At 39.4% G+C, this 122,267-nt stretch overlaps 8 protein-coding genes across 17 annotated transcripts in view; 3 read left to right on the forward strand and 5 right to left on the reverse strand.

Moving 5' to 3' along the window:
* Window positions 1-5,192, forward strand: part of kdm6bb (lysine (K)-specific demethylase 6B, b) — a 22,849-nt gene extending 17,657 nt beyond the window's left edge. Inside the window, exons 15-22 of the mRNA XM_068600417.1 lie at window positions 76-144; window positions 232-380; window positions 530-644; window positions 961-1,148; window positions 1,313-1,454; window positions 1,545-1,671; window positions 1,777-1,947; window positions 2,682-5,192. Coding sequence (XP_068456518.1) covers window positions 76-144; window positions 232-380; window positions 530-644; window positions 961-1,148; window positions 1,313-1,454; window positions 1,545-1,671; window positions 1,777-1,947; window positions 2,682-2,705 — 985 coding nt within the window. The 3' untranslated portion in view covers window positions 2,706-5,192. The remainder of the gene's footprint in view (window positions 1-75; window positions 145-231; window positions 381-529; window positions 645-960; window positions 1,149-1,312; window positions 1,455-1,544; window positions 1,672-1,776; window positions 1,948-2,681) is intronic.
* Window positions 5,193-9,835: 4,643 nt separating this feature from the next.
* On the reverse strand, window positions 9,836-17,474 carry LOC137802569 (glycine receptor subunit alpha-2-like). The gene is made up of 8 exons (XM_068600530.1): window positions 17,398-17,474; window positions 16,580-16,647; window positions 14,768-14,991; window positions 13,820-13,902; window positions 13,582-13,719; window positions 13,271-13,485; window positions 10,731-10,921; window positions 9,836-10,083 (listed from the first exon to the last, which is right to left on the reverse strand). The coding sequence occupies exons 1-8, from the start codon at window positions 17,444-17,446 to the stop codon at window positions 9,861-9,863; spliced, it is 1,191 nt and encodes a 396-aa protein (XP_068456631.1). The 5' UTR covers window positions 17,447-17,474; the 3' UTR covers window positions 9,836-9,860.
* A 2,210-nt stretch (window positions 17,475-19,684) lies between these two features.
* aifm1 (apoptosis inducing factor mitochondrion associated 1) lies at window positions 19,685-34,491 on the reverse strand. 6 transcript variants are annotated; one of them, XM_068600411.1, is made up of 22 exons: window positions 34,243-34,491; window positions 32,769-32,905; window positions 32,546-32,666; window positions 31,615-31,677; window positions 29,346-29,417; window positions 29,179-29,253; window positions 28,309-28,380; window positions 28,138-28,209; window positions 27,980-28,045; window positions 27,473-27,591; window positions 27,236-27,366; window positions 26,397-26,487; window positions 26,161-26,245; window positions 26,011-26,087; window positions 25,409-25,517; window positions 25,214-25,321; window positions 25,001-25,089; window positions 24,781-24,921; window positions 23,440-23,582; window positions 20,528-20,652; window positions 20,237-20,427; window positions 19,685-20,146 (listed from the first exon to the last, which is right to left on the reverse strand). In XM_068600411.1, exons 1-22 carry the CDS (start codon window positions 34,328-34,330, stop codon window positions 20,075-20,077), a joined length of 2,247 nt encoding a protein of 748 aa, XP_068456512.1. In that variant the 5' UTR covers window positions 34,331-34,491; the 3' UTR covers window positions 19,685-20,074. The 6 variants fall into 6 exon arrangements, with proteins under 6 accessions (XP_068456512.1, XP_068456508.1, XP_068456507.1 ...); XM_068600407.1 differs by lacking the exon at window positions 27,980-28,045 and adding an exon at window positions 29,618-29,689; XM_068600406.1 differs by lacking the exon at window positions 27,980-28,045 and adding an exon at window positions 29,618-29,707.
* Window positions 34,492-37,021: 2,530 nt separating this feature from the next.
* Window positions 37,022-50,951, forward strand: tbc1d8b (TBC1 domain family member 8B). Of its 2 annotated transcripts, XM_068600342.1 has the most exons (21): window positions 37,022-37,253; window positions 39,418-39,528; window positions 39,819-39,937; window positions 40,187-40,412; window positions 40,835-41,075; window positions 41,688-41,895; window positions 41,993-42,160; window positions 42,250-42,411; window positions 42,633-42,783; window positions 42,982-43,196; window positions 43,776-43,893; window positions 44,002-44,287; window positions 44,381-44,510; window positions 44,591-44,689; window positions 44,772-44,840; window positions 44,952-45,192; window positions 45,281-45,346; window positions 47,203-47,295; window positions 47,469-47,516; window positions 47,608-47,705; window positions 47,847-50,951. In XM_068600342.1, exons 1-21 carry the CDS (start codon window positions 37,127-37,129, stop codon window positions 48,270-48,272), a joined length of 3,402 nt encoding a protein of 1,133 aa, XP_068456443.1. In that variant the 5' UTR covers window positions 37,022-37,126; the 3' UTR covers window positions 48,273-50,951. The 2 variants fall into 2 exon arrangements, with proteins under 2 accessions (XP_068456443.1, XP_068456444.1); XM_068600343.1 differs by lacking the exon at window positions 47,203-47,295.
* A 5,873-nt stretch (window positions 50,952-56,824) lies between these two features.
* gja2 (gap junction protein, alpha 2) lies at window positions 56,825-58,076 on the reverse strand. Its single transcript, XM_068600072.1, has one exon. It carries the CDS (start codon window positions 58,074-58,076, stop codon window positions 57,006-57,008), a length of 1,071 nt encoding a protein of 356 aa, XP_068456173.1. The 3' UTR covers window positions 56,825-57,005.
* A 2,706-nt stretch (window positions 58,077-60,782) lies between these two features.
* On the reverse strand, window positions 60,783-66,093 carry gjb1a (gap junction protein beta 1a). Of its 2 annotated transcripts, none has more exons than XM_068600963.1 (2): window positions 65,968-66,093; window positions 60,783-63,730 (listed from the first exon to the last, which is right to left on the reverse strand). In XM_068600963.1, the coding sequence occupies exon 2, from the start codon at window positions 63,714-63,716 to the stop codon at window positions 62,994-62,996; it is 723 nt and encodes a 240-aa protein (XP_068457064.1). In that variant the 5' UTR covers window positions 63,717-63,730; window positions 65,968-66,093; the 3' UTR covers window positions 60,783-62,993. The 2 variants fall into 2 exon arrangements, with proteins under 2 accessions (XP_068457064.1, XP_068457063.1); XM_068600962.1 differs by having other exon boundaries at window positions 65,309-66,093.
* A 3,588-nt stretch (window positions 66,094-69,681) lies between these two features.
* ophn1 (oligophrenin 1) lies at window positions 69,682-91,982 on the forward strand. Of its 2 annotated transcripts, none has more exons than XM_068600781.1 (24): window positions 69,682-70,344; window positions 71,539-71,634; window positions 72,062-72,123; window positions 73,292-73,363; window positions 74,589-74,690; window positions 74,796-74,906; window positions 75,035-75,139; window positions 75,236-75,365; window positions 75,479-75,579; window positions 75,801-75,892; window positions 77,003-77,081; window positions 79,935-79,968; window positions 80,118-80,180; window positions 80,775-80,849; window positions 81,423-81,507; window positions 82,071-82,129; window positions 82,993-83,098; window positions 83,200-83,359; window positions 84,102-84,249; window positions 84,972-85,280; window positions 86,620-86,764; window positions 87,646-87,696; window positions 91,333-91,381; window positions 91,493-91,982. In XM_068600781.1, exons 1-23 carry the CDS (start codon window positions 70,191-70,193, stop codon window positions 91,355-91,357), a joined length of 2,364 nt encoding a protein of 787 aa, XP_068456882.1. In that variant the 5' UTR covers window positions 69,682-70,190; the 3' UTR covers window positions 91,358-91,381; window positions 91,493-91,982. The 2 variants fall into 2 exon arrangements, with proteins under 2 accessions (XP_068456882.1, XP_068456880.1); XM_068600779.1 differs by having other exon boundaries at window positions 69,683-70,344; window positions 86,617-86,764.
* A 2,502-nt stretch (window positions 91,983-94,484) lies between these two features.
* On the reverse strand, window positions 94,485-121,584 carry ar (androgen receptor). Of its 2 annotated transcripts, XM_068599859.1 has the most exons (9): window positions 121,341-121,584; window positions 120,350-121,277; window positions 113,062-113,213; window positions 111,009-111,125; window positions 105,069-105,347; window positions 102,586-102,730; window positions 98,935-99,065; window positions 98,643-98,794; window positions 94,485-98,225 (listed from the first exon to the last, which is right to left on the reverse strand). In XM_068599859.1, exons 1-9 carry the CDS (start codon window positions 121,483-121,485, stop codon window positions 98,067-98,069), a joined length of 2,208 nt encoding a protein of 735 aa, XP_068455960.1. In that variant the 5' UTR covers window positions 121,486-121,584; the 3' UTR covers window positions 94,485-98,066. The 2 variants fall into 2 exon arrangements, with proteins under 2 accessions (XP_068455960.1, XP_068455959.1); XM_068599858.1 differs by having other exon boundaries at window positions 120,350-121,584.
* Between the last annotated feature and the right edge of the window lie 683 nt (window positions 121,585-122,267).

Consider the following 122,267-nt stretch of genomic DNA (forward strand, 5'->3'; position numbering starts at 1 on the left):
GGTGTCCCGGCTGTACAAGGAATTCAGTTTTACTGTGTTAACAATACACAACTCAGGCTTTGTTCTGTTCCACAGCTCAGAGCAGAAAACCGCTGGAAAGATCATCAAATTTGGGACAAATATTGATCTATCTGACCCTAAAAGGTGAAATTATGTCATTCAACTCGTTTAAACTGGCCCCACTGAGGGTCCTTTGTTGTCTCACATTATCCATAATATGTTTCTCATAAGGTGGAAGCCTCAGCTGCAGGAGCTGCTGAAGCTTCCAGCGTTCATGCGCGTGGAATCCAGCAACAACATGCTGAGTCACGTGGGTCACACCATCCTGGGCATGAACACTGTCCAGCTCTACATGAAGGTCCCAGGCAGCCGCACGCCAGGTCAGTACGTGTGCGTGTGTGTGTGTGTGTGTGTGTGTGTGTGTGTGCGTGTGTGTGTGTCTGACAATACAATCAGCAGCTAGTAAACCCCTGATTGATGTTTTCGGCTAAAGTGTTTGAATAAACTGACTTTTTGCGCTTTTAATTAGGTCATCAAGAGAACAACAACTTCTGCTCTGTCAACATCAATATCGGGCCCGGTGACTGCGAGTGGTTTGCTGTTCATGAGCACTACTGGGACGACATCAACAAGTTCTGTGAGAAGTGAGTGAAGAGGCTGGTTAAGAGCCCGTGTAGCGACAAGCATGATGCATTCAGTCGAGAGCAGTAGTGTCCGCAACGTCCACCGCTGTAATGTTTGACCGAATGAATACAACTCGCAGTTTGTGTCTTTTAGCATGCAGCCATAGATGAGCACCCAGATTATAATGCAGTTCGGTGCAGCAGAATGCAAGATTAATAATGTCAGACATAGAAATGTACACCAGCCCTCAGCAGCTCATTATCTCCTGGCGGAGACAATAATGAGCTATAGTATCTGTGCATGCTAAATATCATTGTTGTACATTGTTTCCCTCAGGCATGGTGTAGACTACCTAACAGGGTCCTGGTGGCCAGTCCTTGAAGACCTCTACAGCTCCAACATTCCTGTGTACCGATTCATCCAGAGGCCTGGAGACCTGGTGTGGATCAATGCGGGGACTGTGCACTGGGTCCAGGCGGTGGGCTGGTGCAACAACATCGCCTGGAATGTGGGACCACTCAACTGTAAGTTACAGCAAGGACCACAACATAGGGGGAAAACAGCAGCTTAAAGCTTGACATGCAGGTGTTTCTACGTGTGTCAGCTACAGCTTAAATACACTGTTGAATATGCTGCCTACTTTCAGACTCACCACTGTTTTGTGTTGTTGCTTTTTTCGCTCTCCCAGCGTACCAATACCAACTCGCCCTGGAGCGCTACGAGTGGAACGAGGTGAAGAAGGTGAAGTCGATCGTTCCTATGATCCACGTTTCCTGGAATGTGGCACGCACCATCAAGATCACCGATCAGGAAACCTACAAGATGATCAAGTAAGATGCGTCTTTGCCCGCCTCTGAGTGTGAGTGTGTGAGCGTAGGTTTGTTCACATATTTCCCTGTGCCTTGCTCCACCTTCTTCAGACACTGCCTGATGCAGTCCATCAAGCATATCCAGATACTGAGAGAGCAGCTAGTGGCTGCGGGGAAGAAGATCTCCTACCAGAGTCGCGTTAAGGACGAGCCACCCTACTACTGCAATGAGTGTGATGTGAGTGCCTCCGTTCCCTTGGCCTCCTGGCCCTCGCTGTCTGTCTGCACAGGAAATTGTGCGTTTGTGTGCGTTACGGACGTGATATAAACTGTGTCGATGCAGGTGGAGGTGTTCGATCTCCTGCTGGTGACCAGTGAGAACAGCACTAAGAAGAGCTACGTGGTGCACTGTGAGGACTGTGCCCGAGCTAAGAGCCCATCGCTGGCGGGAGTCGTGGTGCTGGAACAGTATCGGATGGAGGAGCTGACGAGAAGCTACGACACCTTCACGCTGGTCAGTCTCCCTTTCTAAGCACTAAGCGTAAAGCCAAAGTACCTATTGAGAACATCTGAGGGCAGACGAGGTGCAAACAGGACTCCATATTGCTTCGGTAAAGTGAAGCAAAGCAAAGTTAAAATCTGATGGCAAAAAATCATGAGTAAAATGTTTTTTCAATGTATTAGTCCAGAAGAATAGAAGTTTAATTGATTTAACACCACCCTTGGATTCGAGATTGATTTCCTTTCTTCGCGTCACAGATTGGTTCAGTTCATGTTCACAATATGAATATCAGCTTGAAGCTTACTTGCCATTGGAAATCCATTACAGTGAATACGTATGTGTGTGTGTTTTTCCAGGTTAACATTATCATTGCTGCGGAAAGTTTTTTTGTTGGTGTAATCATTCCTTCTGTCCATACCGGTGAAGAAGATATCCCTCCCTAAAGTAGCTCTAAGTGATGGGGGAAACAATATTAGTCCAATATGGCGTATGGCGTCATAATATTTTTGCAAAAACATTAGAAGGAAATAATAATAATAAGTTATGGTAACTATTTTGTGCATGTTAGATATTTGATGATGCATTGTTTACATTGTTTGTAATTCATAATTGGACCCTAAATATCTCCAAACCACCACTGCAAGCATACACGCACACAAACACACACACACACACACACAAACACACTTAGCTTCTTTAAGTGGCCAGCTGAGCTCTGTCTCTCCCTCTTTTTCTCCCCCTTTCAGGCTCCAGCACCCTTTTCAAAGTGAGGACTCCTTTGCGGTGTCTTTCAGCCATAACCAAAACTCTGATGGCAGCACAAATGTTGTCTCCAAGGCAATCTATTCTTGCAAACACTCTTTGAATCAGCCAATCACGTTTACTCAGTATTGTTTACATCACACAATAAGGTATGGATACTCAGCCAATCCAACTATAGCTCACTGTCTTCCCCATGCCAGCTGCTGATTGGACGTGTGTTTTGAAATAGAATGACTAGACTGGTACTTTTCATGAAAAGCATTTCAGACATGTACAAAAACAATGTGAGCACTGTTAGCACTGAAAATCAGGTTTATTGTTCAACGGACACTGCTGTGATTCAAAAGCGTCAAGTAGCCGGTTCTGTGTTTAAATTCAGGTACTTTTATGCAAATTCCGTAGAACCTTTTTATACCAATCTAGTTATTCTATATGTCCATGAATTTGCTGTGATTCTGTTGTACCAGCAGGGGAATCGCTTCACAGGAGAAGTAGCTGATTGTCACATTTGGCATCGTATTGGTTCCTCTTGGTTTTTCTTTGGTATTCAGGTAAACTCTGACATTTGTAATTCCTGTCTGTATACTCTTTGAGGTGCTATTCCAATCTAATTTATTCCCGTTAGATACTTACAAAGTTTTACCAGCCTATTAGTACACCACATTGGCCTTGCAAACTGTATTTATAGGAGAGGTAATTAGAGGATTAAACAAACAAATAATGATTTATGTACATATTTAAAAAGAAAAGTTTTGAAAAGTCAGTTTCTCTAAAATACGGGTTTATAGAGGACTAATATGGTTTCATTCTTAGAAAATAAAGTATGTACATGGGGGGGGGGGGGGAGTTTTTCCCAGATAAATAGTTGCGTTCTAGTGTGGTTCTTATGATACGACCCAATTTGTATTATTGGAACGGGAAAACAATTCCAGTTTTTTTACCTCCTTTTGTTGCTATGTTTTTGTTTCTAAATAACAGAGAAAATAAGTAATTGTAAATTGTGAATGAATTTATGGGATACACAATGGTGTGCATAGATGGGAGAACGGAGAGGGAGAGGGGTGGGGGGGTCATATGTCCAAAGAGACACACAATCATAATCTTATAATGCAAAAGCCAATGAGGCCAAATAGACAACCAGGCTGAATGACACCTCCTCAGTGTTTTTCATTTTGCCCCAAACATCTGTCCTGATGAGGCTCCATGCACTGCCGGGGGTTTCATGTGCTGCATTTACCGTTGAACATGTTGAAGAGCACATGAATTGAGACTTCAGAAGAAAGACCTGGTCATTGTGTTTTATTGCCGCCCCTCCCCCCCAACATTTTGACAGCTCTTTAAAATAAAAGGTCTAATTTTGTTGGGACTGCATATTCTAACCTTTGGCTTTAAATATAATGTTATAATGCAAAGGTGAGGTGCTACTAAAAAGCTCTGCTTCCACTGGACTGTACTCGCATTCACATTTTTGGTGGCTCAAGTTTGATCCATTTCATCATTTGAATAGAGGTTCATCATTACTACTAAAAACACTATGAAAACCATGTGGCTGCTTCACATTGTAGCCCTGCCTTCATTAGTCTGTGCACACCATTTACTGTACATAATGTAACTGTTTTCAGGTTCACTAGAAGACTTATGTAGTTTTGCTCTCAATCAAAAATTTAATTTGTATATGGTCAAATATGTTCTCCTGTCATTTGTTTTTGTTGGTGCTCTATTATAATACGCCCAACAAATATCCGGTTTCACTCTAGTTTAAATTACTGCAATGGAAATTTCTTCCCACTTTTATACCTCTTTTTGTTGTCAGTTTCTGTATTTTGGATTACAGAGAAAATGGAAGATTGTAAATTGTGACATTATTTATACTGTACATTGTGGTTTTCTTACATATTTATTGCATATCAAAGGTTACTTCACTTGATAAGGGGCTACAAGGTATTTTAAAAATGTAGTGAGGTCATAATGTGTGGATAGGGGAAGTGCAATCAGGAGGCGGTGTAATTTTCATGGTGCTAGACCCCTCCTTGCCTCGATGCCCCTCATTAAACAGCATTCATACGTCAGCGGTGCAACCCAAAACAACCTGTTGGTGCTTAGAACCATTTCAACACAGTTTGGTGGGAAAAGAAATGGAACGATGTCTTTGTACTGTATCAAACAGATGAATACAAAATCTTTTACAAATGTTTTGTCCATTTTATGAAATTCATATTCAATTATTGTGAGGCAGTCGTGGTTTTATGATGAGCATTAGTAGTAGTTGTAATTCTTGACACTTTTGCAAAGACTTTTAGGGATGTGACTTTCAATGATGTTGAGGTTTTGTTTTTGTGTCTTGTCCTCATTATTAGTATTATTTGATGTAATAATGTTCTTTTTCCTCTTGACTTGTTTGATTTATGCTGCACTTATTGTTTAAAAAAAAAGAACTGACAAAGAAGAAAACCTGAGCCAGACCTGTCTTAAACCCCTATGTGATTTTCTTTTTCTGTGACATATTGTATTGTTGTTGAAGAAAATAAAATGTTTTGATAAATTATTCAACAATGAGTTGTTGCCTTTGATCCTCTCTGTCGTCTCACTTCTTCACACAACTTTCCACACCAGCGGGCGTGGTTGTGGTCGTGGTCTCCCACTTTGGACATTGTTGACTTCTGGTGTGGAGAATTTGAATCTGTCTGTATTCAGGCAGGCTCTCCTTAATATGTTATCAGTTCTTGGGGATGAAGGGATGCAGATGTCACAATTTCATTTTTTTTTAAAAACATTGCTGGATGATTCAAAACAATTTTGCATGTGATCTGAGAAATTTATTTTCAACCCCAACATATGAAGTACATAATCGATGTGAAAATGCGAATCATGACTCAAAGTCTTGCAGAGAGAATGTTTTATGACCACATGGTGGTTTCAAAGGAAGAGTGTGTGACGGAGGCTGTAGAAAAATACTGACACTGGTGTGACATCTACTCTCAGATACTGTGTGTTCGCCTTCTGTTGATCTTTACTGATGCAATAAACTATTCTACTCTTTTCTTTCACTTATCATTTAAATATGTTCTTCAAAGCTCTGTTTAAGGTGAAGCAGAAGCGCCCTCTGCTGTTTGTTGGAGAAGTGAAAAAGCTGATGGCAACTGGTATTTCCAGGCTGCCTGCTGATATTGACTTCATACGATCATATCAAAATTAATTTTTATTCTACATTTTTTAAGGAAGAATATCCGAAAGTCACAAATAATATGAATATTTAATCATTCTGCACATTAATATGCAAAAGAATGGCAATAAGGTGTTTGAAGGCAACACTATTGATCATACAATCATAAGAAAAAGGAAAGGTAGTTTTAAGTGTAAAATGAACATGTTCTTAATTAAAATGTAGTGATCCTGCTTAAATATGCTCCAAAGGGGAAAACTATGACGCTTGTTATAAATACACACAAATCAAAAGTTTCATGTGACTAAAAGCATTTAAAAAATGCAGATATTGCAGATAAGACATATTTCTTATATCGATCATCATCCACTTTTTTGTAACAGTGGACAAAACAGCACATGTGCCCGAGAAAATGGTTTGAAAAGATAAACAACACAGGAAGAACACAGCCGGCCCCTCATCCTGTGTGAGTCCCCCGTCGACGCTGTGGAGTCCTTCCGCTTCCTGGGCTCCATCATTATCCAGGACCTCAAGTGGGAGCTGAAGATCAGTTCCATCATCAAAAAGGCCCAGCAAAGGATGTTCTTCCTGAGGCAGCTGAATACATTCAACCTGCCAAAGAAAATGATTGTACACTTCTACACCGCCATCAGTCCATCCTCTGCTCCTCCATCACTGTCTGGCACGAGGGCAGACTGCGGCGCATCATCCGCTCTGCCGAGACGGTGATCCTTCCAGGACTTGTTTGCTCCCAGGATTCTGAAGCGAGCGCTGAAGATTGTCGCCGACCCCATCCATCCACACCTATTTAAACACACTTGCCACCTACCTTACACTGTCACTTTCACATAGCCACTTCATTCTGTGCACTTTATTCTTATCTTAACTTCAATTTGTATTATTTAAATCCAACTGTAAATATTCACTACTGTAAATATTCATGCACTTTTTTTATTGCACTCTATTTTATGTTAAATGTTTACTAGTAAATGTTAAGTGTTATTGAAAAATTTACCTGACACCTGGTGGTAAAACTATTAATCAGAACATTTATTTGTTGCAAGGAAGCAGCAGAGATACAGGAGCAGATACAACGTGTTACTTTACTAATTGCATATCCAAGTCTGCTCCTCGATTTATCAAAGGACCACCTCTTAAATAGACATCATGACCCACTAACAAAAACCCCCATGACGTCTCTCTCTCCCCCCCCCCCCCCCCCCCACCCTCCATCAACACATAGAGTGGTTTGCAAGGAATGGTCATATGATAACAAAGGAAACGCACGCTCTTTCAGACACAGACATACAGATTCCCCAGTCTATGCCATGTTTGTGTGTAAGTTTAAACGAGGAAAAGTTCAATGAGAAGTCACAGGTCTTACAATAGTTCATATGATTCTGAATATAACGGTGAAACAGTAACTGATTAAGCGTGAATACGTTTTTCTTCCAACAGTTACAAATTCCTGGTACGTGTAAACCTACTTGGCAATAAATGGTTCTGATATATGAGTCTGGTGTGTCCAAGTGGATGAGTTCTTTTAGTAATTCTTAATATAAACATTGTCTTTATGTCCCAAGTTCAATATTATTAGGCTTTTCTAGCAATGAATCTAATCAAAGATATTTTTAAAATAATTGTCCAATAACATTTAAATTAGGTATAGTTTGGCCAATTTGCCAATAAATAACCTTTCATCATGTTGATTTCTTCTCAGCTTTCTTTTATTACATTTTACGTCATACTTTGTCTTTTTGTTTTCGACATCCTATTCTATGGCTTTTACATGGGTTTTAACATAGTATACTATAGCTTTTAATTGAAATTGTTTACATACTTTGCAGAGAAATGTTGAACTAGGACACTTAGTGTGGATCTTGCTTTAAGTCAAACAAATGCATTTTTAAAGTGTTAGGGATAACTAACTCACACTGAGTCATAGCCACAGGCTAGTTTAAGCTGGCATTTCACAGACCGCGTCGCTTTCATTTAGCTTTCATGTAGCTTTTAAGTATTTAACATTGCATAGAACATTTTTGCCGAATAATTAATAATATATCACAAACTATAGCAACAGAAAACAATAGCCTCACCTCACATTGAGTGAAATAGAACGCTGGAGGGATACAGCCTGTGCTAGAGGGCAAAATTGCTCACATAGACCTAAAAGAGCCAACAGCGACCTCTAGTGGCCACAAGTACAAGGTCTCAGATGAAAAGAATAAATTAGATAAAGATGTATTTCAAATTTTTCAAGACAAAATGTTATGTGAAACTAATTATTTGTAATTATACATCTACCCTTCAACAACAATATAAAGTTCCCAATAAAAATATCTTTGATAACAAAGTGTGTTGTTTTAAATAAGCCTTGATGTCCGCAAATACTTTTAAACAGTTAAACATGAAGGATACTCTAATAATTTCTTCACTCAATGTATGTTTCACACAGACACAGAAGTGCTTATGCATGCACTGCACCTCCTCCTGCATGTGACACAACATCAAGTCAAACATAAATATGACAGCTTCATTTTATCACATGATTTATTTTTAAAATCAGACGAGCTTTCTCGAGACGGCCTCTGTCCACAGACATGCGTACAAATAAAGATGAAGTAGCAATATGTTAAAACCCCGTACAGTGTGAAGCACTGAGCTTCACACTGTACAAAAATTGTAAATAATTTGAACAGGAAATTATGAGGTGTAATACAAATCAAGTGAGAGTTCTTGAATTGCTGGTTCAATTCCTCTGGCCTGAGAGGATGTTATAGTTTAAACATTTAAATATCACAGCTGATAATTACGTGTAATCCTTTTGATTTAGCTTTTGGCATGCTGTTACAGAGGAAAACACGTTTTCTCAAATTACACATAGAGATTCAAACATTATCATTTAAAAAAGGGCCATACATAATAAAGTTCACATTATGATGCATTCAGTATTTGAAATTAAAGTATTTATTCATTTTATATCGACCCAACACACAATTTCAGGGGGTACATTTGATTATAAAGACAAAATTAATAAATAAATACAGAGCCAATGTATTATTTGTGTTTAACTTAGTTGAAAATTGTTAAACATCAATTCAACACCTCTTGTGCAGGCCTTAGGAGAAGAAAGTACACGCTAAACATGTTTTGATAATCTGGCCAATATGCAGGTAACAGATAATTGAGATAGATTTGGTTGATGAATTATAAAAAGATGTACTACATGTGGCTGTGTGTGTGCCATGCCATTATATCAAATATATAATAGTCACATCTAAATATTTATGTAGAATGTATCCTTCCCTTCTTTTAGGCATTACACATTTAAACATCTTAAAATGTAAAACACATTTAGAAAACAGGTTTTTCCGGTAATTTCTTTTACAGATGGGCTTCCTTTTACAGGGTTTGAAATGTGAACTGTTAAATATGTTGGATAATATAGTTATATCATAAAACATTTCCGTTCTAGCTGAGATTTCTGCAACCTACAAAATATATATGTTATGCCTGTAAAGCGTGTCGCGACAGTTTCACCGTGTAATTCCTGCCCGTTATGATATACCTTATGAAACATGTGGCTCCGGTCACAGAGTCTACTATGGTAAAATAAAAAAAATAAAAATGTCGGCCTGGTGAGGATCTGCAATACTGAAGCTACAGTAACTGCACATACAGACATTTTTCCTATAAAAGTGTGATCTGGTATAGTGACGATGCCGACTGCACACACATACTGTACACTGACGTGGAGTGCATGCAGCATCAGTGCTGAGAAGAAAGTGCATTTTTTTGGAAGTATTACAAAATTGAAGGAAACTGATGAACTCCTCCATGTCATGGAATGTCCCAATGGCACTGGACATGCAGTCACAACGCATCTGGCGTGGCGCAGCTGAGGACTCTCAGCCTTTAAATGTTTCAATGAAGAGAGCAGAATTGAAAGGTCTCCAGTGTCTTTACAGTCCTCAGTCGTACATATTGTACAGTTGGATTGTCACAGCGTGGCCAGGAGGTCTTCATGTCGTAGAACCTTGTAGGTAAGCCAGTAGAGCACATTAAACATGAGGAAACTCATGGGGAAAAGAGCCCGGGCGATGGTATCGATCCTTTTTGCTCGATCCACAAAGCGCCTGCGGATGTCATAGAAGCCTAAACCGGGAGGTAAATCGGCAAAAACTGGTGTTGCATCCATTTCTGGTGCACCTCCGAGTCCAAAACTCTGAAAGAGTAAACCCTGCTGCGCCAGCTCCTCTTCCTGCAAGGAAAATACAGCACAGAATAACCATCTGCTCTCAAAGAGCTTCACTGATGCCAGTGATGGGCTGCTGGTAAACACTGAACACTGAGCAGTACATACCCTGGCACAGGCCGTGCACTGCTGGGCCATGTTGGCATGGGGACCATTGTTTCCTGACATGTTTTTTCCTTTCACCTTACTGTCACCGCTCCCCTGCTGATGGGGGAAAACGCAACACACACATTGAACCATCAAACAGACTGCATCACAACTCTGACAAAACTCCTGTGTGGTGCACAGCGCTCTTCATCCTCAAGCAATCATCATCTTTGATGTCTGAAATTAATTTGAAATGGGACATCTCTCAGTGGCATTGCATAGTCCCAACCAATAAATACATATGTGAAGGATTTAAGCAGATGTTGTTGGTAAATATTCAAAGCTGGTTTGCTCGGCTTTCTCCTCTCCATATGTGAGGCAGCGAGATGTTCAGAACAGTCGAATAAGGTGATGGCTTGAATTTGTTACAGGTCAGTGCTGCCTGTGTTTCCCGGCTGGAGTGCAGCACACAGCTGAGTTGTGGCGCTCGTGCACAGCCGGGCCCAGGGAATAGCAGGTGACAGTCGCCCAGAGGGGGTGAGTGGGTTGGTTGCACTCACTGTTCTCTGTCTTTGTTGCTCTTTGAGCTTCTTCCGCAGTCTGAAGAACTCCTTGTGCTGCCGTGAAACAAAATTAACGGCCGCATATTCCAGCAGTGCAGCAAACACGAAAAGAAGACACACCGCCATCCAGATGTCTATGGCTTTCACGTAGGACACCTGTGACACCGTGAAAGTCACATCAGTGCAGCCACTCAGTCAACATTAGCATTCATGCCATGTTGAGCAAGTGACATGAACATATTACATTAAGTTATACTTCACTTAACCACGACATTTAACCACACTGGATATACAAGTAGAAGAACTCTTACACTGATAAAAAAAAAAATATCCTTTACATTTATTATTTATAAGCAATTCTGGTTTTTGTATGAATTACTTCCTTTTCTGTATGCAACAAATCCATTTTCCAAGTAAACTCAACTTAATTTTGTAAGTTAATTCAACTGAAATTTACAATCAAATTTAAGTTGAATTTACTTACAAAATGAAAAATAAAATTCAATATGCAGATGGCCAGTGTTGTTAGAGTGCAGTTGATGCATTCACATGTGTATTATGATGCAATGAGTAAATAACTAATAATTATACAGTATTATACAGAATAATATCTTAACACTCTGAGACTGAAGTGCCTAACCAGTACTTTTAGTTGTAATATTTACACTAGAGTTTTAAAAACAATCGTAACTATTGTTAAACTACATGTATTCATAACAATTATCTATGTTTTTACTTGTTATTTTTTACATTGTGGCATTCCCACTTTTATTTAAGAAAAAGAAGCTGTGTACTTCTTCCACTACTTAATTATTAACCGTGTATGCAGGCCTGTCTATTTCAATTTCTGGTACACCATTAATAAGTCATAGTAAATTGCGCCAAAAATGCAATAGTATTGTTTACTGTGAAAAAAGGCATAGAACAAGGAATCGCATCTTATGCTATATTAATGTCATAGTATTTCATTAAAAAAGTTATATTTATGTCCTAAAAAATATATGATAAAGCACTGGATTGTATTTTAAAACGTTGTCATAACAATAGAAGATCATGTCATTTCAAAAGTCATAGGTTGTAATAACAAAAATGTCATAACAATGTCACAGTAATGTTTATTGTCGAAAGGTTATAAAAATGGTCACAATAATATGGGATAATAAATAAAGTATATAATGTACAAACAAATGTATTCAAAGTAAAAGTATGTCAAGAAAGTATATAGAAATAATAATAATAATAATAAAAAAGGCAGACAAGAGTGACAGTAAAGTAGATTATACAAATCTTATTAAAGAAGTCATTAATTGGTACGTCAGCATAGTGTGTCACCCGGATGTCAGAAAAATGTATAAAGTATAGTGTGTTGCAAAAATGTCTTTAAAAGTTAAAGTACAAAAAAATAATAATACAGTTATTATTATTATTATTATTATTATTATTATTATTATTATTATTATTATTAAAGTCATAGTATACAATGTTTGAAAAAGGTCATTTCTATGGATGTCAAAAAAGGAAGACATAGTATAGAAGTAAAAATTGAAGAAAATACTCATAGCATATTGTGTCGTTAAAATGCAATAACTAAAATCATAGAACTGTATTTCGTAAAGAAAGTAATACAAATATCAAAGTATGCTCTAAAAAGTCATGAAAAAGTCACAGTATGGTATGCTGTTAAAAGGTCAATGAAATGAATATCATATTAAGCCATAAAAAGGTAATAATATAGTATACTATTAATAAGTAATACAAAAATATACATTATAGCAAGCCATAAAAAGGTAATAATATATTATACCATAAATAAGTAATACAAAAAAATGTCATGGTATATAGAATGTGATTAAAATGCCATTAAAAACTCAATGCCATGAAAAGAAGGTCAAAATGCAGTCAGCCAATAAAAAATGTCATATTATGGTCTGTCAAAAATGTCATAGAAACATTAAAGAATAATGTCATAAAATCCCATAAATGTCCTAGAAACATGTGTCCAAAAAATATCATACACATTCACAGTAGAGCACAAATAAAACATAAAATCACGGCATTGTATAGTGTTGTGAAAATGTTATGAAGAGTAATTGTTAACTGACCCAGAACAAAATCCATGTACAGTGTGTCCTCAAAAAAAAACCATAGTATGTCGTAAAATAGTATAGTATGGCGTACAAAAAGTGATAAAAAGTCAGAGTATAGTATTTCCGAGAAATCATCATATCGTACGTCATAAAATGTCATTAAAAAGTCATAAAAAGTCATCTCATTACATCATCTAAAAAGTTACAGTCTGGTATTATATAAAGAAGCCATAATAAGCTCATAGTTGGTCATAAAAATGTCTCGGTAAAGTTTGTCCACAAAAAAAACAAAAAACTCATAGTACAGTGTGCCATTAAAGCTCATGTATAAGTACATCATAAAAATATCATGAAAAGCCACAGTAAAGTATGTCATGACGCGTCATAGTATATAGGCCGAACACAAACCGTGACTAACCTTCGGCAGGGAGGCCCTGGAGCCAGAGCTCTGTGTCGTCATGGTGAGCACTGTGGTGATGCCCAGTCCTACTCTGGCCGGAGCCGCGTCCATGTTGATCCAGAACGAGACCCAGGACAGGATGACGGTGAGCAGGCTCGGTATATACATCTGGATGAGGTAGTAGCCCATCTGCCGCTCCAGGTAGAACTTGACCTCAATGCAGGTGAATTTACCTAACCACAGGAGGAGATACAGGTGCACACTGACATCTTATTAGAGGTTTATTGACAGGATCAATCGAGGGTGCTCCTCGGCAGGTCGTCCCGTACCTGTGTTGTAGTGCTTGGTGCAGTAGCCGAGGCCTTTCTCTTCCTTCAGCACAAACTGAGGGAGCGTCAGATCATCGGCCACCTGCACTGCTCCCACGTCCAGCCACTCAAAAATGAGATCATTCATGGTGTAGCCAACTAGAAGAAAGACAGAGCGAAGGTGCACTGTTTACAATGATGACTAAATCTGTTGCGAGAGTTGTTGTTTTTTTAAGCCGGCCTTCAAAGATGAACTCACAGCTTTCAAGCTGCATTGTACACTTCTGGCTGTCCATTGGGAAGTTTTTCAGATCCATGGGGCAGGAAAGGGTCAGTGTCAGCCTGAAACACAGAGACAGCAACACCATAAAGTTACTAGAATGGGGCTGTGAAATGAAAAAGTGATACCCTCACACACCAACTCACGAGGGGAGATCCAGACGACCCACAGCACTGACCTACAGCCCCGTCTCCCTGAACCCCTTCCTGCACTCTCAGTCTACATCAAGCAGCTCTCTCTGACAAAAACCAAAACAATATATCAACTCTGCATCACACACAATGTCTTTCGCTGCTTTTTTAAAAATAAAAAACGCCTCTTCTCTTTATTCCAGCAAGGACAAAGTTAAGAATCTTACACAAATGAGAAATACTGCAGAGGCAAATCTCGACACAGTGGCTGGCTGTTTGTGCGTAAGTGTATGAAGGGAAATACATAGTTTAGAACTCTTTCTAAAAAAAAAAATGTTGTGGTTGCTAAGTGTAAAATGTTGTGGGTGCTAACTTGACACTTTCAGTGTGAACTCTTGAGGTTTAGGGGATTACCCCTAAACCTCTGATCGTTTAGTTAATGCTTAACATATTTGCTAATAGGGTTTCATACATTACTTCATCTTTCTTATATGGTAATGAAAACCATTACGCTACAATTACTCCCTGCTTTAGTGCCACATTGCTGACCTGATTCAGTCTTAGCCTGCAGTTATTATTCACAGTGGGTGTTGGACAATACAATGACAACTGAACTGAACTGGAGTGAAACAAACATGTTGCAGGACCGTATATTTAGAGGTTAAGACAGCAGCTCATGGAGCTGGAAGCTCAGTTGGCCACATGACAAACCATGGAGCTGGATTTGAAATGTCTGATAGAGATAGAGATCTTGGTGCATCATTCAACAAAATTCGCAATTTAAAAAACAAATCACCTGATGCTGTAAAGGACATTTCCATTCTGGAATATACGAAGCAGTTTGTTATCTGTTGTAACCTCGTGAAAGTTTGCTCCTTTTTCATTTGCAAAGAACAGGTCAGGCTTCCAAATGGAGTCCAACATCGAGGGGTCGAGGTCCAGAGAGTCGTCCGGATACTCTTTATATGCCAGTCGAGGGTCATTCCACTGCTGTCGCAGAAATACATTGAGCCGGTAATCCTAAAGTTTGGAGTTAAGTCATAATTGGAAGTTAAAATAGTTATTTAATGACTGAAACAAAATTAATAGCCACAAGTGGCATTTGTGCCATGGTAGATATCGTAAAAACACTTCATAAGTGTGGTGGTCCTGAGAGTCTATCGCACTGCAAATAACACACAAATAGCTGCAAATACAGTCATCTTGTGTCGTGAAATTGGTGAATATGTGTTTTTAATATGCTTATATTTTGTCTATGTGTTGGTGCAGTATGGTGTCCTTTCAAGAAACCTTGAGAGGGCCACGGTCACCTAAACAGGAATAAATGACATGCAAGAGACGCATGAACCCACATCAAGGAGCACTGTGTGACCAAAAATAAATAAATAAACACTGACAAAGAGACTTGAGTGCTCATAACCTGAATGACATCAAACTCCACTTACAATTGCATCATTTCAAATGTGATGGCTCTCCCTTGAGGTATTTTACAAAAAGCATGAGTCTTTCTAAAAAGTAAAAAACATGTCTGACCCTAAACACTTTCCATGGGCCGCATGAATAAAGGATTTCCTTTTATTTGACTGGAGACAGAGAGATGAGAAAATTACAGCTGACATTATGTAATGAACTTACAAGACGGTGTTTATGGTCATTAATTAGTCATAATCTAACGACAGTGTGTTTGGCATCATGAGTAGTGCTTCGAAACAGAGGGAGAGGAAGAGTCTGATGCTACTGATAAACATGCTTCCTTTTCATTTTTACTGTCTTTATTCCACTGCATTTATTTGACAGCTGTAGTTATTAATTACTCTCCAGATTAATATGATTGCTGATTGTATCATTATATGTAATCAAAAAATGCATGATGATACATCATTATACATAAAGCTGCCAAGCCGTTAGTTTAAATCAGCCAAAAGTGATGTTTACACAATAACTACAACCTAATAATATAGCATACTATTCTGGAAGGGGTCATTATACTTGCTCCTTTTGGTACTTTAAGTATATTTTGATGCTAATACTTATGTACTTTCACTACAGTAAAATACTGAACGCAAGACGTCTTGCATTCAATATACAAAGTTGTATTTTTTTACGACATCGTCATCAGTATTTCTACTATGTTTAGTGATAGTGGCAAAGTAAAAGATCTGGGTTTGTCTTCTGCCAGTGGGGAAATATAATATGTAACTTATGTGACAAGAAACAGTAGCACAAGTTGACGATGAATATGAAACTGGCTACTGCAGACACCTGAATACTTTTTGAGGCAACATTTTTACAGTATTGTCTGAAAAAGTCCTCTCAGTGTACCTGCAAGAAGATTCCTGATTGTGGAAAGCAGTTATCTGAAAGAACAAGGTCAACTTCATCTAAAACCTGATCGTGGAAAACCACTTTTACTTTACTGATGTACGTATCATAAGAATCCACTGACTCACAAAATTTGATATCCTGAAGATAATTGTACTGCATGTTGGCCTGAGGACCTGAATTTGTTGCTGAATAGTTTGCATAAGATGCAGCGACACCTGAAGGTCACAGTGAAGACAAACAGTCAAAACAATGTGTTGTTTTTCTGCTACACGTTCATTCTTACCATAGTGGTTTCGGTGATGGATCCGAAGCTGTTGATGAAGATGTTACAGGTGACATTGACAGGAGGACCTGGCAGAAGCAGATTGTCATCACACATGATAGTCTCACTGGACTCCTAAATACCGCTGACGATGTTTTCTGAGGGGATCACATGACGTATTGAAGCCGGTAAAGAGCAAAAAGAAATGACATCTGCTCTCTCTCTTCAGAATGTGCCACGCTTTGTCCTGATAAACAGACTTATCAAACATAACTAGCATGAAATTGTGTTGTCATTTCCAGTACGTTCTAATTAGTATAGTACATCTGTCAACCAGCAAAACTTTAAATTTTTCAGACTCCTTTCCTTAGAGGCAATAATTTATTAATTCTCCTTTAGTTACATTACGGTATTTATAGATAATCAACCGTGATTTACCTAGCATGCACTGACAAAGATGTGGAGCAAGTATGAAATATATATGAAATGCAACCCCAGAGGCTGAGGGGAGAGCATGTCGGAAAGCGTCTGCTGGCTTCACTCAGATCAAGATTGGACTGAAATGGGCCTGTGGGGTAAGTGCACATTTCTGACAAATATGAAAGAGAAGTCTGTGCAAAAACACGATGGCCTCCGGCTGCGGGCCGGCATAGAAACAGTAACATCGCACTACAAAAAGGCTCCTGTTTGAAAACATCAGAGCCTGCAGGACCTCTCGCTTCTGAACCATCTGTGAAGGATTTGTGCCGCTTCACTGTCCAAATTGGGATGAAAATCCCACATTTCCCACACCTGTCCTGACCGAGGAGATCCTCCCACCGCACGGCGCAGTGTGTTACCTTTGAAGTTTGGTCGGATGCGAGCGTCGTAGCCAGATGTGCGTCCCATCAGTTTGTCCAAAAAGTCAGATGGAGAAGGCGGCTTAGCCGCCCTGCTGGGGAGCTTCATCTCCTTACAGAGCACAGACCTGCCAGGTGATAGGAGAAGCTGCACTGATAGTTTTTCTAAATTTACTATTCAATATCTCGAAATCTTCTTCAGGAAAGCATTTGTCTAATTTGTACCAAAGCTGTGCCATAACTGTAATTTCAGCTGAAAAGGTGTTTTACTGGTTGGCGACACACGTTTTGTAATTTAAAGGTGACATAAATTATACTTAAAAGGGTTCAGATTAGACGTATTTAACTATTTACAATATAAGTATTTAACATTTCTATACAAAGACACAGTTCCAATAATCTTTGAAATGTGCCTCAAATCAAACACAAGCTTTTTTCTTTCTGTTCCTGTATCTGGCATGAATGCACATGTCACTTACTTGTTTGCATTCATTTGTAAGTTACATATTTAATGCATCCAGTGCCAAGAGAACAGTCATGTTGATGTGCCCCTTGGTCAAAGAACCACAGAGGTCATCTGTCTTCATTCGTTCTAAATTTCAAATCTTTGAAAGTAAAATAATTGCATTTTCAAACAAACATTGCATTTACAACACACTGCAATGGAAAACTTAAAATAGTCTCTTACCGGCCTTGCAGAAATATGACAGATGATGTCCACAGCATACATACGATGTGGAATAGCATTCTTAGTTTGTAGAAACGATAGATGCAACACCAACAGATGGAAGACCAAGAAGAAGAAAAGAAAAGCAGAGATGCAGGAAACTTGCTGTTGCTCCTGCAGCCAGGCTCCGTATTCTGGACTCAGCCGAGCCGCCCTCCCACTCTGCAAGTGTAAAATACAGGAAGCTGCTGCTGTATAATTCAAAATGCCTGTGTTTGTGTGGACGACTTCAAGCTTCATCTCTTTTTTATAGCCATATGCATGTTCAAAGAATTACTGCAAGAATATTTAAAGAGACACAACCATTTCCCAAGCAGAATGGCCCACACTGCTCTCCCTCATGGCACCAAATCAGCCTTTTGAGTCTTCTTGTTCAAATAAAACTATTTATTTCAATAAAATATTATATTAAAAGACAAATATAAATGTAATTTTAATAAGGAATCATGTTTTTAACTCCACGAAGAATTTCATCAGCCATAAATAAAGATTGTCCTGAAATATAGAACCTTCACAGAAATATAAATGACCCCAATATTTTCCATGTTAGCTGTTTACTTTGCTTTAAATATGATAAATAGTTGCACAAAAAAGCCAATACCATCAGTATCAGAAATAGAATAGAAACAAATGTGTTTACTGATTCTTTTATGAAAAACTTAATTGCATAAAAGTATGAGCATCCTCTAAGACTGCAGACTGAAACAAAAGGATGGAAGCAGAAGGGTGAAACTCATGTTGCTGTTGCATTTAGAAGGGAGATGGATGAGGACAAGGCTCTCCAATTAATGCAAGTGAATGTGTTTCTGTAAGTGTCAGTACAGATCCAGAGGTTACGCATCTTAACAGAGCTGTCCAACGTTTCTGGTCTAATTATTTCATCTTCAAATCGCCACGCAAATTCAAATACGAATGTGGAAGCTCATGTTTATTCCTCCGTACAGAGGGGGAGGCAGTTCAGCCGTTTACTCGTGCAAAATTTATGTCAAAGAAAGCGATGGGACGTTATGGCTGCACGTGTTTTGCCTCACTTGAAAGGCCATTCCACACTTCGCTCTGGAGCCCACAGTGTCAAATAGGATAAGAAATGTGTGAGAATACAGAACATGAATGCAATCCTAATAAGAAGCCCACAGCAAAAGAAAAAGGAAAAAAAGCCTATCGTTTCTGCATGCTTGAACATTTTTACCTCCGGACAGGATTAAGTAGGCCAAGCTTCATTTTAATGTTGTTCTTGTTGCATTGCACATTGACTTCGCTTAATTAGATCGTACTTGTACACTGAAGTGTACTTGTCTGATGCCCTTTATACAAGCCTTCCTGTGCCCAGTGCTTTTAGCGGAGGTCAGACCTGTAACATACCTCACACAACTTAAAAAGGGCCAAGCTATACAGCAGAGGGGAATTTGCGAAGCACTATGTGATGATTAAAAGGCTTCAGGACAGATGAGCTCAACCACACAGCCTTTAACAAGCGTCACAGCTCAGAATGCAGGTCAAGCTATACGCCGTCATCATCAGTGATAATATCTAGCAGCAAAATGAAAATAATTGGATCACTCCATTTTAAAAATAGCCTTTATTGCAACTTCTCTCACGACAAGCTGCCCTGATCATACAGAGGAAAACAATAATTCATGCTCAGCATTTTCAGACCGGTATGGAAAAGCAGGACAATCACATCTTGAGCACGATGTTTCAAAGAAACACAAGCAAAACGCTGGGTTTAAAATTAGATGCATTTTTCCTGAATAGAAAAAAAAAGAGAAACAAATAAAAACAGGTGTCGCAGATACAAATTCCAAATATGAAAAATATCTCAGAATCTTCTACATGAATCCTCCTGTTTTGTATGTATGATCAGTGTCTTAAAGACTGTGGCAATGGCTGCCAGAGTTCAGTCTTCACACAATGCTCCCCTCTCACAATCAGTGCCGGCCACTACCCATCTTAATCGTCATGGATGTTGAACAGTTTGGCCACTTCATTCAGATCGGCATGTTCCTCTCCATCCTTGATGATCTACAGACAACAAACGATCGACAATGACCACATATATACAGTTAATCTTACCATTAAACAAACCACTTTTTTTCTGACAAAGTCACATACCTTCCTTGCGATGGGCATCCTGTTGAACACGTTCCACAGGATGATGCCCACCACTACTTTGTCTCTCAGGTAGAAGATGACACCTTTTCCGTACTCGTCTTTCTGCTGCACCGCAGCGGGAGCCGGCGTTGGAGAGACCACCGGGCTAATAGCCGTGTGCTCCGTTTCACTTTCTGACCGGATCCCAGTTCCTGTAATACATTCAACAGGTAGAGCAAAATCTAAGCCTTGGTGCTCAAGTTCAGTGTATTTTTTTTGCTTTCTAGGATGAAGGTTACATAAATTACATACCTGACTTCTCTGTAGCAGCTTTAGGTGTATCCTTGTCTGTGGCTTTGGCAAACACTCCTACTGTTGGTAGGCTGCTGTCAACGATCCCAATTGCCTCGTAGCCGACGTCAGGCCCCAAGTCACTCCTGTGAAAAAGCAGGCGATTGGAAAGCATTTTGAGGAAATCATTTGATTCAAAGCTCTCAGATCAAGACACATTCCTTCCACATTGATTTCAATTTCCTCCACTTTACAAGAGGTCCTTCTAGTGCAAAATGGAATTAAAGACCAACTTAAAAATAAAATGACTTTATTACAAACAAATGGCTTTAAACCAAGATGCATCTCTATAAAGAGTGATATTGGCCAAAATACAATCTCGAAACATGTCGGTTATCATCTGATAACGATTTAGTTTATTTACTGTTTATTTCTCTGCCTTCATATGCAGATATCCATTTTTAGAGATGAGACACCAGAATCCCCAAAATATTGGCTGTTGCCCAAAAGGCTGAATTAGACAGAGCGACAGCAGATGGGTTCAGAGATTAAGTCAATATAAGTCAACACTGCAGCTTGACGTACTGCCACTTTAAAAATATAGTTGACACAAACCTTTGCACAAAGCAAAAGAAATCTTACGCAACATTCAGTTGAAAATAGTTTGCTGAAGTTTATCCTCCAATGTGAAGGTCAGCAACTTCTACATCTTAAAACTTTTCAGACAAAAAAAGCTTCCGTAACATTGTGTATGTTTTTGCACCTCACTCAACTCCTATTCTCAACAAACACAAATGTACACACACACACACACACACACACACACACACACACACACACACACACACACACACACACGGCTGAGAGGGCACTTGTTAGTTGTGAATGCATGCGACAACACCACCACCATCTGATTTTAATCTGAAATAATGTCACAGAGAAATTACCAAACAAACTACATGCTGTGTAATTATGCCCAGAGATTCCATAAAACAATGTGGCATCACTTAGAAACATCCAAATCAGGATTGTTTTGGGAACCTGTTGGCACTTTCTGTGTTACTACGCTACACATTCCTGTAGTACTTAAAACTATTAAACTAAAAGTAAGCGAATAGTGAGTTTCACCATTTTAAATGTTGGAAATGTGTTTAACGTAAGTTTGTATGCAATATTGAACAATACATGAAATATGGAACGGGAGCCACTTGTACATTCATAATAAGTTAAAGGGTTCAGAAAGTTTCCAACCTGGACCCGGTTTCCCATGTTAGTGTCTCGGTAAGTAATAGGAGAACAATTTAATTTTAATAAACTGAAAGGTAAGAACTGCTAAACATGTTTGCACCATCAGTTTATGTCCACTAAAAGTGATTTTTGCAACTGGCAGGCATAGATTGTTATTACAAGTGTCTGACAACTCTATTGAAAGGACTCTACAGAGAAATAAAACGCTTTTCCTTTTCTTTTCGCTTCACACAGTTTGTTTAGTATTGTGTGTCACACTCGGACAAGTCTTGTTCTGAAATCTCACGTCACATCTACATTGTCAAAAGCAGCTAACTATTCAGCCGTGATATTGAAAATCCGTCAGCTGTGTAAGTACTTCCGTTAGAAAACACAATGTCGCTTTCACATAAAGTTTCTGGCCGCAGAGACGCATTCAGCTGTGTTACGCACTACTGGCCTGTGGCTGGTTAAAGGCAGTTAGTGAGGAGTCTGCAGGGCAGCCATTATGAGCAGAAAACAGCCAATAAGAGGTCCTTAAGCATGCGGACATAACTGGCCACTTAAAAGATCACGCTGCTTACTGCACCAGAATGCAAGATTGGACGTGGAAAAACCCGAGATGCACAATCATTTAAGGATGCACGCACGACGGGCGGACCTGGCGGAGTTAACTTAATTTTAATAAACTGAAAGGTAAGAAAAACTTTATTTTTCTGTAGTGTCTATTTGATAATGTTGTCAGACACTTATGACAATCTGAGACTATCAGTGGCAAAGACAAGGACTTTTAGTGGACGAAAATTAGCTGTGCGCAATCGTGCAATTACCCAATATGATTATAATGCAGCATCTTTGCTCCATACAGGACGCATTTAAAAAAAAGGGTGTTGCAAAGAAGATGGGAAAAAATAGGGTGCGGAAAAATACAGCCATTAGCCTTGAATGTAAAAAAACTAATGACCAGTGCTGACCAGTGCTGCTGAATTATGATGTGGTGTTTCAAAGAGGATTACAACAGTCTGGATGTGCAGACACATTATACAGGCATTCATAGTAATAGCAACACATCATCTGCTGGTGACAAGTCAAAATAGTTTGTGTACTGCGTTTGTTGTGTTTTTTGGACTGCAATGAACCCATGTCGACAGCAGTGGGCCATATTTCCCAAGATGCTAAAAACAAGTAGACACTGCACTCATCTGTGTAATGCGGCCACATGCCACACGCTAGTAAATTTTTTTTGCAAGGCCCTGAATATCTGATCCAGTGATGTTTTTGAAAGAGATATTAAATGTATTATGGGCTTGAAAAATGCAACCCTCTGCTGCAAACCCAGACCCTAATGTCCTCTAAAGGCAGTTTAAATATTTTAGAACTTAATGGTATTCAAGACTTCAAAGCAATCATGCATGTACATCTGAATTCTAAAAGGATTAAATCTGAGTCATTTGCAAAATCGTACATGCTGCCCCTGTGCCCACTTATATAAATGCAGTCAATGAATGTAGAACAGTGTAATCAACAATTCAGAGTGTCCCTTGCATTCACAAATATTTTCCTTCATTTCCACTTCAAGCTAATTTAAAGGCTTGCAGCTACAGCTCTCATTTGCCAAACGGTTTGAATTTCTGAACCATGAAAACCTTGGGTTAGCATCACAAGGTTAGCATCACAAGCAGGACGTAAGAAGTACCAATACCCACCAGAACATAGACTGATGCCAGTAGGGTTTGTTGGCTCCGGTCATGTTCTCTCCTGCTAGTCTTCCACTCACAACGGCGTGATCGTGGTGCTCTACTCGTCTGCGGCCGAGTCTGATATCATAGAAGCACGCAGCATCTCCTGCCTAAATCCAGACAGAAGGGATGCAGGATATGTGGGATGGATTAAAATGACTAATTACACTGATTTATATTACAATTGCATTACATGTCTACAGAGGTGCATTGCTTCTAGATGATGACCCAAATGTACCTCAAGGGGGCAGTATTATAAAAAGTTAGGGGTGGGTAGATTAACACATCAATGCAAAATGAATCTGGCAATCCTTTAACGGCGTTAAATGTTTGGTCATGCGTTAACAGCATGTTTGTTTGTTTTTACATTGGGGAAGGGCTTATCGCTTTAAATCTCTCCCAGGCGGCGTAGTTCAGACCTGGGCGTCTTACGGCTCTCCCACTTAAAATCAGGATCACTTCTGGATCTTCACTCTTCTCTCAAAGAGGAGAACTTTCCAGACATCACAATATGTTCAGTGCACTTGTTCAAGCTAACACAGACTGAACTTTTCTCACTGAGGAAGACAAACTGAACTGAAGTGGAAAACACGAAAAGCACTTATTGCTTTTGTATAAAGTTAATCAATTGCTGGTCTTTAACATACATCTATAAAAAGGTAAGCAACACACTGAACATGGACAAAAGCAGGAGGGACCCTTACTAGTGAACAGTACCTGTTCAGAAAAAAAAAAGAAAACTGATTTATAAACAATATATGTATGTGTTAACTTGCTGTTGCTCCTGAGTGCCTGTTATATTGTTCTGATAACATTACTTTAAAATAAAAGCATGCAATATACTAGTTTTTACATTATTATTAAATTTGGCGCGTAATGCGATTAAACGCAGAAAAATCATGCGATTAATCAGCAAATTTTTTAACTTTGCCAAGCCCTATAAAAAATATGAGTGGAAAAAGCAAGCTGCATACATTTATAAACCTAACCTAAAATAACCTTGTCTCCGTCATCACCTTACCCAGTCAACACTATAGTACAATAAAAGGTAGGTTACAAATGTTTACAACTTTGTCCGGGTAAATCTTAACACTAAGAAGTGTCTTAGCTATTTAAAGAACATATATTTAAAAATTGGCATATGAAGGGTTCAACAGCAACAGCAAATATGCTGCCACAACAAGTGACAAGTTTCACTCAAAGTATAGACGGACTTTAATTTCCAAAGCCAGTAAAAATCAGTCACTGTTTCCGTAAGGCCTTGTTGACTATTGGAACACTTCCAGTACCTTATGGTCATTCACTTACCACCCAAATATTGGATCTAGCTTGCAGCTCTGCATTCACTCGAAAGCCACCAAAGTCAGAGTCCACCTCCAGACCTGCTGACTTAGCAAGGTCCACATTGGGCTCCAGGCCAACAGCTGCAACAATGTGGTCAGTTGTCACCTACAAGATGAAGCAAAAGATAATGAATAACACACAAGTCATTTCCTGAATTACACTGGGAAAAAAAACTTGGACCTACCAATCGGCCATCCTTCAGTTGGATTTCTAATTTTTTATCTTTGCAGACCACAGATTTCACCAAAGCTTCTGAAATGACTTTCACTCCCTCTAGAAGACAACATGAAGAATTTGTGATGAATAAAGCAATGAGGAGATAAAAAAAAACATTTTCTAGCAATGCTCAGCTTGATATGAAAGTTTAGACATGTTGGAGTAAAAAATGGTCATCAACCTTTCTTGACTTTCTCTGTTGTCCAATTGCTCAGATACTCAGGCAACACTTTTCCCATATTGCCCTTCTCAGGGAACATCTGTATCACTTCCAGGTCACACTCAGTTGCTGGAGAAAAGGAGAAAGAGGTTGAGTGATACGACAACAGGGCAACATTCTAGTCTGTCGTTTTCTCATCTTGACCAGTTGTCTTACATCTCCTGCCAAGAGCACAGGCCAGTTCGCTGCCCAAGAAGCCGCCCCCAATGATTGTTATTGACTTAATACTTCTGGAGACCTTATCCAATGATTTGAAGTCCTCGACCTGTGGAGGAGAACAACATTTATATCAAATCTATTTAATTCATATTTTTTGGGGGGTGGTGATATGTCCACATTAAAATAGATACATGAATGTGGCAACTTGTCTGTGCAACAATAAAGGGATTGTAATAAATGAATTATAGGAACAGTGGATAAAAAGTAAATGTGGCACACACTTAATGTCATTGGCGTTATGGAGGAAAGTATCTGCATTTTGGGTTGTTTATGATTTTAGCATAAAAAGGGAAAAGTTTGCATTGTTTAAGACAGAGCTATAAAATTATGACCTTTCAAGAATGTCTGAATGAAGATTTAGAGAGTTGTTTTTTTCTTGTTTCAACACCTCCAAACAACTTATCAAAGTATCTATAATTGCATATGTTTACTTTTACCCAACATGTGCAACTTTTTTTAAGGCTTTGTACCATCAGCCGAAATTTCCACACAAAAAAAGCTGAAAGAAGGCTATCGCCCCCTTGTGGCTAAACACTGACCTTGCGGAACAATGTTGTCCTCTTCACCACCTCCTCTCCCGCTCTTTCAATGACCTGTAGATTTCTAGGTACACCACCTGAAATCAAACAGTTGAAATCAGGTTTAGTTTAAACCAGACCTGGTAATACATACATTTGAGAGAGGCTTACCTGTAGCAATCAAACACTTGTCATATGAAATCTCAGTGTCATCGTCCAGTTTGATTTTGTTTCCTCTCACATCCATGTGAACCACCTAAAATAGAAATCAAACATCTCAATAAAGTCAAAAAGAACATTTACATCATCCAATGAAATTCCTCACTTCTGGTATATGAAAACTATTAATACTATCATCATTCACTGTAGATAGTCCTGACATTAGAACATTGTAGTATATGACCAACCTTTCTGCCGGTGAGAACTGCCACTCCACCATTTTCTGCATCATTCAATTCTTCTGCATTTATGTAGAAAGATGGTGGCTGGAAGTAGATGCTGAAAAATAAACACAAACGTATTCAAATCTTTGAACTTTTTTCTTATATAAAATGAAATCAAATATTTAAAAAAAACATGGTTTGCCAACATTAAGGCAGAAACTAGTCGAAAGTCAAAGTCATATTTATTATCAATTTTGTGCAATGTGCAGTGCAAACTTACAGAAGATGGAAAGTACGTTTCTTTTCTGTCCAACATATAGTGAATTGTGCAATAGTAATAATAATAAAGTGCAAAAAAACGTTTAAATTTTTTTTTAAAAAGGACAATATATAACATATAGACAACATAAATTATGAACGATTAAGACTATGAAGGACTAGCCAAAAGTACAAAATGCAAGTTGGTATTACGACAACACCAAGTTGCAAACACACTGTCCAACAACTTTCCTTGGGAATATAAATCATTTGTAACACAGGACATTGTGCAAGATTTGTTTGACATCAACAGTGGTTTGTTGTTCCTGATTTCAAAGTATTCACGAGTAAACAGAGTGAGGTGATGATGGTTAACATGAACAGTAAGGTTAACCTGAATAGAAAAAAATGCCACCAAGAAAAACTCTAGTTTTGTAATTAATCAAATAAAGCAAAGAGGTGTCACAGGACAACTGTCTAACTCAAAGAAATAACCACCAATGCAAGCAGAAAGACAACTGTTGAGACATATTGTACGAAAGGCACTGTGACACAGAAAGAAGACAACAAACCAAAAGCACATAATACATGAACTTGAAACACACCTTCTTTCTTTTCCATTCCACTGCTTGAAACGCAGTGTTTCCGTCACACTTGGATCATCAGAGAACCACAGTTCTTTAGAAAGAGGCGGTCTCATGTATGGGGGGACCAGCTCATCAGTCACAATCAATACCTGTTGGTAACAATAAAAAAAAAGGAAGAGACGGTACATGAGGACAACACACGGATGTATGGAGAAACTATGTTTCAGCAAAAATAATAATGCACTGAATGCTGACCCTGGCACCAGGGTCTCTGGCTCGAATGGACCGGGCAGCAGCAAAAGAGGCGGTACCTCCACCAATAAGAAGGTAGGGGGTGTGTGAGGGGAACTGGAGAGAGACAGGTGCAGAGTCTCCTAGAATGTTCACAAGAGAGCAACAGCAAGCCAGAGAGAGAGAGTGAGAGAGGAAGAGACAGAGAAAGAGAAAGGCAAAAAGCAGAAGCAGGAGAAAGAGACAAAGTCAGTGTATGATCTTGGATGCTCATCACACTACCCATGACATACACCTGAAAGGAGTACATGAAGAAAAAAAAAAAATTCTTCATGAGCGATTAACCATTATCATTACATGAACCTGAACAATGTAAAAAGACATAAAAGCAAGGGGGAACACTGTAATGAGGAATAAATGGTTAAAATCATTTTTTTCAAAAGAAGGTGAAATTAACAATCACAGAATGGGAAAAAAGTATCACTGTCCGTCTGCTTGACCTCTCCAACCGAGGCTGGACTACGGTCTTACCACACTCTGCCACAACTTCTGGTTGAGGCTCGGCTGCGGGGCTTTCTGCTGCTGCTGCTGTAGGTTCTGTTCGTATAACCGGAGCAGTAACCAGTTATGACACAATACACCCGTGGATGTAGTAAATGTACATCCCCATGCACAGACTTAGTGCTTACCACTCTCCGCAACAGGTGCAGGGGGCAGCTCTGTAAGCTCAGCTGGGGACGGCTCAGAAGGGGGTGATGGTTCTAATCGTATATGGTAAAGTTACAAGATAACCTTAAATGCGCATTCCAATTCAATGAGTATATTATTAGATCAGAGTATCCTTTTTTCTCAGATCTTACCCTCCTCAACTACAGGTGCTGCAGATGGTTCTGCTGCCTCCTCTGTGGAAGCCTCTACGACAGGCTCATGTGCTGTTGAGGCAATCCATAGTAAGAGTTAGGATTTAATTATTTTAGAGATTATTAAAGGGGGAGACCATTAGGATCCATGCGTTTCCTCGGCTTTGCCCTGGTAGCATTCTGTAGAGTATGAAAATTCAACATGTGGAAGCTGCCCAATTTGTGGTTAACATTCGACAAAGTACTCATACTGTATACTATCAAAGAGTGAGTATGGGGTTGTGTGTGTTAATGACAGTGATTCACCTCACTGATGTTTAAAGTACCAGATAACGTTCTGTTAACTCTGCTGTAAAGACAGTTTGTAGCTTGGACACAGCATGAAAGGAGTTTATAGATAAGAAATAAAATCCACTTTGAAAGGCAGCTTCCAGTCTTGAACAATCATGTCACATTAAAAAGCAAAACTTTTGAGTTTCACAAAGTATCACACGTTCACAGAAAATGTCAGACAGGAAGGATTCAATGTTCTATCACGACTAACAAAGCACACAAAAGATAGTTCTGGAAGATAAACCAAAAACTGTGTCCCACAAAATAAGAAATATTAACAGTTCAGAATGGAGGCGACCAAGGTTGTGCAGAAAAAGAAATACAAAAAACTATTTCCCTTTCAAGAGAGATTAACCCTTTATCTTCATCTGAACCCAAACAATGTGAAAAAGACATGAACAGGTAGGGAGAAAAGCCGTTCTGGCAAAGAATGGTAAAAATATAAAAGTAGGCGAAAAAGGTGTTTGAATGAACATTAACAGAATGGGAAGAAGTCTGCCCGCTTCCCCTCCGACCGAGGATGGACAACATTCTTACCACTTTCTGCCACAACTTCTGGTTGAGGCTCGGCTGGCTCTGCTGCGGGGCTTTCTGCTGCTGATGTTGTAGGTTCTGTTAGTACAACCGGAGCAGTAACACGTAAGGACAAAACAAACCCTTAGATGTGGTAAATGTACAGCACCATGCACCGACTGAGTGCTTACCACTCTCCACAACAGGTGCAGGGGGCGGCTCTGTGAGCTCAGCTGGGGACGGCTCAGAGGGGGGTGATGGTGCTGGTAGTATAGTGTCAATAATACATTAAAACCTCTGATGTACACTACAGATAATATCTGAAAGACTTCACTATCTGAACTGTAATATGTATCTACGAGACAGACTCAGACAGAAAAGCAGAGGTAAATGGCACGTGATGTATTTACAAGTAAGTAAGTGGATTAAATATATCAGAGAATCCTTTATTCTCAAGTCTTACCCTCCTCAACTACAGGTGCTGCAGATGGTGCTGCTGCCTCCTCAGCAGTTGCTTCTACCACTGGCTCATCTGCTGTTGAGGCAATCCATACTACGGGTTTAGATTGAATTCTTTAAGAGATTATTGAAGGGGAAGATAATCAGGATCCATGCGTTTCCTCATCTTTTCTCTGAGAACATTCTGCTGAGCATGCAAACTAGACACAATACCACATGGAAGCTGCCCAAAGAGAGACGTACATACTGTATACATCACGGAGCTGTGCATAGTGTTGTAAACAGCGGTGACGACTTATCTTGACCACAGCATGAAAAGGTTTGGAGGTAATAAATACAATGCACTTCGAAGGGCAGCTTCCAGTTAAACAATAATTTGATATTAATGGAAAATAAACATGTTAAGTACTGTGCCAGGACAAATGTAACATCACAAATATTACAAAGCACCCAAGGAGCCAAGATATTTGGAGAAAATACGGACAACTCCAATGACTGTGTCCCACTAAAACAGGAAGATTTTGAGTTCAGGGAGGAAGTGAGTATGACAGTTGAACTGAAATTAACAGTGTTAATGTGCAAGGTTAGAGAACCCAAAAGTAAATGAAACTGTACAGAACACACTGAGCACGACACATGCGTTAGTAAATACAAGAAGATGAATAAAAATAACACATGCAACGAGAGGAAAAAGTCACAGTTTATGCAGTAAAATTCTCAGCTTCTGGGTACAGTCAATACAAGTTAGGATTCCAGAGGGCCTCGTGTATAAAAGATGCCTTTACCATAAAAGTGCATCTTTAACACGTTACATATGTGGGACAATTGTGAGCAGTGTAATGAATGGTGTTTTCATGTTAGAGTTTGTTCAAACTATATGTATGGGCTGTTTGAGACCAAAAAATGAATTATGGATTTTGAGAATTGCATATTTTATTGCCATTGCATGTGAATCTGTATCATTTTTGTACCCTAAAAATATATCAGAGGAAGGCCAGAAAGCCCTTTTTTTCAATGTAATATCTTCAGCCATATCACTCTGAAAAACATTAAATTTAGTCGGCACAGAAAATATTGACAAAAGATCACAAGATTAAAAGGCACAAACAGATATAATTTTTCATCATTGATCTTGTTGGGAAACCGCAAGCTCTCTGGTAAGTTGTCCGTTGATACATTGAGTGGTTACTTCTGGAACTCTCATCTCTTGTTCTGTGAGGTCTGAGTGTGTACGTCTGAGTGTGTGTGTGCATTTGTGTGAGTGTGTTGGCATTTGTGTCTGTGTGTGCGTCTGTCAGTGTGCATGTCTGTGAGTGGATAGAACAAGTTCTGACGTTCAAACAAATCCTGTTAAGTTTTCTGATTTGTATTTTTTTATTTTTTATCATTTCTTTATTGTTAAGATTTTTTGCACTGTGAATTTGCACAGTCAGTTCTGTTTTTGTAATAAAAGGTTGCAAATTAATGTTATTATTTTTTTATGCAATTATTCAAAAAAATAATCGACTGATTAATCGATTATTAAAATAATCGTTAGTTGCAGCCCTAGATTGGAGACACCTGACTAAGCTTACAAGCAAGAGCAATCACATGATATCATGTTCTGTTCAAAATCCCATCTACAGCGACTCAAATCCTTCAAATCTAAGGTAAAAATCACTTCCCACACAATGGTGGTGTAAATGACAATAAATCACTGTGGCAAAAAAACGATGCACTTTTGTTACAATATATTACATAACTTATTCTTTAGTCTCATTCTTTGATTGGACACAGAATGACGCAGGAATTTGCTATCCTGACTGTACCACTTGGTGTCACCATTTCTGACACCTCAGTTCACTCTTAACTATAGTGTGTGTGCCAAGTGTGAAAGTACACATAATTCCAAGTAGTAGTAGGTGCTTTTGTTCTGATTAATTTACTGGTTCAAAAACATCTTTTATACAGGAGGGACCTGGCAATCATGCATGTAGGTGTATAGAAAAGTATTTAGCCAACCTAGGGGTGGTTGAGTTGTTCCTTTTGCTGAAGGTGCTGCTTGAGGGTCTGGCCCAGGGACGGCTGGTTTATCAATCAAAGAGAGAACAGGATTTAAAGCAAGTGATTCAAACTAATCAACCATTAATTTAAAATCAATTTGTTTTGCAGTCTCAAACTCTGCCGTCTACACTGCAATGAAGAGGCAGCTAAACTGTGAACAATAAAGTCTGACGATTAATAGCTTGTTTGATTAAACGCTTGGACCAAATAACCTTTAACTACAATTGAAAAACAAAAACCTTTAGTCAACATAGTGTCACAGCAAATACTTGCATTTGACCTCAAACAAGAGCATCTTCAAATTCGTATCTTAACATTCTCACATTTTTTTCTTTATTCTCAGTGTGCCACGTAAATTTTTTATTTAAAATTGCTTGTCATGGAATATACAATATACTATTGAAATGAATAACACTAGACAAATTGCACATGACTCATACGACAAGTCTGGACTGTACGTAAAATATGTGCATAAGATAAATTTTTAATCTACAAGAAAATTGATGACTGCAGCAAGTTCTTCTCAATCCCTTGTACAAGCAGCTTAAGAACTAATCTGTTTATGTGAAAGGTTCTTGTACAACCCCTATTCTTTGTGGTCAATATATCACGGTTAAGTGTTCCTGCCTATAAACTTATTAACAGAGTTGGAGTTTGATCTATAAATATCTACTCCAATGAGATGGGAATCATTCTCCCTCTGTCTCAGTGGCTTACACGGCTAAAACTAAACTAATCACAACAGTGAAACTCTTAATTGATGCTCTCTGAAAACACATCACAAAGGAATGATGTGCCTCTGATAAAAAATATTTGAAGAATTGTTTGAGGATTGAAGTAAATGGTCAAAGTTTTATTATCACAAAGATCAGACAATAAATCTGCTCACCAGGAGGCTCTGACTGGATGGGTATGGCTTGTTCCTCTCTGGCTTGTTTATTTGGTCTGGAGGCAATTTCATCAATACGCTCCTGATATCTTTGGCTGTCTCCCTTGACAGTTCGGTATGCCTGTGGAAACAGATCAGTATTCAGTCATGAATATTTGTGAACTACCTGCTTTTCAATACATACTGTACGTACTGTATGTTATGACTACTGAAGCTAACTCACGTATACTAGACCACCAACGCAGGTAGCGCCAACCAGAAGCATATACAGCTGGTTTTCTCTACCTCCCCCTGCAGGCCCAGTGGTCATGTGAGCCACAGGTGCACATGTTGGTCTTGATATTCTGCCATTGTTAAACCCTGAAAACATTGACAAAGAAACACAAATTCTGATTAGTCATAACTGCATGAATTTAAGTCTAACAATCCGAATGTTGGTCACAAAAGTAATCCAAAGACACGTCGATCGTAGCAGCACTACATCTCCACGTCTTGCATTATGATACACACACATGATTAATACACTCAAATTAGACTAACAGTTGAAATGTGTCACATTTTTGGTTAACAATACTTGTATTGTAGGATTGAGTACAGTAAAACACTAAAACTGGTGCATTTGATATGACTGAAGATGCACTTCAGTATCTGTTTTGGTTTATGTTGATCAGGCTACATTTGCAGCTATCTGACTGACAATGCCACTTTATCAACTTATATATATATTAAATGTTCATAACATCTTAATTTGCTATATGACACCAAAAACTATGAGGCAACATGGAGCAAACGTGACACTAAGTTTCCTTTCTATGGTTAATATAGCATGTTTATGAAGGTGACAGCTGCATTGCTGGCAGGGATTGTCAGAGAAGAAAAGTGTGAACTGTCTGTGAAAATGCTGCTTAATATATTTACAGAACATGCCTGCTGACAATGAATATAGTATGTTTATGAAGGTGACAGCTGTATTGCTGACAGGGATTGTCAAAGAAGAAAAGTGTGAACTGTCTGTGAAAATGATGCTTAATATATTTACAGAACATGCCCGCTGACGATGAAGACGTGTCTCACTCGAAGATCTTCAACATTGACATACTATGCATATTCAAGTGCATATTTAAGTGTTAACTTGGCATTCCCCAAAACGGAGAGACTGGCACATTTTGCTGTTCAGTGTAAACTGGGTTACATAAAGACTCACACAATCTCTCTCTCTCTCTCTCACTCACTCTCTCACACACACACACACACACACACACACACACACACACACACACTTTGAGTTTTGAGACGTGAATCTTCAGTATCGTTCCTTTCTTCTGTATTGTACATTAAACCCATCAACTGAGGGAAATTTAGCACATGCTGTGCTTTATACTCTCAGGGCCAAAAGAGACAAATACGGTTTGAGCTAACCCAACGCTAGTTATGGACATGTCATTGACTAGTTACTGCATGTTGCCATTTGCTAATTTGCTCAGTTAACGTTAGCTTTGAAAGAGCCACACGAAGGTCAAAATAGCCAGACGGGGCTATGCTAAGGTTCCCTGTGCGGTTTAACAACCAGTCGACGATGGGGGAATAAGCAATGCGTGCATACATTAGACAAGCAATGCGTGCATACATTAAGACAAGCTAACGGGGAAACACAAAGTCTCTCTGCTAACGTAACGTACGTTACTTAACTAACTCACCTGCTCTTCTCACATTCTGCCGGCACAGAGTTGAGGAGGCTCGAGCCAGGGGGGCAAGCTTTTTCCATACAGTTTTACATTTCAGCATTGTGGCTCAGCTCCGCTGTAACGGCTCCCAGTTTACTAGCGGACCTGTCGGACACGAACACCGGCTCGTTAACGTTAATTAAACCCTACAGCCAGCACGCACTGACAAACAGAAGCACCGCGTTACGAGCCAAGGCCAGAGACAGGAGACAGGTCATACGTTTCAAGGGAGTCATGGGTAATTGTTAAGAATCTTTGAATGTGTGAGATTGATCCCCCCCTAGAAAACTAGAAAGCATAACAGCATTGGAAGAAAGATGGCGTCGCCGATTATATTAGTGCCTTGAACGTGACTTGACATTGTTTTGCTATTGTTTTTATGCTATGATGAATCATAACGTTTTTTCTGACCATACAGTCAACAGCTACGTTACCATTTATGTTATTTTAGATTATTCGTACTATCAAATGCTGTTACATCAAGTCTCAGCCGTTGATTATCTTTACTTAAAGACTCTTTGGCCAGTGGCACGATCTCAGTTCTTCTTCTTGACATTTCCACAGGTTACATACAGCCACAATGTACTACTGCTGCCCTCTACCGTATGTTTAACATGCAGTATAGTTTTTCAGGGTTGTTTTGTTTTACTAAGAGAGGCGGAGAAAAAAAGGCACGATATAAAACACGAGGTTGTGTAAATACATGATTCATATTAAGCACATGGCAACATATAAGGGATTCATTGAAATATATATGTAATATCAAACAAATTAGCTAATATAATGGTTTTCCATAATGTGTATATTATGCATAATGCATTTGTATTTCAACTAAATGTGGACATTACAGTGTAGTATTAATGCAGGGAAATTGCACCGTAACAGTTTGTGAATGTCGGCGAATGTGTTTGATTTTAAAGTTGTATTCCAAAATGTTAATTTGTTTTGCTCTGAGTCAAACAAGCCATTGGTGTTGTATTTCATTAAAGTATGTGTCTTATTTGATCAAGCGACTGGGAATGACATTAAAGTTAGAACATTTTAAGTCTTTGATAATAATCTAGGATCCAGGATCAACTCACCAGTACAAGCAAAATGCTAAACAGATAAAGTTAAGTAACTCATAAATTCTTTTAAATTATTAATCAGTCAAAATTACAAATGCATTGTCCATACATGTTACTGTATTACAAAGGTGTTTAATACATGCAATAAAGGACTGCATGAAAGTATTAAACGTTTTATTTTGAAAGGTACAGAATTTTAGTTTAAATAATTTGAGTCTCTTTTGTCTTCTCCCCTCTCCTTTCTTCTCTTTCTTCTCTCCTTCTGAATAAATTATTGTCTTTCAATGCACATTACTAACTCTACTCCTTTCCGGGAGACTCTGTGCTTCCTTGCCTCAAGTTTCCATGGACCGTGGCTGTCTGGAGCTGGTCCTGCCCATCCTCCTCTGTTGCTCTCCCTCAGGTTTCTTCCCCTTTTTTCCTGTGAAAGGGTTTTTACTATCTTTATTTGGGGGAGTTTTTCCTGATCCGATGTGAGGTCCTGGGACAGGGATGTTATGTGTACGGATTGTAAAGCCCTCCAAGGCAAATCTTGTATTTGTGATTTTGGACTAACAAAAAAAAACTGAATTGAATTGAATTGAAGAAAAGAAAAAAAAATGTAAGGAAATAAAAGAAAACAAGCTTTAAAAAATCTGTATTGTTTTAAGATGAGTTTTAAAGGTTTAGCTCAACCTATGTTGATCACTAATCACAAGAGCTGTTATTGTGTTATTGCTGAGTTTTACTGGATCTTAAAAATAGCGCAACAGTCACATAATGTTTAAGAGTCCACATACCTTTGGCCACATTGTGTAGCTTGAGACACATCCTCAGAGCTCTCCAACATGTGGTGGAGGAAGTACTGAAGTTTAGTACTTAAGTAAAAGTACTAGTACCCAGGAGAATAAAAGTAAAAGTACTACATCAATAATCCTACTTAAGTAAAAGTCAAATGTACTTACTTTTAAATGTACTTTAAGTATTAAAAGTAAAAATACTCACAAAATGTGTTGTCTCTCAATGTCTAGGGCTGTATCATTTTGATAAAGAATGCAGATATAGCTACTGGTAATACTTATTTATGCCTCTACCGAAGTCACTACTAGTAATAATTATTAGCAACAACATTTGTTTATCGGAAAGGTTGGTGCACTTATTGTGCTAATACTTTTCACACTTTATCTTACAATTTTGCGGATGACAAGTTATCTACCAGGGATTATCTGCAAAGTTAATACCAATGAGCCAAACCAATGAAGACAACATCCATGTTGAAAGGTTGTTTGTTAGTCAGGCTGTCTGTCGAATATATATATATATATATAATATATATATATATATATATATATATATATATATATATATATATATATATATAAAAATATATATATATATATATATATAAATATATATATATATATATATATATATATATATATATATATATATATATATATATACACATATATATATATACATATACATATATATATATATATATATATATATATATATATATATATATATATATATATATAATGAATAATGAATTAATAAACCGGTTGGTTTTTTTTTATTTTTCTTAATTTCATTCATTAAATGTCCTGTGTCATGTCCCGGAAAACCGCCTTCTTCTCAGAAACTACGATCCCAGAATGCCTTGCGGCTTTGGCAGCGTTTCTTGTCGACGTGGGAAGGGAGGGGATTCGGACACAAACAAATGTCCACGGGTTTGATGTCGCGCTACGTTACATATAACTGTGACATGTCAGGTGGATTCCAGAGATTACTTCCATGACAGCTGAAACATGTGGCTCAAACCAGACGAGATTTTGCTGAAAAATGCGTTCAAACTGTGGGTGACGGAAGAGGATAACGAGTATTTCGTACTGCAAAGGAGACGAGGTTACGGAGAAGGCGGAGGCGGCTTGACAGGTAACGTTAGCGGGTTGTGCTCGCACCTCCTTGCGCGCGCGCGGGTGTGCGTGTGTGTACGTGTGTGTATATGTGTTTGTGTGTGTGTATATGTGTGTGTGTGTGTGTGTGCATATGTGTGTGTGTGTGTGTGTGCGTGTGCGTGCGTGTGTGTGTGTGCGCGCGCGAATGTGTGTGTAGGACAAACCGCTGCGGCATCGCTGGGACACGTTACAACGAACAAGTTGTGAACGGGTTAACTCGCTACCGTGCTATGCAGGGCGGGGGTTGCAGAGACAGACCCTCGTAGCAACAGGTCTGAGCCAATAAATGTCGGCATTGAGGGAATCCGTGCAGATGCCGCACAGCTGCTTCGCTTACGTTGTTGTGCCAGCGCGCAAGACTTCGCTCTCTTTGCGTGTACGTGTCCGTATGTCGGCGTAGTGTGGTTACGAAGCGAGGTGACGTTGAGGAAAGTCTGTCTGTCCACTAACGTCACTCTGTTCCTGCTGGTTTTAGGACCCGGTGGCTGAGGGTTACAAGACGAACAACAGGCCTCCAAACTTTGAGCTATTGTTGGACTCGAGGCAAATTACCGGCTGACGTAAACAAAATCACTTATTTGGGAGTAGCTGTGTCATGAGCATATACAGGATTTCCCTCCTACAGATATTTTGTCGAGCTTTCCCTGTGTTTTTGCTATGGACTATTACTAGTATATAATATAATAATATACTATAACTGGCCAGCAATAGTGTTAGCCGACACAGTGATCTAATACTTTTAAATGACTACCGGGTTGTCCGCGGTAAGGTACAGTCAGTAATCGGTTGCACCATTCCATATGGATTATTAGCTGTTTGCAATATTTCCTCTGTGGAGGACAGCCACTGAACCTAAACGTACGTACCAGTTTTCAGAAAGAGTGGTACATTTTCAAAGTAACTAGTAGAACTGTTGAAAAACAAAAATAAATAATGCTTGAACTCTCAAAACTAGCGACATTCTCTTTTGTGTTCACCCTCAGGTGCTCGGTTTAACCGAATCACCAATGCATTTCTGATGCAGAGACAACCTTGCATTAATAACCTGACTGCCTGACATTCTTTACTGACTTGGATCTTGTGTGCGATTGTGGCTCAGTGGTGGACCACGGTCGTCCTTCAATCAGAGGATCGGCGGTTTGATTAAGACACTTAATCAAACCGCCACTAAATTGCTGTATCTGTGCTTACGGTGTGTGAATGTTAGTTAGTCCTGATTGGCAGGTAGCACTTTGCATGGTAGCCCCTTCCATCAGTGTATTTATGAATGGGTGAATGATGACATGCAGCATTAAAGTGCTTGGAGTGATCGGGAGACAAGAAAAGCGCCGTACAAGTACAGTCCATTTACCACCCATTTATCTTTAAAAACCATTGTCACCTGCCAGTTTAAAAGTGGAGTCTATAATACCACCAATGATTGTTACCACATGACTCTGCCTAGTGATGGTAAATGGTGTTCCAGCGGAAGACAAAAGGATCAATGTCCTTGTCTGAGTGTTTAATGGTAGTGGAGGTTAAATGCTGCCTGATGGTACAGAGCATTATGCACTTGAGTCCCTCACCAGCATAAGAGCCTTTTGTGTGTAAAGTATCTTTTATGTGTTTCATTTTATGCTCTACTGTGTGATGTTGTTCTACACTGATGAGAACATAAATTATGTGAATGGTGTTTGATCCTGGACCGCTCACCAGTAGAGCCTGTGGAGAGCTGATCCATGTTCAGCAGGCAGGCGAGTGCAATGTTGATGCTGTGCGTGAGTGAGGTTTTGCGGTGACCTTGTTAATAATTCATGGAGGGCATGTCAGAGAGAAGTTATAAAGGCAACAGATTTAGCTAATTTTAGTTGTGCAACTCTGACATGGACCTGAGGGATCTCTCCTTTCTACACAGTCAGTGCAAGTATCAGAGTGCACAGTCTGGTGTTGTAGCATTTATCAGTAAAGGCAATTCAACACAGCTGTGATCAATTAACAGTGATTCATCAATGATCCAAAAAAAGAAAAGTTGTTATTTTCGCTGTTCATTTTTATTTTCATAAATGTCCGATATCTGTCTTTCTGATTTTCAAAGGCACCACATGGATGACGATCATGTGAGACAAAGGTGGTTAAAAATATCAATGTACTGTATGTTACAGGCCTCCTTGTGGGAACTCTAGATACGGTGTTGGACTCCACATCCAAAGTAGCTCCTTACCGCATTCTGCACCACACACCAGACTCGCAAGTGTATTGGTCCATAGCATGTGGTATGTCCCTGTATTTCAATCTTTTCTCTGCCAATTATTGTAATAGTGCTGTGCAACGTTTAGGTTTTCAAGATTGTTGCAAAATATCTTTTGATGTGTCTTGATGATTTCATAAAAACATTAACTTTAAATCTACTGAACTCCAGACAATTTTATCAGACTCACAATGAAGCCAATATTGCCAAATCCAAGTTAAAGATAAAATATCTTACAGTAAAAATAAAAAAAAATGCAAGAAAAAGTGACAGTTGAGTTTTTTTTAATGTTGTCTCTCTTGCATTTTGGGTCAGGTGTCACCAAAGAGGAAATTGTTCAGCACTGGGATTGGCTACAGCAGAACGTCATGAGGACGCTCTCTGTTTTCGACTCCAGCGAAGACATCACCAGCTTTGTACAGGGCAAGATTAGAGTAAGAAAATCCTTTTTTTTAATGGGGACTCCTCACCCCACACGACTAATACACGTTAATCTCTCAGCAAGGTTGTAATACTATAAAATACTGTATAATGGCCCTTGATTCTTGTAATACCGTATTATCCCTGATTATTAGGAGTAATTTATTTTGCCCCTTTAGTGAATAAGAAGGTGTGGCTTAGTCACCAACAGCAACCCTTTTTTCAGTCTGCACTAACCTTCAATGTAAACTTTTATGTGTTAGGGTCTTATTGCTGAAGAAGGGAAGACATCCCTGGTGCTGGAGGAAGATCCCGAGAAGTTCCGGGAAGCACTTTTGAGGTTTGAGAAGTGGTTTGAGCTGCCGCCAAAGGAAAAGCTGGTCACGTATTACTCATGCAGCTACTGGAGAGGCAAAGTACCCTGCCAGGGCTGGCTCTACCTCAGCACAAACTTCCTGTGCTTCTATTCATACCTGCTGGGAGCTGAGGGTAAGCTGATTTTTGTTTCATTTATTAACTGGAGCTGCCATTTGTCGTGCCAATTTTGATGGGCAGAAACAAAGACTGTGGCAGCTACTAATGGCAACCATAGTTGGCTTTTATAATCTGAAAGGAACTGAATATTTTTAATAATTGTACATTATACTGTAGCAGACCTCACAGTGGAGGTAGACGTGAAAAGGCAGTGCAGATAATGGGTAACAGTGAATATTAATAAAGCCAAGTGACATTTTAAGAATGATCACAATAATGCTTTGAACATTGTCATTGTTTGGTATCATACATTCTTTATAAAGGCACTAGGAAGTATGGTGTTACTGCTTATTCACCTATTTGCTGAAGGTCGTTATCATTGCAGCTGTGAGCATTAATCATTAGTCGAATTTCCACTCATTGTGTTGACTCTGCAGTGAAACTGATCATCTCCTGGGATGAGATCTGGAGGCTTGAGAAAACATCGAACGTTATCTTGACTGAGAGCATCCATGTCTTGGTCCACGGGGAGGATCACTATTTCTCCATGCTGATGCACCTTAATGAAACATTTGTTATCATGGAACAGCTGGCTGATTACTCCATCAAGCGCCTTTTTGATAAAGAGGCCTTCCAGAGAGAGCCAGCGCTCTCCGATCCTCTGCAAATCACTAAGAGGTAACTGTCTGCCTGCTGCACAGCTTTACATGATCCTGTTAGCGATGGCTGTCCCCTGAAAGAAGCAGAGTAAACATAAAGTATGACTTTGGTCAAAAGCATTTGTGTTTGTGTTAGCCTAGCAGGAGTGTCAGGTCGGCCATGCATGACAAAACCAGAGCCAGGTATTGATAGAACGTATTGTAGTTGTTTACTTTGACTATTTTGACCACACATATTCAAGTTTTTGGTTTGATATTTATTTGCCAGAATCATGCTTGTTAAATTTAGAAATTTCAATTCTAAATGCTGTAATTCAAGAATATAATACGACAATTTAGAAACTGAAGTTGAACAAAACAATCTACATGCGTATAGTATGATGTACAGTATTATAATAATACAGTGTATATATTTGGAAAGATCTAAAGTACTCGTAGGCACTGAAATAATCTAATACCCCAACACCTAAAAGATTGATATGGAAGGTGACGGTCAAGAGAACAAAAAAGAGGTTATTGTGAGACTGTTGAGTGTGTTTAAGCCTGAAAGCTCCTAAAAGGTTGTTTTTTAGAAAACTTAGATATGATGTTCTGCTCATGACATTTTTTTCTACTTTACTTCCCCTCACAGAGGCTTAGAAGCTCATGCAAAGAGTGAGCAGTTCCGGACATTCTTTAGGCTTCCCAAAGAGGAAAACCTGTTAGAGGTGCATGAGAGCTTCCTGTGGGTGCCCTTCAGCCATTATAACACACTTGGCAAGATATGTCTGTCTGAGAGCTACCTTTGTTTCGCCAGCCAAGATGGAAGCCAATGTCATGTCATCATTCCAATGCGAGAGGTAAAGTAAAACAACAGAAATGATGTAAACAATAACGACTCGAAAAGAACCCTGATGAACGGCAGAAAACCTAAAAGTGAACATTGCCCTCTTCCAGGTTATCAATGTTGAAAAGTCAGACTCCAGCAACAGGGCTCTAACAGTGTGTGTGCGTGGAAAGCGTGCGCTGCGATTCTCCGAGGTGCGGGACTACCAGCGGCTCGCCAACACGATACGTAGCAGGTGTGGGATTAGTGCCAGCCCTCAGCACTCCGCGTCATCAGAGGTAACGTGTGTATTGTTGTATTTGTGCCATTGTACTTGACTTACAGACAGCAGTGCGTTCTGACTTGTATATATGTATTTGTGTCTCAGGCAATACGAGGCGAGTGCCAGTCGCTCATCAACCACTTTGAGGACAACCCAGAGGATGTAACGCTGATGGTGGGACAGAAAGATAGCAGCAAGGCTGTAAGCACCGAGGCTCTTATGACCGTTTTCCACCCCCAGGATGTTGAAAACCTCGACCCCAAAATGGTAAATATCGCTTTAAATGAGACCTAACCACCACTCACAAAATCTGCATGTCACTAGTATCTTCTCATGCTCTGCAGGCTGGGGGTGTCTTCGTGGTTGTCTAATCAATGCACGGGTGGACAAAAAGAAAAAATTCTGTTTAGAAATACCACCAGTTTTAACAGTGTTGCAGAGCATGCACAATAACCCTGTGGTGTGTGCTCTTTGTGTGTGTTTGGCAGCTTAAAGAAAAGATGAAGGAACAGTCGTGGAACATCCATTTCTCCGAATATGGACGTGGCACGAGTATGTTCTTCACCAGGAAGACTCGAGACTTGATTGTTCGTGGCGTTCCTGAGGCCTTGAGAGGAGAGCTATGGATGCTTTTTTCAGGTATTTATACAGCAGACATTACTCTGGCCATGTCATGTATACTAAGTGAGTGATATGCCAGGTCAGTGATTTGTTAGTGAAGCCTTGCATGATTTAAAGTGTTATGTGCTGAGTGCTTACTCAACATGCATAATTAAATTAAATATGGTTGGTGTGGGTATATTTGCAGCATCTGTTTCTTTGGTTCTACCTCTGCAGGAGCTGTTAACGACATGGCCACTCATCCCGGCTATTACACGGATCTGGTTGAACAGTCTCTGGGCACAAGCACTTTGGCTACAGATGAGATCGAGAGAGACTTGCACCGCTCTCTGCCAGAGCACCCCGCCTTTCAGAGCGACACAGGCATCTCAGCTCTACGCAGAGTCCTTACTGCCTATGCATACAGGAACCCCAAAATTGGCTACTGCCAGGTGCTTTGATTTATTGTTTTAACAGCCCTCATTGAAACTGATACAAAGCTCACAAGCTTTTAGAGGCTTTGAGTAAACTGTAGGGACATAAGCCATGTGACTGTGTTATCACAGAAACAACATTTATATGAAAAACTTGCACAGAAAAACCCTATTTGCTTACATTTTCATTTGTAGTTGGTAATTCATGTTAGGTTATCCTTTATTTTTTTGCCCTTTTTAGCAGTGACCGATAAGGTGACAGGTGGTTACAGTACAGCCAACAGACAACTTTGAACCCTTTCGGTTTTTAACTCGTGACCTTTACTGCGATTGGTCTTTTCATAACATTGACGAGTGCAGCAACTCTGAAAAGTAGAGGTGATTTTTAAAAAGGCCAAGTACGTTGAAAAAAAGGCTCAGAAATTGCCAGCTGTCATCTAAAACCATTGAAAACATTTTTAGAAAGGCACTGGTGCTTTAAAAAAAACTTGCCTTTTTTGACACATTTGTAAATCGGCCTCTCGCTTCAGTTACTGTAACCTTGTACTTACAAAGGAGGCAGTCTGTTTATTCAAAATCCTTTTTTTCCCTTTTCAGGCCATGAACATTCTCACCTCCGTTCTTCTGCTCTACGCCAAAGAAGAGGAGGCTTTCTGGCTCTTAGTGGCCGTCTGTGAGAGGATGTTGCCGGATTACTTTAACCGCAGGATTATTGGTGAGAGTGGAACCAATTCTCATTCTGTGTCTGCTGGGAATGTTAGGCCTTGAGTGATTTCACGAGTGAAGTCACACTTTCTAATGTTGCCGGTGTTGCTTTCTTCAGGCGCTTTGGTGGACCAGGCGGTGTTTGAGGATCTGATTAGGGAAAATCTCCCCCAGCTGGTGGAGCACATGACCGATCTGAGTTTCTTCTCGTCGGTGTCCTTGTCCTGGTTCCTCACTCTTTTCATCAGTGTCCTCCCCATAGAGAGTGCTGTGAACGTGGTAGACTGTTTTTTCTACGATGGCATAAAAGCCATCTTGCAGCTCGGCCTGGCAGTGCTGGACTACAACATGGGGGCTCTGATCAGCTGCCACGACGATGCAGAGGCCGTCACCATCCTCAACAAGTTTGTGTGAATACAAACTATGCTGGACTGTTGTTTTTAGACATGGTCCCTGTGTGAGTTATTGTCCCTCTTTCTCTGACGATGTTGTTTCAGGTTTTTTGACAGCGTGACAAACAAAGACAGTCCCCTGCCTTCAACAGTGCAGCAAGCTTCATTGGGCGGCACCGATAAAACCTCACGCTTCAACGTGGATATTAGCGAACTGATCCGAGAGGCCTACGAGGTACTGAGTTTCTCTGTGTCTGTATTATTTGGTGATGCCGGTTTTGTGATTGAATTAACTAATTGTGTGCTTGGTTTTAGAAATATGGAAATATTCGTTCAGAGGATGTCGAGAGTTCACGCAAAAGAAACAAACTGCATGTGATCCAGACCCTGGAGGATACAACAAAACAAAATGTGGTAAGTAGCTGTTGAGTTTACAGTAGCTAGGGTACCTGCATTGTTTCTATGGTATTAAGGATGAATTTTATAATTTTGTCAGATTCGGGTGGTGACCCAAGAGGTCCGATTCAGTCCCTCACATCTGGATGGGCTTTATAACTTGTTCAAAGTGAGTCAATTACATGACACAGCATCTCGAGTGTCATTAAATAAAAATGGCAACAGACCTCATTTATTGATTTTTGTTACGTAAAAATTGATATTTCTTTTCTATTTTCAGAGGCAACATTTCCTGTGCTGCTACTGGACAATGAAGAGTCCAGCTCTGCTCCATCATGACCCCAGCCTGGCCTATTTGGAGCAGTACCAGTTGGGTTTCCAACAGTTCAGCGTGCTCTTCTCTCTGCTGGAGCCCTGGGCTTTCTGCAACACCAAGAGCGCCCTCTCCCTCTGGGTCTTCCGCCTGATAGACGAGAACCAGGACGGCCTTATCAATTTTAAAGAGTTCTGCTATGCCCTCGGTGAGTTCCAATGCTCTCTGCTCTCCACGAATGTAGCCGTTGACCTCACTACACCCACCGCTATAATTTCTAATTGCTCCTCCCGCAGATACTTTGTACAGTGGATCGTTCACAAATAAGCTGAAGTTCCTCTTCAAGCTGCACCTGCCACCAGGTGAGTGATGAACAATTGGAGCATTAAATCTCAATGACACAAAAACTGCTTTTTAGTTGCCATGTGACCACTCGCCCTGACCCTGTCAAGTCAAACTACAAGATAGATTTGTGTCAGTGCACCGTCAGCTTCGACCTCTGACCCATTTCTCTCACAACATGTCTGCAGTGATTATACACTCCTTCACGTTCAGAGTTCAAACACAGCTAATTTCTTTTCGTACTGGACTCTTATCGTTCTCCAGACTCTCCATAACGTGACCACATTGACACAACAGCTTCCGACAGAAGCAGCCTGAAGTAAAACACGAGGTCTCATAGACCTCGGTCTCTGTGCTACAGGGCTTGTGGGATTTGTCCTTAACTCAGCATTTGATGAGTGAGCACATTGCCCGCGGTTAGAGACTGTCCTTGAACGTGTGACTCCTTACTGTGTGATGTCGGCTTGAAGGCAGAAGTAAGCCTATATTGGGTGAAAGAACTTTGCCATGGCAACGATGGGTGCGAGGAGCTGTAGGGGCATTTTGCAGTGGTCTAGTTTCTTCACAAAGAGGGTCTGTGATGAGGATGAAGTGCTCAAATTACAAAAGACAGCTAGGCAGCAGACGAGAGCACTGAGTCACCATTTGCGATGTGCCAGGCCGGTGAACGTCAGACAGAAAAGCTTGTTTTATGTCTCGTGGAGAGAGAAAGCACATTCCTTCAGCACCAAGGACAGGTCCCCAGGACTGAACTCGTCCAGACTTTAATCAGTGTGAATGCTCCAAACGCTGTCCGATAAGTGGGACAGCACTTCTGCAATGTCATTGTACGTTGGCTGATATTTTAGTGAGGAGTTTACCAAAGTAGGTATACTCTGTTAAACTCCACACTTGTGATTTGCTTCTTCTGTCTTCTGTCTTCTGTCGAAGTAAACGAGTTGTGTCGGACCAAGTCAACATTTCAAGACAAACAACTAGAAGTGCTCAGTGTTTTGTGTTTTGTGTTTTTCATGATGCCAAATAGCACCATCATCACCGCTTTTGATGTCACATTGTGGTTTCTTTTTTGTGGACATTTGGAAAGTTTGCATCAGAGCTAGCTGAAGAAGTTAACCACAGGGACCTCAAACTCTTGCCAATTTCACAGTGGGACAGCCCTGAGCCCTGGAACCGGGCCAAACGCATCATTGATCAAGGAAATGAAATCATGTGCTGTCTGTCAAGTCTAAACACAAAGTACAGCAGCTGCATTCACTCTTCAGCTTTAATCAGAGAGCAGGGACTACACAGTGCCGCCATCTGTGTCAGGTCCGAATTTGAAAAATGGATAATATTTTGGAGGTAACCGATGAGATCCATGAGCATCTGCCCATTAGATTTAAATGATATGTTAGGTGTAAATTTGAGCCTGCTTCTGATAAGTCAGGAAAGATCACCACAATCATAAAGGTTAATTCAGTTTGAATATCAGCAACAGATTACATGTCAGACACTAATAAGTTGATCCTCCGGCTGTGCCGCTTATGCAGCAGAAAAGCTATCTGCCAAATATGATGACACTGCTGGCTTGTGTGGGTAATTGTTTAATCCAGCAATGCAAACTGACACGCATGCATGAACTCACAGAAAGTCATTGGTGGGGGTTGGAGTGTTGAAGCACATCTCATTCAGCATGATCTCAGACTTTGTAGGAGTCAAAAAGAAGCAATCTATTTCAGGACTGTCGGATGGGATTGCGTTACACTGTACGTAATAATCGGGTAACTCAGCCTGTATGAATATCTTCGTTGTCTTTAACACGTTTACCCTACATTGCTGAAGTGGATCCTCTGTCTTCATCTTTCCTCTCCGTGCTCTCATTTTCAGTATCTTCTAGCTTTCACAGGTAGTCCTTTGCACTTAAAGGAACAAAGAATCCAGCACTTTATTCCAGTGACTGAAGACTCTTCTCACTTGAGTAGACTCTCTGGTTAGCCTCTTTACTCTTTGTTTTCCTTATAAAACTCAAATGTTACCTTTACCCTTTCCCACTAAATTCTGTCATAATTCTGTCTTAATGCTTGCCTGATTCCCTTGAATGTATTGATTGTTCTTGAAGCATTTTGCTCTGCTATTTGTTCACATGCTGCTTCTATATTTCAGCATTTGATCTACCACAAGATGGCGTGATAAAGAAAAGCCCAGAAAGAGGTAATATTTCATCACATCCAATTTATCACAAATACTCTGTGCCGGTCTTAGTTGTGTATGATAGTTCACAGTTTGTATGTGAAATTGACAGGTAGAGGAAAAGTGGACCTACAGGCCTACCTGAAACAATGGCAAAATGAAATACTTAAAAAAGAGGAAACTATTAAAGACCTACCTCGTATTGATCAGGTAATGTAATCCATGTTGTGACAATTTTCTTCCTGAAGCGATTTACCTTTTTATAAAACTAGGTGATACGGCAGATTATCTGATGAAGCACAAAACTGATATATCACACTGCGTGTTTTTTCTTTTCTTTTTCAATCTCAGACTCAGTTCATCCAGTTCTCCAAAACACTTTACAACATCTTTCATGGCGATCCAGAGGAGGAGTCTCTGTACCGAGCCGTGGCCCATGTGACCAGTCTTCTCCTGAGGATGGAGGAGGTGGGACGGAGGCTGCAGGAGCCGAGCAGCCCGTCCGAGTCCTCAAAACCTGCCGCTGTGGACGAGGGGGAGCCTTCAACGGAAGAAGCATCTACGACCCCGGGGAGCTCCGACACCTCCAGCTCGCGCAACAGTCAGGATGCAGGAGCCGACCTCACTGAAACAGATTGGTCGTTTTCCTTTGAGCAGGTTCTTGCGTCTTTGCTCAATGAACCGACCATAGTCCGCTTCTTCGAAAGGCCCGTCGATGTTCAGACTAAACTGGCACAAGCGAGGGTTGCCCAGCTGAAGCTAAAGGTGAATAAGTGAAAAGATACATAAGGGAATTGATACGTCACTTCAAATTCAAACCCAGAGGTCACCATGAATTTCCTTGCTCCACTTTAAGGACAGTGGCTTTAGGCGAGGCAGTATCATAACTAAAGAGGAGACATTCGATTTTAAAATCCGAGCTGTATGAAACAAATAAGGCACAAAATCTTAAATGTAAACATTGTTGTTACAGTTCACTGACCAACACCTTCAGTGCATTTTTATGTTGAGCTTTGTTTTTTACTGTCAGCTGTCGAATCTGTCAGCCTCAAATCTAATTATGCATTTTCAAACTCTGTGATGAAATTCATCCTTTCATGTCGCTTCAGATTTATTTTCCCCCCTATGCTCTGTCGAGCATCTCGAGTATAGTTTTGTATTTTGTAAGGGACATTCAGTGCTGTTCCCTGTATTTAGAAACATGACAGAAGATGTTTTCCTGTCCTCTCTCATGTCGTGATGCTGAACCTCAAATCTATGCCGAATGACTTAAACAAGGTGACAGAGGCAGCAAGTGGAGGATTCTCCCTCTGGGTATCTTGATATGTGTTCTCTTAAAGATAAACTAGTCACTGCTGTCGTAGTACAAACTCTTGTGTCCTGTAACTTCAGTGTCTTCTGTTCTTAGGCTACGTTAATGTTATTCTGTAAACGTCAACTTATTGCGAGAAACAACAGCTTTCCAGTTAAAGATGCACAGAATAAATGGTAGTACAGTGAGTAAGGAAAGCAGTATTGCCCCTACAAGCCATAAAGACTATTTCAATGAGGAGGTCAGATGCATTTCATTCAGTGCATTTAAGATTAAATTATGGTATTATGCATTAGCAATAATACACAAGAGAGGAGGCTGTACTGTCTCGTTCCTCTAACAGCAGCACACGCTGTAACAATATCATAGCACGACTTTGAGCATGTCATACCAGAAACTATGGTCAGTTAAGGTAAAACAATTTGAATGCCACAGTGCAGGGAGCTCTCCTGCATCGGCTTCTGAACATGTGCCGTGTGTTAGCTTAACAGTGCTATTGGTTGCTACAACTGTTTGCTTATGTCCGTCCTAATGTATATGTAGAATGTTAAGCTCTAGTATAAGTGCAGCATTTTGTACATAGAGATCCGTTCAATAGTCGTTTGATTATTGTATTTATGAGGCGTTTAGTGACAATGCAAGATATGAGCTCGTAGACTGTTGTTGACACAACTTAAACCTTTTGAAGGACATTTTATTTTATCAAATCTCAGGGTTCAATTTGTGTAAAATAAAAGGGAGAAAAGGGATATTTTTTGGAGATCTGGGATATATAAAGTATATACCAGAGTTATACATAGCTTATCTGTAACATTATATAGAGCATGAGTAGCAAAGTTACATTGCTCATCACACTATGCTAACCTTCAATGAACAGCAACTGTAACCGCTCGCTCCAGAAAACCAGATCTGACTGATGGTATTTGAGTTGGTTCCTTTTTAGCTGTGCTTTTTTTCTGCTTCTTTGGTTTTGCTTCTTTCTCAGTGAACCATCTGCACAATTGTCTGAGTTCACCACGTGATAGATAAGCTTGTATCTCGGCCAGATCTTATGAGCGTTTGATTCCAAAAAAGGTTGTGACTGCTTTCGCTGCAGCTTGTCACCTCCCAGGGGCCAAATTCTGAGCTTTCTCTCTGCTTATCTGTAGGAAACAGTGTTTGTAGAAGCTTTTTAAGTGCAATTGCAATTCTCTGTCCTTTATTTGGCCATTACAATGTTTTGTTGTTCCGTTTTTTTTGTTTTTCTTTTATTATTAGGAGATACGGACCAATCTGAAATGTATTTCATTTTGTAATTATTGGGTTAATTGTTATCGATTGTGGAAGAGAGTTGTACATAATTTTTGAAAACTCATTGAAACTGAAAAGGCACATCTGTCACTGTTTACATGACTAATGTAAAAAATGAATATCAAAATACACCCGATTGTCTTCGATACCGTGCCGCTGCTTGAATCCAAAGCTCCGTCAGTGACATCAGTCCAGTCCATTGAGCCATAATGAAGCCGTACTGATGCGGCAGAGCTTCAAAACAGCATCTCTATTTCCGTAATTTCAAACAATATACTCTGATGGTCTGACTATTTCAGTACGCCGGTACCCTGGCAGTTTCATGCTGCATTTGTAACCTCTCCTAACTTCAAGATAAGATTATAACGTGCAGATTAAAGCATTGAAACGAAGACTGCGCTTTGGTCTTTAATTCTGCGATGGTTCTGAGCTTTGGATTCCAGGTAATTGCTTCGTCTGCTTCTGATCATATGAACATATCTTATAGATTATAAAAATCATGCAAGATTTTGAGTTCATTTGTTGGTCTTTATGGAAGAAATGTTGAAAAGTGGTTAAGTGATAGCGAAACTTAAGCTTCTCAGTAATTTTCCTAACTTTGGTTCTTTGGGCAAAGCTTTCAGAAAATGGCACTTAAGATTTTTTATTTATTTTTTCCAATTGGTGAGGAAATAAATAAAAGTTGATGACATTTTAGGAACGGATGAAGGCAAATGTTACGGTAGGAAATCTTTATCCCCCCAGGCATGTCATCGGATTTGCCATTAATTAAGCATCATTAGTGCCTGCTGTAGACACTATACAGCTGTACACTATACAGCTGTAGACACTATGCAGCTGTACACTATACAGCTGTACACTATACAGCTGTAGACACTATACAGCTGTACACTATACAGCTGTACACTATACAGCTGTAGACACTATACAGCTGTACATTATACAGCTGTATACACTATACAGCTGTACACTATACAGCTGTAGACACTATACAGCTGTACACTATACAGCTGTAGACACTATACAGCTGTACACTATACAGCTGTAGACACTATGCAGCTGTACACTATACAGCTGTACACTATACAGCTGTAGACACTATACAGCTGTACACTATACAGCTGTACACTATACAGCTGTAGACACTATACAGCTGTACATTATACAGCTGTATACACTATACAGCTGTACACTATACAGCTGTAGACACTATACAGCTGTACACTATACAGCTGTGTACACTATACAGCTGTGTACACTATACAGCTGTATACACTATACAGCTGTACACTATACAGCTGTACACTATACAGCTGTAGACACTATACAGCTGTACACTATACAGCTGTAGACACTATACAGCTGTACATTATACAGCTGTACATTATACAGCTGTAGACACTATACAGCTGTATACACTATACAGCTGTATACACTATACAGCAGGCACGGACAATGCTCCAGCACCTGCATCAGTACATGCTTAATCAAGTCTGTTTATGTGCAAGTGTAGTCTACAGCTTTTATAGTCTGTAGCTTTTGATCAAGAACTATGTGAAGCACATATATTTTGGTTTTCCCTCTTGATCATGCTTTGGTTTTCTTTTCTTCCTTTTTTTCTCCATTCAAAGGTATCGGAATAAAAAGTTATGTTTCTATAATAAGGTTTTGGTCATTCTGATTGTTACCTGAGATCTACACACACCAACTTTTAAACTTGTGACATGTTAATTGGTACTTGTTTATTTGTGTACTCGGCATAAGATTCTGCCTGTTGGGGTTACCTATTAGTAAGTCATGTATGTCTATATTTGTCTATATGCATAGAAAATAGGGAAGGTTATAAAGGATTTTATTGTATAATAAATACAGCCATGGATGAATAAGCACACTGTCGTTGTTGTAATACGTCAAAATACATTTTGAAAAACATCAGGTGGGTGACGTCAAGGTGGGTCTGTCTACAATGACATCAATGAGGGGTCTCGTCTCATAATCTGCCGATGGGGGGAAAATGTAATGTTATATTTTCCCATGATATCTGATATAGATTATATCCAGCTACATATTTGTTTACCTCTTTTATGAATTCAGTAAGATATCCATGGAATGCTAGTATTGCTTAAGGTTTAAGAAGATATACAATATGTTTAGCAGGCCCACTAGGGACATTAAACCAGAAGTTATGGAGCAATAGTCATTTGTAATGTTTGTGTTCATCTGGTAAATCTAAGTCCAAAATAAATCCCTTTCTTTCAGCTCTTTTTTTCAACTGCTGTAGGGGTAACATCCTGGATGCCAAGTTAGAATGTTAGTGGGTTATATTTTGACCTGAAAAGCAGACTTTATGAATCACACTTACAGTTTTACCATCAGAGGTGACACAGCAGCAACAGAAATAGCCTCTTTTAGGAATGACAAAAACATGGGACCATCCAGTACTACATACTGTATATAGGCCAATAAATAAAAATATAACAATAAATCTCCATTCACACAGAAATGTCCTCTTATAACTTAGCCTAAAGCTTGCACTCTGTCTGATTTACGAGCAGTGTGACTCTGTGACGGATGTTCTCTGTGTATCACTCACACTATTCTGGCCCAGAGATTTGGTTGCATATGGTTCTAACCCAGAGTTCACAACCTTTAATCTTATCACCTGTTCAGGTTTCATTCTTTGTCCTGTCAAGAGAGATTGGGCTGCTTCGTAAGTTTGAGAGGTTTTTATTCGGTTCATAACATTGATGAAAGCCAATGGAAACCTTAGAGGGATAGTCTGATTCTTTTGTAGAGTTTTTGAACGAGGTACTTATCTATAGACAGTGTATTAGCCCCATTAGATGGGAGTTGGCACGTCCCCAGTTTGAAGGAACAGACAGTAGTATGGGCATGGAAACTAAACAAGATACAAGTGTGGACGGGGACATCAGAAAAACGTATTTCAAGTCCATTTAAAAAGTGCAGGATCTGCTAAATTAAAAATATTTTACCTTTTTACTTTGCCATCAGACAGCCCTCTCAGATGGGACCTGAAGCAGTTACCTATGTTCTCTTCCAAGCCAGAAAAAGATACGTTTTACCTCCCATTACAGAGGTTAATGCCATGCCTCGATCGCTAAGTTAGTTTGTGGTGTTGTATGACTTGGGGATTTTAAAGGGTGACATTAAATGAATCAAAGTCACACAATTACACAAGCAAACAAAATGGTGGCATGAAAAAGGCTGCAGTAGACCAGCAAGGTAAAACGGTGGAGAACAGCTTTAGTTCCCACTCCAAAGGGCCACCTACTCCCATCCCAGGGCTCACTACTGGAGGTAATTCACTGAATAAGTTCCTCATACAACCCTGTTTCAAAATATCCAAACTGTCCCTTTAACCGTTTGCCCCTAACTTCTCAGAGACAAATTGTCCTTCCTGACGAGACTATCACAATTTTTCATCAGGATGTATATTTATTATACTGTGTCACACTGTGAAACGCATTCTATCTTAAAAATGCCGCTGGCATTACACTGGAGTATTTACAATATTTGACTGAATGAATGAAACAATTGTGGTTGTTAATCAGTGAAGTGTACAGAAGACACACTGCACTTAGTAAACCCATCTTATTGGTCTTCACTTGGGCCAACTTGTTGATGCTGGGCAAGAGACCTTTGCCCCCTACCCTCAATACACCCACAATGCTCCTGCAAGTGTGCATGAGAGCTATTTATAGCAGCAGTGAGGAAGTCTTTGAAGCAGAGCTCTCACCAGTGTATGATGGCATGTGTTTTAGAAATGGGTCCGCAACGCACTCTGTCTGTGCATGTTTGCTGCAGCTGCTGGAAACCAAGCAGTTAAAATGGCAGCTTCAGGCTGGCAGGGCCGCATTGACACACTTGGCTAATCAAATCACTGCAATTCACAGTTATACAAATCATACAAATTAGCAAATTATTGCGTTACAATGTCATTGAATGTTTTTTGAGCAGTTTTGTTTAGGGTAGATAATCCTCAATTCATCTTTTCTCCATTTGTTATTTAGTTTTTTGCAAAAATGATCCATTCATTACAAGACTTTTTTTTTTGGATTGGGGCAACTGTGGCTCAGTGGTTAGCATGCCCGTCTTTCAATCATGAAAGATTGAAAGACGGGTATGCTAGTCCTTGTCGTTGTGTCCTTGAGCAATACACTTAACCCTGAATTGCTCCCTGTTGCTTTGTCTACAGTGTATAGAGCAAACATGTAAGTCGCTTTGGAGAAAAGCGTCAGTGAAATGGAATGTAATGTAATGATTGGCTCCTTCAAATAATGGTCACTCACTCTCTTTCAATCAGGTGAGAGGATGGCATTTAAAAGGTGTAGTCCACCGTATAGAGTGCCAAGAGATGATGTATTTTTGTATGTCAACCGGGAAGTTAACGTCGCAAGACATTTCTCAATTGGTGCCCACCACAGACCTTATTTCAGGCATCTAATATTAAAAAATTGACTTTGAGACAAGGAACCTGAAGTGCAAAAAGCTAACTCAATTCAAGGTTTCAGGAATCAGCAACATTATTGGTGAATCCCAAAAGTGTCCCACTAAATCATTTTACTCACAGAATCTTTTTTTTTTTTAAATTCTTTTGCACTACATTCAATATGTTTATAATATGTTGCTCCCTAATGTTATCTTGTGGATACCAAAATTGAAATAAGTAGGTCATAAACAAAAAACAAATAAGACGGAGAAATTCATATTTGAATATAACTATTCAGAAGCATCCAAAACTATTAATCTCAAACAAGGGAGTTTTTCCAATAAAATGTTTTTATTTTGTATTCATTCTGAATTGGCTCAGTGAATCAATTAATGTCAACTCACCTCTTGCAGCTCATGATGTTGACATCTAAAAACTGTTATCTACTAGTTCACAGTTCAACAGTATATAATTAATTATCTTCGTGTCTGATATGTTGAGAATTGACTTAAAGGGAAATTTTAGTTTAATTTTCAAATCTATATCTAAGTAAATGATTAAAACATGTATAATAAGGTGAAAGGAAAAACACCAAAGTGTGCTGACTACGTCCAAAATACTTGAAATCTCGGTGCCCGGCCTATTAAATTCCCATTTTATCATTTAATGCTGTGATAAACGCTAAAACATCATTCATCTTATAAGCGGTTTATGTGAATACTAATGTAGTCTGACTCTGAAACTGACATTTACTGAGCTGCAGGATGAATAATACATTTTTATTTCACCAACCTGCCTCAAACAGTAAGCATGTTGTGGAAAAGCCGCATGTTAGCAACACTGCCAGTATATCAGGATATATCATTTTCATCTTAAGTATTCAAGGATGCCATGTGTTGCCTCTCAATGATCACAATAGATCTGCTATTGGAACGTGAACATGAATATTAACAAAACAGAAATTTGCTGCACATCATGAAGCTAGCCCGTAACATTTGCCATTATTTATTTATTTATTTTTACCATTTTGAGAAGTTTGCAAAAAAATCTTGGACTTTGGCCACATACGAAAAATAGGGACATCATACAAAAAAATATTTCTTGCTCACATTCTGATGCTACATGTTGTTGTGTTTGGAGGTCATCTCTGAAATGGATCTGTGTTCAGAATCAGCACAAAGGTCCAGAAAACCAAAATTCAAAAACGAAGACAACGGATGAACAAACAACTAGTGACTTGCAGGATTCATCTGAGGGATCTGTGAAGAACGAGACGACAGCTGCACTATTGGTATCCTTTAGGAAATGAGGTTGGACACTAACTGATGACACTTTAGTTTCAAATTCTGTATCAGATAAAACAAAAACTACAACAGAAACGTTGTTTGGTTACTGTGAGAAGCTTTTATTATTTTACATTACATTTTCATTATGAAGCTGATGATATAACTGCATACAATCATAATTATTCAAAGTATAAGGGGAATTAAAATAGCTATACCATTTTCTACATTTTGGGAAGTCAAAAACTGATGCCTGGTTGCCAGCATGACAACCGTGTGTCAGTTAATCAAATTCTAAGTAAGTAATGACAATTGAATGTTTTTGTTTTTTAACATTCCATATCTACATTTTGGAGGAAATCTAAAGAAGCATATTGACATTTGTTGCCCATAATTTGGTTGCTAAAAGCAAATGTTCAATGAAAAAAAACCAATGCGACAACATGTTGAAAAAAGCGTTTGTGTCTTCTGAACATTTCATACATTCCAACTGCAGCAAGAGGTTCATTTTTGTCCAACGATTTTTTGCTTTTGCTTTGACATCTTTTTCGTGCACCTCACAGTTCTCACAGTGAATTGCTTGTAAATGAAACAATTTTCAAGTAATCTGCATCTTTATCACCCACGGGTATGAAAGTTCATACATGAAAAAAAACTATTGAGCAAGTTCAAAAACTAATTTGCTCATTACTTAATCTGAAAGTCAACACATCAGACAATGCAAAAGCAATGCCCTGTGTTTACAGCATTTGTAAACAATTGAATTTTGACAACAAATACAAAATTGTTGTTGTAGTTGATATTTTCAAACCACAAGAGGAATTCATTAAATTATGATTTAAGTGAGAAATGTAGCTTGTTGTTAAACGCAAAGCTTGTCCGTCATACGCAAACTCATAGTAAATTCATCATATTCAACCCTGCCTTCTAAGAAACATCCTGTTACTCAATCGCTCAGGATTACTTCTGAGAAAAGTTTGTATGGGTCAGTATGTTCTTTTAAAGCCTGTTTGCAATGGACTCTCACATGTTCTAATTGTACAAAGCTGTCCGTGTGAACTCTCAAATCTTGTGGTCACTCAACAGTGTTGCCAGTAATAGTCTTCCATTGTTATGCAAAAACATGTTACAGACAAATGCATGTTGTTCCTGAGTCTTGAGTAAAAACACAGCTCCTAGATCTTCAGGTCATCCAGTCTGCTCTTGTTATTGCTGTGCTTGCTTGACTGACTGTTTCTGCGCGGACTTTCAATGGGCATTTCAAAGACAGTGCTCGAGATTTTCCTTTCCTTCATATCGTCTCCCTCTGGTTTACCTTTTCTCTCCACCGCCATATTGTCTCTGTTCTGCTTGTAAACCACTTTGCTGTTATAGGGGCTGTAGGCAGCATTAGGCTCTGCCATGCTGTACTTTGAGTCCGCGGGGAAAGGTTCAGGCACTGAAGGATGACCAGCAAAGAAGTTGTAGTTCGGCACATATGGCATGACCACCTCATTTAGGGCTTTGGGAGCCTCACCTGCAGCCTGCGATCGTTTGTATCTAAAACCCTGGTGGCACTTGGTGAAACCTAAATGGTACATTTCCACCAGGTTGAGCAGCAGAGAGATGCAGGCCACGGCCAGCATGAACAGGATGAATATGGTCTTCTCAGTGGGTCGAGAGATGTAGCAGTTCACCATATTAGGGCAAGGCCAGCGGTCGCAGGTGTACATCGGCTTAAGCTCGAAACCATAAAGGAAGTACTGAGCTACAATAAAGCCCACTTCAAACAGGGTCTTGAAAATGACGTTGAAGATGTAGGTTCGTAGCAGTGCGCCTTTCAAACGCACGTGGCCCAGGTTGTCTTTGACTGGGGTCTTCTTGGCTTTGGTGACATGTAGCTGCTGGTGTTTTTCACTCTGCAAGGCAAGGTCCTTCTCTTTCTGGTCCTCCTTTTCCTCCATGCGGACCAGATGAAGGATGTGGCCCAGATAAATGAGAGTTGGCGTGGAGACAAAGATGATCTGCAGTACCCAGAAGCGAATATGAGAAATGGGGAAGGTCTTATCGTAGCAGACGTTCTGACAACCGGGCTGCTTGGTGTCGCACGTGAAGCCCGACTGCTCGTCGCCCCACACCTTTTCTGCGGCGGATCCCAGCACCAGGATGCGGAAGATAAATAACACTGTCAGCCAGACTTTACCCACAACGGTGGAGTGTTCCTGTGCACTCTCTAGCAGCTTGCCCAACAAGTTCCAGTCCCCCATGTTGGCTCACAAATGAAGACTTAGTTTATTGAAAAAACCAGGAGAAACACCTGTAAAAAATAAATGTAATTGCTTAAAATGAACCCACATTAATGTGGAAGACTTCAAGACTTGGTGCAGTACTAAAACTACAAACCAGGCCCTTGCTTTGATATGGTTTTGCTGTGAAATCAAAAAATTACTACTATAATATACTAACATATAGAAATTTAAATCAGCAATAACTGATTTTTACCACTCTGGGGAAACGGAAACAAGCTGTGGAGAGCCACGTTTAAGTAGATTTGGTGATTTGGAGTATTTAAAGAGAAATTTAGAAGTAAGTGGTCACAAGGGGATCCAAATAAACCTGACATCAATGACACTTATGCACCATTCCTATGTCACACACTTAATATGGGAAACCTGACAAAAATCTTATCGAGTGAGTTGATTCAATATCTGAATCCTTTTCAAAATAACTTAAGTTGGCAATCTACACATAATCACATCTGAATCAATAAGCACATAATGTCAAAACCGTTTTGTTTCTTGGCGATTTACGCATGGCATTCCATGTTAACCATTATAAATATGGCATTTGTTTTTGCAACACTGTTACTCCACAAAGACTACTGTACTTCAGCTGAGATTTACTGATGGAGACACTGATTTATTATGAATTCACTGTTTGTATTCCCAGAGGTTGTGCCCGATCCAAAGTAGGCTAATAAAAAGGGCAAGGACACAGCTGACTGTGTGTGAGAGAAAGCCCTGGAGCAGGCAGGGGAGACTCCTCGATCTTGTGACACAGTAGCCGACAGTGCTCCGCGACTCTAGAATTAGGCATCTAGTTTAGATTTCAGGGGCCTATTGGTTACAACATAGGCAAAAATGTACTTTAAAAATAGTTGTACTAGTCCTTGTGACCAGAAGTACACATATTGGGAATCGGAACACCTAGAAATTGTCGACCAGAAACGAAATTATATTTTAAAGGATCAAAACTTTTCACACAGTCGTAACCGTTTTTAGTGTACCTAATACTGAGTACTCAGTATTCCAGTCAGACAAACTACTGTGGATGGCTATTTTAAATCAGATCAGTCACACATATTTTTGAATATTAAGTTAGACATTTAAAAGATTATCTTGGGTATCTTCGTGAAGAAAAACATACCTGATAATGTTCATCTCCGACAGCAGTGCAAATCCAGAGTCAGTGGTTGACTTGGCCTCTTCCGTTCACAGAGAGGCCATGTTCTCCTGAAGAAAGTGCAACGGCGAGATAAACTTCTCTCAGACAGTTTTAACCGGAGGTTCTCTGATCCCGCCTGCTGCACTCCCACTCTGACCTAATCAATGCCCAGTGTTCAACAAGCCTCCACAACTAAACCCCCTCTGGTCTCTGCGCCAGCACAGATGAAAACATTTCCACTTGTAGGAAAAGTATAAAACCCCTTCGCTCAAGAGGTGTTACCGTTCAACGGAGTGGCAGCTGGAGAGTCCAGTGAGGATGCAGGTTAGGCTTGCATGTCGGTAGGATCTAAATATAATTCATAGGGATGGGAGTGGCTTTGTTGTCACTCTCATGGTGACCCTTGACAGTGTAGAGGAGCGTCAGACACCGTCGAGCCTTCACTCAGCACTGCAGCGAGCGTTGCTGCTTGTTGAGTGACTGATAAGCTTTGTCCGTGGTGGTAATATGTATACAGAAAAAGAAGCTTAAATTTGACTCTGTTCTTCAGTCTGTGTGATGTCAACTGGATCAACTCAAAGTTTAGCAGCATTGTGTTGCTGTGGCGCAGACCACACAATCGCGGTGAAACGTAACATTTACTCACACAGTGTACACACAACAACTGTCAGGTCCTCTTCTTATACTTTGAGTATTTCCTCAGCTTATTTTCATTAAAACACACATATATATCATAAAAACCTATACCTAACATTATAATAATGTGTGTATGTGTCATAAACAATTACGTCTCTTACAGGTGGCTAAGAGGACAACACTGTATCTTTTAATTGTCTTTCGTGCTTTTTGGTCGTTAAAAGTCCAAATTTATGTTGTCTTTTATAACGGTTTTGCCAAAATAAATGTTTTGTGCATGGCAAACAAAATGCTGTGCAATGGGTCAATTTAAAAGCTAATAAAACAGATGAATGAATCAAAATCAGCCTCCTTATGATGAACTTCTATAAATACCCTTTGACAATCTCCTCATCAAAACGTTTTGGTGGTACTGAGAAGCACATGCTCACACACAGCCAACACTAACACTAGTTACAAGCATGAAAACCAGATTGGAGGAATTGGATTTTTGGTTCAGTGCTGGCGATATGCTTCACAACAGTCTAAACATTATATAGATGGTGTGTGTCGACGCGTTCCATAAAAGGAGAAATGCCCTCATGCTTGGTCACTTCAGGTCCAGCTGTCCGGTAGGTCAACTATTGTCACCCACACACTGACCCCTTACATGGTCGAGCTATTGATAACACAAAACTCTGCTCTCTGGCCTTCAGAAGCAGCTTAAGAGGAACCCAAACCGCCTGAGATGTTTCCTCACAGGTGGCAGGGCGGCTCCCAAGATCTCATGTCTAGAGATGGCCACTACTCTACAATGTATGAGGAAGTTTCATTAGCCCTCAAAACTGTAGTTGCAGATTAAGTTCATGAAATCCTATTAAAATACTGTACACCAGAACAATGTTCACCTCTTTTATGTTGGAGCGCTCCCATTAGAGTCAAATGGACAGTTTAAGAAGTCACAGACAATTCACAGAAGTAATGTCAGCATGGTAGTCCTTTGTTTTTGAATTGGGTTTAAAGAGAAAACTTATTAAGAATTACACAATTACACAAACTATGGTTGATTTTATTCTACTGTCTACTGACAACATGAAAACATCCAGCTTCAAAATTAATACATTCAACCCTTGTGCCTCACTTTAAAGAAATAAATGTTGTTCTGAAAAGTAACTGACAAACACGACAGTTTCCACTTTCGCAAAGTTAAACCTTTCTACCAACTTTAGCCCTGATCATCACGACCAAATGTTCATTCATTTTCAGAATTTTAACCCTTTAAATGCCAATGTGTTAACATAATGCCTCCATTGTGATGGAAATAACACAATGATGTTATCATTCTCTGAATACTACGTAAATGAGAGCAAAGCAAGCTGGAGACTGAATGAAGCGAGGGAGCAAGAACAAATGAGTAAATCAGACAAATTAAATGTTATGTTCTGATTGTTTCTTGACGGTACCGTTGTGGAGCAGGGGAGGTGGGTCTGTTTGGTTAAACTGACACATCGTTTGCTGCACTCTGCACGATCATGCAGGGAAAACACTGAAGCACACACAAACACAATGCAATGTCACAGCCTGTGGGTCGACAAACCGTGGACCGCCTTATATCAAAGGCCTAAAGGCTGTCTCGGTATCAGATATTTGAGGGCGTGACAAAGGTATTTGACAACGTGGGAACGAGGAGGGGCTGCCATACGGAGCCCAAAGGCTCTTTGCTGAAATGTCTTGAACACAGCAAACTAAGAATAAGAGAGAAAATGCAGCCAGAGGGCAGGTTTCCTGACACTAGTTGTTCATATATAACGATTGAGAAGAATTCATTTTGTGTCAGTCATGTGTATTGTTTTTTTAGGAAAATACTGCATATCATATCTTTAAAAAAACTTAAAGGCATAACACCGCTGTTGTGATTTAATGATTATTCTGTGTATTATAAATGCTAGGGTGATTTTTTTTCATAGTCTGGGATATGTCAATGACAAAGCTGATTTTGATGCATTGCATCAGACATTGCCGTGCTCCATAATACAGCAGCAATGCTACTTCAAACCAGGGAAATAGTATTTATTCACCCTATGGGTCAAATACTTGATAAAATTACTACAATTTAAAAACCAGGGTTCGGGATTGAATGCTGGATATAATATAATACACAATGTTATGCTGTAATGGCTGTGGGTTCAGTAATTGTGGTCTGAATGGGTACATTGTTGTCCTTAGGGGTCTGAGTGTTTTGGCTTTACATGGTGTAATATGGGAGCTGAGGTCGTTTTCCATAATAGGAGAAAATGAAACCCTCACAACATCGCAACAACAATTAAAGAGACAAAAGAAGTCACCAGTGAGGCACAAGGGTTATATAACATGTTAAGGAATTAGTAGTACATTTCAAAAAGGCTTTTGATATGGGTTATTTGGGCTTTTTTTATCTGAAGGAAGTAAAGAATCTGTTTTTTTAACACATCATTGATGTATCCGTGTATTAGTAAAACTCTCTTATAAAAACTAGACAAAAAAACAAAAATCCTGCAGTCCATTAGACTCGATCCATGGTGATTAGGCAAACACATGATGTTTGTGATCATATTTAATGTAAATAATAGAATATTATAAATACAAATGCCTGAAATATTACTACATTGTTTTTCCGGCACACTTCACTGATTATTTTAAATAGCGTGAGTCACATTTCATGATTAAATACTTTCAACACCAGAAAAATGTCCATCATTGTGGATATCAAAGTCCATGAAAGTGAAAGCCTGTAAGGTGGTCAGTTGGCATATTTCTTCTTAAGATGTTACTTAATTGATCGCTATTGGCCTAACATCAAGCTATAATATCGTGTCAGTACAAAGAGCTGCAGTGTACAGTCTTTAGGATCAAGACAGAAGATGTAAACTGTATTTCCTGTGGGAATTCTTCAAAGTATGATCTCCAGTCTGGTCAATTTAATGCTTTGCTCTGAGATTTTAAACCACTCGATAAATCATCCCATGTCAAACTGCAATATACAGTGTATGATATGCACCTTAGTCACAAGTTAAATCAATGGCTGTCGCTTGGATCCAACTTCACATGTATGTCCTTTTGTGCAAGTATGAAATCTGTGTGTTTTGTTAGTACGAGCAGAGCTTTTGTTGGATCCAAGCCCCGACAGTCGAGTCTCCAGCTGCGTGCAGATGCTTACTGCAGGCCTTCCCCACCAAGAAGATCACCTCTGCAATGTTGAGCAGAATACAAACCCCTGATACAGCCAGCATGAACACGGTGAAGACAGTCTTCTCTGTGGGCCTCGACACGAAGCAGTCCACCGTGTTGGGACAGGGGTACGAGTCGCACTTCACCAGCCGGATCATCTTGTAACCGGGGTAGATCATATAAAACAAATACATGAAGGTGACCTCGAAGACGATGCGGAACACCAGGCTGATGACGTACGTCCACCACAGAGCCCCAGAGATTTTCATCTTCTGGGTCTTTATCTGCTCCAGGTCTTTGGGGTTGGACCGCCCTGACAGTTTGTAGAGCCTCTTGTCGACGTGGCGGCGGTGGGCCACGTGCATGGCGACCAGCAGCGCGGGGGTGGAAACCAGGATGAGCTGAAGTGCCCAGAGGCGGATGTGGGAGATGGGGAAGAAGTGGTCGTAGCAGACGCTGTTGCAGCCCGGCTGCTGGGTGTTGCAGGTGAATCCGGACTTCTCATCGCCCCACACGCTCTCCGCTGCCACCACCAGAACCAGGATACGGAAAATGAACAGGACAGAGAGCCAGATGCGACCAATGCCTGTGGAGTGTCTGTTCACACCGCTGATGACAGCATAAAAGGAGGCCCAGTTCATCTTTGGTTCCTGGTCTGATGGAGAATACATCAAACGGTCAACAGCTGAGAGAATATTGTGCTAAATATGTTTTGTTTTATGTGCTAGTAAGCTTTTCCACAGCAAAAAGAACACAATGCAACACAAGACCAACAGCAGAATAAACAGAACAAATCTGTTGTAAACACAAAATTAGAAAAAACAGTGAAAATATAAGTATAGTTCTTCCTATTTTGTGTCTTTCTTTGTCTAAAATAGTTTTTATTTTTTGTATCTTGATAATTATTGATAAGAGATGCAAAAGAGGCAAAGTCTTTCATGAATTTGAACCTTCCAGCAAAATCCGTCCTTGTCTGACTTCGTCCAGTGGAAACCAAACCCTGATGTGCCGATAACGCCAGTGAGTCAAAGAGACATGTGTCATAATAAACAGAGCTGGAGAGATTCTAAAAAAATACTTTTAAACACTCATTTTATGAAGGGAGACACAAAAGAAACGTAAAATGCATCAGTGTTCCTTCATGTTCATGTTTGACATTTCCACTATTAAATGGAATAGCAGTACAGCTATTTATTAAAAGTTGAATACTGTTTTAAAGTATATTGTCACTTTAATTACAAAAAGTGCTATAGTTTAGCATATTCTTTTGACTTATATTTGTTTCTTACCACTCAAGCCATATTTTTGTTTGATGAATGCACAAGAGTTTTCCGCACGGCCGAAGTAACATCAAACCATCAGGCATCGCCCTTCTTGAGGTTCCACGAGGCAAGTTTTTATCTTTTTGAAAATACAATGTTTTCACATCCAACATTTCCTAAAAACGCAGAAGTCGACGGGTAAAGAAAATAGGGACCTATGAGGAGCTTTGAGAATGTTTGTTTGCCTCAAGAAGAAACCAGCACAGATTTTTTTTAAAAAATAATTTTCTTTTATAAATTTCCTTGTCTTGAATCTCCGTCAGCTCTTTGCAACCGCCTAAAAGTATAACCTGAGGCTGAAGTCACGGCAGATTTTAAAGCTGCAATAAAAAAGTGATGAATCAATTATTTAATTGACAGAAAATGAACCAGATACCAGTAACGTTTTTTTTGGCCATAGCCAATTCACAAGTTCAATTGTACTGTTTTTCTTTGTTTTACAGACAGGAATTTGTGCCATTAAAAAAAATAGTTTTATTGTAAGCTGTTAGCAGAATAATCGAGAACATAGTGGGCAGCTTAATTAACATTTTGGCCTCACAGAAAAGAGGTTACGGGTTAAATTTCCTATCTTTTGTTGTATATCTGTTTAGCGACAACCAGAAACTCCAAACATTAAAAGATTATTAAAGAGGCGAGAAATACTTTTAAATATTTAGAAGCAAACACAAACACAACTTATGCCGAGGTGCAGATTCAGGATTCAAATGGTAGTTCACATAATAATTTACTCTTAAAGAAATGTATACACTCAAAATTGAACTTTGGATGTGAAGGTTCTCAAGTTCAGAATTAATTCCAAGTCTACAAATCAATCAAAATGTTGTATTTACTCTGCTGATCATTATCAGTTGTCCTGAGTTCGTCACATGCTTGAATTTCCCGTCTAGTTTAAATGTCAGAGTGGTTACCCGGCTCAGCAGGAGGCGTAAGAGGCATAGGAGGCAGCGTCGACGACAAAGTTGACCCGCTGGTTTTGCATGGATGTGAATCCAGAGAAGAAGGAAGGCTCTCTGCTCCCCTCTGCAGTTGGCAGGCCGCTTAAGAGTGCAACACTGAAGTCTGGCACCATGTGTCATGTGACATGCTCTCACCAGTCGCCACGGTGTAGCATGCAAAGTGGGCATCTGCACCCAACATAACGGTGTCTAATACTGTTACTTTATCTTAAGGTATATAATATGTGGTCTTAAAGTGTTTTGATGTTTATCAAAGAAGGAATCCTCTGGTTCCAAACTTATGATTATTGAGAGAACATGACAAGTCCACTTTGTGCTTGACTCAGGAATGCCAAAATACTGTTTTGTTTGATTATCACCATAAGAATTGTTGTTATGAAATATCTGTAAAAAAAACATTCTTGCTGGAGTGTCACAGTGTTATCTGTCACTAACTGTACAAGCACACATTTAACAAACTCTTGAGAGTCAAACCATAACATAACAAAGTGCATAACAAGCACAAATTACACTTACCCAAACAACCAATTAACACAAATTCACCATCTGAACACAATTAAATAAAAGTCTATCTTGTCCGAGCTACATGATCTGAAATGAAGCAGACTTACCGTCAGCTGTAGTTTAGAATAAAGCACATCCAGAAACATTTACGTTAACATTAGCAGATTTTTTTTCCCCCCAATCTGTGACTGTGAACAAGAGTATCAGAGCACCATGACTTTGCATTGCTAATGATTTTCCTCACACTAGCCACTGCCCTGCACTGGAGAGGTCATATGCTTCTGTGCGCAATATTTGCATACAATAGCCCCATTTACAGGCACCAAACAAACGGCTTCAGAATTCAGATCAAACGTTTAAATTTCTGCCCAGCTGAGGAATCTGTGTGGGGACTGCGGTTTGTCCTCTCTTCCTCATTGTGCTGTGTTCTGCAGGGGAAGTGGAGGGTGTTTTTGACGCAATATGAAGTAAAACACAAAGGTCTAAAACAAAGAATGACCCATAACATCTCAAGATAAGAGAACAAGAATGTATGATCAAAATAATTATCTTTTTCTTTCTACTTAGCCTTTACATCCACATTATTGCTGCCCGCCTGATATCTAACCCCTGACTCAACCTGCTCACTCTCTGCCACAGTTTGACGTATTCCTGTGGGATTATTGTCTTGTTTTTTAGAAAGACCTCTTTAGCTCACTGGTAGCCGTGAGGTGTTCAACGACGTCTACATCACTTTAAAAACAATTATGTATTGAAGCATTTCGCAACTTTATTATCTACAACAGCTTAAATTGATCATGCTCTACCGCATTACGAGATTTCTAATACAAGTAAAGATCTGAGCGGGGCTATTAAAGCTCCATGCTGTTTAACGATTCATTAAATTGGTCTGGAGGTGGTCAAGAGCAGTGACCTGAATGAAGAAGGTTAGCGTCTGCTGTTAACATCTTTTAATGGTATAAAATTGTACTGTTGATTTGGTAAATAGATACATTTATACTGAAAGGGGGCCAATACTGATCCTTTATCAACCATGTGGACTTCATTTTAAGCTATTGGCAACAGCAGTCTGAACTCTGTTGATGTGATCACAACTGGCAGTCAGCAGAATCATCGAAACCAATGGAAAGTAGTTTTTAGAAGCATCCTATTATGATCAACTGCATTAAATGCAAGCAAAATATCACTTTAACGTCCATATGCACAACAGTTCAATCAGATGAATAAAATTTGCTTCAACTCAGGTCTCCGGGAAATAAATGTCTTCTTAAGTCTATTGCTGTGCGTGTGTGTTTGTGTGAGCGTGTGTGTGTGTGGGTGTGTGTGTGTGTGTGTGTGTGTGTGCGTGTGTGTGTTTGTGTGACGGTTGTAATGCTGATCAAGGGAGAGTTGGACTATGAGTACAACTAATTGAGGTACTTTTACTGTACTTGTACTTTGCTCGCTTAACGTCCCTATTTTTGTTGCTTTATGCGTCTACTATTCATTTTGGAGACACATGTTGTAATTTCTTCACTGCATTTAGTATATTTTGTTATGTATTAATACAAAATACATGTTTTACATCCCATGATATAATAATTTTAGATTCTGAAAAGGGCCCTTCTGCTTACTGATACTTTTACTTTTGGTACTTTAGGTGTATTTTTTTATGCAAATACTTTTACTTGAGTTAGATTTTTTCAATACAGGACTTTTACCCATAAGAGAGTATTTCTACAATGTGGTATTGCTACTTTAATTCTATTGTAACTTTAGTAAAAGATCAGAGTACTTTGTCCTCCACTGGATAAATGGCTCGCTATCACAAGGCACGCTCGTACGTGAGACATTAATTACTGCTGCTGCCTGTCAAAGAGGTACTGTTACTGAGCGCTGCAGTTAGGTGCAACATTCCTATGGGATGCCAAGGTGATTAATAATCCTTCATGAGCTGTTCTCCAACATCTCGAACACTCCTGATGTTGTTTTTGTAAATGAAGGCCCAAAATATTCTGACCTGTTCATGGATGGAGCCTTTCAGATACACCTCTAAAGTTTTATTCCCTGGTAAAAGAAAAAAGTATCACTGATATGTGAATTAACTGAAATAGACTCAACGCTGTGGTCCGCTGTGTCAGTTCAGACTGAATGGTGACATCAGGAGGTCATTTAAAGTCATTGCAACATTTATACATCTATAGTTATAGTTGTTGTTTTTTTGCACAATATGAAGTAATACACACCACACATGACAGAGATAAATACTATCACAGTGCAGGAAGAGACACTATTATAAAGTAATGTAATATTGTTGACAATATCTATTCATAAGATATTATGATGTATAATAACAACAATAACCACACATTATAAACAAGAAAGAAAATTTGATTATGTCGGTGTGTGTTGTGTTGTGTTGTGTGTGTGTGTGTGTGTGTGTGTGTGTGTGTGTGTGTGCGTGTGCGTGTGCGTGTGCGTGTGCGTGTGCGTGAGTAGTAGTAGTAAGAAATGCTAGTAATGTTACAGGTTCCTATGAGTGAAACAACTATAGATACAAAACAAAACCTAAAACAAGGAAAGGTTGAACAAAATCAAAAGTGTAATACATTCTTAATGTTGGAAAGGCCAACGCTCAGAGTCTGGCTCCTCAGCCTTCAACATTTTAAAAACAATTCCTTTCCTCTGCAGAAGAGAATTCAGTCTTGGGAGAGTGACAGTGCACAGACTGCAATCTGTGAGGTGATCCGACTCGACATTCCTCAACACCTCAGCACAGGCCTCTGCGGAGAGAAACAAGTCTGCAAATACGTCAAATCATTCGAATGCTTTCTCATATTTGTCATCAGCCTTTATTTACAGACTTGATAAACAGCTGAGTCATGTGATCTTAGTTGTGTCCTGTAAGTCTGAAGCTGCCTGTGATCAAACAGTGATGTAATGGTGATTAAACCTAAATGTAGGAACACACCCAGTCACATGCAGGTGTCACACCAGTCTCACTGTGGAATAATCATGTTGTTGTGATATGTTCAGGACAATGCACATTAATAATTATTCAAAATGAATAATTATCCTGTAAATGTCCCCACTGCGAGACTAATAAAAGATTATATCTTAAATAGCTGTCCTTGCAGATGAGTCTGTATCATGACATTCTTTGAAATTAAAATGTTCCTCCAACACACAGTGTGGCCGTAGTTTGTTTAAAGATCTATGAATTAAATATAGAGGCAAGTGTAACCTTAATTTCATGTTTTTCAGAAAAGTCCACACGGGCAGCTGCACATCACAAACAGAGACGGCTCTGTTGTTCACTGCGGCAGATGAGGGTTGAGGGCCTTGCTCAAGAGCACCTAATTTCTGTTTCTGGTCTTAAATCCACTATTGCGACCTTGCTGTTCACATCCTTTCAGGCTTGTGATCCCTGAAGTTGAAGCAATGTCTTCTTGTTACAACTGGTCGTGACTAGTTTAAACATAAAGTGTTACTCCAATAACTTTCTGAGGGAAAAATCATCTCGTAATTTACATGCAGAAAAATGTCGCAAAATTACAAATAATAATTGTTTTATCCCATCCTGTGACCACAGCTATTTGATTTTTAACCCGTTGGGGTTTGACACAATGGGTTTAGGTGACGTATATGGAATACATTATGTGTAATTACTGGACTAGTATTTTGTCTAACTTTGCTATAGCCGTTTATCCCCGACAGCACCTGAACGCAGCATCGTGAACACGAGTACAGCAACTGTGCAGCAGCCCCTTTAAGAACCTCCTGGGTGTGGAAAAGGGGAAGTTTTCAGCGAGTCCGAAGCCAGTTGGTTACGTCCCATTCCGCTTTATGTTGCCCCTCTTTGTAAAGCTGTGGGGTTTAAGAGATATGTATGACAGCTCAGTTTGAGGATATGCATTTACTAATGCGTATTTAGTGACTTAATAGCGCGCTGCTAGCTTAACAAATCAAATTTGACTTCAAACCGAGGTAAAGGATGGAAAAGGTCTTGTTGACAGTGTGAGATATTTCGGAAACGGACGCGTCCCAATGGATTCTAGCCGCTCTTCTAATCGCGACACCGCAGCAAGGAAAAAGTGGCGAAGCGGACCAGGATACAACTAAATTACAGTTTCACCAGCTCCAGTTTCCCTAGAGGAGGGTAAAAAGGAAGTAAATACAACCGTGCCTCCTCACGGTTTCGTGCACTTCATACCTGACGCAGGACTCCACGGACCCCGTGGCCAGATGAGCAATGACCAGCGCGCGGTAGACGAGCGGCGGCTGTGAGGCTCACGAGAACAGAACCCGGGGTTTCTTTCTATATTGTCTGGATTATTACACTGCCCAGAAGATGGGGCATCCTCCTCTGGAGTTCAGTGCCTGCTATCAGGACAGCCCGGACTTCAGGGAGACTCTCAAGTGTTATGAACTGGAGCTGGAGAGGACGAGCAAATTCCTCAAAGAGTTGATAAAAGACGGCAACAGTGTGATCACTGCAATCAGAGGTAAGACTCATTAAACGCGATTGCTCTCGTTTTTTTAATCAATAAAACAATGTGGTGTATGTATTGCATGTGCATACATAGGGGCATCATGAGGCTTGGGGTCAGCATCAATGGGGCCTTTTCAAGGGCCCCGGCGGGATCAATGTGGGTGGGAGAGGCTGATTCAGGGAGGTGCTAGTGCACCCCTGGGAGAGGACCAAGCAGCCGGCTCTGAAAGCCCACGGGGTCTGGTGTAGATGTGCAGGACGAGCGCCTCAGATCCTTTCCCCCAAAACAGAACACAACAGCTGCCTTCTTGCGTTGCCAATTCCGCCTCTGTGACGTCACCTGTCGTCTCCCTGCTGCTGGTTGTGCAGTGGGACCAGTCCCACGGAGGGTATGGACCGCAGCCAGTGACAGCACGCAGCAGATGGGTTCATTGGGGTCAGTGTGGCACCCATGAACGCGAGCTCTGTTTTTGTTGTTATTTGGCTCGCCAAGTCCAAATCCCCAGTGAGCTGCTTTTCACCTCACACACACGCACACAACGTGTCATTGCAGGTGCAGCGCGGTGAGTGAGGGTCTTGCTGTGTATTCAGTCCTCAGAAGAGCCAGACTTCACGAGGTGTCTGTGGGCAACTGCAAGAGATATTCGTTAAAAGTCACGTATTCATCTCAAGTCCTCACATCTGGACTCACCGCTCATGTCCTGTAACACATTTTTATTTATGTTTTAAACACTGATCTCCAGCTGTCGGTGCTGTTAAATGGGCTGTGTGTGTTCTGCGTACTGTCAACAATAAAAGCCTTTGAGACAATTCCAAATACACAAAATAAACAAAACAGACATTTGTTGATAAAACAAAAACGTGTGAAATGATGGAAAGTTGAAAAGTGTTGGTCTGGTAGCCAACCTCAGACAAGAAGCCTTTCAGTATTGATCTGACTGTTTTTGATTTGATAATAAAACCCAGACAAAGCAAGGATGAAATATTGCTGCTGCCGATGTGATTAAACCTGCCAAGGATATATTTCTGAGGAAAAAAAAGAGGAAAACACAGTTGCAATAAATACTGGACTGCATTTCCATTTTTTGACAGTATTCAGAGGATCAAGACATTTGAAGATATATTGTTGTTTAACGTAATTGTGGTAGAGGCATTTGTAACTCCATTCAGATGTTTCAAAAGGAGTAAATTGTTATTTTTTCCTCAGGCTACTCCTTGGCAGTACAGAAGTTCTCCCAGACTCTCAGCATGTTCCAGTTTGACGTCATTGGTGACTCCCTGACAGATGATGAAATTAATATCAGTAAGATGATGCTACTTTGTGTTTACTGACTGATGCACTGACTCTTAGACAACTTGCAGATGTCATACCATATTCCAGGAGGTTTTTCTGTGTACTAATACCATAAATACACATTGACATCAGAAGGATCAAATAGACATCCCCATCTTGACCTTAGGGGAGAGGAACGTTGTTGTCAGCCACTTGATAATTCCTCACAACTTGAACGTGAGGAATCACAATTAGTTTTAACTTTAGCGTCAAAGCTTGATGACAATCGTCTAACAAAATAGCTGGTTAAATCACCATAAAGTTTATTCTAATGCACATTTATTAACACAGGAGCAAGTGTGTGTGTTTTTTTATTTTTATCTTTCCTGTCAGACACTTAAGATAGGAATGAGCAATGTCTTCATTCCGGTCATCATGTTTGTGTTTTCCTTCCCAGCTCAGTCATTCCAGGAGTTCGCCGGACTTCTGCAGGAAGTAGAGCACGACAGGATGATGCTGGTGCGTTATCAACTTCCTCCACACCGACTCTGCATCCCATTTAAACCCTCATTAGAAATTAGAACCCACACCAACTTGTCCTGCACTACAGATTAGAAGGAAACTTTTCGCACATTCGGTTACAGATAACTAATTTCCTCTGTGTTATGAAGCAAAATCAACACCTTTTTTTGCATAATAGTTATACCATCTGTCTTTGTTCATTGAAATGTGCCATAATGAGACACGGGCACAAACCTAGATGCTGTGACCTTGTGAATACTTGTTGAGAGGAATTCTGGTAATTATTTTGCGATCAGTTTCCCTCTCGGGTTTCTCGTTCCCTTTTTGTAAATGTGTCTGATGCCGTTATTTCACACATTTATTACTATGTAACTACTGAATATGTTATGGAGCCTGTGTTGTTTTTTAAGCTATTTGCTTTGTTTTAACAACTTTATATAGTTGCGCCCAAGTTGTCCCACATCCTCTCTTATTTACGCAGCCAGATCAACTCAAACTAACCTGGTTTGATTCATCCTCGTACACGATCATATAAGTCATGTCGTCAGGTGTAGAAGTTCCAGTTAGACTGGGTTTACTGGAAACAGGTATCATTTAAAAACTGGAAGTCATCCAGTAAACTGTGCTGGCAGTGGTGTGGAGGAGAGCGGCATTATTATGAAGTTGTCACACTCAAACTTTACATTTAAACTCTTTCAACAGGTTAGTCCCCCCCAGTGTATCATGTGTACAAACATACTAGATTATTTCTTACTGGTCACTCCCCGCATATCCCTTCATATCTCATATTTAAATACACTTGTCACTTTCACATTGCACTTACATTTACAGTACACTTACACCCCACCTTAAAGTACTGCTATCTGATGACTGTGCACTTTATTTTAACTTTAAGTTTATATTCTTCTGCAGATTTGATTATAAATAGTCATCCCCCGTTATTGCACTCTGTTTATTGTTACATTTTTATTGGTAAATGTTAAATGTTATGTTATGCACTTCCTGCCAGGACAAATTCCTTGTTTGGGAAAACATTCATGGCAATAAATGGTTCTGATTCTGATACTGTGTGAAAGAGTGTGTGCTACATAAAGCAATACATTATGTGTGCGCAAGTGTTTGTGCATGTAAAATTGTAATGGCTGCTCCATGTTTGCCCGCCCAGGTCCAGAACGCCTCCGATCTGCTCATCAAGCCGTTAGAGAAGTTCAGAAAGGAGCAAATAGGAGTTACAAAAGTAAGTGTAAATAATCTGCTACGCAAGTGAAATGTGACTAATATCACCAAGACACCTTAAGAACTGATATCTGCTTATACAACATTATGCATAATATATGTATATATATAATTATAAAATATATAATGCTTTCCTGAGGTGCTAACAGATGAGACAGCCTGTTATGAGCTACTTCCCCAAATCTATTTTTGAGTGTATGTGTGAAACATTAATGTGTTAGCAACCCTAACATTCACGTCTCTTCCTCCTCCTCAATGTGTAAAGGCCTTTTTTTTTTAAAGCAGTTTTGTAGTTGAGAACAGCTTTTGTTTTTCTCAGGTGACCCCCTGTGTGCTACTCTACCATCAATTTATTCTGCTTTTAAAGTCATCAGGAATCTCAGTGGGATATAACCCTGATTATTCCAAATGACATTTGAGTTGTTTTTTCTTCTCGTTATGCTCTGGTGATCAGAAGAGTGTTATTTCCCCCTCTCACTGTATTTATTAACCAGCTGCTTTCTTGCTGCTGTGCTGTTTAAACACACGCAGGATTGAAATATACAGGCACCACATGACTTAGAAAACAAATGCATATTAAAACAATCTAATTGAATCCTATCTAATGACATATTTTGATTGTTTCAGTAACTACTGCAGCTTATACATCATAATATTACTACTAAAATGAACTCTTACAACAATACTAATAATGTACTGGATAATAAATCAGTGTTTTCTCAATAAGAAAACACGGTCCTTTAGAAGGAGAAAGTGCATATGAGCAGACAATGTTCTCCAAACAGTGAAAGTCGACAAAATAAAATGTCCTGGCAATGACAGAGGTAGCCCCTGGGAAATAAGTTACCTATAATAACCTTCTACAAATGTGTTGGTATCAGCATCTTTATCAAAAGAAATTGCAGGACAGAAATGCCCAAAATGTTTCGAAACAGTTTCCCATAGTCTGCCCACCACCGAGGGGCTTTTTAAAAAATTCACGCACAACTTACAAGATATAAATTTAAAGAATCTCCATCAAAAATTGGAATATTAGCTTGAAATGTCGGCTTTCAAAATAAGCTCAAATTAAATATCTTGCTAGTTGTAGTTTTTGATAGCTGTTCATAATTTGAATGAGAGATGAACATTTCTAAACACTATTTGTCTTCCAGTCAAGCTTTGCCGGATCATCTTTAAAATTGTATTCAAACTTTAATTTTCACAATTACACATTTGTCCTGCAGGAAAAGAAAAAGAAGTTTGAGAAGGAGAGTGAGAAATATCACTCGCAGGTCGACAAACACCTGAATCTTTCTGCAAAGAAGAAAGAGAGTCATCTTCAAGAGGTGGCGTATGACATGTATTCATCAGTTATGCCGTAAAATGTAAAAGTGAGAAGTCACTGCTTCAAAATGTCCTTTTTCTTCTTTTTTTTTAACTTTGTGCTACAGGCGGATGATCTCCTTGAAAAAGAGCGCGTGAATTTCTATGAATCGTCGGTGGACTATGTGTACCAGATCCATCAGGTGCAGGACAGGAAGAAGTTTGACGTGGTTGAGCCGGTGAGTGCTGCTCTTCTATTCTTCCTCTTTGCTGTCATGTCACAAGAGATTTAGGAAATATATATAATCAAATAGAAGAACTCGCTGATGGATATCTGTGTTATCTAATTCCTGCTTTGGTTGGACAGGTGCTGGCGTTTCTGCAGAGCATTCTAACGCTCAACAACCTGACAGTGGAGATGACTCAGGACTTCATGCCTTACAAGCAAGAACTTCAGCTCAGCTTGCAGAATGTAAGTGGTGCAGCAAATGATGCCATCAAAGAGATTTAATATCTTCTTAATCACATGCCAATAAGATTCTAAAGTGCTGTTCGGTTTTGCCTGCAGACAAGAAACCACTACGAGAGCACTCGCGAGGAGATGGAGGAGCTGATGAAGCGAATGAAACACCCATCCCACATTTGTAAAATGCACAGTTTCCTGCCCATGCAGGGCTATCTGTACTGCCAGGAGAAGTGTATGTGTGCCAGATGTTTAAACAGAAGCATAATACCTGGATGCACTCTTTTTGTTTTGTCTGACAAGCCCTCTCCTTTTTTGGTTGTCGTTGTTTCTTTTTTGTCTCAACAGGGGCTTTAGGCGTGTCGTGGGTCAAATATTATTGCACCTACCACACGAAGGGGAGACAGCTGGTCATGGTGCCTTGTGAACAAAAGCCGACAACTAAACAGGTGCTTCACTGAAAAAAGATGCAAAGACTGTTCCAACAAAGCCACCACTCACAGCCACAGACCAACATGCTCTGACATCTTCAGCACCTGCAGCGAGTTGATATCCTCAGACTGCTGTCATCATCCTCTCTCTCTCTCTCTCTCTCTCTCTCTTTCTCTCTCTCTCTCTTTCGCTCTCTTGCTTTCTCTCTCTCTCACTCTTCCCCTCCCTCCCTCTCCAGGGCATTACGGTGCTGACACTGATATCTTGCATCCGCCGGAAGACAGAGTCCATCGACAAGCGCTTTTGCTTCGACATGGAAACCAACGAAAGGTTAGCGCAAACAGATCTGTGCGCGGGGAGATGAGGCATCACGGGAGCCTTGTGGGATAAACAGGTTGAGGCGGCGAGGTGAACAGGTGGCTCACAAGGACGGAGTGTGAGGGCTAAATGGACCGCAGCCCAAACAATCCCTAAGCAACGGGCACGGGCTGGAAACAGATGGAAAACTGTGTAATTTCAGGGGGAAGGAACACAACAAGTTCATATTTATACAAGCGGGCCGTTCGGTACAGCATGCATTTGAGCCATAGGCGGCTCTGTCAGATTCAGGCTTCTTGAAATACGTTGAAATACTTGGGAGTGTCGACAGAGTGTCTAAAGGATTAAAAGCTGCTTGAATGATTCACAAAGCGCTTAAAAGTGTCTCCAATTGTGGAGCAACTCATTTGTGTCAGTGTGCGAGCAGAACAACACAATGAGGAGTAGGCTGTTTGATAAACTGAAGGTGGCAGTGCTGTCTAGTGGAGAGGATTATGCTGTTGGCTCAAGATGTTTTACGTCGAGCCCGGATGTCCCTGAAATGCTCCCAGCGCCACTTTCTGACCCTGACCTTTGACCTTCCCAGTGGGTGTGTACATAGGGCGACTATAGATAGTCCTTTTATAAATTGTCTTCATCCGAGTTTGCAAGATGCCAGCATAAAGCAATAGCCATCATAGCCATGTGGCTCCTCCAGACAGGAGTTAGCTATCGGTTGAGAGAGTTTGAGTTTTTAAGGTTGCCATAGTGAGCTGATTAGTGCAGTTGGCAGCTTCAAACCTGCAGCACAGTCCTCTTTGTTAACAATTGATCCAGTCGCCTATAAGCTGTCGAATCTGGCACCGGATCGCGTTGCTTCTGCAGGAGACAGATTGCAACAGTTGATTCTTATCAAGTCTTCACGCCCAGCTCGCTCGTCTCCGTTTGTGACCTCCATTGTTAACACATCGGTACTTCTTCTTGTTCTGTTCTTGTTATTTTGTCCACTTTGTTTTAATTGAAAAATGTCTAAGAGCTCTAAAAACAAAATGTTCAATCGTGGTTGGAAAATGTAGCTGTGTGACTGGATGATTAAATTGCAACCTTTGCCTCTTTAAATGGCATTCGTTACTGTTTCCATAGAAACACACCCGTCACTTTCCAAGCTCTTTCGGAGGGAGACAGGAAGTTGTGGATGGAGGCCATGGATGGAAAAGAGCCTGTGAGTTAATTTCTCCTCTCATTTTAGATTATTCTTCTCCGAGACATAATTTTTGTCAAAAACGACTTGAGTGCCAAAAATATGTACAATGCAATATGGAGTCTGCTACTAAGGGGAGACATGGCCACTGGTTATTGTGGTGACACAGGAAACTCCCAACGCCAGTTTCCAATTCCAATCTGGATTGCAGAGTCTATTTAACAAGTCTTAGATTCAACCTCCTTAAATACTGGCAGGTAGTAAAATTTCCATCTTACATATTTAAGGGAAGCAACTTCAGTTATCAAGATGAACGTCATTTGCAGCTTCAAAAGCTGGATTGCACCTAATTAAAAGGGTTTTATGTATTTACAATATCAGCTTCTGAAAAAATGTGTTGAGTACCGTGCACGTTTAAATAATATATTTGTTTAACGGAAACAATATTGTGCTTTTTTGCTATTGCATTTATCGCGTATGGGACATATCAGCTCACGTGGCATTTGTTAGGCGAGGGTGATGTCGTTACGGCTTCCAATTCAGACGTGTGAGATGGTATGAAGCCTGTTCAGCCCATTAGACCATCGGCTGACTTCACACATTCAGTGATTTTTCTTTTCTTTCTTATTATTATGTTTAGGCGTTAATTGACACCTCTCTATAAAAGCAGCCAAATGTTTGCTCCGACTCCCACAGTCTCTGCATTCAGCAGTTTTGAGACGGTGGCAAACCAAATAGCCGTAGTTGCAAAAAGTTGATTCCTCTTTTGGTTGTAAACCCTGCTTATTTTGTGCTCCCTCTGCAGTCCTTCTCATATGAGATGGTTAAGATTTAAAGGTAGATGCCGTGTGAGTTGTGGACAGAACAAATAGGCCGTCACAGCCTAAGAATCTGAAAATAGCAGAAGGCACGCTTCTCAGCGCCCTATCTTCTTGTGCAACTTCCTCAATGACTTCTGTATATCATGCACATTTCACAAGAGCTTTTCCGCCCGCTCTGCCTAAATATTGTCACGCAGAGATGCACTGCGCTGCTGCCAGGTTTGCTCTGGACAAGGATCAACTCTGGTGTTCTGTTAGACTAATCTTTTCTGCTCCAGCGGACTTTATTACACACTGAATGCCCTTTTTAGCCTTTTGAGTGGCTGATATATGAGATGCAGTCTGATGGACACTTTATATTTGCTCGGATGAGCCTCATAGTGCAGCGTGTAGTGCATATTCCTATGTGTTTCAACATTGTTCTGTACATACCGCATCTTCTGTACCTTCCTCATACTGTGCTGTCCCATTGTCGAGAGCTTTGCTTTAAGAGTGTGCTGATTTTCTTGCACCTTTAACTGTTGAGTTAGTCACCGCTACCATTTAACACTTATTGACTTGGAGTGGACACAAGAGCGAAGGTGATTAGTGGAGAAACAAAAGTAATTAGCAACTAATAGATGGATTTTAAAATTATTTTGTATCGCAAAAAAATTACAAATATTCATTAGGGCTTTTCTAGGGTTTGCTGCGGTTCCTTGTTGTATAGCTGATTATTTTTCACTTTTAGACTGTTGGTTGAGAGAAAGAAAGACATTTGACAATGTACCCTAGGGTTCTGGAAAAATACTTAACCAAACATTTAAAAATGATATCTGCAGGTTTTAGTGACAATAAAAAAACAACAACGGTTAGTTGCATCCCTCGTAGATGCACATTGACAATCATTTTTGTGGTTTTTGCCCAGAATAAACCAGGAGCTCTGGAAGCCAGGCGGGTTGATGAGAGATAGAAGTTTCTTTCTTTTTTTAATTTCCAAACTAAGAAGTCGTTGACATGCATGAACCTGTGTGTCAATATGGCAAATATTATGCAATATCTAACTTGCAGATTACCTAAAGGTTGTTGTGCACTTTCCATTGGAACTCCTATAAGTTAAAAAAATAAGTATTTGGCATCAAAGAGTTGGATGAAGAGGAAATGCTTGCACGTTCCTCTGCAAACTTGCCTCAGCAAGAGGACATTTTGGCAATTTACTTTTCTCAAGACAATCATTCAAACATTGGAAAGAAGGTTACTTTTCCCTGCCAGTAATTCCTTTCTCTGATGGCAGCTCCATTATTTTTGCATGTACAAATCAGATTTGTCAGATTTGAAGCATGGCTTATTGCTTATTCTTAAGTAGTAAAAAAAAATACATTTTCTCCCAAAACAAAGCAGAGAGTTATGCCGTAGTTGTTTTATTTCTCAGGCCTAAATCAATAACACACTTATTTCACACAACCGTCTGTGGCAACAAGCACTCGTCCTTGCTGAGGAGACAAGACTCTATCGGCCCCAGCTGCGCTCCAGCTGGCCCTGACCCCTGACAGCCATTCGTGGGGCCGGGTGACAGACTTAAAAACAATTTGGGGAAGAATAAGACAATGCTTTGATATCAAAACTACTTTGAGTTGGATGTGTTCATTGTGAGTTACTAACTTTCAAAGCTTCTCTAAATTACTCCCAAGAGTACCGAATCATTTTTATTTGTTTTTTTTCTTTTTTTAAAAATCCTGAATCTTTCCTTTTTAAATCAGTTAACAAGACACACATTATGTCCTCCCATCCTTTTTTCCCCTCTCCGCTTACATTGTTACTGTTTTCATGCAATTTGAATCTACTCATAAAATAAACCGAAACCCGAAAACTGGGCTAATAGTCCCATAAACACCACGGGAAGCCATCACAATATGCAGCCAAGTTTGATTTTAGTTAAGCAACTTTGTGTCCTCCTGCCCTCATCAAGTTTCCCTCGTATATTCTAAGGAAGATGTGTTCATTGATCATGTTTGGAAGCGAGTCTTAGATTTTCCATATGTTTCCTCGATTTCATTTTTTTTTCCCATTTCAGATCTATCATTCCCCAATTCACAAGCAAGCTGAAAGTAAGTCATTCGTGACCCTCACAGTCTGACGTTGTGATGTTGATGTGATGAGATGTAGCCAGACACACTCACACATTGATGTCCCGCTTTTAAGAATTGGAATAATTATCTTTGCTGTTAAATCCTTTCATCTTTTTTTACTTCTACAGTGGAACTGAACGAAATTGGATTCAAGTTTGTGCGAAAGTGCATCAACTACATTGAAACAAAAGGTAAAGGGTCTTAGATGTTTATTGCAGCTGCTCTGATAGTTTACTTACTTTCTCAGAAGGGGGTGTAGTTGAGTCATGTGGTCAATATTTATTGCCAAGCCTGCAAGCAGCTGTCATGTTTTTTATTGCAATAATAGTCTGAATTAAATTCTCTATTTCAGATCGTACAGAAGTTTAATTATTTTTATGACACACATGTCATGTTTGTTTTTTAAAGGATTGTTTTTACTATTATTTCTTTAACAAAAGCCCTTCTCTCCACACATGCTAAAACATAGAAGCCCAATAGCTCAAACCTTACCTTTTATAATTCTACAGTTTCAAAATGTTTCGGCAGAAGTGCGATTAATTTCACAAGATAAGAAGAAGCACTCAAGCCATAAGCATCCAATTGGACTCGCATGGCGCATTGTTTGGTCTCAAACTAACTGGTTAGACGAAGCGTGCACAATCAGGAAAGCACATCTGTAGCTTGATTCTGGCTCGTGCACCTCTGAAGAGAAGCATGTGGTTTCCACTGCTCTGTATTTGTCCAGATTACACTATGGACCCTTTTTTAAATGTTTTTTTAACCTCCCCCTCTTCTCTGTCCAGGAGTCACACAAGAAGGAGTGTACAGAACAGTTGGCAGCAACATCCAGGTGCAGAAGCTATTAAATGCCTTCTTTGGTAAGGAAATAAGTTGTGAACATGTTGTACGTTCATTCACTGTGTCTCTTCCCTCGGGCTTGTCTTCTTTTGTACAACAAAGCCGGTTCTGCCACTTTTGTGAAGGTCATCTGCACAAATGACAAGAAAATATCAGCAGGTCGCTGACTCGCGGTGCTTCTGCTCCAGGTGGCTCTGTCTTAAAATGGCTGCATATCATTTTTTATAAAAATCAAATGCATTAAAAGCTGGGGGTTGTAGTGGCAAACCCACAAAGAATTATCGCCCAGCTCTGATTCAAATTTAAATTCAAATTTAGACATAACATCAACACTTATTTACACTAATGATTTTCCTTTTGTGATGTGCCTTATATTCTTCTGTAAAAAACATCATCATCATCATCATCGACATGTTTTTGCAATTGCTGTATGTCTAGTAGTGAATTCCTGCACCCGTATTGCTTATTATTAAATTATGGCTGGTACGTGCAACAACCTGTAATTTACTTGTATCAATTAAGGCCGTAATCACAGGTGGTTGTCAGTGTTGTTTACATGGAACTGAACATTTGCTGTGTTTTGTTCTTAATAGACCCCACAAACCCAGGAGACGTGGATCTCCAGAGCAGCGACTGGGACGTTAAAACCATCACAAGTGCACTGAAGTTTTATCTAAGGTATGTTTGTTTGTGAGGAGATGCATGCGAGTAGGAGACATAAAGTTGATATGTGAAAAATACTGAAGAGCACTGTGTAGCTCGAGATTTACAGCTATTTTGGACTGACAAGAATTTTGATACGGATTTTGACTGTACGTCTCTTCTGTAATGCATCTGTTAGATAGGCCTACATTAAATACATACAACTATAATACAATATTAATAATACAAATTTATAATCAAATTATTCAATTAATTTTAATTGATCAATGATCTCATTTCTAACCTTGCAGAATTATTACTGGTACAAATCCCTGATATTTAGAGGATTTACACATTTTCCAAGAATTTGCTCGATTGTCGGGTGTTTGTAGGGATCTGGAACCGAATGCACATTGAAGTAATAGGTTGTTATTAAAATAACAAACGCAGCGTAGACAGAGGCTGCAGTCTCTAAGCGCTTCTTGGTGCAAATGTGTAACAGTGAGGCCTGCTTTTTGTTTTTTTGTGTGTTTTGACGTGGTGAGTTATAATGCACTGCAGCCTTGGACTTGTTTACGATTGTGTGTATGTTTCTACAGGAGCTTGTCTGAACCGCTGATGACCTACAGTCTACACAGAGACCTCATGTGTGCTGCAAGTAAGATGTGTTTAGACTTCATCCAGCAAAAAGATCAGGGACTTGTGTTTACATGTTCATATTCATTTCTTTAAACTCTCTTCGTGGATCTAGACCTAAATATGTCAACTCATACTGAAGTGTCACTCAAAATCTAATCCTCTCGATGATGCAACAGTGATTAGGACGGTTTGTAACTTGATTATGTGACTTTGCCTAAAACTTGTCCTCACCTGTTGGCATACAATGGTGAAAAAATGATTTTTTATTTTGCATGCTTATTCATGTTCTACTTAAAGTACCAAAAGCCTTCATGCTTTCTATTTGCAAAGAGGAGGATAAATATAAAATGAAGTCGCATTGAAAATTCTGTTTGTATATACTGGTAGTTTAAATTTTGTCATTTATTGTTATTTTTTTACAATAGGTTACAATTAAGTTACAGTTTCCTGAATTTATCTGACTGTTGACCTGTGTAATATATGAAGTTATAGTAGTTAGTCAATTTTCCATGTATTTTGCATATCTTTACATTGCGGACAAGCATTGCATGCATGGCAGATACAAGAGAGGCATTGGTTAATCAATGGCAGGTTCAGCAGTCTAGAAGCAATAAAAGCTCTGCTTATTTTCTATCGGTCACACAATCTCATTGTAAAACAGAGGAGACAATGAGTTTAATAGCATCAGCCTCATTCTGTCAGGATGTTACAGTAAGACAGATTGTGGCTTCAGTTTCCTGGAAATGTCGTTCGGTATTTGAATAGAGGCTCCCGATTATATGGCCTGGGTTTTTTACTAGTCTCATGCCATTGCAGTGTATTTTATATTGCTTCTCTTGTGATTTAAGTCTATAGATACTTTGTGTTGTCTTTGTGTCACAGAGTCAGATAATCTGGACTTTCGACTGAGTGAGATTCATTCTCTTTCCCACAAACTGCCAGAGAAGAATCGGGAGATGGTGGAGATGCTTATCAAACACTTGGTCAAGTATGTTATAGCATAGACTGTATTTATTGTCTGTTTTTACTGCTCCCACAGGATTTATGTGTCACTGCCCAGTGCTAACAGTCCTTGATGTTTGTGAACAGCGTGTGCAGTCACAGTGAAGAAAATCGAATGACCCCTTCAAACATGGCGGTTATCTTTGGACCCACACTATTGAGAGCCAAGGAGGAAACGGTGGCGGCCATGTTGGATATTAAGTTCCAAAATATTGTCGTTGAGATTCTGATTGAGGACTTCAAAAAGGTACATTTTAGAAGAATTATAGTAAAAAAAAAAATAGTCCTAAAAAAAACTATAGGGAATACTTCTATGCTTTACCGAGATTAAGACGAGAAAATTGATACCACTCAGTTCATTTTAATCTACCACTTGCAGCTGGCTAATTTATCTTAGCATAATGACTGGGAATGAGTGGAAAAAGCTTGGTTGGCTGGAAACAAAATCCCCAAAACCACAACAGGGAGTTCAATTATTTTTTGGGCTAAGAAATAGTCCAGTAATTACAACCCCAGTAAAATCCTAAATTTACGTTTTTAGGTGTTGATTTGTACACCCATTAAACAAACAAGATACAACAACACTAGTGGTCTGAGCCACGGTAGCTGTTTCTACTCTTATGCTAAGCTATGCTAAGTCTGGAGCTTCATATACGTACAGATGTCGAGGATGTTGATCTTCTCATGGAATTCTGGACAATAAATGCATTTAGTTTATTTTGGACAGTGCCGAATCATATGATCCTTCTTAATGTGATTTTACGCAGCAGAAGCATTTATTTGCCAGAGAAGTCACGAAATCACTTATTTGGGATTCATACCGAGTATTTCCGTTCAGATTGTTTTGTGAAAAATAGCAGACAATTCTATTGTCGCCGTTTTCTTTCTGCTCCTTCGCATGTGTCATGTATACTTGTATTTATTCACTTACAGTCTGTAACAATAGCCACTAAACCAAAGTGTGACTGTATGTTTTCTTGTGATTGAAGATCTTCAGTTATATGCCAGAGGACAGCACTTCCCCACCAGTCCCTCCTCCGCGGATCACCCCGAGAAAGCGGCAACCAATCACCATCTCCAAGCGTCCACCTCGTGTTTATCAAGCTCTTAGTCACAACGTCTACCAGCACACAGAGAGTAATTATCAGGCTCCCTCGACTCCATTGTCATCATCATCTTTATCATTAACCCAACCTATCTGTGCTGTGGTACAGTAGATTATTAAAATATTGCAAAAAGATTTTAGCCATAATATCTCTGCAGTCGGTTCTTAACATTAACAAAATACATTAAAAAAAGTATGACATATTCCTTAACATGGGTTCGTTCTTTTGTTTGTCAAAGAATGTAAAATCATAATTGATTCGTTACCTGTATTTATTCCTTTTTTTATGCTTTATTGTTGATATGGAATTACTCTAGTGCTTTTTTTATTTGGAAATAAATAAACTAAGGCACCTTTTTACTCTCTTTTATAGCATTTTTTTGAAAGCCCTTTGAATAAATTGTGTAATTTTTGGCCTGTTTGAACCCCTTGTTAAGTGGGTGTGTCTCCGTGCTCTCGTACACTGTGGCAGAGAGCTTTGGAACACATGCAGCTTGAGTGTGTTTAATATTTAACGATTATTAACTTACCTCTTGTAAAGCGAAATAACCAGCCCTGTATGATTATATAATTTTTTTTCTTCTTAAACCTCTGAAACATTGTGCTTGCGTTACTACGTGTTTTTTTTTTTACAATTACATTGTATTGTATTGTGACCTTTAGCACATTTTTTGCTGAGCTTTGCATGATTCTGTTCTCGCACAGAAGAAAACATTTACATTTATTTATTGGCTATGTTCTTTCTTTGCAACAGATGGCCAGACCGACAGCTCCGTCATGGATGGGGAAGTCTCAACTAACCCGGTTCCCCTGCAGCGGACAAAACCTGTAAGCCTGGCTCCACTCGTTCCAAGAGAACCTCCTCCAAGACTGGCATTGATGCCCAGAACAGCGAGCCGTCAGGAAAGACACTTAGACTCTGACTCTGGCAAGTTAGACGACACAAGGCAAAGGCCAGATTCTTCTTCAGCGGCAAACGGGGAGTCTGGAGTCTATGTGAGCAGAGTACCATCCTTTCAGAGCAGGAGACAACCTCCGAAAGTCACAGCAGCCAACAGAGAAGGTATAATGAACCATGTGTTCATGTGCAAAAAACATGAATACTTGTTTATCTTTTACTGACAACATAATGCTTCCTTCCAGGTTTTATGGGAATTTTACAAAAGTGAACACAAAGGGATGTAGTGTAATGTAGAAAGCAAAAGTTGTGATTCTTTGGTCAGATATGGTAGCAGATGGAAATAGTCGTAGACAAGATGAATATCGTCAGCCAGCTCTTCATAAGGTCGCCAGCTTGTTTCCCCTTTTGTCATGTGGCTACATCCAGTCCTTAAAAGTGCCTTTTTTATCTTGATTTGTTTGTTTTTATGCCGAGGCGCCGGAAATAGACGTGGCCAAAGGTCTATCAAAAGCAGGGTTGTCAAACATACGGCCCGCGGGCCGGATGCGCTCCGCCAGGGTGTTCAATTAAAATAATATAAATCTTTTTTTAAAATTTTTTTAACAACAAAATTAGCAGAGCTGGGATTCAAACCTCTGATCCTCTGCTTATGAAATGGACTTGCAAACCATTGAGCCACATTCGTAATTGATGTGAGCACTGATATTATTGTGTTAGAAATCCTTCAACATGGCTCACGTCATGAAAGTGGCGCCACAATCATATCTGGGCTACACGGTGGTGTAGTGGCTAGCACTGACGCCTCACAGCAAGGATGGATGGATCTAAAAACCTTCACCAATGATTTAAACATAGAGGAACATTGTCGTTAATTATGCGTTATCATGCTGTGATTTTACTGGTCCGGTCCACTTGAGATCAAACTGGGCAGCATGTGGCCCCTTCACTAAAATGAGTTTGACACCCCTGATTCAAAGCAGTCTTGTAAATGCATTTCCTTAAATTTGCCACCAACATCCACTTGGACTCAAGCGTCATCAAAGATGAAGTCAAGGCAACAGATTTTGGTCATTTGTCTTTTTTTGCCCTGCATATGCTAATTATGACTATTTCACACAAATGTTTAATAGAATAACATTACAAAGTGGAGCTGGTCAGAAGTGGATGTAAACTGAAACTTGACTGGTTGGAGGAGACATACAACCGTGAGGCAGTCTAGTTTAGTATAGTTGAGTTGCTGACAAAATCGTCTCAGAAGATTTTAGTCATCCGTTATTGTTTTTCTTCCTTTTCAATCATCTTTAAACAAATAGAGGTTTGGTTCTAGCATGTCATTGCAAAGATCTTTTGGTATTATAGAAGATCTATATCATAGTGAAAGTTAAAAAAAGGGGTTTCGGAACCCTTTCAACCCATCATAGCCATTAGTCTTAATATTGCTATTTACAATTGTATTGTAACATGTAGTTTTATGTGAAGGTTGTATTATTTATTTCAGGAGATTCTGATGGGCCAACCAGAACAAGGTCCACAGAGAAACATGCCATTTGTAGACCCCCTGTCAGGCCTCCTGAGCCCCCCTCCAGGTACACCGCTCAACAAAAGACCCCGAGTGCAGCCAGCGGCGAGGGCTCAGCCACATCCTAGTAAGGACTCTTCTGTCTTCCGAAAGGCTGTCGCCCCCTTTTTTGAGATACTGGTCAACTAAGACGTGCTGGATGAGCGACACTGAAGGCATTAGTAGCTTTGATTATCAAAACTGTTCAGTCGAAGAATGCACATGTTGCTATCTTCTGTCGTCCTAAAGATTAGTAAAAATGACGATAATCAATATTATTTTATTCACAATAGATTATGTGTATGGGGTCGCTTGTCGTGATAGAATTATCAACTGATTCTGCAGTTAACCTGCACTCTTAGCATCTTTCAGCTCATTGTTTTGGTTTTACGGTCCACAACTTAGGTGTTTTGGTTTATTCTTATCGTTTTCGTCAACGACATTTTTAGACGGGGCAGGCAGTAGTTGTAAGCAGTAACAGCTATTAAACTACCTGACAAAATAAGTTAGTTGCAATAAACTAGCTAATGAACATACGTAAAATATAATTTAACATATTACCTCACAGGGTGGTAGAACCTTAAACACTCCATATGCCAAAAACATTATAATGTTAATGTTTGTTACAAATTCACCATATCAATTAAAAAGGCGACAATGTGTCAGCAAAAAACAAAGTTATAAGATAAAGTTATTAATTTCGTTACCCTGAAAAGACAAAGTTGTTGGATTAATAAGGCTTGTTATCTTTTAACGCCTTTTTTAATAAGAAAAATATTAGCAATGGCTCGGTTCCATTAAGTGTCTCAGTAATCTGTCAGAACTGGCGCTGAGATAACAAGTATTTAGCTTATGCTTTTATCCAAAGTGAATTTTATGTTGTTTTACAAAAGAATCTATTGAGGAATCTTACCAATGAGATGAATCATGTGTTGGTCTATAACAATGTTTTTGTTTGTTTTTCTGCAGTGTTGCGTCTAAAACAAAGTTTTTTGAGAATGCCTCCAAGCACGTTGGCGGGTATGTACAAAATTTTCTGTCTTTTTCTTCAGTTCAGTACACTGATCAGACACAAATGTTTTTACATCCTTGGAGATTACAGGACACGTAAGAAAACATTACAAAAAGATTCTCGTTAGACTCTTTCTTCTGATGACATGAATATGGAAGTGGAAACATATCTTCTCTTTTATGATTTGCTTGGATGGTCCGCTTTAAGGTCCTTCCTGCCCTCCCTGCACAGGCAGTGATGAAGGCTGCAAATGAAAAATGCCTGAGTGGCAAGAGTTTGTGGAAGTTTGATCAAAGAGAGTTTATCTTTTTCTACATTGTAATCTCTCGGTGTCACCTACAGACATATAAAGTTTGGCCTTTGAAATGAAGAAGCACAGACGGTGAATCATAGTGATTAGCTGTAAAGTATGAATATTGTGTAGATATATTTAGATCTAACAATTTGTTGTTAGCCGCTAAAGATTATTACAGGTGGTTCATAGATAAACAAGATAAATCAATTACTTTATCGTTCCACTTCATTAGACTCATCACACACGACCTGAGATGCGTTAAACCTGCAAGTGTTGCTGTTGTCACACATATGAGCCTTAAAATGTGCAGTCAGTGAATCTAAAGCAAGAAAGCAGTGACATGCAGGGAACTCTTTGTCTGGGTACGCATTGACCTAACAATGTGGCATGTCCACACGCAATGAGCGTCTGGTGACAAAGCACCAGGATCAAGAAAAAGATGGAGATCTCTGTGTCAGCGCGCACGTAGATAGCCACTTTAACACTCATCCAAATGCATAAAAATGCACACTTGGGTAAATAATGGGGAAAAAACAGCGGAATCTTGTTTGTCAGCGCACCTGTAAGATCACAGCTAATCATTCCTCCAAAAAGAAGTAAAATCATCTCGCGACGGCGCACCAGAACAAAGAAACAAAGAGAAACCTGTGCCAACACACACAAAGTCAATAAAAGGGCTCTCAAACTAAACTAATAATAATGTGTAAGTAAATTATTTATATATTGGCCGATAAACAAATATTTTTTCCCATTGGGTTTTTTGACTGAAGCGTCCAATTGTCTGTCTTGATGTCATCACCCTAAACAAAAGGGCAAGGTATGATTTTATGTTATTGTGGTTATATAAATGTAATTTATGGTGATGTAATTTTGCTTCTACACTGCCACCTTGAGAACAAACTGTTTTTGAACATATTACATGTTGTTGGAAAATCTAAATGACAACAAATATAAGAATACTTATTTTGGTAAAAAAATAATAGAACTTTGGAAATGTTTATCATTTAGTGATCTTCTAGTAATGTTTGACTTTTGGACTGAGCTAAAGCAACAACAATACTTTGTTGGTTGTGTGTGAGAAAGAGATTGGGAAATGTGTACTATTACATGCCAGTCTCTAAGCTAATATTAATAATTAGTGTAATTAATTAATATATATATATATATATGTATATGTGTGTGTGTGTATGTATGTATTCATACATTCATACATACATGTATAGATTTGATTTATTCTGTTTTTTTTAAAAGAGGCACTTACTTTGTTTGAAGAGAGTCTGTGCGCCTCTCCGTCTGGACAAAGATGTTCCTGACTTTGATGTGAAAGTCCTTCTCATTAGGGTTCTTCCTCAGTTCCATAAGTCTTTCCTTTGCAGTGGCAACATGAGCCAAAGAAGAAAGCCGGTTCTGGTTTGTCACAGCTGTTGGTCTTCATGTGCTTCAAAGGTTTTGTGGCCGTGGATACCGTCTCGTGCACACTATTGCAGTCAAAAGTATTTAGCAGCTGTACAGGAGTTATTCCGTGGCTTTATTGTGACCAGTATAATCAAATCAAATTAGACTTTAATCTCATTAAATCAAATAATGAATTTCTAGAATTTGTTTTACTGACATCTCAAACCTGTCTTCCCTTTGTACGGAGATGTGGAGAATAAAATTATACAATTTTATTCTCCTCTCACAGATGTGAGGCAGCGGGTCTCCTGGTTAGTTTTAGTTTGTTACTTTTCTCTTAAACGACCAGATAAAAACCCCAAACCGCACATGCTGATTGTTAAAGTACACAGGACATCTACAGCACATGGGCCGATGTCCACAGTCTTGGTTTGAAGAGAAAACAGCTGTTTGTGAAATCCATGCTCCCATAGGATGCTGCTCATAGGTCAAGTTTCATATGACTTGTGATAAACTCCACGGCGGCTTGAATCAAATCATTCTGAGTCCGCTTTGATCGTGAACAAAGTTGAGGAGCTTATTCGTTTTGCTAACTTGTCGTCTTTTTCTACCAACACATGCAGACAGTTTAACATGATTTCCATGACTGGCCGAGTTTCTGTTCTCATCTTTATCCATGAGCCTTTTTAAAACACACATATATTTCCCTGTTTATTACTTAATAGCTTGCCAGTGCGACAGCCATGTCACATAGTCAGTCCTTTTTGTAGCACCTGAAAAGTCCCTGTAAGGTTTTGCCTCTGCCGATGGGTAAGATCCCGCAGGTCATGTGGTGTGTTGTCATTGGCAACCACAGTTTTTCTTTCTTCATTAAATAATGATGAACATCTTTTAAAGTCAGAAATATCCATGCGCATCGCGAGCCTATCGAGAGCTAAATGAGTCAATAATAAGTGGACACAAAGTGTTGTTTTTGACCATAAAATGACAGCTTGTTTGATAATATTGTTTTTCCAAGATATATAATAAATCCGCCAAATTTTGACAAACGCAACCTACATTTTTCCAACAAGCATAATTTATTTAAAATTTGATCAATAGTCAGTCAAGAGGTCAAGAGGTCATGGCCATTTCATGCATTTCTGAGAGATCACAAGAACAATGGCACAGATATGCTCTTTCACTTCCTGCTTTTATAAAGGTGTTTCTTAGGCGCACGTGGTAAAAAGAGTACGAGTGTGACTACTGGGGGCCGAATCCTGAGACATTATGATTGATAAACATTTAAACAAACTTAAGTTCCTAAAAATAACAATTTTAAAAATATGAAGAAATCAATGAATAAAACTATCATGTAATCTCAACATTTCTTTTTCCCTTTGGTGAGGCAGTTAGTGAGACGGACACTCAAATACAATCAATATATTTATACATTGATTATATTTGATCAATTAAAAATACAGTAGCCAACCCAAATGTGCATACAGTGCTCAAATTAATTTGCAATAAAGTGGCTTATTTCCACTAGGTGGCTCGGAGGCTCGCAGGAGATAGGGATGTCATGAACATACTTCTGATATCACAATTACACCCAAAAAACAAAACATCAATATTATAACTCTAATCCCAGAGATACTGGTAAATAAACACACAACTTTGGAAACCAGACCAAAGCTTAAAACTATCCTGGAAAGAATGTTTCACTACACTAACTTATTCAGTATTTTCTCTGCGTTTATTTAAACTATTCAGAGAATCTTCCTCGTCATCACCTGTGTGGAGAAACGTGCTTCTCCCTACTTTACGCTTTAGATTACGTTGCCAATTAAACTGAACAACATCAGGAGTTCACGAGCTTCTTATTTATGTGTTTGGGTGTTGAGTGAAAATGGCAACCGTCTTTCTTCAGAATCAAGAATGTGTTTGTCTTTTTTTTTTCCTTTTTCTAATTTAGCCCACCGGACTCTCCGCCATCATAAGCAGTGACGAATGTGAAAAAAAAGGTGAGATTTACTTTTGTGACAGATTTAACAGCATTAAAATACTGAATTGTGAGTCTACCTGTTTAATGAATTGATTTCTCAGTTTTATTTTTTTTATACTTGTTTTCTCAGAATTAAAGTCAAGAAAACTCGGAGAAGATCCTGTGACCTCAACATGTGCTGGTGGGTGCTGATGAAGCTGCAGGGAGTGTCATTGATCATAATGGATAGATTTGATTCGATATTTTCAAAGGGAAAAAGGGATGTTGTGAGGCAACACATTAGCAAATGGACTGTTGACGGTACTATTTCCCCCTTTGTTTCATGCCAGTTGACAATTTTGTCAACAATATTACAATATTTTGTCATTTTACAGTGTTAAGTTTGAATGGCCCATTTTATTAGAGGCATCAAACTGCCATAACAGCTTACTTAGACGTCTCGTCTACATTTTTTAACACTTTGCATTGTAAAATAAATCTCCCAAAGAAGATTAATTGATCAAAATAGGGTTAATCATTATTAATTTGAAAATATGAAATATTAGTTTTAACTTCTAGATTTTATAATGAACCATGTGACGGTCTGTCAACGAGCTAAATGAAGTAAATTCATAAAGCTAGTTATGTCGATGGAATAATTATTTCTGTTGAAGCTTTTTTAGTTGGTCAGTTTTATAAACTAATATTTAGGTCAAAATGTAATTTGACAAAACATGTCATTCAACCACAAGTCACTTTTGAAGAGGCATTACAACAAAGTATTTCGCTACCCGGGTGTCAGCTTGTAATCCAGTCAGTGTAGAATTTTCATGATGAATACAATGCTAATGTTAGTTTGATCATTAATTATTAAAAACTAGATTGCCTCACTTCTGACCATGGTGCCGATCACTTCTTACCTCATGGAGAGTCCTAGAAGTTTACCTGAATTTATTACACCTCAAAAAGAATAGATGGGATTACCAAAACGGGTCAAGTAAACTGATTGTAACCGCAGTTTGTGAAAATAACACTCCAATATTTTGTTTTTTGTCCATTTAAAAAAAAAATAGTTATGTTCATTTTAAACTTTTGTTTGATAACCGACCTTGATGATTCTGATTATCTTCTGGTTGCATTTGTTAAAAAATAAATAAAAGTTCTTAACATGACTTATGGAAATATTTTTGTGTTATTGCATGATTATAGTCATATCTCGTCCTATCTCAGTCAACTGATGATTGAAAATAGTCATTATTTTATTTATAGGGAATTCAGATGCAATTATGAAGAATATAATTAAATAAACAATGGGTGAAAATTGCTGTGGACAATTAAAACAATAACAATAAACAATAGATTAAACTGAAAATCCCTTAATTACTTTTTTAAAGAACAAAAACAGCAGCAGCAACAACATAAACCTGCCTTACCTGTGGCTGTGTGCCTCCATCAACCAGTCATGTTGCCATTTACATCCATGTCTGTCAAAAAGGTTTCATCTTATTAGACATATGTGGGAAATAATACCATATTAGTTATTGAGTTATGGCCATAAATGTGTTTTGTGAAGTAAAAAATAACATTCGACCACTAAATTCTAATCGTTTAGTCCAAGTGGACATTGGTGCCAATTTGGAAGGCATTCCTGAGATATCTCGAGAATGGTACGGATATTATGTCACAGTGACCTTGATCTTTGAACGCCCAAATCTAATCAGGTAATCCTTGAGTCCGAGTGGACGCTTGTGCCAAATAGGAGGAAATCCCCTTCAGGAGGTCCTGAGATATTATGACAGACTGTCAACCAAAACATAACTCCTCTGTGCCAGCGACAAAAATCCCCCAAATCATCACAATTCTTCCCAAGGGGAACATGAGTAGGCTATATTTGCTCATTTCTCTATGGCAACCCATCCCAAAGTTGTTGCCACAAATGTCAGCCTGCTGGAGGCGTCACCGGAAAAGTCAGAGGATCACTTAAATCAGTTAACAATATTCTGCAGTGACCATGATTTACTGTGCAAAGTTTCAACAATTCAACAGTTGTTGTTCAGTCTGGACCACTGACACCAGAGCGCATGCTGCCAGCACTCACAGTCTCCAGTGTCTCCATGCAGTCCATCCCCTCCGGCCTCGGGAATACTTGAACAATCCTCAGAGAGCCTCTCACGATCACGTTTGATCTTTTCAAAAACCCAACCACGCTGCCGTTCACAAGCACAATTAATCCTCCTGGGTCATATCCTTGAGGTTTTATCTATATTCACTTCAAATACCCTTTCTCAACAGGAAATGCATAAAATTTAAGGAGCAACATGTTTTTAAATGCAATTAGGAGAGCTAACTTTCCCACCTGTAACTTGCCAAATGAAAAAGAGGAACACAACAGTTCTTAATTATGCACTCGGTCTGTTTTTTATAAGCCTACACTGAGACTTTGTTTTTAAGGTACCGTCCTCTCCTCCTGCCACAGTCCAATCTTAACTACCGGTCAGAGTCACATTGAAGCTCACTGGTGTTACAGGACCAGAGGCACTGGGCTGGGTGGTTGGTGGCCCTCATCAGGGACCATCGGAAATTCCCTGCTCAGAGCTCGCGTGCTTATTCATATGAGCTTGTATGAACTGCAGTAAATTAATTAATATACTGCAAAGTGCAAGCCTGTCAAATACAGGAACACACACAACAAAAGAATGCGTGTTCCTATTGGCGCCAGCGCACGATTCAGTGGACATAAAAGCTGAACTAAACAGGGATTTATGGTGCCAACATTTTTCTTCGGGAAAGAATTTATACTGGATGAATATTTGTTCTACTTTTTAGCATCACGCTTACCAGCTAACAACAGCACATGTATCTGTGTTACTAAAAGTTTACTGTTATTTATTCATCCCAGCATTCAAGCAGTGTAAGCTATTTGGAATTCAAACAATTACAATATGCCTCTTTACGTCTCAAACCTGAGTTGTTCCTAGCGTCTCTTTTTTTTTTTTCCAATCAAAAGACGTAAACATTTGGACTTTGAGATAAAATGATCACACGCCATCGGCACTACTTTACAGTATCTTTTACAAGTACTTCAAACAAAAGAGTCAGAATTGTTTTATTTGCCTTTAAAAGATGATGCAGCTTTACACATTTGAAAAACACACATATTCAATTCACAAAAGATAAAAATCATACAAGAGAAGACTTTAAAAGTCAAGTGTTGGGACACCAAAACGGACATTAAACGAATCAATATATACAGTTACTGTAGCATGTACAAAGAATCAGGTTAAATGCAGTACACTGGGCACATACCAGCTTTTGTCAACTGACATAATACAGACACTGTCGTCGACGGTGATTAAATCATATTAGTATTAAAAAATATACAGAGCAACGAGGTGGCTCATTGAAGTGCATGACTCACTGGCACTGGAAGTGCCTTCACCCTCACATGTAATGTATAATACAAGTTAAAACAGCATTAATAAAAACACAACATTCTTTAGAACAAGGATTAATTTAAAGGATAAAGAGTTGCTGCAACATCAGTCTTACAATATAGTGCATTATGTGCTGGTACTTTTACAGGTATTTTGAATCATTTTACTGCTTTATTTATGGTCATATTATCTTTTAATTAGGCTTTTGTGTAGTTTTAACTTCCCACTGAACTGCTGCTTTCTCAAATGACAGCAGACACATGTATTCAAGTGTCAGGACTATAACTAGCTGTTGTGGGGTTGAGTCTTGTGGATCACCTGAATTGGTCTTTAGCTACTGGTTTCCATATTTTCCTCCATTCCTGTTCATATAGCAAAGATTGTATAAAAAAGACAAGACGAAGACATTAATTTCTGCAAATCAAGTAAAGAACTCTAAACGCTCAACTGAAGTTTATGAATGAATCAGTTACAAAACACTGAAAATGACTGCGATAGTCAACTCATCACTTTGCACTGTACAACAAAATGTCATTACGCCTCCTGACAGATGTCCCATGCATTGAAGAATGCTGACGCCATCAGTCAGTACACAAAAAGACAGGTACTTGGAGAGGTAAATGGATGTCCATGCATTGCTTTCTGCAAAGCGAAACACAATGCCTACATTTAAACAAACACATGAAGCATGCATCTACAAGCTTGTGGGGGAAAATGTGGAATCGTGAAAAAAGTGTTGACTTTACAGAGTTATGAAACATTGCTGCAGAATGTAGCACAGAAGCAAATTTGACGTTTTGTTTGCGTCAGACATCATTTCAGTGTAGTGTACACTCTGCATCAAGTAGACCAAGATGTATGTACAAAGAGCCTTATGTTTCACCGCCTTGGTTTATGTTTCTTAATTTCTTAAGTAAAATACAAAAACTGATAATTGACTCCAATTCTTTTCAACAGTTTTACTCAAGTGTCTTTGATCATCAGTTATCTTCAAGGCATTCTTCAGATTTTCTTCTTGGTTTTCATCTCTAAGGTTTGGCAGGACAAGTCAAGGACTTTCACATTTTACATCTGAAGCGCTTCCAGTTATAATTTGGCAGTACATTTGTATTTGTTGTCCTGCTGGAACAGGACTGCCCTAATCGATGAACTGGCTGTTTGAATCATCCAAATTCTCATACAGATTTTGCCTGTATTTGGTGCCACGCTCTTATCTGGTGTGCCTACAAGTCTCCGAGTGCCTGCTGCAGCAAACTGGGGGGTTTGATACTTTCTACATTTCTATACAGACATAGTTTGTCATGCAGGGAAAAAAAGAAAGAAATCTTTGGCAACTTCTTTAGTTGCACTACAAATACTCGGTTATCAATAGTTTTAAAGCTGTGCAGTGGAGAAATAAAGAACCGAATTATTAAAACTAACAGTCCAATCAATTTTCTACAATTTCCCTCATGGCCTGCTTTAATACAAGTTTACCTACTATATATTTTTAAAATGTGTAAAGAAAACAGCTATACAAAAGGCTGAGTTTTACAGTATAGAGATCAGGTTGTTGCTTTCATGACAGTCACATGACTGAAATGTTTCGTTATGCTGTATATTCTAAGAATATTACAGATCATGCATGATATTTGATTTCTGAAGTAGGTAGGCGCGAATAGTGATGACGAGGTGAAATATTCATTGCGCTTGCAGAGAAAGTTTACCACCTTTTATATGGATTTCCAAATCAGTGTTGATGGTGCATGTGGTTAATTGAGTCTTTGCTAAGGCTTTTATCGAGAAAGCAGAGTCCCCATGAACACCGAGCTGTGCTGGCAGTGCCTACACGTACCACGATGCATTGCAAGCGAGCAGGATCCCTGCCAGCCATACTCTCCTGCACAGCTAATGGAACGTTTTGTAGAAGCATTGAGAGCACACCTCATGGCGGTGAGACCGTGAGACTACACATCCACGCTCAAACAGCGAGCAGTTGCTTCCAATGACGTCACCGCCACCTCAAATGACGGCACCGGATGCAGGAAAAACAAGATTCTGCAGCTGTGAACTCAGCTTTCTCTGTCAATAGCACGGCCCCCACTAAGGAATGTGTCACCGCAATCAATGACATTCACCATCAAGCGTGATTCAAGGGCGTAAATCTTCCCTTTAAACTACACAATGGGACGTTTTGGTTGTCTGGGTGCTGTCAGACACAACAGCTGTTCCAAAGCCTGACATTACCTGTCATCTTGTTCACAGTGCTTCACAAAGACAAAGTTAATAAGTCTTTGACTTTATTGTGAAGTTTAAACTTCAATAAAAATGTTTTTAAGTGAATACTGGATGAACACAGTTTTGCATACATATTTTTTACAGTCAGATAAAAACAAATATACTGCAGCTGCCTTCGATGGCGGTCAGAACTACTTCAGCTAAATATTCAACTTAGTTGTTGAGAGACATGCAAGCCCAAGAGGTAGTAACAATGGTGTTATTATCATTTCATAGTTGATTTCCTTATCAGTAATCAATACTCTACTTGGCTTCATTTAGTTTCAAATTAGGAGAGCATAAGTCCAGACAGTAGACGTCCTCAATGACTGACCTGCAGCATCAAAACTACTGGACACTCACACAGCAGGACAATCTAATATTGTAGGTTATCTGTAAACAATGATGACGTAGCGCATCAAGTTTGTGTTTTACAGTTGGAATACATTGTTTAATTTTAAGGCACTTAAGCACTTAAATGCCTCACGAGTTGTATTAACCACTCTAAATATCACAAGCAGGAACTTAGTAGGTGCATCTGAAGGCGGCACTTAGAAAAACAGATTTTGGAAAGTTGATGGGAAACAAGTGTTTGTTTATTTCTGTGATCCAATTCTCATCTGCTCTTTGGGCTGTCTCTTGTTTTTCAGTATCCATGAATACCTTGTCATGTGTATGTATAATGAAAGTCACATGCACAACTTACAAAAATGTTTTTTTTTTGTTTTTAACCCTGCTACTTTTTTGGTTGCTGTAATCATGATTTACAAACATACTGTGTATGTAAAGCAGAATCTCTGAAAACACAAATTGTCAACAGGCTATGCCTTTTGCAAGTGCCTCAGATAAAAGCTTTAACAGTTTTGAACAAACAACCTCAATTATGGCTAAAAGGAACACACAAAAAACACTTGAGCAACAAAATAATGATTACAGGACAGGGCTATTAGACTGAAGATGTAAGTAAACAGTACCATTTGTTAAAGTTTATGGAGGCAGCAAAGATGAGTCACTTTTGATCAATTAAAAATCCCTCTACTCATGAAACAAGATCGGTTTAGCCAAACCTGCCAGCATCTTTGGTACATGGACTGAGATTATTTCTCCAATCATCTCTGGGAAGCTGACCTTTGTGGGGAGCGACTGAGCCTGGACAAACAGGTCAAATGTAAACTGGTGGAGCTTCTTTACAGTCTGAAACAAAAGAAACAAAAATAAATCATGATTAAATCTTTTGTCAAAAAGTACATTTCATCCAGTGACTCAGGCGTGTTTCATGCCTCGGGCAAATATATAATCATGTCAAAGTCCTCCATCAACCTTTTTTTTTTTTCGAAAAAAAGATTTTGCTTGCACTGACTTGAATGCTGCCTTTTTTCATGGGCTATGAACAACAAAGCATCCCATGTGAATTAATTGCATGCCAAGTTAAGAAACGCTTTTAGCTAATTTGTAGAATGACTCTTGCTTTGGACCGTTCTCCTGGCTCGCCTATGATGCACCCACATGTTCAGATATCTTTCACAAACTCTTTACCGTCTCCCTCTGTTGGGGGAAGGAGTGTATGTGAACAACAGTTAACTTGAGACCATTTGAAGCAGCGTATCTCACCATCTGGAGAGAGTCCAAGAGTCGGGTGAGCTGGTAGAACCGCTGAGGACAGTTGGTCGTCATCCGATAGCTTATGAGGCGATCAAGTTCGTTGATGTAGGTAAGACGCAGTTCATCGAAGTACTTCTGACTCTTCAGACCCTCAACTGGAACTGGTGACAAGAGAAAAAAAAAACAGTTTTAACGACATGTTCAGCAGTTGTCTCTCTTCTGCATGTCCACTTATGGGATAAAGTAAAGCAAGGCGGTTTGTTTTGACATGTTAATCCTCCGTACCCGGGACGATACTTACGAATGCTGAAGAGGAGCAAGGCCTTCATGCAGAGAAACTCTTCCTGAGAGATCTGCAGCAGCAGGAACTCCTGTGAAAGATGCCTCATTCGTACGCAGTGCTCGTACATTGTGGAAATTTGCATCCGATGTCTGCAGATTTAAAAAGGTCAGGATCAGAAATGTGAAATAGAGGAAACTTTCAAATCTTAGAGTGAGGGAACAAATTGCTTAACACCGTGGACATTTATTCTGGAGTGAATAACTACTGAATGGGAAAGCATGCCAAACGTTAGATCCATATCTATTAATGGTGTAATGGGGTCTTTGGCACTGAATTATCTTTAAAACAATACAGATTTCTCCCGTGTGATCTTTGACATTTGGAGCAAGATGTTTAAAACACACAATTCCGTTGCGCTAGAATTTACTCCTTTATAAATGGCAAAAAAGTTCAGCAAAATGTCCCAATCGTTTATAGCGGAATATTAAAAGCGGTGATTGGATATTTCATGTTCATCACACATGAACAATCTTCAGTTATTTAAACGAGCCTGGGAGAAGAAACGTGGGAGAACAGGCATCGTGATCAAAGTTTGTCATCTCTATTCAGTGTGATAAAACGATTCTGCCTTTATTATCACCAAGGAAAGAGACAGTTTGTAACAAATTCCTATGCTGTGAAGATAGAAATGCAGTCAGGCTAGGTGGACCTGAATGTTCCTCATCTCTCTGGAAATCAATACAAAGTTTCAGACATGCAATCGTATACATGCATAACATTCACAGATCACGTATAATCCAATAGTATACACATTTGTGTTAAATTCATATCAAGACGATAATGGGATGGTTTGTTATTGGGGATGATGTTAATGCTGCACAGACATCCACATCAAGCAATGACCAGAACTACTGCACACTGAGCAGCTCAGCCTTCTTTTAAAGTGGTATGTAGCTGGCAATATGTGCCTTTCAAACTTCCTATTCAATGTGATGGTTGAACTTTCTAGCTTTAAAAATGTCACTGAAGAAGTACTTGTTCTGTCATTTGTATTGGCTCATACAGCAGACATATACTTAACCGCCAGTCAGGTCTGACTCACACACCGAAAACAACCAAAGTTGTTCACCAGTCAGTTGGTTCATTGACTTTCTTGTCACAACTTGGATTAAAAGATTGATACCACTCTCATGTTTGACTGGTTAATATACGGCTTTGGCCAGAAGCTGGTTAGCCGAGCTTAGCTTAGCATAAAGACTGAGAACAGCTGGCCTGTCTCTGATCAAAGTTTAAAACATCTGCCAACTAGTACTTCTAAATGTCACCGATTATAACACAAGACATGTTATTTCTCTTCTTTTTTTAAACTTTACCTTATGCTAAGCTAAGCAGTAGGCCATGAATCTTCCCATGTTGCCCTTGGCAATAACACAAATAAGCTTAATTCCAAAAATGTTCAAAGACTTCTTTAAGCCAGTTATACAAACAGTTATACAAAAAATGTTTGTATGTAACGGACACAAACCTACACAACCATCTATAAATCGCTAACATGTTGATATCAACTGTCTTATAAAATAATGTATCACAGCAGATACCTATTCCTTCATGTAAATATAGTCTTATAACAATTAAAGTGAACCAGAGAGCCCGATACAATTGTAGATGGCGTATATAACTAGTACACCTGCAATTTTAGTTCAATAAAAGAGCCCAACAATCTCCTCGATCTCCGTCATCGTAATTGGAGACTGAATTAAAGATTGTGTCTGAGTTTTTACCCCTCTTAAGAGGAAAAGACTTGGCTTGGCAGGTGGCGGTAAGCAGCTAATTTAAAAGATGACAAGGAGCACTTTACGTTTTATGCCAAATTTCTTTCAAATAGCCTAAATTATCTACCTTTCTGACTCACATGGCCTCCACCAGCCCTAATTCAATTCTCAAAAGATGAATGACAGATTCACCACAACTCCAAAAAAAGCTGAATAAATGAGTTTCCATTAAAAGATAGAACTTTGTTTCCAAGTTGTGGATTTTGACTCGTGCAAAGGTTATAAAAAAAAAGAGAGGAAAACTACATTCTCCGTCTAATCCTAACTTGAAACTTGAATCTGTTTGGGATTCCCTGGAGCTTTGCTCCTTCTCCTTCAGGTATATTCTGTCAGCTGGTAAAAAGAAAAAAACACCTGCAATGAAATCATGGAACTGGATGTGGCGAAAAATGTGAAGCAAGGAGCATTTGAAGTCAGAGCAGCTCTCTGCCGCTTCAGTCTGTGTGCATTTTTAGATTTACATAATCACAGAATCTGTACAAACAATCCAGCAAACAAGCTGCTTTGTTGAGAGATATACACATTGTGGCTTTATTATGTCCACCAAGAGGTTATGATTCAGGTTCAGTTTGTTTGTCTGTTTGTCAGCAGGATTACAGAAACACTGCTGGCCCCGATTGTCATAATCCTTGGTTGAGGGATGAAGCAAGGGCCGAAAAAGAACCCATTTCCACTGATGAAAGCGGCCTCGGCAGACGTCCACATTGCCCCTTGCCCTCTCATATTTTTTCACACTTGTCTGCGTGGATAATTTGAATTTGAACTACTTTAATTAAAGCTGTATTTATTTAGTGAAGATCTGCTGAGCAAGACCCTGCCTCTCCCACTCACAAAGTTATACAATCATAACTGTGAGCTGCCCAGTATGACCACGATGAGCAGTTTGGGTTTCATTTATTTTCTTCCCTGCCCAGATGTATCCTGTCTGTTCAAGATCGAGCCAGATGCTTTCCAATTACTCTAACCTTTTAGTTGTATTCATAAATATAAATTCACATTGAGATTTTCTCCCAAGCAAATTCCACAGAGCTACGTAAACATATTGTTACTGTGAATTGCAGAAAGAAATGTGGTATTCACTGGCAGTTTTCATAAATTGGGTACATTTTCTCTAACGATAACAAACAGTATTTATCAGCAACAAACCTCTGATTTGATCGCATTTGTTTGGTTACGGTGAACAACAGCATTGCACATGAAGTAAACATAAATAATGAATGCATGGGAGTAAAGTTTATATAGTGCTGGTGTCATGACTTACACTTTTGTAAAAGATTATAGTGTTAAAAAAAACAGCATACTACATATGAGCAGTTTACACAACACTAAATACTTGAGCTTTTAAAAGAAATAATTATGGATTTTAAAGATTAACTTACAATTTTGCCTTCCACAGATCCATGGCAGTAAACATTTGATTGGACAAAATAAAACTATTAATATTCCTCACTAACACTCACACAGACCAAACCCCTGTTGTCTGTCATGAGTAATATTCAGGGATGAATCCTGTTCACCAGGGCTGTGAGAGTTTGAATGCTGGAAACTAATGTGCCTCCCTTTAATCTCACATTGACAAAAGAACACCTAAGGAGGGAATTGGATGAACATGATCCAAAAAAAAAAGCCTGGTAAAAATTTTTAGAGATGCCTTTGTGTTTTGAGAAATGGAGAGAGAAAGAGATGAAGACAGAGAGAAACTGATATGTCTGTATTATGTACTCAGTCACTGGGACAGATTTCTATATATTATGGAGGAGCACAGCATGTTGGTCACCCACTGATGGAATCATTTTAGAGAACACAATTGAATTCAAGACTTCCGCGTTGTACATACTCATTGAACACAAGATCAGGGGCAAAGTAAAGCATCCTGCCGTTGACGTTCTTGTAAGACCTCCATCCCAGAGCAAACACCATCACCCCCATCCATGAATGTTGGATGACAGTCATTTGGTCATCCACATGAAGATTTCTGAAACCTAAAGAACAAAGATGTTGCATGATAAAACAACACTACATGGCATATATTGCACAGGAAGAACCACAAATTATTGTACAGTGACATTCCTATTAAAGTCGTAACCAACATCTTTTTTTTTAATACACTGATGGAACACATTGACCTTTCATGAAGCCTGATTAATTGAAATATTCCCCTTTTTTTTATTTCTCTGCCAGACAGTTCTATTGATTTGTTTTGGATGATAATTTCTCAAAATACTGTAAAATAAGATCCCCCAGGGATCAATTATAGAGCCGCTAGTTTTTAATTTCTATATGATACCCCTTGGTAGTGTCGTCGAGAGGCCTGGCATCTCTTTCCATACCAATGTTGATGATGCTTTTCATGGCCGTGTCTTGCACACAGGACCAATTAATGCTCTTTTATTCAACCCTCTTAATAGTCATCAAGTTTGTCTGAATTTACAGACGTATTTTCAAATGAATCTGTGTTTAGTTGTTATATTTTAAAAGAATGGCCCTCAGAATTATCTATTTTTAAGATCCATTGGTTTAATGTTAGGAAATATCTTTTAAGAAAAATAAATAAACTCAATGATGTTGTTTGCATTTAAGTATTAAGCATATTCAACTAATGCTCACAATTGTGTACAATCTTCTGATTGATTAAAATCATCTCCTGGATTGAAGCGTCATTGGTTAGAATGGTCTTTAATTACAAAGTTGTTCTTCACAATGACAAAGAGCAATCTAAGAAACTCAGAGAAAGTATGAGAAAAGCATAACTTAGGAAAGGCAACACAATAATATCCAACTGTGTAGATATCCCAATGAGCACGGTTTGTTCAATAAAAAGGAAAAGCTGCCGAGACGAGGTCGTCCCTCAGCAGCAGAGCAAGAAGGAAACTTGTAAGGGAAGCTGCCAATAATCCAAAAATATTAATTTAAAGGAGCAACAGAGTACAGTGATTAGGGTGAATTTAAGGTGCATCTATCAAGTTTTGCATAAAACTGGGCTGTATTGCAGGCTGACTAAAGAAGCCATTACTCAAGAAAGAAACCTATCAAAGCTCGTCTGGAGTTTGTCATAAAGTACGAGCCTGACCCTGCCAAGGTTGCTTTTCCCAAGCAGGGACTCCTTTAACAGTGCGAGAGAACCTGTTTGAGTCTGCCAAAATTAACTGAGTTTGGGGATTTTTCATCAAATCTGTAGCTTCGTTCTAAAAATTGTGGTCCACAAGCAGCAACCGACCAACCGGGAGATAATCTGCCAGGAAGAATTACTCGAAACAGTGTGCAGAGTTGGATACTTACTCCCAAAGACTTATAGCTGTTATTGAAGCTAAAGGTGGCGCTAAGGTATACCAATATGTAGGCATTGAATATAGATGCAAGTTTTTAATGTTCCTATAAAAGATCTGTTGATGGAAATTGTTCTTTTGGAGATTTTTTTTTTCTAAATAATTATGGCATTGAAAAGTGATTGTTGGAGGATATGGATTGCAAAACACATTACTGGATAGGGGAAGAAAAAAATGTACTATTTTTTTTAACAGATTCCTAAATGCTGACTACATATTTAGTCCCAGTCCTAAACTATAAAAATGATAAATAGCTCATACGCTGTTCACTGCAGTCTGTTTTATCACAACCTGTATTTGCACTATGTTTATACAGAGTCAAATTCCTTGTATGCTCAACTCACTGGTAATAAACACTTCCGATTCTCTGTCATGTTCTGTCTTGTTCACATAACTTTGGTTTGTCATGTCGACGTCTAAATTGCTCCATCAGTGTTTTAAGTGTTTGATCTTTAACTGAAACGCACAATAAAACGTTAAAACGGGTTAACAAGGACAAACTGGAATGTAAAGTCACAGAGAGAAACCAAATTTTTAAAAAAAAACATTTGTCGAAGCAGCTTATAGTTTTTATGCGATGATAATTGTTAACCAAAGGATCTGAAAACAGTGTTGATATCTTAAATATAAAATATGAAACCAACAGGTTTAGTCGTCATACACGTAAAAATGATCTGACTCCATTCTGGTATAATCAGGATATTTACATTAACAAGAAATCGAAAGGGATCACTTGCAGTGACAAATCCACAGAGAATTATCCCGACTCTGCAATTCCCCTCCTATGAAGCCTTTCAGCGTCTTTCAGCTTATTGTTTTGGTGTTATGGATCGCAACATTTCTGCTTTGTTCAAGGCTGTTTTCAGACAGCGTCATGGACCTGCCCAGCACCAAACGGCAGGCAGACACAGTTAATGACTAGCTGGAGAACACAGGGAAGCATTTACCGGCTAAAAAGCCACACATGCTTCAAAAACCTCAAATAGTGTCCTACCTGGCAATCCTTTTGCCCATTTGACCACTTTGACCAGTTGCCTCTCTCCCAGCTCGTTGAGGCTGGTGAGCAGCGTGGCGGCGGAGTCCGGTTGGCCGTAGTCGTGCCCTGCGTTCACCACCTCGGGTTCAATTGACTCCAGGATGTTAAGGAAGACCGTTTGGGAGTTGAAGTTCAGGTCGGATTTAGGAGAGAAATTCGGAAGGACTTCTGAAGGGTCCTTCATGAGATGGTCGTCCTCAGGGTTTTTGTGTTGTCCAATCTTCTTCAGTTTACGGGCTACAAACAAAAGCAAAAAATTAAGAATCCAATCAGGTATTATTCTGTGTATTCTATTTTGTCACACAAGCAGTTAATAAACAGATCTGCATATGTTTTAATAATGATCCTCAATTACTATATCTGATTGATTTCGACAGATGAATCCAGTTGTCCTCTACAATAGGGGCTCTCAAAGTTTTAATGACAGTATACCAATTTAGAAAGCCAGCATATGATTGAGGGCTGCACAGTGAGTCGTGGGATTTGTGACTGGTCTCATAAAGATGTTGGACAGTAAATTCCTTGAGTACCGAATTCACCCATTTCTTACAGATCACTTTATCAAGTGATCTATTATTCCAGAAAAATACTTTTCTCGTCAACCTCACAGCTTTTTACATATTTTTATATCGTACTTCCACGCTAAACTGGAAAGTTGTGCCTCAAAAGCATTAACTGTCTTTTCTAGCACGAGAATTGTTGGCATGCAACCAGTAGCTTTCTACAAGCAGTCCATCACTTACAGACGTTTGTTATGAGGTCGGCGGTTACGCATTAGTTGAGTAGTGTATTAAGTGTTGGCTTTTGAAAATGAAGTGACCATAAATAATTAAAATATACAGCAGGCATTTCATGTCACATTCAAGGGCCGCACAAAATGTTTCTGAGGTACCGCCAACAACCGTTCAATATCAAATTGCAGGCCGCAATTTAGCAATATGCTCTAAAGAGCCATGATGGATTATCTGCTTGCTTTTGAGATCCATTACAGCTTCATGTGCAAAATGACTTGACGACGTTCCAGTGATGAAAAAACAAAGTTTCTGTTTTAGAAAATAATCAGTCATAGATACTTGCGAATGACATCCTCTCAGGTCAGCATGGCTAAAAAGCACAAGCTGAACCGTCCCGAGATGATCCTCCTTTACAAATCATCCGTTGGAAACTGTTAGTTTCAAGTAACATTTTGAGGGAAATATACATTATATACGATTCCTTCAACACTGCAAAGCATATAGGGATAAAGAGAAAACAAAAAGTAAAAAAAACAAGTACTGTATGTTTAAAAAAAAATAACTCGCTCATCTTGGCAATGAAAAAGCTGCAATTTATTTCCCCACAAATGCTGAAACTGCAGAGGCAGCTGCTCCATGTGACAACCTGCACTTAGAAGCTAAATGGGATCCAGGTCTTTGATTTGGTGGAGACTACCATGTACAGTAAGTAGTGATACAACCAAAATGGAATGATTATATTCTGCTAAACAGCTGCCAAATGCATTTGGTTTTTTAACAGTCATGGTTTAAGATCACACCCGTTCACTTTGTTCAATAACTGACGGTTTTATTTCCACAAGTTAAAGAACTGTTAGCAGTTAAGCTTCAGTTCAGCCGGTTATTTCAGAATGACAGGCTGAGCAAAGTGAGTGACAGACACATTCACATAGTGACTGTGCTGAAATATGAGTGCATTGAAGAAGACACATTTATGTTGTTCACTTCCATTTAACTTTATTACAATCTGCTAAGACTGATGCGTTCGTCAAATTAATTAGATATCAATTATTTTAAAGATTTATCTGTTTTCGCTTCTAGGAGGTAAAAAAAAGCCTTCATGAATCAACATTTGAGGCAAAAATATTTCTTCAATCAATTGCATCGATGTTGATTGATATTAAAACGGCATTAATTGTAATGCGATTGCCTCTTGCAACTTCTGTGTCGAGAATGTCTCATTAAAACTTCCGCCTGGCTTTTTAGTTTTGTTGGATAAATATTGAATTGCCAGTTATAGACACGACTTAAGTCTCTCTCAAGAGCACCAGGGTTGAAAGACAATTAAAGATGATATAAGAAGTATCACATTTCTATGTCTGATCTAATAACAGACATCTCAAATAAAAAGGGTTTATTAAAAAAGCCTTGCCAGGATGCTCCTTTGTGACACAGGCACACCTGATCTTTGCTCAGTGCAGTGTCAATAAGGTGGGTTGAGTTCACCTTAAGATCCCCATGCTGACTGGAAGCCAATATAAACAGGCAGTTGACATCCAAAACGATGGATTCAAGCACCGTCTTTGTTATACACTCCCATACAGAACAATTAATTAGCCACGCTGCCCTTAACTACGTTAACTGACCAGCACGACAAGCGTTGGTGTCGGCATCATCGATTGTTTCCACCTGAAAGTAAACTCCAGTGAATAGGCAGCAGACGTATCCATGACGAGCCCATTTTCACTCAAATCAAATTGCACACGTAAGATTTATTGGACATTTTTGACTCAATACGCTCACATTTTGTGGACCACTTCCTTCCGTGTCATTACCCGTCTCATGGCCATTATAATCACCATCTTTATCCCGACTGCCATTTTAGGTTGCCGGAGCGACTTGATTGCACAAAAAACTGGAAGGTCAGTTTAGCACGTTTTACTCCTCTTGAAATGCCTTTTTGTAATGTGTGCCTTTGCAGATCCCACTTTACTCTCACTTTGGTGTCCAGTTTGTAGATGTCATTACATCATTAGATCACCGATGTCAGTTGTGTTTCTGGAAAGGTTTGAGGGAGTAATGTGTGAGTCTGACTCGAAGAGAAAGATGTGAGAGCTCTGATAAAAAAAATCTTCCACAAAGACTAGTGGAGTCACAATTTATAGTTTCTCTGAAAAAGCAAAAATCAATTGTTAGGCAAATCCAGTGACATATTTTTGAAAAAGCAGCGTCATTATTTTAAAACTATGTTCAATCTAACACCAACCATAATTACTACCTCATAGTAAATAACTGATATTGTATTTTCATGCCCTAATTTATTATTACATCACAAGTACTTTGTTTTTACATGAGACATTTTGCTATTTGAACGTTCTAACAGTAAACCCTTAAATGTTTACAATGAAGAAGATGCATGTCAGTATTTAACTTAACTACTTAACTCATGACTTAAAAGTTTTTACTCTATTTATACCCCTGTGTTACGTTCAGTAATTAAAGCTCATCATCTCCTATTATTACTACGTAATTGCAAAACATAACATTTTGCACAAACACTGACTAAACCAATTTTTAATAACAGACTAATAATAATAAAACACATTTTTCAAATCTGTTTATTAAAAGAAAATGCATTAATCAATGATTGTTGGAGCCAAAATGGGGTTCATGATTTGAGGGAATCACTGGGTGAATGTGGTTCCTTTGTTTATGTACAAGAAGCTAACATATAAGTGACTCCTTACCCATGAGGGGATTTTTTTGGAGTTTGTTAATTTTATTATGGGTTTATTGGCTCCATTATATAATTTGAAATTGTTTATGCCCTCCTGACATTAACAATTAGGAGTCGGTGTGTTGGAGCCAAAATGAGGTTTATGATTTGAGGGAAACACTGGGTGAATGTAGTTCCTTTATTTTAACACAGGGTGGCACATCCACTTCGGGAGGTCATAGAAGGAGGTGCCAGGATGGGAACAGGTGTGTGGATGGGAAGCACAATAGTTTTTGACCGTGCTCGTGTCAACTTGCTAGTGTTTTATCACAGAATAAATGGATAAAATAAACACATCGTCCTGGACATTGGATTTGTTTGTGGCAGAACACGCATCCAAACATGTTCTCCCATTAGCCCACCTTGTGACTCTAATACATAAAATTGGTTAAGGTCATCAGATCGTCAAGACCCAGATTCTCCAATGTGAGTATGTTCAGCCCTTTTATCTTGTATATCAATGTAAACTGGTTATCTTCGTGTAATTATATATTTTTTAAAAACATGGTTTGCTGCCTCGTCCTATATTACACCATTATTACCTTGTGATTACCGACATGTCCTGCTCCCTTACAACGTGGCAATATTCTTCCAAATATTACCAATACATTCATTGCATATTATAAATATATTTCCTTGTTACTACCAGTGTGGTACCATATCCTCAACTCATTATTACAAGTGAGCAGAACAGCGATACAAAAGGGAGAGTTCAGTGCTTCACAGGGCCTTAGGATTAAGTTATGCAGGTTTCAGGCCTCCATACTGGTTTAGAAATCTTTGGGATTTCCCAGAGGATTTTTACTGGGGAAAAGGACATTTCTGCTGCTATGTTGAGATACATAGATGAACTTTGAGTTAAAAGCTATATACTAATGCACAAATAACAATCTGGAAGCTGTGCCGTTTAATGACACATTTTTTCTGATAAAACCTGGTCGCAAGAAAAAAAATAGAAACAGATCCACATGAAGCAGGTCCATATAAATCTTTACTTTGGTCCTGGCCTTCAGTGGTGTTGTTTATTCACCATTTGATGAAAAATAAATTACCATTACTGAAATGCAGAACAATGTTTTGAATAAGTAATCCATTTAAGCTGAGAATGGACATCAGTGAACTGCATATTTCCCCACTGAGAAGTTGGAGGAGAATGGCCACTTGTGTAGGAGAGTGAGAGTCACGGGTTTAGTAACATGTGGGAGCCGTGGTCAGATGTGCAGCAAGCTTCCTTCAGGTCGCTGCAGAAGGATACAGCTCTCCTCGCTCGGCGGCAGCAGCCTCCTTGTGCAGCTTCTATTTGCGGATGTAATTAGCATTCCAGGAATAATATGGAATTCAAATTATAAAAATGAAACCGTCGAGCAATTTATAATAACTATGTTTTTCAAACTTGAACAGATGCCAAACTCAACAAACGCAAGATTCAAAGATTTTTCTGCTGTTCCTCAGACCTTCCAACTAGGAGGAGAGAAACTACAAACTGAATATGATGTGATCTAATGATACAAAGTTATTTAATTGATACATAAAAATCCAATGAGTCAAATCAGAAACCTCCCCGCAATTTTATTTTATTTTTTTTATAGTATTTGGAGTAAAATCCCTCTGGGATAATAAGTATCATTTTTCTGCCTCCACTTCTAAAAATGATTGTCATAAATTTTCCTGTGAAATGCAGCGAGTGAATTACATGTCCAGGATGAGAACGTCTATGAAAGGAGGCTCTTTTAAGCCACAACTAGAAAAGGTGTGCCTTTTTACTTACAATCGCAGCATTAGATCACATTTTCCCCTCCATGGGTTTGTCAGTGACTGGTGGCTAAATTACCAGCATGTCTGCTGCTTTAATTCACATGTCTCATGTCAGCTTTGTGCTTCGAGTACAATTTTCACCGTTAACAGAATGGGAAAATGGAAGAGAGTGAAAATTGAACACAAGACTAAAATTAGTCCACTACATGTCAATCTTTAAAGCCTAATATGACGAACAGGTGTGGGTGACAGTAAGGAGAAGTGAATGGAATAGGTCTAAATTGCATGGCAGCTCAGTCAGGGGCTTGATTATCAGTAACATCCCCTATTGTGATGATGCTGCAATTGAAGAGAGCCAGCTTGCTCGGATGTGCAGTGAAGGGAGAATAAAGTACCACTTTTAGGACTTCACTTTCTCTGTGGTGTGCTTTGTTCATACAGCGTGTACTGCACAGTGTTTATTGTAGTCAATGCTGCACAGATGTATATATTGTAAAGGCATGAATCCTTTGTCTTGAGTGAAATGCAACTGATGGTAATACTAACTAAATATACTCGTGCGCAGCAACGCGACGACGAACTGCAGCAAAAACATAACATGAGCAATAATTGTTTCTTCTAAGAGCAGATTGTAGTATTTTAAATTGATCCTACCTCCGAGTGTCATTCCAGCTTCAAAACACTTCTTCAACCGACAAGATGGGCAGTTCTTCCTTCTTAGCTTATCAATAGTGCAGTCGTTTTTGCTCGCACACAAGTATTTCTGTTTGCCTAAGCGGACAGAGAAACCAGAGGTTACTTCAAGATAAACAATGTGTTGTCTTATTACAAATTAGGGCTGGGCAAAGTTGAACCAATTTAACGGATTAATCGCATGATTTTTCTGCAATGAATCGCATTATGCACCAAATTCAATAATAAGTCTATTGCACACTTTTATTTTAAAGTAATGTTATCACAACAATATAACAGACACTCTCGGAGCAACAGCAAGTTAACATACAGATGTATATACTTTATATGTAGGTATGTTAACTTACATACAGATAGAGTATACAGGTACTAGTACTAGGTACTAGTACCTAGTACTAGTACTCGTAGAAACATTTGTATTTTATCAGAGAACAACATAAAGGCCAAATCCCAATCTCCACCCTAAACCCGTGAACCCTCAGGGACTCACTGACGTCAGCTGCTAAGTGCTTGAGTGTGAGAGTCTGTGAGGGCTTGAGCTGGTGTGAATATGAATGGGACAGCACTTTACTGCAACATCACGTGACTACATTAAAACATATTGTGCACAATTATGTATTTATTTTATTCTTTTTAATTCACTGGTTCAAACGTCTTCCTCATAAGATGAGAAGTGATTTTATATTATTTATTCACTTGTTTTTGTCAAAATAAAATGTATGATGAATGTACAGAAAAATATATATATTCTGTTTGCATTCCTCTAATTCATGTGTTTTTATGTTCCATAATGTTGTAAAGGTATTTTATCGGGCTAAATGCCCACGTGCCTCTTTGTTTACCTTTTTTTTTTTTACGTCTCCATTCTTCCATTGGGAACTGCGTGTTTAACCTCACGTTCCAATGCATTGTGGGTAATTCCCTTAGGCAAAGTCAGCATTTAATGTTGACTTACGGAAAGGGTTCATAAAGGGCTCAAAATGTCGGCCACAGAGCCCTCAGGCACTCCACCATGTAACACTGGGACACCCCTAAACCCTCAAGGACTTCATGGGAGCGCGCCCCAAAGTCCGTGAGTCCGCAAGGGTGGAGATTGGGATTGGGTCAAACACTGTGTTCAGTAGTAAGGGTCCCAGTGAGGGACAAACCACTCCTTCTTCTGTCTATGTTCAGTTTGTTGCTTACCTTAAAGATGTATGTTAAAGACCAGCAATTGATTAACTTTATACAAAAGCAATAAGTGCTTTTCACGTTTTCAAGTTCAGTTCATTGTTTCTTACTCAGTAAAAAAAGTCCAGCCTGTGTTGGCTTGAACAAGTGCACTGAACATCTTGTGATCTGAGGAAAGTCCTCCTCTTTGAGAGAAGAGTAAAGATCCAGAAGTGATCCTGACTTAAAGTGCCTGCCATAGTGGATCCGACCGCAGGGTCAGGAGTTTTGCGCATGCGCGAAAAACTTTCAATCTGGACGTGAAGCCTGCAGCGCGAGGCTCCTGTGAGACTGACCGCTTGTAAGCGCTTTGTGAGACGGAGCAACTCGCGGCAGCATTCGCTGCTCGGGCTCAAGTCAGCAAGTCAAAACTGGCCGTCGGTGAGGCGACGGAAACGCGTGCGCGTACATAAATCGCCTTCGAATGAAAAGCAGTGCCGTTGTATTGCATTCATGGCGTGCATCTTATTTATTTATTTTTCATTTTTGATTGACCTTACGTGGGCCGGACTGGGAGAGCCCGAAGATGTCCAGTTTTGATCTACGCCGTCTGGGAGAGATTTAAAGTGCAGCACCTGTGTGCGGCAGTGATAAGCCCCTCCAAATACAAAAAATGATAACACATGATCAAATTGTAAATGCCGTTAAAGGATTGCCGCGTTAACGCTTTTTTAACCTGTTAACTTGCCCAGCCCTGTTACAATTTCTTTTTTTTTTAACAAAATCTGTATCTCAACTAAAATGGAAGGTACACGGGTTTAGCCGGCCTCAAAGTGGAGAAACTCTGATCCCTGCTGAGTTTTACCTTCTGCAGCCCTTTTGAAGAAAACCTTACAGCTGCCACAGGTGAGTGCACCGTAATGGCAGCCAGATGCCTCGTCTGAACAAATCAGGCACATCCTCTGTGGTGGAAAGAAGAACTCCATGGGAAACATGTGCTCTCTGCCAGTTTCGAACCTGCAGTAAAACATAAAAAACAGGACCTCTATGAACAATCAACAGGACACCCGTTAATAACAAGGTTATGACCAACATGTAATTGTTGGTATTTATATCTGAATAATATAATTTATTTACACGAGAAACCTCTGTTAATGTTACCCAGCTTGGATGTATCAACTGGGTCACTGCACAGCATTTTTTATCACTTGTTTTTTTTTAAATTATCTTTTGAAACCAATAGCCCATTTTAAAGCCTAACCTTGAGTACATACACCACAGCATATCCATGTTTTTTTACTGCGTTAATACTGTCCAAACTGTAACCACAGAGCATTTACTATTCACTCCCCAGAGCCCTGCTAAGGCCTCTCTCTGTGCAATTTAAGGAGGACAGAGAGTGTGATGACGGAAAGTGTGGGAAAGATTTCCGTGCCAAAACCGAGGCTCAGGGTTGGGGGGGCCCGATGGCTCCCAGCTTCAGCCTTGAACAAGGAGAGATTGGAAAAGGTTTAGACATAACGTTGCCTCAGTGACGCGCAACTTAAGATATCAAGGTTCGCTGTAAAAGAGACAAGGATGAAGCTCAACTGTATCCCGATTGGTTTTAGGTAATAGAGGAACTAAATGATTCAGACAAATGGGGAAACAAATAATTAGTATTTAAGTTATTAGCAACACAATACTTTGAAGTAATGGAAATCTTACATTCAATTTCATTTATGACATTAATCTTAGCTCTGAAACTTATATTTAGACATTGTTTGATGTTAGATTGACGTCCAGACTAGAGCAGAACTTAGCATAGTATCAGGAATAGTGACTTGTAATAAAATTCTAATGTGGTTTAGAATACATCAACAATAAAAGTAAAAAAAAAAAAAGAAAGCATGTTAAGATTTGTATGGCAATGCACTGAGGCTTTTTACTGCTAAAAGACAGGTGCTAACCCGTGATAACCAGACTGCTCTTGGATTAAACCCAACGAAACACATGGTAGCATTTCTCACAGAATATAATGGCTAAAATAAAAATAAAAATGTTTATCGGTCTAAACAATGGTCACATTAACGCTTGGTCCAGAGGAGGCGGTGCACGACTACGTGAACAAGTATTCTCTTATCATAAATCTATTTTTTCCAACAGAGTGCTGTAATTGAAGCTTCAAGCCAAGCTTACTTTCAAAGTTTCTTTGTGTCATGTTTGGTATTTATGTCAAAAGATGTAAGATGAATAGTCCGGTGACCTGGAAGGTCCTGGATTTAGAGGCTTGCAGGGACGAAAGATCCTGCTCTAGATTTGTTACACTTTTTGAATGCGATTGATTACACATACTGATGTAAATACGGAATATTGTCATCTTTGATTTGATTAAATGTGACTATACTGATATTGCATCGTATAGCTGATTTGCTTGAATACGATTTGCTATAAATCATGATCATGTTGTTGTTTACCCACACCTTTGGAGAGCAAGACAAACCAGATGTACACTATTGTCTACAAGTACATATTCCAACATGAATTATTGTCTTACAAAAATGCACAAGGAAAGATTTAATAATTTGCAAAATCACATGAAGTTCACTGACCCTATCCAGCTAAATGTGTTGCGTTGCATTATACTGGCAAGAAGCACTTTGTGTGAAGCACTCCAGGACAGCAATTAAATACAATCAGACAATTTAGTACAAAGGTAGGTTGGGATAAAATATCCAGCAGAAATATGAGATAAAAACAATAATAACAACAGATAAGACGAGTTGGAAACAAACCAGTTTGCTGGTATTAATAAAACACTTTATTTTCACTTCTTCTGCAGCCTCAGATCTTCAGATGCAGAATTCAGAGCTGAGGGGCTCCGACTGCCAAAGCCCAGCCCCTTCTAACAAAGACTGAGAAGCGGCCAGCAGAGCCCTGACCGCCAGACAATGACAATGCTACATGAGCCACGTGATTCATGGTCAGAGAATGATCAATACGCAGTTTGAATACCTAGCTTTACTGCACAGATTTGCTAGACTAATATGCATGCGTGAGCATTTTGGAGTTGAAGCGAGTATGTGTGGAAACTGTGCGCAGTTTTGTTGCTTCAGCTAAATGAGTAGAAACATCTGTTTTCCCTCTTTTGTGAGGTAACAGCATGCAGTTCCTCCTCTGTCAGAAGATACCAATATCATCACAGACTAGCTCTCTCTGCTGAATTCCTCCACTGTACATTTGTGTTCATGGGTAAGTGGCGTGATTTTCTCACACTCTGGATATAACTCACTTCCCTCCACACACAGATGACTACAGGGTCTACTTCTCACTCTGCTATTGGCTCAAACCCTCCTAAAATCTGGTTGATTCAAGATAAATGTATCACCTCAGTCTGTTTGTGTAACAGTTATAAATCAAAAGTTTAAGTCCAGCGCATGCCATTACAGCAATCCTATTCAAAAGTTTTTTGTTAGAACAATTACAGGAAATGACATCTCTGCCTAAGACCTGGAATCTCATGTGGTCTACAGACGGACCAGTTCATGAGCCAGAGTCCAGAAATTCAACCAAAACTACAACTACACAACTGGCAAACCGTGCACCCTCAGCCAGCTGAGCCAGTTTACTGCCACACGAGGCCAGTACACATTAGTGGAAGAATTATCCAGAGCCTCTGCTTAATTTAAAGCAGCAGTACTGCACTGTGAAAATACTCGCTGATGGAAAGTCCTGTTTTCAAAACAATCCTGAAGTACAAGCTCGCAAGTATTTTCAGGAAAATGTGATTTTGTATCTCATTGTGCAGTAAACTATGATATGTCATTTTTCAGGTTTAATATTTCTGTGGCAGTAATGTGCGTTTTACTGCTCTAAGTGTTTATGATTGTGTAGTTTAATCTGAAGCAGTGTTTCGTATTCTAACAGCGTCGCTGAGAGCAACACATCTCGAAAAACACAAAAAAAAGACCTTTGCGACAAATCATTTTCCAGCAAATTGAAGAGGGCTTTTCATAGTTTATTTCTCTTAAGAAATAGGATAATGTTATCATTCATAAAGGAACACTTGATCCTTCAGTTCATCAAGAAAAAAAAAAATTCAAAGATCACAAAATGTTGAGAAACATGGTTTCCACTGGAAAATATTATTCTTAAAAATAACTAAAGTTGTAGATCAATGTGCATTAAAAAGTCCACCACTTGCGTGAGAGATAAAGTTTGTACAAATACCCATGCTGTTCTCCTCTGTAGTGAACTACATACTCATGATTGTCAACATGTTTAGACTGGTTAAAACTGAAACACATTCATCTGCACAAAAAAAGGCTCACATAGTTGCTTGTTTTCATTTTGCTCCGGCTGTTCTTGTCTTCGGCCGTGTCTCACTTAACTCAAGAGCTTGCATTATTGAGCGACTCGGACTGTCACCTGTCTCACCTTCCTCATTCCCCCCACCGTATATTTATACCATGTCCTTCCCCACCTGCTCAGGGTGTTACATGACAAGCAGAAGCAAGACGCAAAGCAACAGGTCATTGCAAAAGAGATATTTTTGCTATTTTGTGACAGCAACAAATCATCACAGCAATAGACAAATGAAGGGGGGCGTTACAGTCTGCTATGTTCGGCTATTTTCCTATGACATCATCGGATGAGGATTACTCTTGCAGTTTATTCATCTTCAAAGGGCCACTGAAAGATTTCAGAATGGAGTTGTCTAAATGTTGCAGGGGCTATGTGTTTTTACAATAATATTAGCATTTGTCTTTGAAAGTGTTACCATTGCATGATACTGATTGCATCACGGTAGATAGAGTGAAGAGCTATGTTTCAATCAATTCAAAAGACAAAATGGGAAAGAAATTGGGAACCAAATCCAAACAGCTGTAAGGTTCTGGAGGCTGGCCCAATCAGAGACCTCTGGGTTTGTCCAGATAATTTGGAAAACCAGCCTCCTGAAACCAGCCAGAGAACTTGAGGTCAGCAGCAATAGGAAAGCTGGATCTCTCAGTGCTCTGATGGTTTTATGCGTGTGCATTTGGTGACATCCTGTAAAACCTAGAAGTCTAAACTGAATACCATATAAACCCTTTGAACCCAGACTGGCTCGGGACCTCAGTCACAGATCAATCGTCCCTCTATTTTCCAGTGTTTCCTATTTCCGCCCCCAGTCCAAATATTGAAAAAAAGGACAATTACCATAAAAATAAAACCAGCATGCACCTCTTGCCATTAGACAAGGCATGTTTAGGGCTCTATATCTTCTTGATTCAAAGCAGATGAAGTTGGAGCACAGCTCCTCACCGCCATGTGTTTGGGATATTGTAACTGGTTTCACATTTAAACATATTACTGATCACATGTATTATGATTAGTAAACAGATGAGAAAATGGAAAACTGTACTTGGCCAATTATTCCACGAATTGATCTCAGACTTGGACAAGGTGGCAGCTTGTGAGAAAATATCTGATCGCCTTATAACTGAGGTAGAGAAACACAATAATAAAAAAGGGAAATGTTTCTGCAGTTTTACTCCAGTGAACACGCCTTTCTGGCATCAGGTTCAATAGCTTAGTTTAGTGCTCATGAAGCACACGGGGAGTACTCATGTTGACAGTTGACTTATACATTACGTTCCTATGTGTATCTGTAAACACACAAGAGACAGTTTCTCTGTAGTGTATACAGCTCTTAATTAAACGATGATGACTGCAGCAGGGTGGATGTGGAGAAAAAAAAAAGCTTTTAAGTGTTTATTTTACTACTTTGACTTTCACCGTTGGTAAAACGTTCCCTGTAAATTCCCCAAAGGTTTGCTATATATATATATATATATATATATATATATATATATATATATATATATATATATATATATATATATATATATATATACACACACACATACTGTATATGTGTGGAGTATTGGAATAGAAAAAAAAGCACACACAAATAAGTGCACAAAAGTAAAGTTGTTTTTTTTATCAAACTTTCCTCAACTGAGGAGATGAAGGGAGTAAAAAGTAAATATATAATGTTCAACAATAGCTACAAGCTACACATCCACAGTGTAATGCACTTAATGGGGACAAATCCACAACCCGTGCCGAAGTCCAAAACTTGATGATACAGGCTGCCATTGTAAGTTTGCATGCCGCAATATTTATTTAATGTCCATTTCTCATTATGGAGTGATTGAAAAAAGAAATACTAAACAATATGAAACAAGTATGTTGAACCTGCTTTATTCAATGTTCAGATTTATATTCTGGAAATGTATGCAAAGTAGCATTTATTTGCATATTTGAACTAATGGATATCACCACGACACACCCCAGTTGATTACTGTCATTCTGGAAACTAGATTTTACATTATATATATATATATATATATATATATATATATATATATATATATATATATATATATATATATATATATATATATATATATATATATATATATATATATATATATTACACACACACACACACTTTTCATTTTTATTTTTCTGAAAATGTTAAGTTAAATTGTTGTTACCCTAATCTCCTGTAGGTCTCCTGTTAATGCTGTTATTTTGATATACCTTGGTTTATTGGTTATTTTGTCATTGTCTATTTGCTTAAAGTATCAGTATCAGTTGTAACTCATTTCATTTTAGTATTTTACTATTTATTCTGTCAGCAGCTGTTCATGGATGGTGTTTAGTTTTCGATGATCTGGATTTAAGAATCTGAAATTCAATAAGTCATAAGACATAACACCTCCTGACCTCACCTCATTCCTTGTGCATATATTTCTGATAGTGTTCTGAAACGTTCCTCAGCCGGTGGACAAGTACGATGACGTCAGCTGTAGCCGTGCACATGCAGCTCATGGCTCTCAGTTAAATGCCCACTATCTGTCATTCTGGGCCACACTCACATTTGGTAGACTCTAAAAAAATCTAACTGTCGACCCCAAAGCCAAAAAAAACAAAACGTTTTTGAAACATTTGTAAAATGATTGGCACCGGTCTTAAACTATTAACACTTCCCTCCACTTAGAAACAATCTCAAGTCAAACATTACTTTGCTGTAATTTCATCCTGTCGCATTTATTTGTGACATTAATCCAACAAATTCGGTGGTGATATTCTCTTACGGGAGAACTTTAGCTGTAGATCAGAAGACAAAAAAAGCATTTCAGTGAAACATTTTTTTCAATACATTCAGAAATACTTTCTTCATTTGTTCCCACGTGAATGTTATGAGCAGGCGCCTCAGACAACATATGTGACAACTATATGTGTTTGTTTGATGACAAAGTCCAAAAAAAGAACAAATCGTTCATGAACTGAACTTTATGGATTGGATTTTATTTGTTTTTCTACATATCTTGCAGGTCTCTATCTGTATATTTATAGTTGTGTTTGTATGGTATCTTTATAATTACTTTATCACTCCAATTAAAGAGGAAATTGGAAAAACCTGGAAAACCTGTTCTCAGGACTGTGTCCACTCACCAAGAATCTGAAGGAACTTTGTTTGAAAACTTTGTGAGTGATATTTGAAATGTAATATGTGTGCATGTTGCACATGCATATAAAATGTCAAGGATGTAAACCAGACACATATAAATGCAGTGCGACCTCAGTTGACTTTTTGTTTGCAAAGCATTCATTAAAAGCAACATAAAGTAATCTTTTGTTTAACCAATAGGACACGTTTTCAGTTCAACATTTGGTTTGTAACTTGTTTTTTGTATTTATTTTTTGTATTAAAGAAGTGAAGAAAACAAATATTCCTTTACATGAAAAAAACATTAAGCCGTTTGCGAGAAATAAACGAAAAAGTAAAATGAGATTAAATCAGTCAATATCTATAATGATATTATGATAGCATTTTGTTATGATTAAGTATTTTTCGCCATAGCCACAGAGCAAAATCATATAATCTACGTGGGAGTAACTCACGCAAAACAGACTATTTAACACCCATGGCTGCGGTCAGATTGAGGTCATGTGGTCACACCGGAAACCTGCAGCGTTAAATAGGAATCGGAGTGAACGTTTTGCTGCACTACCTGGTCAGAGCACACTCGCCCTGCTCTGCTCCCTAACCATTATTCCAGCTTCGTCAACCACACAACACACATATTAGTATTATTGTACATAGTATGATTATAACTTACCTGGTGTCATTGTAGGTGACATCCAGCCACTCGCCGACTTCAGTCTTCACGTAGTTGGAGTTGGGATACGGCGGCCTCAGCATCCCGGCGGGGTACCACTGCTCCGGGCGCATGACGGTCCTCTCATATGGATTACATATGAAGGCGGGGTTGTTCCCCGCGCTGTGCGCGTTCATGCACTGCCCCGAGCCCCAACACTGAGAGTTGTACTTCTCATCAGAGGTGTAATTACTGCCCCACAAAGCCCCGGAGGACTCGCCGTCCTCACATTTCACTCGGACGCCGTATTGTTCCGGCTGATAGCCACTGAACTTGTTCTCCACGGCTTCGCCGAAGTCCGTCGCTTCCCCGAGGGGCTTGTACACCCGGCACGGTCCATTCTGGCCGAAGTGTGCCAAGTGGCCTTGCGCGGAGGGGGCATACGGGCAGGAGGCAGTGCGCGCCGTGTCCAGATGATCGATCTCGTCCGAAGTGATCTCATCGGCCTCGCTCTGTGCGAAGTTGTGCTCGTGCGCCGACGTCCGAGTCGGGGTGAGGTGCTGGAGACGCATAGCCGTCTCGGGACTTTTTAACATTTCCACCAGTTGCTTCTGGCCGTGCGCGGTCCGGTCCTCGCGGTCTGGACACTTGTACTCGGCGACGGCACCGGGACAGTTCAGAGGCATGTACCGGTACTCTCCGCGCATGTGGTCGTTGGCGACACACGGCGGGAGAGATGCGTCCAAGTCGCTGGTCTCGCTGGACTCCATGGCCAGTCCCAGTGACACGGACACCGCTTTGCAGAGCTCCCTGGCTGTTTCTGAGATTGTGGCGCAGGCGGAAAAAGAGCGACTGTCGCCCACACGGCAGTCAGCGTTTAACAACTCCTTCTGAGGAGAAGCAGCTGTGTGACAGCAGTGTTTTTCCATGTCACGGGATAGCGGATCAACTTGTCCGGAGCCAAAAACGTTCGCGTTGGCATTGTTGCGCTCTTTCAGCCTGCCGACGCCGCTTCCCGACGAGGTTTTGGTAAAATAGAGCCGACTTTCATCTGTTTTTAGCGCCATGCTGGGAGCGCTCGCAGCGTCGCCCCTTTTTGTTTTCTCTCCCACTGACCAAATTTTGCTCCGAGATAACTGTTGGTTAGTTTGGCTCATATCCCCAAAAAAAGGAAAAAATAAAGTGTTTACTCGGACAAGAGACCGAAGTTTGCAGGACAAAGGTCTCTGCTGCAACTCTCACGCAGAGCGTTTTGGTAGCGGTCCTGCGGGAGCCACGGGACTTACAAACTCCTCCTGAACTGAGATTCACAGAGTCAGAGGTGCTCAAATTGAGTTTGATGAGTAGTGAATTCAACAGAGGGGTTTTGCAGCCTATCTGGCAAACGCCGGAACTTCCCCCCTCTGAAATGAAAGCTGAGCGTTGAGTGATTCATTAATCTAATGAGAACCAAAAAAATGACGCGGGAGAGAGAAGTGCATCTCCCTTGATTATTGTTGGCTTATGTTTGACGACTGCAGCACATGCTACACATAGCCAATTAAGAAAACGTGCAGATAGACAAGCCATGGACCAATGAAGACATGACTTTGCAACTTAGCCGTGCATGCGCTGTCTGGGATGGAAAGATGTGGACCCGTCAGTGTTTCTCTGTGGGAGTTCCTCGGTTCAATTTCTGTTACTGGGAAAACTTGTTTTAATAAAGATTTCTAAATTACTTCTCAAGCATCCATCAGCTTTTGGAACATTGCGGCACCTCTCTTTTTCTTCCAGCTAGATCCGCTTGGTTTCCCAAGTTGGACATTTGGAACAGGGACATTATTTGCATGTTTAACAGTGGGAAATTAAATGAGGTTCCCTCATCAGTCCTAACATCTCCTGGGACTACTTGGACAGTCCTTCCTGACGTTTATCACAACCAGAGCTCATGTCATCCAGA

The sequence above is a fragment of the Clinocottus analis genome, unplaced genomic scaffold, assembly GCF_023055335.1.
Source record: "Clinocottus analis isolate CAN_PGR_092001 unplaced genomic scaffold, fCliAna1.0.p SCAF_5, whole genome shotgun sequence".
In the NCBI taxonomy this organism is placed as follows: Eukaryota; Metazoa; Chordata; class Actinopteri; order Perciformes; family Cottidae; genus Clinocottus; species Clinocottus analis.

Coding starts and splice junctions, on each gene's coding strand:
- aifm1 (XM_068600406.1), bottom strand. CDS start 34,330: ATGCTGAAATGTAAAACTGTATGGAAAAAGCTTGCCCCCCTGGCTCGA. Junction 25,518..26,010: donor GGACAACATTGTTCCGCAAG/GTCAGTGTTTAG, acceptor TCTCCTCCACAG/GTCGAGGACTTCAAATCATT. Junction 20,428..20,527: donor AGCTGCTACAGAGAAGTCAG/GTATGTAATTTA, acceptor AATGTATTACAG/GAACTGGGATCCGGTCAGAA.
- gjb1a (XM_068600962.1), bottom strand. CDS start 65,336: ATGCCTCTTACGCCTCCTGCTGAGCCGG. Junction 63,731..65,308: donor TACGCCTCCTGCTGAGCCGG/GTAACCACTCTG, acceptor ATTCTCCATCAG/ACCAGGAACCAAAGATGAAC.
- LOC137802569 (XM_068600530.1), bottom strand. CDS start 17,446: ATGGGACGCACATCTGGCTACGACGCTCGCATCCGACCAAACTTCAAA. Junction 14,992..16,579: donor CCATCACCGAAACCACTATG/GTAAGAATGAAC, acceptor TCCAAACTTTAG/GATTACCGGCTCAATGTATT. Junction 13,486..13,581: donor CACCAAGCACTACAACACAG/GTACGGGACGAC, acceptor TCCTGTGGTTAG/GTAAATTCACCTGCATTGAG.
- ophn1 (XM_068600779.1), top strand. CDS start 70,191: ATGGGGCATCCTCCTCTGGAGTTCAGTGCCTGCTATCAGGACAGCCCG. Junction 75,140..75,235: donor TTCAGCTCAGCTTGCAGAAT/GTAAGTGGTGCA, acceptor TTTTGCCTGCAG/ACAAGAAACCACTACGAGAG. Junction 82,130..82,992: donor AGACCTCATGTGTGCTGCAA/GTAAGATGTGTT, acceptor TTTGTGTCACAG/AGTCAGATAATCTGGACTTT.
- tbc1d8b (XM_068600342.1), top strand. CDS start 37,127: ATGTGGCTCAAACCAGACGAGATTTTGCTGAAAAATGCGTTCAAACTG. Junction 39,938..40,186: donor TTGTACAGGGCAAGATTAGA/GTAAGAAAATCC, acceptor TTTATGTGTTAG/GGTCTTATTGCTGAAGAAGG. Junction 43,197..43,775: donor CCAAAATTGGCTACTGCCAG/GTGCTTTGATTT, acceptor TTCCCTTTTCAG/GCCATGAACATTCTCACCTC.
- gja2 (XM_068600072.1), bottom strand. CDS start 58,076: ATGGGGGACTGGAACTTGTTGGGCAAGCTGCTAGAGAGTGCACAGGAA.
- ar (XM_068599858.1), bottom strand. CDS start 121,485: ATGAGCCAAACTAACCAACAGTTATCTCGGAGCAAAATTTGGTCAGTG. Junction 113,214..120,349: donor GTCACCTACAATGACACCAG/GTAAGTTATAAT, acceptor GTTTTACTGCAG/GTTCGAAACTGGCAGAGAGC. Junction 99,066..102,585: donor CCTGATCTTGTGTTCAATGA/GTATGTACAACG, acceptor TTAAATCTGCAG/ACATCGGATGCAAATTTCCA.